The sequence below is a fragment of the Myotis myotis genome, unplaced genomic scaffold (assembly GCF_014108235.1).
Source record: "Myotis myotis isolate mMyoMyo1 unplaced genomic scaffold, mMyoMyo1.p scaffold_m19_p_7, whole genome shotgun sequence".
NCBI lineage: Eukaryota > Metazoa > Chordata > Mammalia > Chiroptera > Vespertilionidae > Myotis > Myotis myotis.
This window is the reverse complement of record NW_023416379.1, coordinates 51,785,461-51,929,639: the sequence shown is the minus strand read 5'-3', so window position 1 is coordinate 51,929,639 and position 144,179 is coordinate 51,785,461. Positions and strand designations below refer to the sequence as shown.

General features: G+C 39.1%; 1 protein-coding gene and 1 long non-coding RNA gene across 6 annotated transcripts in view; one reads left to right on the top strand and one right to left on the bottom strand.

Annotated features, from left to right (window-relative positions):
* Window positions 1–45,024: 45,024 nt before the first annotated feature.
* MAP3K7 (mitogen-activated protein kinase kinase kinase 7) lies at window positions 45,025–109,850 on the bottom strand. 5 transcript variants are annotated; one of them, XM_036316842.1, is made up of 17 exons: window positions 109,530–109,649; window positions 94,193–94,303; window positions 91,222–91,287; window positions 90,702–90,747; window positions 89,465–89,603; window positions 87,250–87,374; window positions 84,862–84,990; window positions 82,541–82,671; window positions 79,684–79,765; window positions 77,136–77,266; window positions 76,403–76,532; window positions 73,654–73,734; window positions 69,778–69,842; window positions 54,372–54,480; window positions 49,327–49,388; window positions 48,530–48,645; window positions 45,025–46,747 (listed from the first exon to the last, which is right to left on the bottom strand). In XM_036316842.1, exons 1-17 carry the CDS (start codon window positions 109,647–109,649, stop codon window positions 46,567–46,569), a joined length of 1,824 nt encoding a protein of 607 aa, XP_036172735.1. In that variant the 3' UTR covers window positions 45,025–46,566. The 5 variants fall into 5 exon arrangements, with proteins under 5 accessions (XP_036172735.1, XP_036172737.1, XP_036172738.1 ...); XM_036316843.1 differs by lacking the exon at window positions 73,654–73,734 and having other exon boundaries at window positions 46,567–46,747; window positions 109,530–109,833; XM_036316844.1 differs by lacking the exons at window positions 76,403–76,532; window positions 77,136–77,266 and having other exon boundaries at window positions 109,530–109,850.
* A 23,764-nt stretch (window positions 109,851–133,614) lies between these two features.
* The window catches only part of LOC118659997, a 23,238-nt gene continuing 12,673 nt past the window's right edge, over window positions 133,615–144,179 (top strand). Inside the window, exons 1-3 of the long non-coding RNA XR_004968778.1 lie at window positions 133,615–133,666; window positions 134,193–134,261; window positions 134,453–134,527. This is a non-coding gene — a long non-coding RNA (uncharacterized LOC118659997). The remainder of the gene's footprint in view (window positions 133,667–134,192; window positions 134,262–134,452; window positions 134,528–144,179) is intronic.

Sequence of the window (144,179 nt, the reverse complement as noted above, 5' to 3'; positions counted from 1 at the left end):
GCAGAGGTTTGTTAAAAATCTTGGTATGGCCCTCGCCAGTTTGGCTCAGCAGATAGAGCATCGGCCCGCGCACTGAAGGGGCCCGGGTTTGATTCTGATCAAAAGCACATGCCCAGGTTGCAGGCTCAATCCCCAGTGGGGGGCGTGCAGGAGGCAGCCGATCAATGATTCTCTCATCAGTGATGTTTCTCTCTCCCCCCCCCCCCCCCTTTCCTCTCTGAAATCAATACAAATATATTTTTTAAAAAGATTTTGGGCCGAAACCGGTTTGGCTCAGTGGATAGAGCGTCGGCCTGCGGACTGAAAGGTCCCAGGTTCGATTCCGGTCAAGGGCATGTACCTGGGTTGCAGGCACATCCCCAGTAGGAGATGTGCAGGAGGCAGCTGATCGATGTTTCTCTCTCATCGATGTTTCTAACTCTCTATCTCTCTCCCTTCCTCTCTGTAAAAAATCAATAAAATATATTAAAAAAAAAAAAAGATTTTGGTATCAACTGTCTGAAAAACAGGTGTTCTTCTGAAATGCGGAAGAGCCACTGTTTCCTAAATACTAATGATAAAATACGTCTTTACTTATTAATTTTAAAAAAACGATCAAGTTGTCACTGAGCGATTTTACCCCTATAGATGGAGCTGTGAAATGGAATGACCACAACCTCCACATCCTCCCCTAAGTGTCTGGGAAATGTTTTCATGAGGGAGCTTTCACAGGTCTCCATCGTCTGAGATGTCCTTGGTTCTCAAACACTGAATGATATAGGAAATGTGTCCTTTTTCTAAGGAAAAAAAAAAAAAAAAAAAGGCAGATCCTCTTGGGAAATAAATAATGGGTGGAAAAATAAAGGAAACCACACTTTTGAGCTATCCCTCAGTCTTCATTTTCACCTGGGTGTAGAAATACATTGAGGGGCCTCTGCTCCCATTGGGAGTCCGATGGAAAAATGGTAAATCTGAAATGCTTGTCATGCAAAAACAGTACCTGGTTCCGTCCATCCGCCAAGGGAAGTCCCTGAATGGCTCCCACTGGTGTGATTCTCCCTCCTCTTCACTTCTGATTTCCCTTGTGACCCATGACACTCCCGGCCGGGAGGGGAGAGGTGAGTCTGCCACTGCACACACTCCACCTCCGCATGGAAGCCAGTGACCCTGAGAGCCACCATCTCCTCTGTGCTGTCCCCATCATCGCCTTTGGCTAACAACACTGTGTTCTGTTTGAATGGTGTTTTAAAAATAGTTTGCTCTAGAAGAGATATTGGCCTTTTTAGGACATCGCTCCTGGCATGAACCAAGATATTGTGTGACTCTAAGCTCTTTGGGAAGGCAGTGTGTATCGGAAAGCCAGCAGTAAAAGCGGTGGTTGCTAGGGGAACAATTGAATTGCTGACACAGAGACATACGATGTGACTGAAAACTCTTTTCTTCTCCTGCCATATGGAAAAGAAAGCAGATGAGTCAGAGGGAACGGTGGATGGTCCTTTCTGCCTGGAAAGAAACCTAAAAGGCCAGAATAGCCTATTAGCCTAGAGCCAGAGCGGCTAGTGGTGGGTAAGGCTGAGAAAAGCTGAGAGCAGCAGGAAAGCTGGGGATGAACTCCTGAGGGCTGAGGCTGAAAGTGTGACTCAGAGCGAGCTGCACAGAAAAAGCCACCTCCTAATTCGACTGACATTAGGCTGCAATTGATGATAAAGTGCAGAAGGCACTTAGTCACATGTAGATATGTTTCTTTGAACACTATCTCCTACATACTAGGGAAAGTTTTTGAATGAATAGATTCATTCACTCACGTACCATTCAGTTGCCATTTCTGAGAGCTTGTTGTTTGTTTTAACACCTTTTGGGGGGATGTAATTTATGTACCTTAAAATGCACCCATTGTAACTATGTAGTTCTATTATTATTGTTATTTTTGTTAATCCTTACCAGAGGATCTTTTCCATTGACTTTTAGAGAGAGTGGAAGGGAGAAGGAGGGACACACAGAGAGAAACATCGATGTGAGAGAAACACATTGATTGGTTGCCTCCTGCACGCTCCTAGGCCCTGGTCAGGGATTGAGCCTGCAACCTAGGTGTGTGCCCTTTACTGGAATCAAACCCAGTCCCTTTAGTCTATGGTCCGACGCTCTATCCACTGAGCCAACCCAGTTAGGGCAATGATTTTTTTTTTTTTGATTTTTTTTTTTAGTATCTTTGTAGAGCTCTGCAGTCATTCCTCCAATCCAGTTTTGGAACATTTCCACCTGCCTTTTGTCCATTCATAGTTATCCCTGCTCCCAGCCCCAGGCAGCTACTGATCTGTTTTCTGTCTCTACAGATTTGCCTTTTGTATAAATTTTATCTAAATTATATCATATAATTGCCAGTCTTTTGTGTTTGGCTTATTTCATTTCACATAATGTTTTTGAGATTTATCCAAGTTGTTCCACGTGTCAGTAGCTTGTTCTTTTTAAAATATTAAGTAATATTCCATCACATACCTATATCACATTTTGTTTATCCATTCACCACTTAGCAGACATTTGGGTTGTTTCCAGTTTAGGGTGATTATAAATAACTAGAGGCCCAGTGCATGAAATTCATGCACAGGTAGGGTCCCTAGGCCTGGCCAGCAATCAGGGCCAATCTGTGGGGCGACTGGCAGGGCAATTGCCCCCCCTCCCTTCCCACTGGCACCCACCTTGGCTGGCCTGGGGCCTGTGGGCTGGGGGTAGCTCCTGTGGTCAGTACACATAATCGTTCAGTCGATTTGCATATTAGGCTTTTATTATATAGGATGCTTCCAGGAACATGCACGTACAAGTCTTTGTGTGGACACAGGTTTTCATTTCTCTTGGGGACACACCTGGGATAATTACTGGACCACATGGTAAGTATATGTTTAACTTCCTAAGAAACTGCCAGAGTGTTTCCAAAGTGTTTTTACCATTTTACATTCCCATCAGCAGTACATGAGGGTTCCAATTTCTCCACAACTACTATCTACATTTGCTATTGTCAGCCTTTTTGATTATGGTTATTCTAATGGGTGTGTAGTTGTACCTCATCATAATGTTTAATTGCATTTTCCAAATGACTAATGATGTGAGTATCTTCTCATGTCCTAAATGTTTTTGATTAGGAAAAATATTTGAAATAATACAATTTTTAGTGGAAAATATGAAAGCCAAAAAACTATTAATTAAAGCACATGTTTAATTATTCTCCATCAGAGTTTATAAGAGAGTGTTTCTCATTGCAAACTCTTCGCATCGGAATGACCCAGAGTATTTGTTAAAAATGTAAATTCCTCTCACCTGCAGAATCTGTGTCTGCACAGGGATCCCAGAGCCCACACTTTTAACTGCCCCCCTGCTGGGTGGTTTATATGCACACTGGCGTTTGGGAGCCACCACCCTAAACCCAAGGCACTTTTGCTCACCTGGTGACTATTTCACTGACTGCAGGTTCAGGAGTCCCCACCACCTGGGGTCCCTAAGTAACAAGTAGCCTGTGAGGAGCTTTTGCCTCAAGCATTAGAAACTCAGTGTGTAAACTTTCAGAAAATAACATCTTTCTAACTCTAGCTTTCTCGTCCTGGAAATGGAAAAATTAGAATTCATCAGGCACAATGTACAAAATCCTTGTGTGCTCTTACTATACAAAGAGCTGCAAGAACCTGACTCCCCCGCCTTTGTTAGGTGGGCCAGGAGAAAACCTGAGAATGTATGTAGACTAAGTGCCCTGCGTTCAAATATGAAAACACAGTCTCAACCACGTTCATGAAAACATTAGCCATTTTTTTACAAGGAAGACTCTGTTTTAGTATCATTTCCACAAGGAAAGCTCTAACTTTACCACCAGGTCAACTAAAAGCTCATCAGCAGCTTGAATCCATCCGCTCAGGATGGGGAGCAGTGGTCCAGGGCCGATGTAAGTGTCTTAGTCAATGTCACTCGTTCCTCAGATGCTTATCTGTTAAGGTTGACTGACCTAAATGATTTAAAATCTGCTCTTACCATCACTAAGTCATGTTTATGCATGAGTTTGTATGTACTGTTACTGTTACGCCAAAAATAAGAACAAAGATTCAAACGCCATTGCCAGGCCAGGCTTTGGGAGGAAATTTCACTTTAAAAGGAAGATTTAGGATTCATTTTTGGACCCCATGATCATGGCTCAAAGCAGAAAATGTTAATCAAACCAGTAGAAAAAGATTCAAAGAGCTTGAAGTGGAGATGGGAGCTGATGGTCTGGAAGCTTACCAAGAGGCTGCTTTTCTCTTCAAAAAGGAAAGGCTAAAAGGAAACCTTCTCATTTGTACTCAAAATTAGTTTTAAATACATTAGGATACACACACACACACACACACCAAACCTCCCACCCAGATGCCCTCCCACTGGCTGGTAATTCTATTTGAATGGTCCGTGGGTGGCATCCTGGGCAGCCAATGCATCATTGTGCGACTCCATACCTCCAGGGACACTCAGAATACGCACATATGATGGCAGGATGGAGCACTGCCCCTACCCTCTACTCTTTGTGGGAGCCTTTCCCTCCAAATCTACTCAGAGGCACCGGGAAGTACAATTGCTTTGCAGGAACCCAGAAATGCACACATCAATGGAATTACTAGGCACAAATTACTTGGCACTGCAAATTGGAACAATTAGCAAACCTTTGTGAGGAAGGAATGCTGAACGTGAAACAACTTGAGAATGGAATAAAAATGGACCTATTATTCTTTGACTCAATTAAGTGCACATAATACAGTCAATGTGTTTTTGCCAAACCATATATTTATCTGTGCTGTTTGAGATGAGGGCGGGACCACTCCTAAGCCAGGCCCATTCACACACCAACCCTGGGAGGAAAGGAACAGGTAGTTCCTTCCAGTGGATGGAACCAGCTCAGTTGCGCAATATCTTGTACACAAGTAAGACGATGCCAATAGCGCCGAGTTATGTTTTTGTAATAGTCACAGATTTTTATAGAAGTTAGTGATAGAGAAATGGATCATCTGAAATAATGCCATTGAGTACTGTGACTTTCCCCCCCCTACAGTTAAGTCCAAACTGCGGACATACTGCTCCCTATATTTGCCCAGATGGTAAACTAGACACGTTGGTAGGAAGCGAGGTTTAAAATTGGCACAGAATTAGAATTTCTGTCCTGTTAAAATAAAAAATGTCAACTGGCCTGTTGATAATTTTACATTCTCGAAAGACCATGCAACTCTTTTCTAGCTTGTCTACCCATATTATTTTTTAAATGTAATCTGTATAGTTAATCTAATGAACAAAATGAATTGGCCAATAAAATAAAACCCAAAGCATGGAGGCATGGAACAGACTGACATGCCTCGGTGTGGGGTTGGGGGGATAAGAAGAGATAAACCAAATGGCTTATATACTATAGGCATAGCCCACGGACATGGGCAATAGGATAGTGAAGACCTGTGGGGGTGGGCAGGGGCTGGGAGAAGGGGGTAAAGGCAGGGAGAAATGGGACATATCTGTAATACTATCAGCAATAAAAAATACATTGAAAAATAATTTTAAAAATGAAATGTAATCTGTATAGTTATCATTAACAGCCACCCTCTGGGGATTGAGTAACCAGTGACTCAAGCTGCCATCAGAGCTTGAAGGGAATGCAAAGATGACCTGGGGGAGCTCACTCCTTCCCTACAGGTCAGACAAACCCTCGTCTTCTGACTCCTCGTCCAGGCCTGGCCCTCAATCGCTCAAGTATGTGCAAAAACTGCCATTGGAGGGCTGAGCTAGGCCGAGGGGCTGTGCTGGCCCCACAGCGGTCATTCAACAGGGACTTCCTGTTGCCATTGCTTTCTTCTATCACCTCTTTCCCTGCCTCTCTCTCTTTCTCATCATTTATTTTCCCTTTGAGCGTCCTCTTTCTGTAATGCAGATATTCACCTTTTTTCCTTAAATAAACTCCTCTGATTCATGGAAGACACTAGTCGGCAGTGTCTTGTCATTTATGTTTATAAAGTTGTTTCTGTTTCAACTTTGGATATCTCCCATGTTAGGACTCATTTTTTTTTTTTAAGGGGAGGTTACTTTTAAATTTTGTGATATTTCAGAATTTCTGAAAAGTTGCAGGAACAGTACAAAGAATTTCCATACACCCTTTGCCCAGGTTCCCCAACAGTTCACATTTTCCCACATTTGCTTCATTGTTTTCCCTGGGTGTCTGTGCAGGTTTCGTAGTTTGTTTTGTCGGAACCATCTGAGAGTAAGCTGCAGCATGGCATCCCTTTACTCCCACATACTTCAGTGCGTCTCTCACTATGAAAAGTATTGTACTTCCATGCTGATGAGCAAAAAGCAGGACACCAAAACCCACCTGGATTCTCACGACCCAGAAATAAGCACTTTTGCTGTTTATTCTTCCAGTTCTTTTCTATGCGTATGTTTGATTTTTTACGCAAATGTGACATTGCACATACAACTTCACGCGTTGCTGTTAGGGACACCGTCCAATGGGAGAGCTCTGGCTCTGGAGGCAGCTGGGGTTCCAATCCCGTGTGTACTACTCACTATCTGTGTTCACTTCCTGTGGCTGCTGTAACAAATTACCACAAACGGTGGCTCAGCACAACAGAAATTCATTATCTCATAGTTCAGCAGCCCAGAAGTCTGATGTCAGAGTGTTGGCAGGATCGGTTCCTGCTGGAGCTCCAAGGAGGACTCTGTCCCACACCTTCTCTCCTCGCTTCAGGTGCTGCTGGCAACCCCTGGCATTCCTCGGAGTGCCGGGAGGCTTGGAGACCTCTTACTCCATCTCTGCCCCCTCTTCATAGGGACTGTATCCATGTGTGTCTCAAATCTCCCTCTCCTTTCTCATATAAGGGCACCTATCACTGATGAATCCAGGACGAGTTCATCTTGAGATTCTTAATAAATTACCATGGAAAAGATTCTATTTCTAAATGAGATCACATTCTGAGATTGCGGGTGGACATGAATTTTGAGGGAACACTATTTATCTCACTCTACTAGCACTATGTTCATGGATCAGGAATTGTACTTCTCCCAGTCTAAGTTCTTGGGGTGTTTTAAGGATTACATGTGGTAACACTTATAAAGCAATTAGCACAATACCTAGGACAGAGTAAGCATTCAATAAATGCTAGCTATCGATTATGGCAATAATATCACTGTAACATAATATATTCAATGAATGCCTATTAGCTATTTAGTGTTCCCCCCATTTTTTGTTAAGCTCCTAATAAACATCCTTGTGTCTTTATTTTTGAAATTTCCCTTTACATATTCATGATCATTTCCTTAGCATAAATTCCTTCGGGTGGTTCACAAAATTCTTTTGACTTAACAACTCCTTTCTTGAACTGCATAGTTAGATGATTGATTTTCTTCTTTAAAACGTATATTTTTATTGATTTCAGAGAAGAATGGAGAGGGAGAGAGAGAGAGATAGAAACATCAATGATGAGTGAGAGTCATCGATCAGCTGCCTCCTGCACACCTCACACTAAAGATCAAGTCTGAAACCTGGGCATGTGCCCTGACCTGGAGTGGAACTGTGACCTCCTGGTTCATAGGTCGATGCTCAACCACTGAGCCATGCCAGTTGAGCTAGATGATTGATTTTCATTGTCCATTTTGGGAGATCATCTTTTGCACAGGAGTCTGCAGATCTATCTTGGTTTTCCCCATATTGCCATTCCTGGAAACACACACTACGCTAAAGGTCTGTTCTCTGGGTGGTTCTGCTCCCGGTTCCTGAGAGGAGCCGCTGGGCAGGGTGGCAGAACGAGGACGCTGGCACTGAGGGCCGAGGCTGATGCAGAAGGGAGAAGCACCAAATCTGAGGCAGAGCCACTGGATTCAGCAAAGCAGTTTTGAAGACGGTAAACCACAACAGCCGTGGCAGGAAAACAACCACCACAAATAAGGGCCCGAGGCTCCCGCTGACGCTTCGTGTTCATGTCTTAATAAGAAATAGCTCAGCAGTTCAAACGCCTGGGTCAAAGCTCTCACCACACAGAGAGGAACCCGAGAGGCCATCTTTCCGGGGTAACCCTCGGGCCACAGGTGATTCCAGCTGCCTTGTTGGTCCTGCACCGTCCCTCCTCCTCCCCCTCCTCCTTTTCCTCCTCTTCCTCTCCCCCTCCCCCCCTCCTCCTTTGAACAAAGGGGAGGTAGGATGAGCAGAAAAAGGAAAGGCCCGTATGCAGTGCTCCTACTTTGGTCTTCAATTGTAATGTTGCTTTTTATTATGTCAGAACACAGAGAGGTTCACAGAAGTAAAATGGCTAAAGACGGGTACATAAGGGCACTGGCTTTTGACAGTTGACTCTGGTAGCAAACGCACAAACCTTGAGTCAGCTTCTTTTGACCACAGTTAGAAAATATTACCAGTGTAGGTGACCACAAGCAGTATTTTAACACATCTCAACAGTTTGGGGAGGCCAAAACAAAGAAATGCCACACACACACACACACACACACACACACACACACACACACAATTTTTCTTTTGACATTCTTTTTTAAAATAATATTTGAAATAGTTCCAAAAAGTCATGAATTTTGAGGTGAGTGGGTCTATCTGAAAAAAAATCTATATTTAGCTCTGCAAGGGCTTGTGAAAACTTGTTTTTATTTTGATTGTTGTGGGTTCACAGCCCTAGAGTTTCGTTTTGACTTTTTGGGTTAAATGAGTTTCAAAATGAAACTCATCTGATGTCAAATTTTCCCCCAACTTTTCATTTAAAAACTGGAGGCTCTCTTACACCATAGGTTGTGACTATTAGTTTTTATCCAGAATTCCCTTCCTCTCCGTCTTGCGAGATCTCTCCCTCCTACTGTTTAATTCCTTGTTCCCCCAAACCTTGCGAATCCATGAGCAGAGGTCAAGGGAATGTCAGTTTAGATGTCAAAGAGTTGCGTCATATTCTTGCTCCTGGGTGACGAAGCAAATGTGAGCAGATCTGTGTCTCTGTTTCCCCATTGCAGAATTGGGATGCAAACAAGATCTCCTCTCTGTTTTTAAACGTGCCCTGACCAGAAAGCCAAACTGAACTTGATTGTCAATGAAGGAACAAGATTCCTCCTAAGTAAAAGTTGTCATCACAGGGAGGGATTCATCATTCAAATGTCTTTAAAAGCATTTGAAGTCTCAGGACCTGACATTGGGAGCTACCAAATGACTTGCCGGCTACCCTAGGAAAGTATAGCCACAGACACATACACTGGTTGGCAAAAAGAAGAATGAATTATTAAACCAATCTGTGATGAAATCATAAGGTAAATGAGCTAGCCAAAGCTCTATACTTCCTCAATTATCATAATTTATTGGGATTACTTTTGTAACGTCTGTTAAACATTATGCAAAATGTTTAATAAGCGACAGCTATAGTCAGCTTAGATTCATTTCCTATTGCTGCTGTAACAAATTACCATAAACTGAGTGGCTTCAAACACAATGCAGATTTATTATCTGACAGTTCTGGATGTCCGAAGTCTGAAATCAGTTTTACTGGGCTACACTCAAGGCACCATCAGGGCTGGAAGCCTTCTGGAGGCTCAAGGGAGAATCTGTTTCCTGCCTTTTCCAGCTTGAAAGGCTTGTGGGCCTGTATCACTCTGCCCTCTCATAACAACCTCTGGGATTACATGGGCCCCCCTAGCTGATCCAGGGTAATCTCCCCACTCAAGATCCTCATCTTCATCAGCTAGGAAATCCCTTTTGCCATGTGAGGTAACAACAGGTTCTAGGGATTAGGATGTGGGCATCTTTGGGGGGCCCATTATTCAGCCTGTTACCAGCTATAAAAGCAGGGATCCAACTGCCCTTGCTCACTGTTGGCACTTAGCACGTGACAGCAGGCACTTGCTTTATATACATGAGATGAATGGAATAAATGGATTATGCTTGTTCTTGGCAGTTCGGTTCATCAGATGCTTATTGAGCACCTACTATGAGCCAGGCCCCAGGAGTGCAGGGCTGTGTGACAGCCTGATAGGCAGTCAGTCAAGGAGAAAACTGAAGGGAGCGAGGGTCAGCCCTGGATGTTCGGAGCCCAGGAGAGCAAGGACACCACAGATTCCATTTGCACCTTGCACTTTCTTCCTTTCACCGTTGGCTGCTGTCTTCCTTAAGAATTCTTTGAACACATCCCTTTGGTGAATGTGATAAATTATAGTCAGAGCTATTTCTTTATTTCTGTTATTTGCCCCCTTCCCCCTTGGGTACTCTTTTGACGCACTGAGTTTGTACTGAGAATTATTAAAAGGATCAGTGACTACATCTCTACCGGACTCCCCACTCCCATCCTGTGCTCCACTCAGGGAAAGTTCAGGTGGCTCCCAGGAGATCTGAAGTGCAGCTCAGAAACGCAGGATTGGTTCCATGGGCTCCTGGAGCCAGCCTGGAAGGTAAGCACTGCAGCTCCCTGGTTTTATGTGTAAATGTATTTCAAATTTCAAAGTACCATGTGACCTTTTAGCATATAACCTGTTAGCCAGTTTTACATTTCCTGCTCATGCACTAGTGTCCAGAACCCAAACATCCCCAACACAATTCAGACGAGTCAGGTAAATTACAGGGGCCATGTGGCTTAGCCCTTTCACACAAGGCCTTCTGAATTTCAGGAGGGCTCTTCAGATGCAGGCTGGTCTCCTCTGTCTACACTAGACCTGGGGCTACCCTGTCCGAGAGGAGGAGGCCCATGGGAGGAGGCCCATGGGAGGTGGAGGGAGCTGGCTCCAGAGCTGCGGCTGCCAGGGGCACAGAGGTGAACAGGACATGTCTGCGTGTAGGTCACTCAAAAGGTGAGGACTGTCTGGTATTTGCAAACCCACATCCTCCCTTCACCCAAGACACGAGGTTCTTACAGAAATATATACGTATCCATTTTTGAAAGCTTGATAGGTCCTCTTAGCCTTTGAAGGGATGCCGCTGTTGTTCAAAGGTATGAGTTAATTTGTGAACACATTTGGTTCAAGTTTAGTCCTGAAAGCTTTTCCTCTCTAGCGTCTCATGTCCTATTAGCTGATAGCATTCCTGAGCATGAACGTTTCTGTGCTTCTGACCTTTCGGTGGTGGATGTTGGAAAAAATACAGAGTGCTAATCCTACGCACCTGCTTTCAATTCTGCCCACATGGGTTTGGAGTAGGAGGTTTGTTCACCCCAAATATTTCTGCACAATTTTCAAAACCCGCATTTTTCCATGCTAACACATCTCTCTGCTTGTCAGCACCTAATTGGGTACACGTACAAACACACACACACACACACACACACACACACACACACACACAGTGTGATCTGGCGCCTACCATTTATGTCCTCAAAGGGAGGAGGAGTCAGCGGTGACCACTAGATGGCAGTATATGAAATATGAAACACACCTAATGTGAGCAGGTGAACAAAGTTTGAGGACAACCCAGAGCAGGTTCCCAGATTTTAATGTGTAAAAAAAAATTTTAAAGGAAAGGGGAGTACTTCATAGGCTTGTCAAGTTTTTATTTTTCCAGGGAATATAAGATATAAAGTAACTTTCATTGCTTCCCAAGAGAAACATTTTAACCATCAAGAAATAGGAAGGACAGAATCTCAACACTAGGATTGTCTTCTAAAGCTAATAAATGCAGCATTAGGACAATCTCACCACTTTGTCCTTTCGTTCTCATGTTGGTGCTGGCCAGTGAAAGAGTCATCATGAACACCCATTGGGAAAAGAACCTCGAGGAAGATTTTCGACCCCAGATGGTCCCTGAGTGAAATCAGGATCTCTGGGCTCCCACTGTCTTATCTCTAAACTGACCCGAAGGCCTAAGAGGGTTTCTGTCCAGGGGCACAGAGGAGACGCAGCGACTGCCTTTCCATCCACTGGATGTGATGACACTCACTCAGAAGCCTGTGACCAAACACCAGGAACTGGCTGCGTTTTTGCCGAGCCCCCTACCCCCTCAAGCTGGACTACCTGGGTCGTCCCCCGTTCAGCATCAAAACTGGTCATTGCTAAGCTTCGCTGGCCTTTGGGATGGGCCCATCCAGCTGAAGCTGTGCTGAGCGGGGCCAGCAGGAACTTCAGGCTCTGCCCAGCCTGCTGGGTGAGGCAGCGCCAGCCCAGGCCCTCTGTCTCGGCATGTTGCTCTGACTCCCCAAGGAATTCTGCACTAGAACACGGGGCCTTTCTGCGGCAGAGGTGGGGTGTGACTATATGTACACAGTTAAAGAATGTGCTAAACACTATATAGTGAGACAAAGTATGGGCTTTCGATCGGAGAGACACTCACATTCCAGGGCTTGGGCAAATCACTTCACCTCTCTAGTCCCGTCTCCTCATTTGAGGATTGGGATAAAAATATATACCCATTAGAGTCACTGTGAAGTTACACGAGAGCATCTCTAACACAGTGCTTACTGTGTGCTCAATAGGCATTAACTAATATTTATAACAGACGTAGTTCTGGTGCAGGGCGCTCCTTTCTAAGGCAGGTGGGCTGGCTCACTCACTCCCAAATAGGCCCTTCTTTGTAAAGAGAATGTGACACACCATGTTTTGGGAGAACTTTGCTCCCAGCAAATCACCAACTCCGAGCCTCTCATTTCCTTTTGACAGCACTTACTTTGCAGCCGAAAGTGACTGGGACCTGACACAGGCTGAGGCCCTGCTTCCACAGCACCGAGCAGGGGGCCCGGACTGTGTCCTTCTAGGACCCCAGCAGCTCTGCTCACTCAGGGAGTCCAGTGAAGCTTTTCCTTCATAATTCAGTGTAAGGCGCCCCGGAAAACTGTGCAGCTGCCGGTGAGGCCGGAACGCACAGAGAAAACACCAGATAACCGCACACTGAAACTGATCCCAGGACACGAGTTGGGGGATGACTCACCCTGGCCAGGTTAGGAAACCCCTCACTTGTCATCCCAGAGAGAGCAGATGAGAAGGCTGTGCCTGTACTGCCACCTAGTGGTTCCAAAAAGCAAGACTCGGTCTGGGAAGGATTCTGGACCCTGAGTCAGCTGTGTGTGCACCCCTATCCACAAAATCGTTTTGAGCACGCTCCTCACTATGAATATTAAGTTTATATATATTACTACATAAATCTGCCATGTACATTATAGATCCAACATCTTGCTCATGGAAATTTTATATGATGGACATTTTATTCACAGCCTTGCCAACTAATTTACTAATTTAACTTACTGTCATCACCCCCTCAAAGCACTGAAAAGTTTCCGAGAGCCAAGGTAGGGACCGAAGCACCAGCCCAGGAGTCTAAAGGCCGACTGGAGCCACTAGCTCACGAGAAGCCTCTGGAAGGGGCGCAAACCTTCCATTTTCTCTTGGAAAGGTGGACGTTAACACCCAGAGTTTACGCGGATGTGAGGTTGGACTGCGGAGTCGCTTTGTAAAGTGGCGTCCTCCCCTCTCTAACATGCTGCTGCCCCTCTTCACCTGGACCTGCCTCTCTGAGCCCTGATGCCCCCACCTCGCTCTAGTAAAACCCACCAGCCCTCCTCTCCCTTGGTAGTGCTGAAAATAGAAAACACACAAGCCCCCCAAATGGGGAATATCCAGCCCAGGACATGCTCACAGGGAGAGTTAGCGATAAAAAGAGGCAAGGGAGACCCTGCTGTGTACAGCCCCCCATTTAGGATAAAAATTCACGCAGAAGACATCAAACAGCTATCCTAAGGTGGGTTGACAGACAGGACATACTGAGTTTACGCCAGTGATGGGCCCCCAAGCAGAGCCCGAGGGTTCTGCTAGTCTCCCCCAGCTTCCACCCTGGCCCTCAGCTTTCCTGCATGACCTGCGTGGGTGCATCTTCAGAACGACTTCCTGCCCACACAGCCGGTCTCTGATCTCAGAAATTCTCTCAGGATCCGATTCAGCAAACCTGTTTGCATTCCACTAACTCAGCCCCTGTGTGTCCTGTGTCCAGGACAGAGGTTTCCAAACTTGCCTCATCCATCTTGTTCTGCTACAGCCCTGGTTTGGTGCTGTGTTTGTTGAATTGAATGGGTTTTCAGTAGAGAGGAGTTCACAAGTTCATTTAGTCCAGTGGTTCTCAACCTTCCTAATGCTGCGACCCTTTAATACAGTTCCTCATGTTGTGGTGACCCCCAACCATAAAATTATTATTTTTTGTTTTTTTTTACTTCTTTTTTATTAAATCTTTTTTTTATTAAATCTTTATTGTTCCGATTATTACATTTGTTCCTCCCCCCCCCCCATAACTCCCCTCCTTCCAGTTCCTTCCGCCCTCACTCCCCACCCACTGTCCTCATCCATAGGTGCACGATTTTTGTCCAGTCTCTTCCCGCATCTCCCACACCCCTTTCCCCCCCAAGAATAGTCAGTCCATTCCCTTTCTATGTCCCTGATTCTATTATAATCACCAGTTCATTCTGCTCATCAGATTATTTATTCACTTGATTCTTAGATTCACTTGTCGATATTTTCGTTGCTACTTCATAACTGTAATTTTGCCACCGTTATGAATCGTAATGTAAATATCTGATATGCAGGATGTATTTTCATTGTTACAAATTGAACATAATTAAAGCATAGTGATTAATCACAAAAACAATATGTAATTATGTATTTTCCGATGGTCTTAGGCGACCCCTGTGAAAGGGTTGTTCGACCCCCAAAGGGGTCGCGACCCACAGGTTGAGAACCGCTGATTTAGTCTCTCTGTTCCTGGGCAGCTCTAATAGGACATTACTTCCCAGGAGAGCTAAAACCTATTTCCATGTAACATGCTCCTCATACTAGTAGATGGACAGAAGGCAGAGGAGCGCACTCCATCCTCTCTGATAGGTAGCAGGAGGAGACAGCAAGAATTCTGGGAACCTCTGCAAGCAAAGGATTCCGGAGACTGGTCCCTGCTCACTTTTTGGTATTTTAGCAGATCCCCACACCACACCAGCAATATCCTGTAGGAACTGGCCACTGGGCTTCCTTGACACAACCTGCACTGGCAATAGAGGACTCCTCTTGCACCACCTTCCACCTTAAAAGCAAAAATTTGACACACAGTTAGTCTCCAGGGATTTGTAGTTTCCTATGCTGGGTGTAAGCGTCATCACTAGGTTCCACCCACTCCCCACCCCCCTTTCCCACCGATCTGCTCTCTTATGAGCTAGAGGTTCCTACCTTAGACTTTCTTTAATATAGAGCTCCAGTGATGAGAGGGGCTCAAGGGATCACCTGCTTTGTCCAATACAGCAGCCATTGGCCACATGTGACCATCTTCACTTTAAACTAATTAAAACTGCATAAGAAATGGGAAAACTTGGTTCCTCAGTCTCACTAGTCATATTTCAAGAGCTAATGCCCACATGGGGCTGGTAGTTTCCATACTAAAAGTGCAGAAATAGAACATTGCCATTGCCACAGAAATTCATATCAGACATGCTGGCCAGCAAAAGCATTGATTTTAAAGTGAAAGAAGACATTAAATACTTCACCCAAGGTCCGTAGTAGAACTTCTATGAATGAAACTGTTTCCCATATTTGAAAGCTATTGCTCTCTTCACTACACTGGAGGAGGAGCCATTTAATGCCAGAGAGCGTTTCTCCGTGGTAAGTTACCACATATCATCATAACAGAACCATCTAGCCCTCCCTAGAAGAAGCCGGGTCAGGCGGTGTGGAGAGCTCCATAGTATGAGTCCCAGGAGCTGAGGGTCCACCATGATTCAGAGTGCAGGTTGGGCAAGCCCAGAGGCAGGGTGTGTGGACCAGGGCTGGGACTCATTGGGCCAAAGGAAACAAGAGGAGCTGGGGTAGCACAAGTTGCTCTGTGTCAAGCAAAGGGACAGTTAGGGAAGACTGGGGAACTCTGACCAGGATCTTTAATAAGAAGTAGGGTTCCTGTGCCAGCTTTGCACTTGGACTTGGCTTGGCCTCTAAATGTATGCTGTACATTCTGGGATACACGACACCATTTTGTAGCTGTTAACCTTTGCCTTAGTTCATATCATACGAGACTTGGTAATGAATTTTCAACCTATTATGAAAAATAGACCAGGCATAAGTTAAAAGTTTTGTTCTGTTTTATTTTGAGTAGCTACAGAGCACAGCCACAGGATGAAGAATAGGAACTCAGTAGACCTGGGTCTAATCTCCAGCACTCCTTGAATCTGGGCACCTCACTTAACCTCAGTAGCCTTATCTGTGAAACGGGACAACAGTAAGGATTCCTTATTAGGATTGTTGGGGAAATTGATTGAGATAATATTCAAGACAATTATGTTCAAAGCAGAGCTCCCTACAGGTGTTGATTAGTTGTTAACTCTATTATTGTTCCCTCATTTGGTACCTCTTTTGTAGTAATTATAGTCCTGGATTCTGGGTGGCCTCCATTACCTTAGGTTTACCAGATGAACGTGTTTTATTGTGTTTAAACAATCGAAGGATCTACCTAACGTCCTTATTTGAAGATGATGTAGTCACAGCCTATGTGGTTTTGTGAGCCAGCAAAGAATACTTTAATGGTTCAATTAGCTCCTTGCGGAGATACATGGTGCTTGAGACGTGCCAAATAAGCAGCATGCAACCTCTGTGGGGAGAAGAGAAGTCAGCCGACTTCCTGTGAAGACACAGCTTCCTGCAGAGCCAGATGTAGTTCGCATTTTCTTCTTGCTTTTTTCCCAATAGCAGTGCTCAGGGGGGATAAACTTTACTTAACCTAATTAATTTTAATCACAGCTTTCAAATCTCATACTGTGAAAAGAATTACAAATTGGAATACATTAATAGAAGCCATAGTTTATGCTGTAAGCTAATCATGAAATGTGCATTTACATTTTCTGCATGAGTTTGCAATTACCATTAAAATAAAATTCTGTGCGTCTTTTTAAATTACCAAAGTGTGAAGAGCAGATTGAGCCAGGCCAATTTTTGTGCTAAATTACTAGAAGAATGTCTAAATTTCCAAGAATTAGATGGCTTCTTCCTCTGTGTTGTAGCGAGAAATGATTTCCAGTCATCTGCTCCAAGCTATTTCTGTTTTTAAACAATAACCTTTTAAACTACTTGTGCAAATGTTTCACCTACTTTAACAAGAAGTCCTTTGAGTTTAGTACAGAGGAGAAATTTTATTTATATACCTCTATATATCTGTACACATACATACACACAAACATATTTCTGTACACATCTAGGTGTATTTAGATCTACACATGTAACTTTGCTTTTAGGTTCCATGTAGACTTTTATTTGATGGATGGATAGGTGCAACTAAACCTTACCTGGTTTCTCAAAGGATCTGAGGCAGTTTAGAGGAAACACAGAGGGTTAAATAACAATTTAATGAAGAACTAGTTCCCAAATTAGGATAGAATGGCAAGACATCCGAAGAGTAATACCATGGCTTCTGTGCATATGACTTGTCAGCTTTTCCCTCCTTTCGCACACTTCATCTCTCCTGGTGCTGAGGTGGGCAGCACAGGCGTGATCATCTCCATTTTACAGGTAAGGAGACAGTGTCAGTGAGGAGCAGAGAGGGTCACTGACTGCAGGCTGAGGCTCTTTCAATAGGAAGGCTCCTGGTGTCTAGACACACAGTTTGGATGATAGATCAGTGAGGAGGAACCAGTGGGCACGAACAGTGACCACATGTGAACAGCATCCTAAAATCTGAATCTTAGCGATGCAGAATGTTGTGGGGGTGAATGCTCCTCCACAAAACATTAAGAAACTTCAACTGGTTTGTCTTGGTCACCTGGGTGGACTCATTTATACTTTGGTTTCCTGGAAATATTTCATATCTAATTATGCCTGAGTACATTTCTAGTATATTGCTGGCTGGTTCTCCCCACAACAACAACAATAACAATAGCAACAGCCACCAACAACTGCTTGCTTACTATGTTCAAGACACTGTGTCATATGCTGGTCCTTCCAATTTAGCGCTCCATCTTTTTTCCTCAGGAAAACATTCCACTTCTGCCAAACTTTCTATCCAAGGTAGCCTTAAATACCCACCAACCAGGTTGCCCATCTCTGCATGGGCCGAGACCATGCAGGACCTATGGGACCCCTGGCTGGCCTACGTGGAGGCGGACCTCCTTCAGGATCAGGAGAGCCAGGCTATTGTGTCCTCGGAGGTCCAGTTCCAGTTACCAGGTCTCCGTTAGATGCTGACTTCCCTCCACCTGCTTCCTCCTGGCCTAGCGCTTTCTTCATTCATGGCTGACATCATTTGCTTTTGGATCCAGATATCAGAAGACCCTACCTAAGGCCCAGGCACAGAGCTGGGATCTCAGCCATTGTTATAAGGGACAGCAGACAGTGTGTGGTCCCTGAAAGACCTGGGCTTTCAGACCATGCAGATCTGGGTGTGAACTGGCTCCACAGTGTGCCTGCAGGGGGTCGGGCAATTTACTGAACTTCTCTGCATTTCAGCTTCCTTCCCTTTTAGCAGGAATTTACAATCTGCTCTGCAAGGGCTTTGGGTGACATCGATGTAAAGAATGAGCACAGTCCCTGATACAGTCAGTGATCAGTGCTTGGACTCCAAGGTTCTGCCCGGGCCCTGGCTTGACTTCCTGCTTCTTTTTCTTGTGCCCCTTAGGATCGTACTTAACTCCTGTCACAGGAGATTTCTGGGCCTATTTTCTGAGCAACTGTCAGCCCCATCTACCCTGTCTACCTCCTTCCTCTCTACTCCACCCTTCAATCCTAGGTCTGTGGAGCCAGCAGCCAGCCCTCCCGGACCTGGACTCCTGCTGTATGGGGGTCCAAGCTTGGTTCTCCATTGGTCTCTGCACTATGGCTACTGAAGGCAGTGAACCCATGTGGTCTGTCTAGATCGGCAGGCCATCAAACAGGCAACAGTGCACAGATCTCACTACCAGAGTGTGCTCATGGACCAGCAGCATTGATACCACCGGGGAGCGTTTAGAAATGCAGAATCCTGAGCCACTGAATCAGAATCTGCTTCATAACAAGATCTCCAGTGATTCATACGGATGTCAAAGCTTGAGAAGCCTTGGACTGGGTCCCCAAAGGACAAGGGTCACCCAAATCATCTCTACAGATCTTGGGTTCTTCTTCCCAAGGGTCAGCGTCTGTGTCTACAGACCTCCAATAGATGTGTTTGAGACATGCATTAAAGTCAAATTTATCTGCACAGGAGTCAGTTTTTTCTTCTTTCCAGGTTGTCTAAGCAAACCTTTGAATCCCAAAATCCACAGATAATATTGATGCTGCCAGCTTGCTTCAGGTTAATTTGCCTGTCCCCATGCCATTCAGTAAAGTCTCCCAAACCATATCTGCTCCTACCCTTTCTTAATATGAAAACACAATCTCTCTTCCTCTCTCTCTCTCTCTCTCTCTCTCTCTCTCTCTCTCTCTCTCTCACACACACACACACACACACACACACACGCCATGCCATTTCCTGGCCCCAGCCCTGAGCTCGTGACGTCTCTTCTTTCTGAGACGTCCTTCATGCTCTGTTTTGCTACAATTATTTTTTTAAAGTGTCAGCTCAGAACCACCACTTGGCTCCCACCAGGCCCTATATGAAATGGCTGTGTGATGCCATGTCTATTGTCACCACATTGGTTTCCAGTTTCTGCTTATGGCTCGCTCACACCCAGAAAACACTGCACTCAGTGAGGGCAAGGCCCCAGATGTATTTATTCATCTTTGTATCTCACACCCAGCACAACGTCAGGCACTTTGTAGACACCCCCAAAATGCTCACTGCATACGTGAAGGGAACAAAGGCTTCGCTTGTTCCAATGGCTCGGTGTTTTGTCCTTTGAAGTTTAATCAGAATGGAATGAAATTACTGCAGACTCAAAGTGTTTGGGGAAAATTCTGTAAAACCTTGCAACCTAAGTGGAAAAAAGCAGATCAAAGAGAAATTAGATGGCAATTTGTTTTTAAAAAAATCTGCAGCAGTGGTATTTTAATTAGAGAATATTCTTCTCATTGAAATGAGGAACTCCCAGGGAGACACTTGGTGTGTTAGTTTCCCTCCTTACGTTTTTCACCAGCTATCACAGGACCTGCTGAGCAGCCTTTGTGACGGAGAGCTCTGTGGACACAGCACAATGAGACACTCAGCTCCCACACAGAACTCGCACTTTCAACAATTAAGCTTTCACCCCTCTGGGAAGGCGGGGGGTGGGGGTAGGGGTTGGGAAGGCCAGCATTATTGACTGGATTCGATGGCTGAGGTAAGAGCTCTAAGCATAAATGACTAGCTCGATTTCACATAGCTGGACTGTCACATGCAGAATTCAGTTTCGGATCCTCCTCTCATGTCAAATCGTTTTCTTTCCTGCCTCAGGATGTAATCCCTTTGACAAACATTATACCTCAAACTCAAAGACTCTTCACAAAGAGGCAGTTTGGACTGGATCAGTGTGTCACAGATCAGTTGAAACTAAGTTTAAGGATGACTGAGGTTAGAATTGTCAGCTTTTTATTTTGTTAATTAGGAATAAAAATCGGTCAAAATTAGGTCACAAAAGAAAATAAATGCTGACATTGAAAAACAAAGGGGTGAACTCAGGCTAAAGCACAGTTTTTAAATGGAGTACATTTAGCTTTATAAAAAACTCACCACACTGTCATTATTTTGCTCATGTCGCAGTGGCCAATGAAAACCAACAATGGTTTGTAGCAGTGTTTGGAAGATCTTGCCGATCCTTAAAAGCTAGTTCCATGTATTTTGTTGGAACTCCAAAGCCAAGCAGAGTAAAAGCCCACCGGCTAGCATTCCACACCAGGCCAGCCCCCTGCTGCTCTGTACACAGCTGCGGCATCAGGCACAACCCGCTCAGACGCTACCTGTCCAGAGTCTCTGTGCAGTCTCTGCTTTATGTTCATTAGAGAATGAGGAGGGAGGACTTGAAGCCTTGATGTGATTTCCCCTAGTGAGTTTTAGGTAGGATTAGGCTAAGCAAAAGTTTTGAGCTGAGGACTTTATATCGTGGTATAACTTACTCTGTTGCTTTGTCCACACAAGAAAAATAAACAAGGTAACAGTGTTGAGATGTGAATCTGAGGGCTTATATGCTAAGGGGAAATAAAAAACAAACACAAAACTCTGTGTACATTATGTGGAAATTATGGAGTAAAAAGTCTACTGTGATTGTCTGAAGAAGGGAGATTGTGGATAGGTTTTGTTGTTGTTGTTTGCTTTCCAAGTGTTGTTGTTATATTTATATTACTTTTGGAATTTAAAGTAACTTTGTAATTATAAAGAAATGAGAAAAATTGAAGAATGACATTTTTACTGACTTTAAAGGATGTCAATGAAATATTGTGAAAGCAAATTGCAAAATAATGAGTGTATTATGGCTGTTTTCCAAAGATGCTCCTCTAACTAAGGACCTTAACCCTCCTCCCAGTGAGCTCTTCCCCTTGAACCTGGACAGACCTGTGTAAGGGCCTCCACCAGACGAGCACAGGACACAATGTGACTTCTGAGGCTAGATTGTAAAACTGCCGTATTTTTCTGTTCTGCTCTCTCAGAGTTCCTTTGTTAATTCAACTTCGTGCTACAAGGAAGTTCAAAGGAGCAGCCCATATTGTGAGCCCACACGCATAGGTTCTGGTCCACAGCCCCAGTGAGGACCCAGCATCAACTGCCAGGCACGTTCAGTGAAGAAGCCTCCAGGTAATCCCAGCTCCAGCCTCTGAGTCTTCCCGAGGAGCCCCAGACACCATGGAGCAGAGACAGCTGTCCCTTCTGTGCCTACGTCAAATTCCTGATCCAAAGAATCCCTAATTCTAAGCATAATTGAATGGTTGTTTCATGCCATTAAGGTTTGTTACATGAAGAATGTGTGTATACCACATTCTCTTTTAAAAAACAATCAAGAGCAAGACAAAATTCCAAACAGTTATATGTAAAAACATCTATGCATACAAACAACTCCAAACCTGTACATCTATTAATTGTATATATGTAATTAAACATTTTAAAGTGTACAATTCTACGCCATTAAAGTACATTCACATTATTGTACAATCACCACCACCATCTATCTCCAGAACTGTTTACATCTTCCCAAACTGAAATTTGTACCCATTTAACACTAACTTTCCACTCCCACCTCCCCATAAGTCCTCCGAAACCATGCTTCTATTTTCTGTCCCTGTGAATTTGACTACTCTAAGTACTTCATATAAGTGGATTCACACAAGATTTGTCCTCTTATGACTGGCTTAGATCACTTAATATAAGGTCTTATAGGTTCAACCAGATTGCAGCATGTGTCAGAATTTCCTTGTTTTTTAAGGCTGAATAATATTCCATTGCATGTACACACATTTTGCTCATCCATTCACCATCGATGGACACTGGGGTTGCTTCCACCTTTTAGCTATTGTGAATAATGTTGCCATAAACCTGGTTGTGCAAATATCTGCTTGAGTCTGTTTCCAATTCTTTTGGATATATACCCAGAAATGAAATTGCTGGATCAAATGGTAATTGTTTTTAATTTGTTGAACACATACCATAATGTTTTGTGTAATGCTGTACCATAACACATTCCCACTAGCAGTGCATAATGGGTCCAATTTCTCCACATCTTCAACAATACTTAATTATCTATCTATCATCTATCTATCTATCTATCTATCTATCTATCTATCTATCTATATCATTATCTATACATAAAGAGCCAGGGGCCATCACATCCGAAACCAGACGACCGAACAGGCTGAGTGGGGCAACAAGGCTGGCAAGGGGGTTAGTGAGGGACAAATGACTAAGCAGCAGACTGCATGGGGCGACCAGGCCGGCAGGGGGGTTAGTGAGGGACGACCAAACGACTGAACAAGCAGGCTGTGTGGGGCAACCAGGCTGGCAGGGGGGTTAGTGAGGGATGACCAAATGACTGAACAAGCAGGCTGCGTGGGGTGACCAGGCCAGCGGGGGGTGGGGGGGTGGGCGCGGGGGGCAGTTAGGAGCCACCAGTCTGGGAGAGGGGGGCCGTTGGGGGCAACCAGGCTGGCAGGGGGTGGGGGGAGGGAAAGTTAGGAGTGACCAGGCTGCCGGGGTGGGGGCCAGTTAGGGATGATCAGGTTGGCAGGTAGAGGCAGTTAGGGGAGATCAGGCAGGCAGGCAGGTGAGCAGTTAGGAGTTAGCGGTCCCGATTGGAGAGGGTGCAGGCTGGATTGAGGGGAACCCTTCCCCCTCACCCCCGCATGAATTTCATGCATCAGGCCTCTAGTTTATTGAATAGCCATCCTAATGGGTGTGAAGTAGTATCTCATTGTGATTTTCATTTCCCTAATGGTTCGTGATGTTGAGCATCTTTTGATATGCCTGCTGGTCATTTGTACATCTCTTTAGAGAGATAGCTGTTAAAGTCCTTTGCCCTTTTTAAAAATTGGTTTATTTGGGTTTATTTTGTTTATCTATATTCTTTTAATTATATACTAAAAGAATATAGACAGAGACAGAGAAAAATAGCCCACAGAATGTCACCTCACCGGTGGTGTGCTGGGAATAGAAGACAAAGGGAAGTGACATCTTTGCCTTCAATGTCATGTGCTGGAGGGTTCCACTTGTTACCAGTATGTGTCACTAACTGAACAAAGAACACAATTTACAGACATGATCAGTAAAATGTCATTTTGCTTAAGTATCTCAAAATATCTGACTCGAGGTTTCTTTTAATAGGACAGCCCCAAAATGAAATAGTCTTGAGCTGACCCTCCAAAAAAATTTCATTGGTACAATTTTAATTACGAGAAGAAAACTTCCCTTCATTGTTCTAGGTGTAGATCCTTGGCCTTTCTTTTCCCACCTCCCCCCTCCTCCCTCTGGAAAGAGCTCAAGCTAGGAGAGGAGCCTGTCTCTCTTTAAAGAGACTATTTGTTTCCATGGTAACTTGCCTTCTACATCTTCAGAGTTGTAACCTGGGAAATTCTATTAAAAGCTTATCCAGGCAGTTGCTTTGGAAATGGTGTCAGATATTAGCCATTTGCTTCATTCACCTTTGCTGCCCGGTAATCCTTTGAATTTGGTGATTCTGTTTCTATCAAATGGAGGAAGTAAAGTAAAACCATATGAAGCTGATTATGATTGGTCGGACTGGGCTCTCTGGGCACTCTTGCCAGGGGCTGTCACAGTGGAGCCCCTGGTGACCCAGCCCCATCTCTGCACTGAACCCCGGCAGCAGAGCCCAGCACCCAAGCAGAACTTCATGGAGATGTGAGGTCAACTGGAGGAGAAACAGAAACTAGCACTGTTGTCAAAAATGACTGGCATTACTAACGGATTTTAAGTCTTACCTACGAGATTCTGACATGGACACGTGGTGCTGATTATACATACTCTGCTGTGAAAGCAACTGCAGTTCAAATAGGTGCACATAAAGCAAGTAACTAAATTGCCTGAAGCTGGTAATCTATGCTTGTAAAGCTTCGTTTATTGGTTCTTGGAATAGAAGGTTTTTTTTAATTGATACGCACAAAACCTATATGCTTTTTATCTCTCTGGACCCTCAAAAAAATGACATTTAAATCAGTTCATAAACATAGAAGATGTTTCAAAGGCAATTTTTCTACTTAGGAAATTCAGCAACTTCATCAAATTATATTGAAAAAAATATTTTATTGGTTTTCCTTTTTTAAAAAAGCCTAATTGCTGATCAATATTTTACTTCTAACTTTGAACAAATTTCTTAGGTAAAATATTAATATTTAAATATATTTAGATTGGGATGATGAAAGGTTCTGAAGATGAATGAGATAAGGTTGCATAACAATGTGAATTTAATTGTTACTGAACACTTAAAAATAGTAAACTTTATGTTATGTGTATTTTACCACAATAAAAATATTTAGAATATTCCAATTGGAAAATATAACATTTCTTCAATGGCTAAGGAAAGCACATGTAAAAGAAATAAGGGAGAAAAAAAGAAAGCAAAACACAATTGTATGAGTCTCAGGCTCCGAGCTTTCCTCCCCCAACTTTTTTCAAGTATAATCAAGTAAAAATTGTATATGTTTAAGGTGTACAACTTGTTTTAATATATGTTTAGGTTGTGAAAGGATCACCACAATCAAGCTAATTTACCATTTTCTTTCTTGCTTGCTTTTTCTGTTATTTCTGGTGAGAACTCATAATATCTAACCCCTTAGGAAATTTCAAGTACACAAAACAATATTATTAACTACAGTCACCATGTTGTACATTACATCTCCAGAACTTATTCATCTTAAAACTGAAAGTTTATGCCCTTTGAGCAACACCTCCCCATTTTCCCTCTCCCCCTCCCCTGACCCCTGAGGCCCTGGCAACCACCATTCTACTCTCTGCTTCTATGAGACTATTTTAGATTCCACGTATAAATGAATTTTACCTAAAAAAATAAAAGAAAGAAAACATACCAAAGGAACTTACTTTAGATTGGGCTCAAGGAAGGAGTCCTGGGGATGAGGAAGTACTGTTTAAGCTGGGGCCTAAAGGCTGAGCAAGAGTTTACTGGGAAGTGGTTGAGAATGTGCTACTGGAAAGAGGGTATGGATGAAACCGAAGGGGAAGGCAGTGGCCAGACGTGCTAAGGGTTTGTTAGGTGTGTAGTGTCTCAATTTATCCCCAATACCATGGGAAGTCCACTTAAGAGTTTTAAGCCAAAGACAGTCACAGTGCAATGTATGTGCTATTAGGCTCACTCCAGTTCTCGGTGGCAGTGGACTGCAGAGAAACGGGAGCAGAGCCAGATGCAGGATCATCGCATGTTCATTCACCAGACATAATGGTGAACAAGCCTCGCACCATTGCTTTTATTCATAAAGAGCACAAAACAAAAAATGTTGACATATCTTGTTGATATTTTCCTTCCTTTTTCATGACATGTCTAGTTCTTTCATTTGGATACTATCAATTCAGAAATAACTGCTCTTAAATAAAGATAATATAGTTCCAATGGGCATGTAATCCTCAGGTTGCAATGCTTGTCAATTTCTTCCTGGACAATGAACCCTTGGCTTCTGAAAAGGTTACAGTGTTCAAGTTAAGTTCTGGGTTATGTCTTGGCCGCTTGGTGCTATGTGTGTGTGTGTGTGTGTGTGTGTGTGTGTTGGGGGGGGGGAGGGGGGGGGGGGCGGGGGTCTGACTTCGGTCTGGGTGCAGTTGGAGGTCAAAGTTCTCTCCTCTGACCATGCTTTGGCTACATGACTTGTGGTTTTGATCTGAGTTGCTTTTCAGAGCAAATCTCAGTACCTCGTTAAACAAGATAGGACCATTTTGAGTTAGATCTGCAGTTATAATATTATTTACAAATAAGGGGTAAAGAGAAAAAATGGATTGTGAGCACGGAGTGGGGCAGCAGATGTTCATTTGGTAGTAGATACATTTGATTTAAAAACTATCTGCATGAATTGCCTTAACAAATTAAAGTCTATCTTCAAAATGCATTTTAAACGTCAGGCAAAGACAAATATCACATGATCTCACTCATATGTGGAATCTAATGAACAAAATAAACTGTTGGAACAAAATAGATCCAGAGACATAGAAGCATGGAACAGACTAATGAATCTCAGTGGGAAAGCAGGGGTGTGTGGGAAGAGATCAACCAAGAACTTGTATGCATATATGCATAACCCATGGACACAGACAATAGGGTGGTGAAAGCCTGTGGGGGGGAGGGGGGCAGTGGGGGGTGCTAAAAGGGGTCAAGGGGGGGAAAGGGGACATATGTAATACTTGTAACAATAAAGATTTTTTTTTAAAAAAAAAGTCAGGCAAATTGCTGAAATACTTGCTGAGGTGTGTTCTGTTTCTTTGCTCTGATGCACCCTGCTGTCCTGGACCTGTGGCCAGGCCACTGTGGATGTGCTATACAATCATGCCTCTTAAAGAGCTGACCCAGCAGGCAGAAGTGAAGGAGGTGTCAGCACTTCAGGGCTTGTTTTGCCCTGGTGTTAAACAGAGCCAAGGTCTGAGGAGTTTTAATTAAGCTCAAATTGGGAATGAAGAGATGAAAATCCATTCCTTGTTACAACATATCTTGTCCTATATTATTGCTTACATAGCAATGACCAGCCCTACTCACCTTACCACTGGGGAAATTATCATATGAAAATAAGAAATTTTGGGTTATAAAAGGTCCTTAAATGCTGAAAGTGATTAGTGCTCAGCTTAATCTTCAGGGATTAGTATTTATGCCAAGTTAATAACTGAAAGGATATTCCTTAAATGAGTCATTTATGTGTACATTTATGGTATTACACAAATAATCGCTACAATTTAAGTTCAATTTCCACCTATGTTCGGAGGCAGCTTTTCTCTCAGTGTCCCTCAGGTTTACTACAACAAGACTTGCAATGGGTCATGTGTTGAATCTGGGAATGCTACCCTGCCATATTATCTGAGACAGTTCATTATGCTGGATTTGCAAATGCAGCAGCAGTAATTTGGTCCAAATCCAGGACTCTCTACAGTACTCCATGGAGTGTGATTTTGAAATTTGTTTATGCAACATTTAATGACTCCTAAATCATGGTAACATTTTTCTAAAAATGCCCTAACCAAGAATTGAGCCAGCAACTTTTCAGTGCACGGGATGATGCCCAACCACGCCACACTGGCCAGGGCAATCAAGGTAATATTTTAAAAACGACTATGAAGAATTTATGTTAATACTGTTGTTAAGGAAGAGGAACCAAGATGGCGGCATAGGTAAACACCGGAAATTGCTGCCTCGCACAACCACTTCAAAAATACAACTAAGAGACAAAACAGACATCATCCAGAACCACAGGAAGGCTGACTGAGTGGAAATTATACAACTAGAAGGAAAGAGAAAAGCACACTGAGACTCAGAGGTGGTGCAGAAGTGCAGAGGTACGGAGGCGCACACGGAAAGGGCTGGCAACTGAGGACACGGTTGTCTTTTTCAATTGGGAGGGAGTCTCAAGCTCCTGACTGCTCTGAACTCCAGTTCCCGGCGAGTCTCTGGGGACCCAGACTCATACGGGGAGAAACTGGACTGTCTGGCATCGGTTGGAACTTGAGGGTGGCTTTCTCTCAGAGGTGCTTGCAGTGATTACCGCGGGACACTGAAACCCGGAGCCTCTTAGGGTAGGACTGAGGATCAGCCATAGCTGTTTGCTATGCCCTGTTGATTCCCTGAGACGCCGCCCCACCCAAGCGGTGCGCAGAGGCTTTTGCATATGAATGACCTGGCCCTTTGCAATCTAAAATTACCTAACAAACTGCAGCTGGTTCAGAGAGACCCAGAACGTCCAAAAGAAGGCCCAAGGCCCCACAGCAGCTTGCATTGCTTCACAGCTGGGCCTCATCTGGGCATCTCCAAACCCCAAACAAAGAAGAGGAACCTACAGATCTCTCCATAGCTCCTGCTGGGTATCTTCAGGCAGAGGCTAAATTAGCACCTCCTTAGAGATCCAAGTGCCAGTATACCCAGTGGTCAGAGTGGGACCATCCAGATTACAGCTCCTCAGATCCATAAGGGACACACTGAGGGGGCCGACTCAGTGAGCACCAAAGCCCCACTGAAGCAAGTCTTGCCCCATAAGGGTGTCTCCAGCACAGAAGTTCTCCCACCATAGACACAACTGATTCTCACAGCCAACTGGCCTGGAGGTCAATTCCTCCAGTGATACCAACTACAATCAAGGCTTACCTACAACAAGACTGTGCATAAAGCCCACAAAGGGGTGCGCCAAGAGTGTCCACCTCAGGTAATTGGGGAGGCTGAGCCACTGGGCCCTATAGGACACCTAGCACAGAAAGTCACTCTGTCAACACAAGGAAGCAGTCAAAATGGGGAGACAAAAAAACAGGTCACAAATGAAAGAAATGGAGGAAAGCAAACTACTGGATATAGAGTTCAAAACCATGGTTATAAGGTTACTCAAGAAACTTCTAGAAACCGCCGATAAATTTAGTGAGACCCTCCATAAATCTAGTGAGACCCTCGAGGATATGAAAAAGGACCAACTAGAAATTAAGCATACACTGACTGAAATAAAGAATATTATACAGAGACCAAACAGCAGACTAGAGGATCCCAAGAATCAAGTCAACGATTTGAAATATGAAGAAGCAAAAAAAAAACACCCAACCGGAAAAACAAAAAGAAAAAAGAATACAAAAATATGAAGATAGTGTAAGGAGCCTCTGGGACAACTTCAAGCGAACCAACATCCGAATTATAGGGGTGCCAGAAGAAGACAGAAAGCAAGATATTGAAAACCTATTTGAAGAAATAATGACAGAAAACTTCCCCTACCTGGTGAAAGAAATAGACTTACAAGTCCAGGAAGTGCAGAGAACCCCAAACAAAAGGAATCCAAAGAGGACCACACCAAGACACATCATCATTAAAATGCCAAGAGCAAAAGACAAAGAGAGAATCTTAAAAGCAGCAAGAGAAAAACAATCAGTTACCTACAAGGGAGCACCCTTATGACTGTCAGCTGATTTCGCAATAGAAACTTTGCAGGCCAGAAGGGAGTGGCAAGAAATATTCAAAGTGATGAATAGCAAGAACCTACAACCAAGATTACTTTACCCAGCAAAGCTATCATTCAGAATTGAAGGTCAGATAAAGAGCTTCACAGATAAGGAAAAGCTAAAGGAGTTCATCACCACCAAACCAGTATTATATGAAATGCTGAAAGGTATCCTTTAAGAAGAGGAAGAAGAAGAAAAAAGTAAAGATACAAATTATGAACAACAAATACATATCTATCAACAAGTGAATCTAAAAATCAAGTGAATAAATAATCTGATGAACAGAATAAACTGGCAAATGTAACAGAATCAGGGGCATAGAAAGGGAGTGGACTGACAATTCTTGGGGGGATAGGGGTGTGGGGGCTGCGGGAAGAGACTGGGAAAAAATCGTACACCTATGGATGAGGACAGTAGGGAGGGGGTAAGGGCAGAGGGTGGGGTGGGAACCAGGTGGCGGGGAGCTATGGGGGGGAAAAAAGAGGAACAACTGTAATAATCTGAACAATAATGATTTAATTAAAAAATAAAAAATAAAAAAATATTGTTGTTACTGTAATGAGAGGACTTACAATCACTTCTGAAAGGAGGAATAAACAAATACACATTCTATTTCCCCACAACATTTTGGTTCATTCTTATTTTATCATCAACACCTTTAGTATAGGTGACAGAAGAAATGAATTCGCCTTAGTGGAGGATGGGAGAGGTAACATTAACAATATTGAGATTATAGGCATTGAGAATTGGACCTAGGCCTTCCTTGTGTTTACTTAATGAGGAAACTGAGGCCGGGCCTCCAGACTCTACCAAGTCTCCCGACAGCAAGGTGGCACCCAGCCAGGCCCAGAACGGGTCTACCACCCATGTCTTTTCCTCCAGGAAGTGCTATTTCCTCACAGTCAGTACAAGCCTCTCAGTTTCAGGCTCCAAAGCAAAGCTCCTTTAATGACTGTAGTGCCTTCCCTGAATTCAGGAGCAATCTGATGAATGCTGATGTAAGCAAAGACAGAAATGTACTTGTTACCATTACATCCAGAGTTGGCATGCTTACAATTACAAATAATAAAAATTAGAGATTGTCATGTCAGTGACTAGCCTGTCCTTGTCTCCATCATTACAGTTTACTTTTTCCTTTTCTTTATATGTATTAAAAAATCACTAAAAAAAAATATATAGTTATCCACCAAGAAAAAAATTAAAGGAGCATATCCATGTGTTCTTGAAATTAATTTGTGGAAACAGTCCTATGAAATGAAACGTATGCACCCTATGTTCATTGCAGGGTTATTTACAATAGCCAAGATTTGTAAGCAGCCCAGGTGCCCATTAGTAGGTGAGTGTTTACAAAAGCTATGATAATTTACACAATGGAATACTACTCGGCCATGATAAAGAAGGAAATCTTACCCTTTGCAACAGCATGGATGGACCTGGTAAGCATTATGCTAAGTGAAATAAGCAAGTCAGAAAAAGACAAGTACCTTATGATTTCACTTATATGTGGAATCTAATGCACAAAAATAAACTAAAAAACAAAATAGACTCATAGAGAAAACAGACTGACAGCTGTCAGAAGGGAGATGGGTTGGGGGGCTAGAGAAAAAGGTGAAGGGACTAAGCAGAAAAAAAACCACCCTAAAGCAACAACAACAAAAAAACAACTACAGATATAGACAACAGTATGGTGATTACCAGAAAGAAGGGGTGGGAGAAGTAAAGAGGGTAAAGGGGGCATAAATGGTGATGGAGCCTGGGGCAGTGAACACATAATACAGTGCACAGATGATGTATTATAGACTTGTAGACCTGAAACCTATATAATTTTATTAACCAATGTCACCCCAATAAATCCAACAAGACAAAAAAGGTGACATTTTAATGGATAATAAAATACCCCAATCCTAATAGCCAGCAGAATAAGAGAATCTGGAACAAAGGTAAAGGAAATCCTTTAAGCAACCAATACTTAATACTTCTAGGTCCCATTTGGCTATCTTTGAGTATAAAATAGGATATCCCTCTACCCCCCAAATAACCAAAGCCCTATGTCTGGGTAGGGGCAAATTTTACTGTTTCCTTTTAATGAGCCTGCCTCTTGCTCATCCACTGAACAGTAAGCTGAAACACAGCCTACTTTTGCACTGTGGACTAACCACCTCCGCATTTGTCATGGTGACAGGTTGTTATTTAAGGGAAATGGCAGATTATGCAGATCCTAAGTGAAGTTCTAAGGCATAATTATAGCAATGCTTAAACATTTCAAGCCGCAAAACTGGCCCAGGTACTAGCTTGCTTAGGCAAGAAAGAAAAATAAACGTAGATTTCCTATATGTATTTTTTTATTTACAGACCTACCCAAAGAGTACATGATTTCTGTTAGTTTTAAGATAGTCACTGAAGCTAGAGGTATGTAGTTTTAAGTATGATTGTTGGCATGGCTAGTATTGGGGAAAGTAGACTCATCTGATTCCTCCTAAGTGTGAGAATAAGCTACAATAGATTTGAAGCTAAGGTATCTCTCTGCAGTATTTTCTCTGGTCTCTTGCCATGTCCTCTTAGTGGTTGGCAAGTGTCACCTATTGGCAGGACCTGAACAGAAGCACAGCAGGAAACTTTTACTTTATCTGCTTAAAGGAAAAGGACATTTCATGGCTAGTGAAGGTGTGTGAGCACGGAGAGAGCACTGCTTCCTGAGAGCTCCTTGGGTTTCTGGTTTCAATGTCTGATTACTTTTAGGCACAAAGGTGCTTTGTTTACTCAAGTTTTCTGTCCACATGTATATTCTGTTGTTACGTCTGCACGTAATGCTATAAACTGAATGTCTCAGGCAGAGACAGGGATTTGTTCCTCATTGATTTATGAATTTGCCTCCATTTCTTTCTAACTCAGGGAGACACGCTTTCCATGTGTGCTTCCAACCTTACTTTGGCGTGGAGAGGTTTATGATTCATATATATATGTGGCTGTGGAAGAACCCTGAAAAACTGCTAGTTGTAATTTGTCCTCTTCTAGATGGTATAGACCAAGTCATTATGCTGTGCTCTTTTGTTTTCCCTCTCTTACTTCCCTCCTCATTTATTAGAGTCTTTGTGACACTGTTTGCATGCAGACTAAGGAAATCACAGATCAATTAAAAAAATATTCTTGATTATCTAAAAACAATTATCTTTGAAGGGATACATCAGGGTTGTTTACACTGCATCTGCTATAAATGCCTAGAATGCATTTTATGAAATCCTATTCCTTTGCTACAACTTGCAAAAGTATTATAAAATTATTTTCAAAATGGGAATCAATTTGTAAATCAAAGAATGCATTCAATTTTGTTGTAGAATCTTTTAAAATATACAAATCGCCTAACTCCCACCCTCTAAGAGCAAATTGTGCCCCCACATACCACTGCATCTTTTAACACATGACCACTCATAGTCCCGTCTCCACCTCGGTGCCCTACTGCTGCACATTTGCTTAGATTTTTAAGTTACCAAGTTAGCCATTCACATTACACACACCAAACAATTCAGAAATATATAAAAAGGTAATAATCTCTCCACCACCATCTACCCTTTCTGGGATAACCACTGTTAGGAGTATCCTTCTCCACTATATTTATATGCGTGTCATATTACACACACAGTTTTTGTTTTGCTTTTAAAATTTTTTTGACCAAAATAGCATCTTGCATCTGTTCTACAATGTCCTATTTCCATAGCACTAGGTCATAGACATTGATCTGGATCAACATACATAGACCTAATTCTTCCTTTAAGATACTACATAATTTACCATAATTAATTTAATCTTTTCCCTGTTGATAGATATTTTTATTGTTCAGGGTATTTTTTTTTTTTAGTTAAAAAAGTATTTTTTGGCCTTTATGCAGTGTTTCAAGTAACTTCATGTCCTTATATACAGATGTTCTTAATCTTGTAGATTCCTCGGAGTGGGGAAGCCCTGTCTAAAAGTATTTTACTTAATAGAAGCTAACATACTACTTTGGAATAAATAAAACAAAACATACCCACAATCTGTACATTAAAAAATACAAAAAAATTGCCACAAGACACCAGAAATTATCTAAATAAATGGAGAAAATCACCATGTTCATGGATTAGAAAATTCAGTATTATTAAGATGTCAATTCTCCCCAACTATAGATTCAAGGAAATTCCAATCAAAATACCAACAAACTGTTTTTTTTTTTAATAATACTTAACAAGTTGATACTAAAATAGTATGGCGTTTCCTCAAAAAAATTAAAAATGGGACTCCCATTTGGCCCAGTGATCTGATCCCATTTCTAAGAATATATCCTAAGAAAACCAAAAAACCAATCAGAAAGAATATATGCACCCCTATGTTTATAGCAGTGCAATTTATAATACACAATGAAATACTATGTAGCTATAAAAAAGAGGGAACTCTTACCATTTGCAACAGCATGTATGGACCTGGAGAGTATTACACTAAGCAAAATAAGCCAGTCAGAGAAAGACACCTATCACATAATCTCACTCATATGTAGAATCTAATGAACAAAATAAACTGCTGAACAAAATAGACCCAGAGACATGGAACCATGGAACAGACTGATGAATTTCAGAGGGAAGGTGGGAGGTTGGGTGGGGCGGGGAGTGTGGGAGGGGAATGATTAAATGGGGAACTTATATGCATATATGTTTAGCCCATGGACACAGACAATAGTGTGGTGAAGGCCTAGAAGGGGCAAGTGTGGGGTAGAGGGGTAGTGGGGTAGAGGGGGTCAATGAGAAAAAAAACAACAAAGGGGACATCTTCAATGATAAAGATAAATTAAAAAATAAAATTTATATGGAAACTGCTAAAAGAATTTTAATAAAGAATAATGTTGGAAAACATATTACTGATTTCATAAGTAATATAACATATTACTATAATATAAGTAATATAACTTACATTACTGATTAAGGCAACTCAATAGGGGGAAAGGAAAGTCTTTACAAAGACAACTGGATAGCTGTATGGAAAAAAATAAACATTGATCCTTATTTTCAACCAAACACAATAATTACTCAAAATGGGTCACAGTCCTAATGTAAAAGCTAAAACTGGAAAACTCTCTAGAAGAAACATAGGGAAAAAAAATCTTTGCAAAAAAATTTTAGACAGAACACAGAGCATGAAACATAAAACAAAATTTTAAAATGGGTAAGTTAGACTTCATCAAAATTTAAAGTCTTGTTTCTTTAACAAGCATGAATGAGAAATGAAAGAAGCAAACTATGGGCTGGGAGAAAATATTTACAGCACAAATATCAGGGAAAGAACTATAACAAAAGTATATAGAAATCTTACAACTTAATATTAAGAGGAAAAACACCTTAATTTAAAAAGTGGGCAAAGGATATTACCAGACACTGCACAAAATAAGTTACATAACAGTCCAATAAGCACATGACAAGACACTCAAAATCATTAGTTATTAGGGAAATGCAAATCAAAACCACAATCAGACATCATTACACCCCTACTGGATAAAATTAAAAAGAACAACCATACCAAAGGCTGACAAGTATGTGGAGCAATTGGAACTCTAATAACTGCTGGTGGGAATACAGAATTGTACAACCACTTTGGAGAAGTTTGGCAGTTTCTTAAAAAGTTAAACAAAAAACTATTATAAAACTCAGCTAATCCACTTTGAAGTATTTACCCCAAAAGAATGAAAACAGATGTCTACATGAAGACTTGTACAGAAATGTTCACAGGAGCTTTATTTGTAAGAGCCAAAACCTGGAAACCCAAAATATCCATCAATAACAAAATTTGTTGAATCTATACAACAAAACCCTGCTCAAAAATAATAAAGGAACAAACTACTAATACATACAACTACTTGGGTGAACATCAAAATCATTATGCTGGGTGAAAAGCCAGACAACAAGAGACTATATTCTGTAGGATTAAATACTTGAAAATGTATTTAGTTATAGAAAGCCTCTTAGTGTTTGGCAAGTGTCACCTATTGATTAGAAGGTGGCTGGCAGGGCAGGACTGGGCGAGATGGGCCGGACACGCCCTGGAGCCAACCTCCACAGTCCTTCCCCTGCCAGCTGCACCTTATAGTTATAGTTATAGAAAGCAGATCAGTAGTTGTCTGGGGAGTGAATGGAGAAAAATTGAATTATCAAGGGACAGAAAGAAACTTTTAAAATTGGCAAAACTCAGAATCTTGAATATGGTGGTTTCACAGGTGAATACATTTTACCAAAACTTAACAAACTGTACACCTAAATATGTACAATATGTAAATTATACTTCAACTGTTGAGTATTTAAGAGTTTTAAAATCATTGGTCCCATTCAAAACAAACCCATTCCTAATTCCATTGGATTTTTTATTGAAATTACATTAAACAAATAATCTACACGTACATATAGCTACAATATCTTATCAAATTGTTTTCTTATTTAGGAAAATGTTAAATTAAGAATCTTGTTTTATATTATACATGAAGACACTGGTTTCTTTAATTCTTCTTATTTCCTGTTACATGTTTTCTTCAGTACTTTATAGTTTTATTGCAATTGTCAGTTTAATTTAAAAAAATCTCACTCCTAATTATTATTTTATAGAGAAAAACTACTGATTTCAATACATATCACAATCACTTTATCAAATTCTATAATTCCAGTAGAATTTAAATAGAATCTTGTGAACTTTCTATACAATTTTACAGTCTGCAAACAAAGATAGTCTTGTTTCTTAATTTCCAGTGTTTATACTAATTATTCTACTTTGGGGCCTTTTTTCATTAATTAAAACTTTAAAATGTTGAATGAAGACAGTGCATCTCTGTTTTGTTTCAGATTTAATTAAAATGTTGCAGATTTAATTAAAATGACAGTCATTGATTTAATATGCTATTGGTTTAGATGAGTGCCTTTATTAAGTTTGGAAAATTACATTTCAATCCTTCTATTTTATTTGTAAGTATTAGCAAATGTCCTTTAGGCATCTACTGATATAACTGTACAGCTCCTTTAAATTGTTTATATAATGAATTACACTGAGATTTAAGAATGTTGCATTTTTCTTATAAACTTTACTTCTAGGTGTATCAATCTTTTAATATTTTGACACTCTCAATTTGGACAGATTTATACAGCTATGATAGAACTATATCATATTTTTTAATGGCTATATAGTATTATATAGAATAGCTCTACTAATTCAACCCTGATGACTAATTCCTATTTAGGTTGCCTTTTTATGCTCATTGTTATGATAAACACAATTGTAGAATAGTATACCTCTAAAATAATTTCTAATTTCACCTTTACTTGCTTTGCTTCCTCCTTTGGTGGGAAAGACGAAGTTCATATACTCAAAAATTTTTGATTTTCTGATATTCAGGTATACCTTCTTATATAGAAAGACAGCTTTCTCTCCACCCCCGCTCCCTGCACTTATCTAAAAACATTCTGAGTTGGCTTTCCATTGTTTTTGAAAATCCTATCTCTGCATCTTTCCAAATGTTATCCTTTCCTCCATGCTCCTATTTTGTGTGAATCCCAGGGGTATGGCAGATCTTATCTTTCTCTGACTCATTAATGATTCTGACTCCAATTCTGAAGTGTGGGTTTCCTGTCTACACCGAGCAATTCTTAGACACCAGCTGGGTGCCCTACAAGTCAACTCAATTCTGACACTATCTACTCAGAGATAACATCAGATTCCTTAGGTTACGGATTCAGTCCCAAGGGACTGCACTCCCCCACACCCCAATTCAGACACCAATCACAAGGCCAGGTTGTCACCTGTGCTTCTTTTTGATGGATCAGCTGCAGTGGTTCTCAACCTGTGGGTCGAGACCCCTTTGGGGGTCGAACAACCCTTTCACAGGGGTTGCCTAAGACCATCCTGCATATCAGATATTTACATTACGATTCATAACAGTAGCAAAATTACAGTTATGAAGTAGAAACGAAAATAATTTTATGGTTGGGGGTCACAACGTGAGGAACTGTATTGAAAGGGCCAGAAGGTTGAGAACCACTGGATTAGAGGTTCCAATGACCCCTCCTTGGATTCAATTAATTTGCTAGTGCAGCTCACTCAGAGAAACATTTTACTTACTAAATCACCCTTTTATTATAAGAGGATGTAACTCAGGAACAGTCAGGTGGAAGAGATGCATAGAGTAAGGTGTATAGAAAGTGCAAGAAGCTTTCATGCTCCCTGTTGTACCACTCTCCCTGGTCCTCTACGAGTTCACTGACCTGGAAGCTCTCCTAACCTCGTCCTTTTGGGGTTTTTATGGAGGCTCCATTACACAGATAGGATCCATTCAATCACTGGCCATTGGAGACTGAACTCAATCTCCAGCCCCTCTCCCCTCTCCTGAGGTCTGGAGGGAGGCACTAAAAGTTCCAACTTTCTAACCTGTAGCTGGTTCCCTGGTAACTAGTCCCCACCACTGCACTACGTGGGGGGAGAGAGGGTGGGCTTTCCAAAAAGTCACCTCATTAACAGAACAAAAGACACCTTTATTACTCTCACCCTTAGGAAATCCTGAGGGTTTTTCGAGTTGTATGCCAGGAACAGGGGACAAGACCAAATATTTATTATAACTTCATATGCATCCTTTTAGCTTTTACAATACTAGCCCTTTGAGGTCGTATTAAATTTGGACATGGGTGTCGTACTGGTCGGAATTAATTTCCACTGAAAGAGCAGTGATACATAACATGCAAGATTAGGAAGGATAAACAAGATTTATTAATTCTTTTTTGGAACTACGTCACTACTAGTAGAATCACTACAAACGTTATCACTTTCTACGTCAGAGTCAGTATTCAAGGTGCCAAAATAAAACTCTTCATCGTTACTTTCAGATACGCAGTACACTTCTTTCGGTAACTTTTTTTTGCCATTTTGGAGTATTATTTTGAAATATCTTAACAAGCGAGAATGCCTAATTACAGTTAAACGTAATTTGTAAAGCTTTATTTGAAATTCTGCGAAGTATCTCAGAAGCTTGTCCATTTCTTCACTCTCAAAAGGCAACTGACTCGCCACGGTGTTTTGCATGGCGAGTGTGAACGACCGCGTTTGTTTATATTGTTTCGATATCTCCGATTTGTCGGGGCAATGTTTTGGTTCCTGACAAGGTCGCTTAGACACTTAAGAGCTTTCAGAGAAATTATGAACTGATACATGAATGGAGTTAAGATTCGTACGGTTCCTTGCTGTGGTGGCTGAGAGCAGACATACGACCGGAACGGTAAAAAAGCTTTGGTGGCTGAGAGTAGACAAACGACTGCAAAGGGCTAGATGTGTTAGGATCTAAAAAATTTATAACCGCTCTTCTTTATATCCACTTCATGGTGTAGGTATTCTCAAGTTTGTCTGTGCAAAAGAATTGCTTGGGAAACTGGGGACAAAAAGTTTATCCCTGGGTCATATCCTATCATTGTGAAGCATAATTTGAGGCTGGGCCCCCCACAATGAGCATTTAAAAAAAACAAAAAACTTAAAACCACTATAGTTCTGAATCAGTTCCCCCCTCTTGTTGGGACTGTGCTTATCCTCATCAAATCTTCTGGGAGAACCTTGGGAATCCCCGCCCCTCAAGCCCAGCCCTACCTGCAGGGATCCAGGTTGGGGCCAGTAGTGAGGGAAAGTTCCTGCCCTTGTAGTTTTCTTGCAGGGGCTCCAATTGTGGCCATGGCAAAGGGCCCTGGGCTCCTGCCAAAGAAACGTGGGTAGAGTTATGGGTAAGGTGGTCTTCCCGCCTGGTTTTTATTTTTACTGGGCAGCATACAATAAAAAGGGAAAGAACTTTTAAAAGAGTAAAATCACCACAATGTCAACATCTGAACAACATCCACTTCATTTTTCTGTTTTCTCTCAGTCCTTGCTGGAATATTCGGGGGCATTAGTATCTCATTTCCATTAAAGACCAAATAGACTTTCTTGAATGGGCTTAGGAACATAGCTCTCCTCCTCTTTGTTAAGTCTACAAGAAAATACATTACAAGTTCTAAACAGATTTTTATAGGCCTTGAAGCTAAGACCTGGGTTTGAACTGGAGTCCGTCATTTACCGTTCTAGCTGGGCAAGTTTTCAAATATCTTTGGGCTTCAGTTTACCTCTAAAGCAAGGATAACATTTAAGAAATGCCTGATGTTATATCCGATAAGGGTTTAATCTCCAAAATTTATAGGGAACTCATACAACTTAACAAAAGGAAGATAAAAGATAAACAACCCAATCAAAAAATGGGCAAAGGACTTAAATAGACACTTTTTCTAAAGAGGACATACAGAAGGCCAAGAGACATATGAAAACATGCTCAAAGTCACTAATCATCCAAGAGCTGCAAATCAAAACGACAATGAGATACCATCTCACACTTGTCAGAATGGCTATCATCAACAAATCAACAAAGGACAAGTGCTGGCGAGGTTGCGGAGAAAAAGGAACCCTCATGCACTGCTGGTGGGAATGCAAACTGGTACAGCCACTATGGAGAACAGTATGGAGTTTCCTCAAAAAACTAAAAATGGAACTCCAATTTGACCCAGTGATCCCAAGAAATCAGAAACACCAATCAGAAAGGATATATGCACCCCTATGTTCATAGCAGCAGAATTTATGATAGTAAAATTTGGAAACAGCCTAAATGCCCATCAGCAGATGAGTGGATTAAAAAACTGTGGTACATCTACACAATGAATACTATGCTGCTGTGAAAAAAGGAAATCTTACCATTTGCAACAGCATGGATGGACCTGGAGAGCATCATGCTAAGCGAAATAAGCCAGCTGGATAAAGATAAATATCACATGATTTCATTCATTTGTGGAATATAATGAACAGCATAAACTGATGAACAAAAATAGATCCAGAGACATAGAAACATCAAACAGACCATCCAATCTCAGAGGGAAATCAGGGAAGGGAGGGTAAGAGAGCAACCAAAGGACTTGTATGCATGTATATAAGCATAACCCATGGACACAGACACTAGGGGGTTGAGGGTATGTGCTAGGGGATGGGAATGGTCAGAGAGAGGTCAATGGGGAGAAAAGAAGATATACATAATACTTTAAATAATCTATATATATAAAAGGCTAAGAGACCATCCAGCTGGTAGCTACAACACACAATTACCACTGGAGGCAGATGCTCCAACCGGTAGCTATGATGTGCACTGACCACCAGGGGGCGACACTCAACACAGAAGCTACCAAGCTGCGGTGACTTGGCAGTGGCAGTTCTCGGAACCAGAGAGGAGGGAGCCAGATTCTGGGGTGGTTCACCCGAGAACCACCCTCTCGCAATCTGGGGCCCCTCGGGGGATGTCAGAGAGCTGGTTTCGGCCAGATCTCCGCAGGCCAGGCTGATGGGCCCCACCTACTAAAGGGACCGTGCTCACTCCGCAGATGCCCTTCAAGCCCTGGCACTGCCCCAGGTGCAGCTGGCAGGGGAAGGATTGCGGAGGTTGGCTCCAGGGCGTGTCTGGCCCATCTCGCCCAGTCCTGCCCTGCCAGCCACCTTCTAATTAATTTCCTTTCAATGTGCATGAATCTGTGTACTGGGGCACTAGTAAAGGAAAAAAAAAATGCCTGAAACAGTATACTCTTAGTAAATGTTAATTCCATTGTTTCTAATAGTATCTCTAAGTTTATTAAACTTTTTTCCTCTTATGGCTTTTTCTCTCATAATGGGTTGTTCTACCAAAGTTTCTTCCTTCCTTTCTTTTTTGCTTAATCCCTTGACCTCTTTCACCCAGCCCCCCCTCCAACCCCCTCCCAACTGACAGCTGTCAGTTCGTTCTCTGTAACTTTTGAGTTCATTCATTTAATTGAGATACAATTGAAAGCTGTTTTCTAAGGATAATTATCTGTTATTGAATACCTAAATCACTTCAAGTCTACTTCCCAACTAGTGTTCCAACTAAAGTGCTCCAAATCCACATTTTGAAGTTTTATTTTTCCAAGCTGCATCAGTTATAAACACAGCAAAATCTTAAGTACTGTATACCATATTGGTCAGATTTTGATACTAATGAAACGGAAATTACCTCACATTCTTGTGAGGCCAGCTTTTCCTATTCCTCCTTTTATTATGAAAAAGTGGGGGCAGATGATTCAGAGGAGACAGTGGCCTAGCTTTTATCCCACCTGTAAGTTAGGCACATGTCTGCCTTATACAGACATTTCCTTGGATCCCTCAAGGTAGGATGGCCATGGGACATGCCATGGTAAATGGATGTGAACCTATGCTCTTCTTGACATCATAGATTAACAGTGACCAGAGTCTACTTCCATAAGATTCTGCTTAAAACAGATGATGGAAAGACAGACTCGGGCACAAGTCTCGACTTTAAGGAGCCTATTTTCCCACCAGTGAAATGGGAATATCATTTGACTACCATGCGACTAAAATGGATATGTAACTTGGCATTAGCCATAGCAGCTTGGCTTATAGTGGGTGCTCAATAAAAATTTGTTACAGGCATGTTAATGAATGAATGGATTTACTAAAATGAAGGTGGACACATGCACCCACACACGTTGGTTGGGGGGGTCTAGTAGGTTGGTAAAGGAATAAAATACTTAATGTGACTTAGATAAATTACAAAAAATCAGTTTTCTAATCAGAAGAATCACTTAGCAGTGCATGCCATTCTGTACTTCATGCAAAGAAGAATTCACTGAGATTGTGAAGAAATCAATAAACTATTCTTAAAAAACAAATGAAGAAACTTGGAGAAAAAATGACATTCAATACCCTAGAACAGTAGTCGCTAACCTCTCAGACCTCATGGACTACCAGTGGTCCGCGGACTACCAGTTGGCAACCGCTGCTCCAAAGGTTTCCTTAAGTCAGCGGTCGCCAACCTTTTGGACCTCATGGATCACCAGTGGTCTGCAGATCACCAGTTGGTGACCGCTGCCCTAGAATACTTCAGCAAAAATAGTCAAACATTTGTAACAACACTTACACAAATATCTTCAATATGCTGCTATAAGGTAAATTTTTAAACATTATTTATTTAAATTAAAATTTTCTCAATTACAGTTTATACTCAATATTATTTTATATTAGTTTTAGGTGTATAGCATAGTGGTTAGACAATCATATGCTTTACAAAGTGCTCCCCTAACATTTCCAGTACCAAACTGGCACCATACATAGCTATTACAATATTATTGGCTATATTTTCTATGCTGCACTTTACATCCCCATGACTATTTTGTAGCTAACAATCTGTACTTCTCATTCTCTTCATCTTTTACAACCACTCCTCAAATTCCCCTCTCCTCTGGCAACCATTAATCTGTTCCCTGTATCTATGAGTCTGTTTCTGTTCTGTTTGTTTACATCGCTCTTTAGATTCCACATATAAGTGAAATCATATGGTATTTGTCTTTCTTTGATTTATTTCACTTAGCATAATATATCTAGGTGCATCCATGCTGTCCCAAATGGTAAAATTTTGTTTGTCTGTTTAATTATCATTTGAGGATGTTTTCGCTGATGAGAGAGGAGAGAGGAGAGAGGAGAGAGGAGAGAGAGAGGAGAGAGGAGAGAGGAGAGAGGAGAGAGGAGAGAGGAGAGAGAGAGAGAGAGAGAGAGAGAGAGAGAGAGAGAGAGAGAGATACATCAATGTGAGAGAAAAACATTGATCAGTTGCCTCCCTTATGTGCTCCACCAGGATCGAATCTGCACAGGGATGATGCTCCAACCAACCAAGCCACTGGCCAGGCCAAGATTTTGTTCTTTATAATGGCCATTTATTGTTCATATTTTTGATCATTTTTGTCTTCTCTTAAAGAAGGCCCTTTTTTTTTTATAAAACTGGTTGGTGGTAATGAACTTTAGCTTTTTCTTGTCTGGGAAGATCTTTATCTATCCTTTGATTCTAAATGATTGCTTTGCTGGGTAGAATAATCTTGGTTATAGGCCCTTGCTTTTCATCACTTTGAATATTTCATTCCAATCTGTTCTGGCCTGCAAAGTTTCTGTTGAGAAGTCAGCTGACAATCTTATGGGAGCTCCCTTGTAGGTAACTGGCTGCTTTTCTCTTGTTGCTTTTAAGATTTTCTCTTTGTCTTTAAGCCTTGGTATTTTAATTATAGATGTGTCATGTGAATGGGCTTTTTTGGGTTCATCTTGTTTAGGACTCTCTGTGCTTCCTGGACTTTTATAGTTATTCCCTTTACCAGGTTAGGGAAGTTTTCTGTCATTTTTTCAAACAGGCTTTCAATATCTTGCTCTCTCTTTTCTCCTTCTGGCACCTCCAATGATACGAATGTTTTACCCTTGAAGGTGTCCCAAAAACTCCTTACATTATCCTTACTTTTCTTTTTTCTCTTTGCTGTTTTGATTGGGTGTTTTCTGCTTCTTTATATTCCAAATTGATGACTTGATTCTCTGCTTCATCTACTCTACTGTTGAAACCCTGTAAATTATTCTTCATTTTAGCTATTGTATCCTTCATTTCTGTCTGGTTCTTTTTTATGGTTTTCATTTCTTTTTTTATGTTGTTGAAGTTTAAGGTAAATATTCTGAACTAAGTGTTTTTATGGTTGAGGAGTACTTCCCTTTAGATTAAAGCTTTGCTTTCTTTTCCTGGAGGTAAGAACAAAACATAATTCTGGCTTATTCAGAGACTATTCATGAATTTCTTATATTGGGAGCTTTTAGCCACTTGTCTGTTATTTCCCCCCAAAAAACAAAACTAAACAAAAAACAAACAAACAAAAACAAAAAGCCCCAGGGACTAGAATACTAAAACCGGAATAAAAAAATTGGCTCATTGTTAACATCTCTTTGAAGGTTTGATGGCTAAGGACACTGATGAAACTGGCTGTGGATTTTAATAATCACTGAAATCCTTTTCTCTGATTATTGAAGATAATCAGGATTTACAAAGTATGAGCTTGGCAACACAACTACTTAAAAACCGAGTAAGGCTGAATTGCACCCAGGGTCCAGAAAGATTACAGTACTGAAAATCCCAGGAGCTTAATGTTAACGAACAGGCAAGTGTGCAAAAAGCCTTTTCTGTATTTGGCATCATACTTAAAACTATTATTTACTTCCATTTATCTATTCAGATATTTTTTATGAAGTGACTACATGTAACAATACTAACAAAAACTTTCTCCTTTAAATATGTGATGTAGAGAAAAAACACATTAATGACTAAGAAATAAAAAATCTATAATGCTAAATCCTAATGGAAAAGTCAAGCCTTAGTATGCGTACTTGCATAGCTCATGCCCTTCTCTGATAATCAAAAACATCCTTAAACACTGATTAAGGCCCTTTTGGAGGAGTGACAAATATATATATAAACAGCAATGCTATGGTTGAGTTATGCTTTCCTTAGTCTACAGTTATTTTCTGTGCCAATTTTATTTTACTATTAATATGTTGAAGCCCAATATTACTTCCAGCCAGGTAATCATATTATTTGGAAATAATAACCCTCTTTTTGTTTAAATGAAGTGATGGTAGACATTTATTTATCAGAAACTTACTAACAGATTTTGAAGAGCTAAAAAATGACACAGTTTAGTACAAACTGTCCTTTGCCTTTATTGCTTGTATACACAAAGATTACATTATAAAACTCAGTGGAAGGAGGAAAAAATAATGAAAGAAAAAGTTACCTGCTTTAGCATTTTTAAGAATAGTTTTGGTAACTTAGATCAACCTGCTAATCTGAAATACAGCAAAACTACAGTACAATCACAATATAGTTCTAATAATCACATCAATTATACTTTCATTTTAAATTTTTTCTTAAAAAACATTAATGCTATAAAAATGAGGTTGATGACATCCTTATTTAAAAGACACCTTGTACTGGTATCAAAATATGACTTATTTTAATACCAACTGAAAAAATAGATCTTATATAGCCTATTATTTCAATGAAGTTTTATTATTACTTTTATTTTCAAAACTGGTAGCAAAGTTACTGTTAACAATATAAATTTTCTCTCTTTTTAAGTGTTGGAATTTCCTTAAAAGTGTTGAAAGGCAACAGACATTCTAGGGTGGGCTTGCAAGGAAAATCAATTATTCTAATATCGATAAATAAGATACTTGATAAATTTATAATTACTTCTTTAATTTCTTACTAACATTTCCTGATTTTCTAGTTTTTAATGCATATCATATTGTAAAAGTATCTAAGTCCAAGCCTTTTCACTGGAGCAATTATTTCCATTTTCCATATTTCTCTTCAGTTTTTCAAATATATAGTAAAACAATCCAATAATCATTACAGGGAGGAATTATCATTTAAGTTGGATAGTGTTCATTTACCTTTTAATCTCATTGGAGAGATATTAACATTAGTCATAAAAGCTTTACAATTTCAACACGCATACATGCCACAGAATTAAAAATCTTTATATCTTATAAAGGGTTCCACTTTGTTTAATGTGTCCTAGTCAAAATTTTCATCTAATGAAATATGCTTTTATTAAATACAGTAGCCACCACTTACCTTTAAATATTTTATGGATGAAACTAAGTTCAGTACTGATCCAAGGATGTTGGCATCAAAGCCTTCACTTTGACTATCCCTCAACGTATTGCATTTCTAAAATGCACCAATTATTCTAGATTTACCATACCCTGTCTTTAACTTCGTATATAGCATCCTTTGGGGGAAAAAAATTTATTCATTTTTTTTTTGAGATGAGATACAAGAACAGCATCATTCTTGAGGTTCCAACTCAAAAAAAAAAAAAAAAAAAAGGTGTTTTGCACATAGCTAGTTTGATACCACCTGGTTTTGTTAGGCTAGCCTTCACACAAAGAGCATGCATATACAGCCACGGCTCACGCATCTGTTTGGAAGTTGATTGAGAACTGCTGCTTATTCAAGTCATGGATGCCCCCATGTTACGCAAGGAGACAGTTGAACTGCATGTCCACCAGGAGAAAAGGAAAATAAACGATGAAACAAATGCAGCAAATATAGGCAGTTGGCATTCAGAACATGCCAAAAAGCTAACACTCATGATTGTCATTATAAAGGTTTTCGTTTCTTTAAAAAAAAAAAGTCTTTGCATATTTTAAAATTTAACAGTCCTAGAGAATCATGAAGTGCCTTGTCGTTTTTGCTGCTGACTTCTGATGACCTCTAGTTGTTTTTTGCATTGCTGGTAATAAGTAGAAAGGCTTTTGTTTTCATCTAAAAGCTTTTTATGTTCCTGTACCAGACGAGATGTATTTTGCTGGTCCTTTTCATCCTGGTCCAGTTCTGCAACTAGTTCTTGCCTAAAAACAAATACCAATAATAAGATATTCTACATGATGGAAAAAATTCATATTTTATAGCTAATGATGGAAGCTTAATGAATTATAACTTTTATTCTGGGTCTATCATTACACATCTTAGGTATACCACTCAAATAGATTTATGGGCTGGAATGGAAACTATCAATCACTCTTCTGGTATAAACATACAAATATCATAATTCTTTTAATAAGTAATGTACTTAGATAATTAGTGGAAACAGATAATATGGAATAATAAAAGTCTCAGAACATTTCATTTGATAGTCTTTTTGTGAAGGAAGGAAGAGGAAAAAGCTGGGAAGGGTTTCATCTGACTACAGGAAAATAACACTTAAAGATTTTATAGTTCGCATTCCACTTTTATACTCATGTACTTATATTCTGAAGTCACAATTCTATTTAACTACAGTGCAAAGTGGTAGCCAGCAGAACATTTGCAAACTATTTAAAATAGACGCTATCAACTTAAATCTCTTACCTATTTTAAAACTGAGAACAATATAAAGTACCACTTTTAAATTGCATGTCTGCATTTTCAGGAAAGATCCTCAGTAGCCTAATAAACTGTTAAAAGTCCCTTTTATTTGGGGGATATTAAGTATTAGCTCCTGAAGCAAGGCTACTGAATATACCTCAATAATTAATGAAAAATCCTAAAAATGATTTCCGAGTAATATTTCTCAGTTAAAGTAAGTATTTGAATTGACTAAAATTATCATAGCTTTCACATCCCTCAATCTACTATTTGGTTTTTCCAGCAGAGAACTTCTCTTTCAAATGATTAAAGTATGAAAAAAGTATAGATTAAACATGTGAAATAAGAAATACAGTTTATGCTAGTGAAATTACTAGTGTTTTTTTCCAACATAGGGCCTACTCGCTAAAATTTGTTAAAAATAACAGTGAATTAATAACACCAAAAAAACCCAAAAAACAAACCACCAAAAACCTGTTAATTTAATTATAAGCAAATCTTGGTTAAAAGCATTTAAAAATTAACAGGGCTCTTTCATTTTCACATATGACACATGGACAGGAAATTTTGTCCATTAAATCCAGTCTGTTAAATTGAGGTCTGCAAAATCGAGGGTTTACTGTATTAGGTTGAAATCACTTAAACCACTATTATCAGTAAATTGTGATGAAACTATTTTTTTATTTTCCTTGGAAGTACAAACAGAAAACTTTCCACAGATTACTTCAGAAAACCAGATTATTTTTTGTTTGATGAAAATTAATAGAGGGAATCCTGTTACCATGTGTATATATAGCTTCCATGATTTTTTCCCTACATTTCATTTTAGTTACCACCATAAATCAGCTTCAAAGGCATAGAATTTCATGCAAAGTAAAGATTTTTTTAAAACAAGAAATGCAAATAAAGTATTGTAAAAATTGTACTTTATGTTTCTAAGACAAAGCACAACTATTAGTAAATCAAATTATTTTACCTATGTCTAAGAAAACAAATCTAAATAGCTTAACTTTATAACTCTGAGAGCATAAAACATGTTTATGTACCACCAGTTTACTTTCCTTTGTACTACTATAATATGATATAGTCAAAAGGATTGAGTTTTGCATGAAAAATAGCCAAAGGTGCTTAAATATAAACATATACAAAATCTCCAAGCTAGAAACATGCTTAATGATTAATTCTAAAAATGATAAAGTTTTCATGTCTTTATTTAATATTGCACCTTAGCATATTTCAAACTCAAAATACTGAGTTTTAATTTTTATTCATAAGAGATAACTTACTTTCTCTGTAATAACAATGCAATTTCTGTTTGAACTTTCATATATTCTTGTGCCATTTTACAATGCTGTTCAAACACTGCCATAGATTCTTTGGAGTTTGGGCATGGTGCTAGAGGCTGAAAATAAATTAAAAAAATGTTAAAACATAATTAAATCAAATCTCATTATCTAGCTAAGATGAGAGTTAAAACAGTTACTGTGATGTATTATCTTTATAGCACTCAAGTAATGATCGTTTAAAAATAAGTGTTCAACCATGCCCTAGAAAATCCGTGTCCTTTTGTCAGAGTTAACTCAAACTTATTTACACTTGCTGTTTTAACAGTTGTTCCCGAGAACCATGAAGCGTACTCTTAGGCTCAAAGGCTTTATATTTCAGGTTGCCAAAAGGCATTATACCAAAAAACATCTGGTATAATGGAGACACTAAAGTGTATTATTTAGATATTTAGCCACTATGAACACGACAATATATCACAAAATTTATTACATAGAAATGAGCTTATATGAATTTTATATTTTATTGCACTAAAATTAAAGAACAAAAAATTGTTATTCTTGGCAGTCTTAAAGATATGAGAGTATTTTAACATGACTGTTAGGATAAGAACATATGATTTTGCCCATTTTAAATTTAATTAACTGAATCATTTATTTTAACAAGACGAAGGAGGTTAAAAGCATAAATAAATGAATATACAATGACAGAAACACAAATGTCAGCTTTAAAGATAAATTCTTTAAATTTTTTGTAAGACAAAGTAAACACTGACTGAGAAAGTACAGGACTCCTTTACCTGTAGTTGGTGATCCAGTGTAAGATAGGCCATTGGGATAGAGTTATCTGATCCATTGGTATCTGTAATTCAAGCATGGATTTTATTTATTTTCTGTCATAAATTCTTTAAAACAAAAGCAGGAAAGCATGCATGAAATATTGGTGTGTTTTTTCCCCCTAAAGTAAATAACATATAAAAGTTATTACTGGCCCGGTGGGTGTGGCTCAGTGGTTGAGCGTTGACCTATGAACCAGGAGGTCACAGTTCAATTCCCGGTCAGGGCACATGCCCGGGTTGCGGGCTTGATCCCCAGTGAAGGACGTGCAGGAGACAATCAATCAATGATTCTCTCTCATCACTGATGTTTCTATCTCTCTTCCCCTCTCCCTTCCTCTCTGAAATAAAAATATTTTTTAAAAAGTTATTATTGGTAATGAAGAGTCTAGTTCTGAATTCTAAAGGTAAACTAAACAGAGGATATCCAATTACCAGATAATTAGAATGCAACCATACTCTCATACTTACAATTTAAGTTGGCTATAAGTTAAATAATATTAAAGCTCATAAGCCCTTGTTTAATTAAAAACAAAAAACAGGGATATACTAAAGTGCTGATCTTTTAAAAGTAAGAAAATCTGTGTCTTTTTGTCAGAGTTAATTTAGAACTTAAATTTACATTGCTGTTTTAACACTTTTGTTGTTATACAGAACCATGAATACAGAACCCTTTATATTATAATTCAGAATCATGCCCTTTACATTTGCAATTCAGTCTTCACAGACTTTACCTAATCAAACCCACATCTGCTTCTTTCCCTGATCATGCTAGATTTACTATAAGGCTATGTCAACTCTGGCAACATTAGTGTTCCTTAATAGGGAAAAGGGGAAAGCAAGAGACACATTCTCTTCCAGTGGATCACCTCCAATGTATATGGATTCTAGTGAGTCCCCAACCCTCCTAATGAGAATCACTGTGGAAAATGAGAGAGATTATTGATTGGGGTATAGCACACATAAGAAAATTGTGGCTCAAAGTCATGCTCAAACTGTTAAATGGGTTAATTCAAACAACCAGTCAAATTTTATCAAACTGTTTGAACAGATAGCTTTTGTTTGTATTTTAATAGAGGTAAACTGCCCTAACTACTTGCTTGTGAAGCATGGAATGGCCTCTTCCCGCCATTAATACTTAAATACAATTCCAGAAGCAGGCAGGATAACTGTGAAGTAAGATGGACTTTTCTATTTCAGAAGTAGCTGCTTTCCCACTGTTAGTAGAGAACAAATGAACTAAACAAGTGAGCTGTTCTTCAGCCCTTTTTCTGACAAGCAACTGACTGAAAGAGTAGTGTGGATAAAGGCAAGGTCAGGGTAGCAGCAAGGCTCTGCATCCAAAGCACGAAAAAACTTAAGAGTTTGATGGCTCAGTAACATCCTGACTTATTGTTGACAGGAACTCTAGTTTTTTTGTGTTTTTTTTTTTAAACTATTGAGAATGTGCTTGCAAATAACTCCAAAAGCTAAGCTAACAGACCAAATGATATAATGCATATAAGAAATACCACGCAATACTGGCATATGATAAGCACTCAACACATAGTGGTTATTATTCTTGTTATTGATACTAAATGGAGAATAAGGAAGAGAGGGCGTTTTAAAACACTCAAGTTTGTATTTCAGATTGAACAGTAATGTTTATTAAAGATAGAATAACAGTATTGCCTAGGAGAGCCTTATTTACCCTAAAATCATACAGTAATATAAAAGTTTTTCTGAAATGGCTAAATGAGAAGTATAGTTAATTTGTTATCTTTCTGACCAACCCTCTCCCTGTTCCCAACAGCTGTTTCAAACTAGGCTCCCATGGAACACTACTTGCCACTAAGTTAAAATTGGTTAAAAATGATTTCTCCTTGCCCTGGCCAGTGTGGTTGGAATGCCATCCTGTATATTGGAAGGACACAGGTTCAATCCCCGGTCGGAATGAGTAGGAGAGGCAACCAATGTATGTTGCACTCTCGCATTGATGTCTCTCTCTCTAAAATCAATAAACAAGCCCTAGCTGGTTTGGCTCAGTGGATAGAGCATCGGCCTGCAGACTGAAGGGTCCTGGGTTCGATTACGGTCAAGGGCACATGCTTGGATTGTGGGCTCGATCCCCAGTGGGGACGTGCAGGAGGCAACTGATTAATGATTCTCTCATTCTATCTCTCTATCCATCTACCTTCCTTTCTGAAATCAATATATATTAAAATCAGTAAACATATCCTTGGGTGAGAATTAAAAAATAAATTAAAAAAAATAATAAATGATTTCCTCTTGACTACAGGAACAACTGTCTTGAAAGTTTTTCAATTTAACACTTCCACTCCTATTACTCATTCTTAAATCTTTGATACTTGATGTATCTTATTAATCAGTACCCTGTATCTGTGTTTCAGAATTAAGTATAGTATGTCAATGTTTCACAATATTCTGGGAGTGGAAAAAAGTCCAAATATTTATTCAAACAATTAAAGCCCTTCAATGGTGGGAACTTAAGGTCCTTTGTTAGATATTAGTTTTTCTCTAAACCAAGAAGTGAGATTTCACTTTCTCACTTATACACAAACTGAACTTTAGTTTTTAGTGTCTAATAGTAATAACTGATTATAAGACAACGAAGAGATATTCCATGAGAGTTTGTTCTTTAATGTTTCAATTGCTAATCAAATTTAATCTTGTTTCCAGAATGTGGATACTCACATTTCTTTGGTTAAATTAGGCCAAAATATATCTTCTGGCTCCTCAAACACAATACTTATAACTACCTCATATTCTCTAAGAAGGTGTTCCCTTCATGTGGAGTATTGTCTTCTTTCTGCTTTATGATTAAAGAATAAGTCTCACAATTTTACAAAATGTTGCAGACGACACTGGGTTTTACCTAATTGATTTTAGCTATTAAAATTCTCAGCTGGCACTACAAATTTAGTAGTTTATTACATGTCATGACTACTTTACTTTTATATGTCTGTATCATGACACTCTAATCAGATTGTAACAATGGGCCATGTCTTATACTTCTATCTTGGCCAAGTTCTAAGCCCAGGAGAAACTCTCCAGTGAGTTTTCCCAAGTTCTGTGGCTTCCTTTACTAGGCCCAGGCAACTCTCTCACTATACATTTATCTTTTTTTATTTTTTTAATCTCTACTATGCTATAAATAGAAACCCAGAAGCACTCATTATGTACGATGATTATTAAATCGTTCTGCTCTTTATTTTTCTCTGGAAAATACATAGAACGCTTTCCCATTTAAATAATAATAATAAAAGAATTAATTAGGTTGTTTTAACTTATGTATGCACTTCTAATTTTTTCCTGAATCAGTGAACCTTCAAAGAAAAAGGGTTTATCTACCTCTTCCCTGTAATTTATTATATTAGCTTGGTTAGCAACACTTTTCTTAGAAATTGTGCAAAGCTGAACTTCATTAATTATAAATTTAAAGCAGAGCCTCACCTTCTAAAATTGCATTCAACATTATTTAAAAATGATAACCACACATTTGTAATAATTTCAAGGCAAAGAAAAAAATCAGTTAATATAACAAGTTGGACCTAAGTATGATTTCCAGCTATTGACATTTTGTGGTACTTTAGGTTCCAGAAAAGAAAAAAAATGAGATGGGGGTTGGAAGGGTGGGAGAGCACATGAAATGGAAACACAGCAGTTAAGTGAGATGGACCTAAGAGAATTTGATTTTATCCTCATGTTGAGTTTAGTCCAGGCTGAAGTCAGGAGGCCTGCCATGTGGAGTCCCAGATTTAGGCAAATGCTGTAATGTCAGGGAGAGTACTCCCTCACTGAGGATTTAGGAACCAAAAAGAGCTATTACGTAACTGTCAATGATCAAATCTGTCAAGAGCATTTCCCTGTCTGCCTCTGAGCAAAAGCACGTCATGATGAATTCTGCACATGTGCCGAGTAGTGGTAAATGTTTTGAGCAATCCTAGGTTGGATTGTGCTAGGGGTGAAACTTAGAAGAGTTTTTGCTACCGCTAAATTTAAACTTACTAAAACTAGAGAGTACACCCCTGGCTAAACATAGTTCTATCTTACATGACACAGAGAAAGGCCACCCAATTAATTTTTTAAATTATAAATTTGACTAAACCAAGCCAAATATTTATAATTACTTATAAGCAGTATTTTAGTTTGTAAATTCAGAGAGCTGATTTTTTAATTTCAATTTAATTGCCACTATTAATAACATAGTTGATTTTATATAAAATCCCAAATGGTTTAATTTTCCAAGGTCTAAGAGATTGTTGTTTGTTCTCTGGCATCATAACATATAAATAATTTTTATAGGAGCATACTGCTGAGTATTTATCAAGGTATTCTTCTAGTGCAGAGGAAAAGTTAATTCCACTATGACATATAATTTTCTGCTTGCCCATAATGAAACTATTCTATCACTAGATTTTAATACTAATATTTTGATCAGTTAAGTTATTCATGTTAGGGAGTTTTAATAACTCCTAACAGACTTTTAAAGGCCCATTTAACAGACCAAAATGAAGTTTCCCTATTATTTAAAATTGATTCAAAAGGTCACAATCAGAAATTTTTTCTAAGGTACCTGGTATCTTTAAAACAAAAGACTGAGATGAAGATGATTATTTTTACCGTTCTGCTGAATTTGGGGATTTAGAAGATAATGACTTTACTACTACCATCCAGTAGAATGGATCATAATAGGACAATAACAGACTAAAGTATCAAGAATACGATATCTCCTATTTGGGAAAACCCCAAACAAACCATCTTCAAAATACATGTTTAGTATCTGGGTGAAAAAAAATGCGAGGGCTAATGGTCTCCGTCTCAGTACTCAAAAAGACATTTTTAAGTTTATTACTAAATATTTTTTTATTAATATGAAAATCTAAACTACTGTATAATGCCTGCCTTCCTTCTGTTGTGTCATTACAATTACAGTAATGACACAACTAAATGAACATAAACATGGTAAATTCCACTTCATAATTAAAATGAGAAAATAAACTGGTCACCTGTGGAATCATCAGGGGTCCATGGATGACTTCGAGCTGACTTTTCTGAGGTTGGTCCTGAGGTAGTAGTGATCATTCTGATGCTAGGACTGGATGACCTACTGCTCACCTATAGGAAAAAGTTACAGATTTTTTTTTTTTAAATGCCAAGAAAAAAATTTCCATTATAAGGCAAAGGACAGAACTGCATTTTTATCAGTAGTGGTCCCAAAACACTCTTGCAAAAAAAACCAAAAACACCTCAAATCCTCTACACACACAATATATATACACACACATCCTGAACACTTGATCACTAATGGCCTAAAGTGTTTGTTTTGACTGCCTGCTGCACCCAGAGGACCAGGTGTAAAATCTTGGGCCTTTGTAGGGTGGGAGTAAAGCTGGAGAACCTTCATGCTTAAAGCCAAAAGCCAAGAAAGGCTTCACACTCAGGGAAAGAAGGAACTAGGAAAAATAAATCTATCCTACGAAAGAAGATAAGCAAATTTGTGGCTCTGGGTGTAGGGGAGAAAATGTATTCACTGTGAATCTGCAAAAAGTTTCCAGAATTGATGAAGATATAACAAATCCCAACCATAACAAATCCCGAGAAAAAAATAAGAGAAAATTTACAAAACCGAGTTAAACATGGGGCAAATTATAATCAAGTTCTAGAAAACAAAGACAAATAGAAAAGAGTAAAAAGCAGCATAGAGAAAAGATAGATTACCTATAAAAAAAATACCAGTTAGATTCTTAATAGCAACCAGAAGAAATTAGAATTATCTTCAAAATTCTAAAATAAAAATAACTGAGAACCAGAATTGTTTAGCCAACAAAAATGTGAAGAATAAGGTCAGAATAACATTCTCAGATGAGCAAAAACAGAGTCTAGCATTCATAGACTCTTACCATAAGTTTTCTATAACTTTCCATAAGACTCTTTCCATAAGTTCTTCATGGAGAAGAAAAATGTTTCCCTAATGGAAGGGCCAAATTGAAATGAGGATTATTGGTAAACACAAGTATGAATCCATACACCAAAAATATTAAACAATGAAAACAATGATTAACTTATAGAAATACAAAATAAATAAATAATATGGTACTAAAATCTGCATAATAATAATAGCATCAGCAAGAGGAACATAAATTTAAACATACTTATATTGTTCAGGATGAGGGTGAAGATAACTTTAGGTTGGGCATGAATGTTAAAATTTCACAGGTAATTACTAAAAGTAATAATATACCTAACTCTCCAATCAGAGAGAAAGAATGGAATAAGAAATATACTTATTGAATTCAAAAGATGGCAGAAAAGGAGATAAAAAAAAAAATAAAGCACAAAATGAGAGAACAGTAATCATCTATCTATATAAAACCCTAATATGCCAATTGACCGAATGGCAGAACAACCTGCGAATGACCGGTAGGCGGGGGCAGGGCTGGCCAGCGGGAGGTTCCAGGCCACCAGCCAAGGCGGGTGCCAGCGGGGGCCTCCCGATCGCCCCACAGATCAGCCTTGATTGCCGGCCAGGCTTAGGGACCTACCGTTGCATGAATTTTGAGCACCAGGCCTCTAGTAATAAATATAAATGAATTATATTCTCCAGTTAGATATTTAAAAAATCAGATTATCAGGCTAGATTAAATGCTGTGTAAAAACACATATCTAAGTCACAGAGATAGAGAAAACAAAAGGTTAAAGAATAAAACAAGATAACTAGGCAAAAACTACCCCAAATAAGGTTATATAGCTACTAGAGGCCCAGTGCACAAAATTTGTGCACAGAATGGGGGGGGGGGGTCGCTAAGCCAGGCCTGCACCCTCTCACAGTCTGGGACCCCTTGGGGGATGTCCAACTGCTGGTTTAGGCCTGCTCGCCTGCCTACCTGATCACCCCTCTGTCTGCCTGCCTGATCTCCCCTAACTGCTCGCCTGCCTGCCTGATTGCCCCTAACCACCTTTACCTGCCTGCCTGGTCGCCCCTAACCACTCGCCTGCTCGCCTGACTTGCCTGCTTGCTTGATCGCCCCTAACTGCTCACCTGCCTGCCTGATCACCCCAACTGCCTCTGCCTTGGCCCCCGCCATGGCAGCTTCGTCCAGAATGACATTGGAAAGGTCGTTCAGCTGTCTGGTCTAATTAGCATATTATGCTTTTATTATTATAGATATTAATATCACAGAGAATATATTTTAGAGCATAAAAAATTACTAGGGCCCTAGCTAGTTTGGCTCAATGGACAGAGTGTCAGCCTGCAAACTGAAGGGTCTCAGGTTCGATTCTGGTCAAGGGCATATGCTTGGTTGCAGGCTCGGTCCCCAGTAGGGGGCATGCAGGAGGCAGCCAATCAATGATTCCCTCTCATCATTGATGTTTCTATATCTCTTTCCCTTCCTATCTGAAATCAATAAAAATATATTTTTAAAAAATTATTAGGGAAAGAGATTCAGAATATAACAGTTCAAAATTTACATGCTGTGCCTATTACAATATAGGCTGTACCTATATATAGCTTCCAAAGAGATAAAACAATAAAACTTTGAGAAACATTCATGATCAATCATAATGAGATACAATATTTACTAATCCTCTGTAGCCTTAGCTGGTTTCGTTAAGTGGATAGAGAGTCAGCCTGCGGGCTGAAGAGTCCTGGGTTCAATTCTGCTCAAGGGCCGTATCTCGATTGCAGGCTCGATCTCTAGCTCTGGTCGAAGCATGGGAGGGAGGCAACCAATGTGTCTCTCTCACATCATGTTTCTCTTTCTGTCTCTCCCCATCCCTTCCATTCTCTCTAAAAAAAGTCAAAAATCAATGGAAAAATATCCTCGGGAGAGGATTAACAACAACAAAAAACCCCTCTGTAAATGATACATAAAATCAGACCAAGGAACAAAACATGTACACAGTACAACCTGAACTCTAAGAACCCTATGCCTGAGAAATGAGAACATGAATTTTTTAAAGCACCCAGGGAACATTTATGAAATCTGGTCATACAGTAGGCAATAAAATAGTTCTCAAAAAAGTTTAAACATTTAGTATCATATAAGCCATATCTTTTTGTACTGATTCACAAATAATCTTTAAAGAAACGCATGTTTAAACATTTAAAAACACTTCTAAATAACTCACTGGTCAAAAAAAACAAAATGAAAATTAAAAAGTATTTGTACTGAATTTTAACTCAAATCACACTAAAACTGTGGCATGCAACTAAAGAAGCACTTAGAGAAAAATATTTAATTTCAACTATTTATGTGAAAAAGTCAGAAGCAGTGATAATTTACAAGCTAAGGATTTAACTTACATAGTTAAAAAATGAGCCAAGCTATAAGCTTCCCAAAAGAAACAAAGTAAGAATGAGAGAATACTATGAAAATTTTGTGGTTAATAAATAAAAAACAAAAACAAAACAAACCAAAGTGAAATACTAATTCCAAAAAACATATAAATTATCAAAATTTCTATACATTATAGAGAAATACAAAAAAAAAAACAACAACCCTCAATCCATAAATTATGAAAATTTCTATACTTTATAGAAAATAGCAAGGTTATACTGGTGAGTTCTACCAAATATCCAACAAGACATTTTTCATCTTAAAGAAATTATTCTTGAAAGAATGAGAAACAGTTCCTGACTCATTCAGCAACAGAAATATATAAAAGTTGAGGTTATTCTACAAATGAACAGATCACTTGACATTAGGAATTCTATTCATGCAATTCACTATATTAAAAAATTAAAGAAAAACCTCAATAGACACATAAAAAGTATTTCAGAAAATTTAACATCCATTTATAAAAATACATTTAACGAACTTAAATGTCATTTAAGAGAATTTCTTAGCCAAAGGCTATTAATAAAAAGTCCAGAAACAGAATATACAATAGAAAATGGATTGTGGGTTGGCGAGAGGATGACACGGAGGTCACAGGTAAAGAATACACAGGAGACTCAGGGGCATTGATCATGTTCCCTTTCTTATGTTGGGTGGTGGGCTCCTAAGTGGTCATTTTATCATTAGGTTTCATTGCTTACATATTACATGTGTTCTTGTCTATGTATTTATATATCATATTTAAAACTCTCAAGGACATATAAACTAAAATGGATTTCATAAGAATTTTTTTTCTTGAGGTGTTATTAAATACCCAATAGGATATGGAGTTATATAAAGTCAAAGATAAAAAATAAATTCATAAAGGATTTTCTGTCCAGTTTCAGTATGTAAACATAGGAACACTCAAAGATTGCATCAAATAAAAATGAGAGGCTGCACAGTAGTGTAAAGTACCCTTCAGGAGAAATTATGAGATATGAGTTCTAATTATGGTGTAATGTCTGATTTAGTTTACCTCAAGAAGTCTTGTTTTCCTTATCTGAAGAAGGGGTGGGGCTGAGTTAAGAATGTGATGACTTTCAGTGTTCCCTCCAGTGCTAAAATTCTATGAGTTTAAACATTGAAAACCCACAGTGGATTGAGGATACTAAATAATGAAAGGCACACATAATAATTTAAGAGATTAAATCATAAAATAATTTGGAAGAAAAGAAAAAGTGTTGGAATGTTACTTTCTTCTGGGTACCTATTGAAATTGCTTCAGAAATTCCCAAAAGCTTTTCTATACCATTAACAATTTAAAAACTTGGTATCGGACTGGTAGTTCCAAAACCTTAGTTCATTCATATCACTTACAAAGGAGCCCTGTGCACCACAATGCTCATTCTGTTTTCTCCTTGCTAATTCTTCTCCATCATGTAAGGCCCAGCTCATTTTCCCTTCAACAGATTTGCTCATTCTTGCTACATCCCTGGTTCTTTGTACACAAAGCCAGAACCTGTATAACAAGAGAGGAGTGCCTAGCAGTGTGCAGAACAGAAAATGTCTACTGGTTATTATTGGGTCAGTTCTGAAATTCTCACCCTGATCTTCCTCAGCTTCCATAGGCAGTTTATCTTACTTATCCAGATCATGCCTCCTCTGACAATTCCTTATATCCTGTTTCCCTTCCTGCTTTTAAGCTTGACCTTATATTCATTCAAGGATTATATGGTATAGTGCAAAGAGCATATATGAAATGGAAATAAATATAACTGCCACTTTCATAGGTCAAAAACAGTCAAATGTCAGCAAATTCACATGATTTAGTCCAGCGATTTTCAACCTTTTTCATCTCATGGCACACATAAGCTAATTACTAAAATTCTGTGGCACACTAAAAAATATATTTTTTTCCAACCTGAAAAAAAGGCATAATTTTGATTTATTCACACCTGATAGTTGTTGTGTTGGTTGTTATTTTTTTAATTTGACAATCTAAGGAAAAAGAGGCCAGTGCCCCTGACTAAATAGTCAGGTACTATATGTTTTAAAAATTCTCACTGATTTAGTCTAATACTTGGGAGACCTGGTTTAAATTGCAGTTCTGCTATTTATAGCTGTGTAAACTGGAACAAGTAACTTACCCTCTCTGAGCTGTAGGCTCGTCATTTATCAAGTGTGGATGACAAATAGCAATAGTTAGAAGTCAGGCCTTGGAGACAATACAACCCAGAGTCTGAGTCTCTGGTCTGCCATTTAGAGCACTGTGGCTTTGCGTAAGCTCTTTAACTTCTAAGACTCAATAGTAAAATGAAGACAGTATTACCTATCTCATCAGGTTGTGAAAAATCAAATGAAATAATGTACTTGAAGTGTCTTGACATAAAGATGGGAATATATGAAATTTGTAGCACCCAACAATTCCCTCTCTAGATTAAAAAAAATCACAGTTCTTACATAAAACATATTCAGTGACTAAACCCTATCACAAAGACATTTTTCTCCATGAATTTTGGCTGTATTCATAGCCTGTCCTACATACTAGTAAACTTCAACTTGAGTCACAAATGCTTTATACTTTCCAAGTCTGTGATTTTGCAAAAGCATAAAAATCTCCTAAGGACAGAGATCATGTGTACTTTTGTATTACAGTCCTCAGGATTCAGAAAATTACTGACTATATAATAACCACATAATCAATACTCATTGAATAAAATGATAACATAAGCTGTTGGCACTCAGAAATAATACTAGTGCTTAGGCTTATTTACCTTTTATACATAAGAAGAGTAAGAATACACACCAAAGAGAACCAGTGATGAAATATATCTCTTATTTTTAGATTGCTGTTACCCTTGGTACAACAAGTACAGATATTATGACATTATTGCTGAGTTTTTTTTAACCTCTTTTACTGAAAGCAAGTCTTATGATTTAAAAAGAGTACAATGATTTGACCATAGTTATACTGTAATTTGTACTGTAAAACATTTATAAAACATTTTTTCAAAATGCTAGCAGAGGAGGGTTTCATAGTCAACCTAATTTTATATTAATAGTTTTACTTTAACATTTTAAGAGAAATAAATATAAGTGTTTCTGACATGTGAGACTCAGTATCAGTTATAAGATATTAAACAAGATACAACTAATAACTAGGCTTACAAAATACAAGAATAGATTTTTGTATACTAAAAAAGCCACTGAACATCTGTCATATTAAGACAAAAAATCCTATTTGGACCTACTATGAATTATAGTATTCCTTAATTTAATATCTTTCCCAAGAGAATTCTTTGTTACTTATTTCTTTTCATCTCATGTGCAGCCATTTTTTTCCTACTTGAGATTTCCTACAGCTATACTGGCACAAGAACAGGCATATAGATTAATGGAATCGAATAGAGAGCCCAGAAATCGGCCCAAACCAATATGCTCAATTAATATTTGACAAAGGAGGCAAGAACATACAATGGAGCCAAGATAGTCTCTTCAATAAATGGTGTTGGGAAAATTGGACAGATATATGGAAGAAAATGAAACTAGACCACCAACTTACACCATACACAAAAATAAACTCAAAATGGGTAAAGGACTTAAATGTACAACAGGAAACCATAAAAATTCTAGAAGAATCCAAAGGCAACAAAATCTCAGACATATGCCGAAGCAATTTCTTCACTGATACAGCTCCTAGGGCACTTGAAACTAAAGAGAAAATGAACAAATGGGACTACATCAAAATAAAAAGCTTCTGCACAGCAAAAGAAACCATCAACAAAACAATGAGAAAACCCACTGTGTGGGAAAACATATTTGCCAATGTCATATCTGGTAAGGGCCTAATCTCCAAAATTTATAGGGAACTCGTACAACTTAACAAAAGGAAGTTAAACAATCCAATCAAAAAATGGGCAAAGGACCTAAATAGACACCTTTCTAAAGAGGACATTCAGAAAGCCAAGAGACATATGAAAACATGCTCAAAGTCACTAATCATCCGAGAGATGCAAATCAAAACAACAATGAGGTACCATCTCACACCTGTCAGACTGGCTATCATCAACAAATCAACAAACGACAAGTGCTGGAGAGGATGTGGAGAAAAAGGAACACTTGTGCACTGCTGGTGGGAATGCAGACTGGTGCAGCCACTATGGAAGACAGTATGGAGTTTCCTCAAAAAACTGAAAATGGAACTCCCATTTGACCCTGTGATCCCACTTCTAGGAATATATCCCAAGAAACCAGAAACACCAATCAGAAAGGATATATGCACCCCTATGTTCATAGCAGCACAATTCACCATAGCTAAGGTCTGGAAACAGCCTAAGTGCCCATCAGTAGATGAATGGATTAGAAAACTGTGGTACATCTACACGATGGAATACTATGCTGCTCTAAAAAGGAAGGAACTCTTACCATTTGCAACGTCATGGATGGAACTGGAGAGCATTATGCTAAGTGAAATAAGCCAGTCAATGAAGGAAAAATACCACATGATCTCACTCATTCATGGATAATAGAGACCATTATAAACTTTTGAACAATAATAGATACAGAGGCAGAGCTGCCTCAAACAGATTGTCAAACTGCAGCGGGAAGGCCGAGAGGGTTGGGGGGCAGGAGGTAGAGGGGTAAGAGATCAAATAAAGGACTTGTATGCATGCATATAAGCATAACCAATGGACATAAGACACTGGGGGATAGGGGAGGCTAGGGGACTGTCTAGGGCGGGGGGATAAAATGGACACATATGTAATACCCTTTGTAATACTTTAAGCAATAAATTAAAAAAAATTAAAAAATAAATAAATAAATAAAATATTTTAAAAAAAAACCCAAAAAACTAAAAAAAAAGGCTAATATTTTTAGGTCAAGTTTCAAAACTAGTGTTTCTTTAAAGCTTCAAGAAAAGCTCTAAAGAGCTACATATAAATCCCTCAAAAGTCTTCAGATTTCGAGGAATTGATATCTGAATGAATAATATAATATTAATATCTACACTAATAAAAGAGAAACATGCAAATTGGTGTCACTCCACTATGCCCACCAGCCAATCAGGATGAGTATGCAAATTAACCCAACAAAGATGGCGGTTAATTTGCATACGCAGGCATGGAGCGAAGATTGAAGACTGAAGACTGAAGAGGCTTGGCTTCTCCGCTGCGGGGGGACCAAAGGCCTGGGTCCCGGGTGCCGGAGGAAAACCGGTGCCAGCGGCCAGGGGAAGGAAGGCCTATGGCGCGAATCTCTGGGCAATAATGGGCTTTTAGTGTTTATATAAAAAAACTAAATATTTTTAAATAAGCCATAACTGTATTTTTTGAATACCTGAAAAATAAAAGGCATAAATAAGAGGTATAGGTAATATCTGACAATTTTTAAAAAATCTAGTTTGTGGTCTCAATTTGTGTTACTGATTACAACTTACTATGGAAGATGTCTTATTTTATAGTAGCTATTTTTAAAAAACCACTGGTAAAATTACAATGGCCATAACATTCTCAAACTTTTAACTTATTTAGGTTGCTTCTTCAAGACATTGCAATTACTTTTTTTTATGCTTACATGAACTGCAAAATTTAAGAGATATAGAGAAACCTGAATTACAATAAGAATTGGATACAGCCCTGATTGGTTTGGCTCAGTGGATAGAGCGTCAGCCTGCAGACTGAAGGGTCCCAGGTTCGATTCCAGTCAAGGGCATGTACCTTGGTTGCGGGCACATCCCCAGTAGGGGGTGTGCAGGAGACAGCTGATTGATGTTTCTCTTTCATCGATGTTTCTAACTCTCTATCTCTCACCCTTCCTCTCTGTAAAAAATCAATAAAATATATTAAAAAAAAGAAAAGAATTGGATACGAAAGTAGGTATGAAAAACAGAAATACCCACATAGCAATTTAAGGCAGCAAAAGAATAATAAGCCAAATTTAAACCGCAGGGACAAATTACCATCAATAGACATGAACAAGAATTGGACGTGGACCAGAACTTTATCTCTATATTTATAAAAAGAAATTGGGTGTTATTTTACAGACAAAAATAAAGCTTTGCTTCTTTTTATGTCTCACCTGAAAGACTGGGAAAATATTTTCATGAGGCAAGAATTTATGGCCAGTGCAACTATTTAGACTGACATTTTAAAGTTATTTAAAACCCTCACAAACCTTAGTTGCTAAAATTATACAAGCACAAAACACAGAGATTAAATGTCAATTTATACGATATTCTTGCTAAAGGAACACTTGAATGACATAAATATTAAAAAGAAATAGACCTCAGTTGGTAATCTGGATTTATAAGGGCACTTCCTCTAGTATGACACTCACAGATACTTCAATTAAATCCATACATGGCAGGGTATACTGAAAACATTGTTTTCTAATCTGAAGGTACAGGTTCAATCTAATTCTGGTTTCACTATAGTGCACAATAAGAAAATTTTAGAATTTTATTATTTTTATATGGTCTTTAAGTTCTCTAATATAAAGACAAAAGTTCTATGAACCAGTAATTATTTAAAACTATTATGTAAGCTTCTGATTTAGAATTTCATAGAAAATATTTATACCAAAGAAGGTGCAGTTGAAGATGGACATAAATTATATCCCTTAAAGAAAAAAATGTATGATAATACATCTCTGAATATGTGATTAAAGGCCTTTAAGGCAAATATTTTCCATAATCCCTTATAGAAGCTTCTCTTATGATACAGAAAGAACAGAATGCCAATAAGTTTTACTTCTTTCCAAGTGCTTTACTTCTGGACAGTAATACCCTATAGTGAGAATAAGGAAATAGTAAGAGCCCTGCAAGGCACACTCTGGGGTGTAGGCATATAACATATATTAAGCATCTACTGTGTGTCTGGTATTTTCATCCTATATAATAAAGAGGAAATATGCAAATTGACTGTCATGCCCTCGCACAAAGATGGCCGCCTCCAATTGATCAAAGATGGCAACCCCCATGTGGTCAAAAGATGGCCACCACAATATGGCCAGCAGGGGAGGGCAGTTGGGGGCAACCAGGCCTGCAGGTGAGGGTAGTTGGGGGTGACCAGGCCTGCAGGGGAGGGCAGTTGGGGGCGACTGTGCCAGCAGGGGAGCAGTTAGGCGTTGATCAGGCTGGCAGGCAAGTGGTTAGGGGGTGATCCGGCTGGCAGGCAGAAGTGGTTAGGGGCAATCAGGCAGGCAGGCAGGCGAGTGGTTGGGAGTCAGCAGTCCTGGATTGTGAGAAGGATGTCCCTCTGGTATTGGGCCTAAACCGGCAGTCGGACATCCCCCGAGGGGTTGCAGATTGGAAAGGGTGCAGGCTGGGCTGAGGGACACCCCCTCCCCAGTGCACAAATTTCATGCACCGGGCCTCTAGTATGTTATAAGAACCATGAGGTATGGGTATTATGGTCCCCACTGGGAGATGAGGTTGTTGAAGTTTAGGGAAATGAAGCAACTTGCCCAAAGTCACCTATTTGACTAATAAAAGTAGATTCTAAACTCCCTACAAAAGTATAGTATGTCTAGCTTTCTAAATAATTATAATTGCATTGTCTTCCAGTTGTGATTTTTACTGACATCAGCCCCCACCAAAAGAAATCTTGAAAATAGATCTATATTATATGCATTCTCAGAAAGGGTAGGCAGGTATACATGAGAATGTATAATTTTAGTGAAATGTAGAAAGGCTCACCCAGATGTATAAAACATAAATTTGTGCAGTCATCTGTAGAAATTTTTTATCAAGGTGGTTTAGCCTTGCTCAATCATATGATACAGTGAACATTCAACATCACTAACTATTTAAATAATTAATGACAATGCAGACTATTGGAAGCCAAAACACTTGACATTAAAGAAATCTAGGATTACTTTAGCATGTGTACTATTCAGTTTTATATACACGATGGAATGATACGGTGTAGAGTTTGGGTGCTTTGGATTCAGATCTGGATTTAAAACTTGGTGATATCCCAGCCAGGCATGGCTCAGTGGTTAAGCGTGGACCTATGAACCAGGAAGTCAAGGTTCGATTCCTGGTCAGGGCACATGCCCGGGTTGCAGGGTTGCAGGCTTGATCCCCAGTGTGGGGCGTGCAGGAGGCTGCCGATCAATGGTTCTCTCTCACTGTTGATGCTTCTACCTCTTTCTAACTCTCCTGTCCTCTCTGAAATCAATAAAAATATATTAAAAGAAAAAAAACAAAACTTGGTGATAGCAATTACTGATGGTGTAAGGGAAGTTAAGAGACTTGGGTTTCTCTAACCCTCAGTTTCTCAATCAACAAAATGAGGAAAATAAGCAATACAAATTTATAGGGTTAAGATTAAATAACATATATTAAAGGCCTGACTGGCACAAAGTTGGTACACAAATAAATGGCACCTGTTATTGTTACAGCTTTTAAGTGATCTGGAGATAAGATCTGCTCAAACTATATCCCAAGAAACCAGAAACACCAATCAGAAAGGATATATGCACCGCTATGTTCACAGCAGCACAATTTACAATAGCTACTAAGATTTAGAAACAGCCTAAGTGCCCATCAGCAGATGAGAGGATTAAAAAACTTTGGTACATCTACACAATGGAATACTATGCTGCTATAAAAAAGAAGGAACTTTGACCATTTGCCACAGCATGGATGGAACTGGAGAGCATTATGCTAAGTGAAATAAGCCAGTCAGAGAAAGATAAATATCACATGATCTCACTCATATGTGGGATATAATGATCAACATAATCTGAAGAACAAGAATAGATCCAGAGACAAATGGTAGGGGAGGGGGGAAGTTAGAGAGCAACCAAAGGACTTGTATGCATGCATATTAGTATAACCAATGGTCACAGACACTGGGGTGGTGGGGGCTTGCCCAGGGTGGGAATGGCTTGGGGAGGGGGGTGTCAATGGGGAAAAAGCAGACATATGTAAAGCTTTAGACAATAAAAAAAAAATATCTGCTCAAATATGCTCCTTGGGGACTGGGCCTTCTTGGTAGTCTATGCCCCTCTGACCGCCCCCCTGACCGCCCCCCCCCCCGCCCCGCCCCGCCCCCATGCAGCCAAAGACCAAAAGGAACACACCTGGAGTAGGAGAAGTTGGGTTTAATTTTTGTTGAAGAGAACCAGAAAGCTCACCATGGGGCATTATGGAGTGTCTCAGTAAGAGGGCTTTATAAAGAGCTTATTATAGGATTTGGAATTTTGTTTTGTGATTTGGGGAAGCTCCAAGGAAGGAGGTTCACTCTAGATTGGCTACTGCCACAAAGCAAGGGCAATTCTACAGGGAGGACAGACCAGAGTGAGGCTAAAGCTACAACTGGACAAGTAGCAGCAGCCACTCATATCAGCTGGGAGAAGGCAGTTTGGCATTTCGTTGGTGACACAGTGACCTTGTTTTTGTCTGTGCTTAGGCAACATTTCAAAATGGTCTTGTTTTGTCTCATCTTACCATGGTCTCAACATAACCTTGTCTACTGGTGTTCTGAGAAACTGTTTATGTTCTAACAACACTGAGGCCTCAGTGTCAGATCAATTCCTGGATATCAGCGGCTGCTTTTTCTCAGTATCTTTTCACAGTATCTAGGAGGCCAGATCCATTACATGTGCTTAATAAGCTTCCTGATTTAATTAATTAATTTAAAACTGAGTCTACAAAAATACTCACACAACTACTTTTAATAAAGAAGCTTGCTTGGTTCACTATACCTCTCAAAAGAAGTGGCAGTATAAAAACAACCAATTTAATTTTATTACAGATGGAAAGTCTAAGTGATCTTATTGAACCAAGAGCTAAAATACAGACTCTGGTCATTTTACCTTCCTCTATAAGATGTTATACTTCATTAGTAGGTTCTCTCTTCCTCTGATGACTGTACTAGGTGGGCAAATTATTTTCTTCATCAATCACCATGGTCTTAACAAAAAACAAACACGCAAACCTAGTGCACATGTTTAATCATTGCTTAGCCAGACTTTGAAAAGAATTATACCTTTAATTTTAAAAATCCATATTATGCATACTTTTCTTCTTCAAATGATGAATGTTATTTTCATGAGTAATATAAATTACTTAATGGTCAATTATCATAACAGCTTTAGGGGAAAATGTTTTCATAGTACACTTTAGTACATTTTGGGCTTACTGTTTGCCATTCTCATCCCAAACTGGATATTAAGCATTTTAAGTTTCTAATACTTCAGTAATTTTGAAAGAGTGAATCAATTTTAAAAACTGGCTATATATCACCTATTTTAGAATACATTTTACTGCCATGTCACACTCCCCTCACTCCAGCTCTTTTGGAGTAATCCATGACAACTCATTCTACTGACTGCCCCACAATCATGGTCTGCCTCAGTTCCAGTGTTTTCCTACTTGAAGATACTGTAAATGAAAAGCATAACAATCATAATCTCAAGTAACACAGAACTTGTGAGGAAGTAAGTAATGAAAGGAGTAATAATCATAATCTCAAGTAACACAGAACTTGTGAGGAAATAAGCAAGGCTTGGTGTGGTGAGGTCAGTGCTGAATTATAGCAAGGCCTTTATTAGAGGACATAGAAAAGCACTTGTTCTAGCAGATGCTCCTGAACTGTCTAGGGCAAGCTTCTCATTCCTACTCAACAGGAGAACACTTGGCTAGAGTTTCTCATAACTGGAATATCAAGAGCAATAGTAAACAGTTAAAAAGGTTGAGCTCATCAAGCCTGTAAAGAATCAAAGCAAATACCAGATGTTAAACTATCTGTTACTAAATGCCCTCATTAATACTTTAAGTATTTGAGGGGGAGAAAAGTGGACAACTTCATTCAGAAGTTCTGGAGTCTCACAAAAGCAGATATATTGAAAAAAGCTGCTATTAAATAAATAAAATCAAGATTTAGAGTGACTTAATATAATAAAACACATAATAAAGTAATATGTGTATATATATTTTATCTATGTATGTACATATCTATGAGTATGAGTGTGTGTGTGTATAGGTACTGTGAGAATAAAAATATTTCCAGATATAAATGAAGATCAAGGGTATTTACCATTTAAATATCTCAAGTAATTTTTGTTAGTTAAGTTGATGCCAATAAAGGCTTTCAAATTTTTATTAACAACTACAAAGAATCTCCAAAATTAAAAGTATGTTATAAAAATGAAGTATCTTTCTAGGAGAAAAAGTACTAATACATTTTACCGTAAGTTAAATCACATTGTTTATAATATATAATCCTATAATTTTATATGAATATGGACCATGTGATATTTTTATTAATTCAAATAAATGCTATACTCACAAAATTTACTTTTTTCTGCACAACTGAAAAAAGAATCAACACCTCATAATTAGTTCTCATTCATTTTAAGAATATGACTTATATATGTTATATATATCAAGTTTAACAATTTGAATAAGAGATAAAAAAACAATGACTAAGCTGCAACTTTTATATACTTGGGGGGGTCAAAACTCTGTACTAGTCAGTAATGGCTTAATTATAGCACTGTCTGGATCATCTACAAAAAAGCAATGATAAAGAGATAAGAGGAGTTTAGCAGAGCATCCAGAAATATAAAGATGAAGAATAAAAATCTTGACCACTGGGATAGAAGTTATTCTAGAATTTATCCATCTGCTTAAAAAATATTGTCTTAACTTAGTATTTCATAAAATTATAAATCCAGTGAATATGACAAATTAAAAGATTGTAAGAGTCCTCCAGGTATGTCAGTGTTCTATGTGATTTCAGAGGAATGACATCTTATTGGGGAAATAGTTCACGATTTCCTTTAGAGGACAATGATAATTATTAAATTATTAAATTACAAGACTAAATACTTCCTTATTAAAGCATACATAAAAAACACATAACATGCACAGAGTGCTATTTCCTAAATTATCCTTCAAGTTAAATTAATAATGGCACTCAGATTTTTTTTCTAAGAACTTAATTCATGTATAAATAAACTTCTCTATCACAATTTTCAGTCAACTCATAAAAAAATTTTGCAGAGTATATATTACAGTTAATTCTTTATTTTTGCCCATTATTCTTCTTCAAAGACTGAGAATTTGAATGTTAAGTCTTACCTGACCAGGTTCTGTTCCAGTAACAGTCAAGTCTTGGATGGATCTACGTCTTGGCTGTCCGTTGCCTTTTAAAAAATAAAAGAAGTAAAATACCAAAATCTATTCAGACATACAATAAGGATTTGATTGCTACAGTAGGAAGTTCAAATTTGTTGCTCCTCGAATCTATACAAAATGTTTGTGAGAAAAAAACTGAATTTATTATTTAAAAAATAAAAAGAGAGAAAGGTATAAAAAAAAAAGGGGGGGGGGAGAGAAACAGCTGGAATGTTTTAACTCAAAAGTTGCCGGCCTACAACAAAGCATGTCCTAATACAATAACCACTCCTACCACACGAGTGGCTGCTGAACTCTCTCCCACCATCTTCTGTCATGTATTTAAATAGATGAATGCTTGGGGGGTGGGGCTGATGACGGCATCTATTTCAAGGGCCTTACGTTACAGCTTCTACAGCAAGACAGCTATCAGGTTGTAAGACATGACTGACTTTAACCAACAGCAGTACCTTCTTCATTTCAGGGCCTAAAAGGATGCTTAGGCTTAAAATTGATTAAACCTAGTCACACTTTCTTAAGCCCATTAGTCTTTGTCAGTCTCAGGTAATCTGTTAGTTGTGAACAACAACTCTTAAATTTCCTACTGGAGATGAATGACTCTCATTCTGTTCTCAAATATACAGCTTGTTTAAATGGGCTATTGAGTTAATCCTGCTTTAGGAACTTCTATGCTGTAATAATTTAAAAATCAATTCATGAAAGAATTCTATAAATTTAAGTCTTCAACAAAAGAGAATGAATCAAGCATTAGCTTCACTCAGCACTTTTATTTGGGATGAGAGATCAGCTGTCTAAAAGGAAACACCGAAATATTATGAGTAACAGCTGACACAATACTCGAAATTCTTTTGACTCTGAAAGCTATATTATGCAATTTCTCAACTGTGGGCAGCCCCAGGAACATGTACTCTAATAGCTGTGCCCTGATCAGCAGGCAAAATTCATTCTTAAAATTTACACTTCCATATTCTAAGTATCTTATTTTAAACCAATCAGCAATATAATTTAGCACATTAATCCATTAGACCCCATTACTACTTTACACATAAACTAAAAGGATCTTACAATAAAATAATGTTTGATGCAATAATGTGTAGTGAATATAAAAGCTCAAATGTATAGCCACCCTTGAAAGTGTAAGACCTCATCACTCTTTTCCATTTTAAACTATGTTTAAAATTCTTTATGTAATTATAACTCAAAAATATACTTCTAATTTCATTTTATTCCAGTTCCAACTTTTGATTACAAACTAACAGAGCAACAAACTGCACATTTATTGAATCAGGCACACTAAGATACTTTTATGAAAACTTTTAACTACCCCTGTTTTTGGAAGACAAAAAAGATCCCCACTACTGTCATGACTAATAAGCAATTTTAGGCACATTTCATTCAACACAATCATTCTAAAATTAGCTTACATGAGACAGGCTTGTAAAAGTGTCTGGAATTCTCTTTTCAGATAAGCAACATTTGTGAACCTGGGGAACCACCCAGCACATGTGTCTGAAAATCATTACATCACCACTGCAATAACAACAAAAACAAACTCAAATCTAGGTGAAGGTTAAGAGAAAAGGGAAGTAAAAACTTTTAAGGAAATAGGGTAAAGAAGAGCTGACAGTTCACAAATGCCATAAAATGAAAAAATTTTAAGCTACAGCATGAGTCAAAGCAAGCAATATTAAGCAATGTATTTAATTAGCATAACCAAAGCAGAAACCATCTGGCAAATAGTTCAGACAAAGCAGAAAAGGATTACAATCAACAAATACTTGTTGCTCCAATATTAAATTTTAGGTTGTAATTTAGAAATATGAATGTAAAAAAATATCAAATACCTATCTTTAAAAATGAAAATTACTGCGTGTGTTCTTAGTAAATTTAGATTGATTCTGAATTTTTTTGCAACTAAATACTAATTTAGAAACTCACTTATTTTACATTTGTTAATGGTCTCTTGATATGTGAATACCTATGTTACACATGGTAGTATAAAAGAACAAAAAGCAGAAAAGAGGAGCAAGATGCCTATCTAACCAGGTTTTCTTAGCACTGGCACTACTGACATTTTAGGCTGGACAAATCTTGGCTGTGGTAGGCTGTCTGGTACAGTGTTGATGTTTAGCAGGATCCCTAGCTTCTGCCTACTATATGTCAGCAGCACCTGCCAACTGCGACAACCAAAAATGATTCCAGACATTGCCAAATGTGCCCTGGGAGGGGGAGAGGGGGGCAAATTCACCCTGATTGAGAACCACTAAGACTATTATTTTCTCCTATTCTCTCTCCCTCATCTTGTATAGTATTGGCTGTATTGCCCACTCTGTGTGTGTGTGTGTGTGTGTGTGTGTGTTTACCCCTAAGACCTGGATTAAGATTGATCTGCCATTTGCCTAAATTTTCCTGATTCCCTCAAACATTTATATAATCACAGTTCAGCAATATGTGTGTAAAATGCTGCCACTTTAGTTAGAATATTATTCCCTTAAACATATAGTACCTTTTACCATGAAGTAAAATGATCTCAAGTACTTGTTAATTTTGAAAGCAACCCATGACTCAATAAATAAAATTACAATGTAACAAATAGGTTAACTCTATTCTCTGAACAGCAATAGTGATGATATAAAACAAACTACTTTGATAACCAGAATGAAAAGTAATTACTCTAAAAAAAATGGTTTTGTATACATAAAATGGCCCCTAGGAATTGTATAATTTATATTTTATACATATTTATAATTTATATGGATCCTATATGTATGCTAATTCCTGGCCACTGAACCTCAATTATAATTTGTTAAACAGGCACTATGTAAAAGACATTGACCAGTTCTGATTCAATCAATACTAAATAACAAAGACATTGTCTCTATCCTCAGTTTTCAGTTTCCTTGAGGAGAAAAAAAAAACCCACTAGGTATTCAATAGTATGCTAAAAGCACAATCACAGGCAAAGTACCAGAGTGCTAGAGAATTCACCCAAAGCACACCCATGAATGTGTGGAAGGGAAATTGTAATTTTCTTATCAAAATTTGGGGGCAGGAGGTAGAGGAAAACCTAAAGCAGAGGGATTAAGAAATGATAATTTGGATAACACATATTAACCAATATTGAAGGTCACACATGCCATTAAAGCTTCTATCAAAAATGGTGATTTAGAACTGTAAGTACCATGTGTGAGTTAGGTATAAAAAGTAATTTGTGGGAAGACTGTCCTGATAATGCACAAGAATCAGAATTGAACATGATTCTTTGGCAAGGTATCATGCAAAACAGCAAATCTCATTTAATTTTACTTTCTGTTTTCTAAGTTAAGGCAAAATGGTATTTAGCAATCCTCTTTTCTCAACTTCATATTTCACTTGCTACCAACAGAAAGAGGCTGGGATAGAAAGCCTAGCGGACACCCCTAAAATAGTAACTAAGAAAGAAAAGGAGCCAAGGAAAACAAATATTTTTTAAATAGTTGTTTCCTCTTTCTGCTGGGTGCAAAAAAGGTCTGGGTTCAGTTTATCTACTCACCTAAAAGCTGAGAGGAAGTTGGTAAAGTCTGGGCAGGCATTCTCCCTTCTGTGAAAAGGCTTACTTTGCCTTCTATTTTATCCTCATTTTTGGATATCTGAGGTATCCTGTCAAGCCCACTTCAGTGTAGATAAATGTATACATTTTCAATCTGTCTCCCTAATTACTGCATGCAAGGTACCTATTTTCATGTCCTACAAAAATTGGAGCAAGAAGCATTTTGTAAGTACCAGGGATCATTATTCCGGTTCCACAGTTATTAGACCAACTCAGGTGGCCTATGATACCTGATATGACGATCTCAGGGACATCCAGAATGTTGCCAAATGAAGCAGTTTTACGATGGCCCCGTTTAGGCTTGGAACAGGCTGCAAAAACACATATACACAGTATACATGCAAACAACCACAAAAGTAACACAGAAAACAATAAATTAAAAAAACGAAATAGTTTTCAAATAGTTATGTTAATAACACTCCGTGCAGAAAGGCATGCAGAACTATCTGACTTTTCATCCATGCTCAGAAAAGGCGTGATTAAGGAGCAAACAACTACCAATACAAGATGTTTCACACACTGGCTTTAATTAGCAGAAGAAAAAAAAAAGAAAAAAAAAGGGACAGAGACAAACAAAGCTGCAGAGTAATGAGGAAGCTAAATACAAATATGTTCATAGAGACAATCTACCTAAGTGAAACCACTGATATACAATGGAGGGGCTAGGATGAAAGTGGGGAGGAAGAGAGGAGTTAAAAGAAATAAGCTACCATATTTGTTTTATTATAAAAATACAGGAATATATGTTCAAGTTAGGTGTTTTTTGAAGTGTGCTATAAAGTAGGATTCATTGGTTAAATGATAATTATTGCATCAAAGTATAAAATGTATATGCTTTTATAATTATAAATATTTACATATACTTCTAGTAGACTGAGGTATTTATTGTAGTTTCAAAGTTTAGGGTACATTCCTGCTAAATATGAATAGTGTTGAAAAGCTAGAGAAAATGAACCTTTCAAAGTAAGGTAATTCACTAAAAACATCTGAACTGTGTAGAATTCAATGACTGTGCAATAGCTACTATTCTACATTTAGGCAGAAAAAGGATAGGGTAACTTAAATGCGTATAGTTATCTTTAACCTAGTGAAATATCATTTCTGTAAAGAATAATTATAAACCAGTACCTGACTAGAATATTGACACCGGCAGATATAAAATTATTATAGCACTACTTCCTGTTTTAAGGAGGAAATCACTATTTGGCAGGTCTATCTTGAATGATATCCCTGAAACGGAAAAGATTCCCCAAAGTGTGAGGGCATATCCCTACTTATCTGATACTACAGTGAGTCTCCCCCCCCTCCACAGAAACACTTGTGACTCATAGAGACCAGATGAGCTTATCAGTGGCTAGTGATCTCCCATCAACTTGATTGTTTCTGAAGACCCATCTGTATGGCAGAGACTGCTGGTGCCCTCCCAATCATTATTTTCCCCTTTTTCTTAGCAATAGAGCCCTGACTTTACTCTGGAAAAGCTCCATGAAGAGCTTGGATATGTGCCCTTTGGCCTTCTCCTAATTTTTCCTTCCTGCTGTCTGGATTGTGTGGATGTGATGATTGGAGCTGTAACAACAATCTGGAGCACCCAAGTATCTATGAGGATGGAAGCCACACAATAGGGACTGTGGCACCGAGGGACAGAAGGAATCTAGTCGCCTAATGATAATGAAGCCTACCTCCAGATTCGTTTAAGTGTGGACAATAAAAGTTTATGTGTTAGACACTGTTATTTTGGACACTCTGTTATATCAACCTGATTCTAATGCTGACTAATAAAATCATTGATCATGATTAGTTGAAGTCAAGTATAGTATGATTGTCTTCTGGACAACTTCTATCTGAAAATAACTCCACACAAAATGAGAATATTCAATTTAGAAAAAAACCAAATGAATGACAAAGATCTAAAAAACAAACAAAACAAAAACCTGGTTAGCTAATTTTTAAAAAACATATATGCTAATATACATGTACATACATATATAACTATGGGACACTATGAAAGACTGATTTTTTGTTTATATTTCCACATTTTTCACAAAAGAAATGTATTTAGGTGTATAAGGACTTCCCTCCACTCCTGGGGGAATCAGAAAGAAGGCAAATTAAACCACCATTACTAAAATGAAACCTGGCTAGAAAAGAAGGTTAGATGTTTACTCAGGTAACAACACATATAATTTTTGTGTGTGACCAGTCCTTCCATAATTAATAATTTTAAGAACTGACAAAATGGAAATGTTAGCGTTTTCAAGATCAAATATAATTAACATAATCTTTTATTTTATAATTAAAAGCATTAACCACAACCAACTTAACTACCTTTGCTACGAGCAGGAGGAGCAGATAGTAAGGTCAAATCATATATGAATCTGGAATACATTTTTTTGCTAATTTCAAAACAAGATATTTGCTATTATTTGAGTTTAGCACAACATTCTAGTAGAATCACTCATAATCTTCCAGCCCTGGCCGTTGTGACTCAGTTAGTTGGAGTATTCTCCCATGCACCAGAAGGTCGCTGGATAGATTCCCAGTAAGGAAACTTACCTGGGTTGCGGGTTCGATCTGTCGGGTGCGTGTGGGAGGCAACCAATGTATTTCTCTCACATCAATGTTTCTCTCTCTCTCTCTTAAAAAAATTAAAATATTCAAAAACTTGCAAAACATGATTTTGGTAAAATTTCAATTTCTCACTTAGATTTATTTTCTGCTCATGTTTACACAGAAAGAATAACATCTGATAAAATCTGTAAATAGAAACATATAGTGTATGGTCCAAATAATTTCATAAGTCCTATCATCTTCCTTATTGCAATTTGAGAGAAATGTGTAAATTATTGCTAAAAGTTAGAAAGTTACTTTTAAGCCTACTTCCTGCTTCAAAAATTTTTAAGACACAAAAATCCCTGATAACTGAAACAACTGAAACTATCATTTTCACTCCTCTTCACACTTTTATTTCCTCTTTACCTGTAGTTGCAGCAATCCTGGCTTCTATTTCAGACATGTCAGCACTCATCCTCTTGCCCTCGGAGGTTGGGGGCAAGCTCTCTACGCTGTTCCCACGGGAAGCTCCCAAGCTTAAACGGCCAGATTCACTCTGTTAAAATTACAGGTCAATGTGAATTACTGAAACCCTGGATTTAAAATCCTAGACAGCCTAGAAGGAGGAAAAATACCAACTGGGATTCTTATGAGTTCTGTTTCTGAAAGAAAAGGGAAGTTTTCAGGGAAAGGGAGCTACAGGGTCAAGGGAGAGCAAGCTGTAATACTGGCCTTCAGAGAAGGGTGGTCACTAAAGTTAAATGCCCCAATTATTAGTTAACCTAAATGCCTCAGGCAAGATGAATAAAATCACACCTTAAATAGCAAAAATATATCTGAACAACATGAAATGATAGATTTAGGACAACTTTAACTGGATAGTACAGCCAAGAAATAGCCATTTGACATTTTTAAACATTAACCATTAAAGTTAGGAATCACCATAGGGAGAGAACTGCACAGTTGGCAAAGGCAGCAATCATCAGAAGGGAAAACAATTTGGCAATAGGAGATTCTCATATGTCTCTACTCTTAAGCTTATCTGTTTCAGAAACAAGATTCAGAATTTGTACAATGGAAGATGGCAAATCATTTCAGTTGGTATAACATTATGACTACTAAGGTTACCATATGACTTTACTTTAATAACAAAACAAACCTGTTGCTTTGCCTGATTTTTCAATAATTTTGATTCTAAGCGTTTAATAGTATCATTTGTGGAAGGAACTTGCTCCATATTAGTGTCACTTTTATTACTGGTATTTGTAGAAGCAATGTCCATGAATGAGCCTAGGAAAGCAGAAACATTTATGAATAATAAATACAAATGCTTCATCAATATGTAATGTAAATTCTTTTCTAAACTAGCAAGACATAAATAGACTTTCCAAGCTAATGGAGATAGCCTCCCCCCAAATTTTTAAGTGAAATTTAAGAATAGCACAAAAAGGGAACCAAAATACCTAAAGAGTCTTCTCATAGTCAAAGATGCTTTAAAGTTGTTAGCCTGAACTAGTAGAATGAAGTGCCTATTAATCAAGATGGGGAAGATCAAGGTAGGAGTGAGTTTGAAAGGAGTACCAGGCGCTTAGTTTAGAAAACGGTAAGTTTGAATTCCTATTAGATATCATGCAAGTAGTTGGATGAGTGTAGAGTTCAGGTCTGGGATGGAGCAAAACATCGGCAAATAGATAGTACATAAAGCTATGATATTAAACGAGATTACCAAGGAAATAAGTGTAGACAGATAAGCAAAGAGTCCAAATTACTGAGCCCTGGGCACTCTAACATATATAGCCTGGGAAGATAAGAAATAATCAGCATAGGAAACCATCAGAATAGTGGCCAGAGATATAAGACAATCTAGGCTAGTATGGGATCCTGGAGACCAACTGAAGAAAGTCCTGTAAGAAGGAGTGTAATGAACTGTATCAAATGCTACTGATTGTCAAAAAAGATGAGAACTGAAAATTATTTAGATATAATAATCTGGAGATAACTGGTGACAACGTGAGAAGAGCAATTCTGAAGTATTGGTATAATAAAAGCCTGAAGAGGAGAGGACACAAGAGAAATGGGAAGAGAAGCTAGAAAATCAAATATAGACTGTATATGCTCTGGGAATGATACCAGTAAAAAGGCTAAAACTGATGATGCCAGAGATAGGGGGAAGGATTGCTGAATGGGATTTAATACACGAGTTCACAGGCTTGCCTTTGGCTAGAGGCAGGGGCAGTTCAGCCACAGTAATAGAAGAAAATGCAGAGTAGATGGGCAGATATAGTGAAGGAGCTTGTGGAAACCATCTACTGATTACTCCATTTTTTTTCAGAGAAATAGTAAACAAGGTCAGCTGAGAGTGAGGAGAGTTTAAAGTTTGAGGAGAGAGGCTAAAATATAAAATTAAATCATCTAGGAGAGGCGAGATGGACTAAAATAAAGTACAACTGTCCAGCAGCATTAAACAGAGATTTGAGGATAGTAAATAAATGTGTGTCATCTCCAGCCACATTCAGCTGCACTGATATGTGGAGTAAGCTGAGAGTCAGATTTAACCAGGCCTGTGGTTTAGCCAAGGAAGCTTGAATAAAGGGCTAGAAGGCTGAGAATTATTCCCAATGGAATTATAAAAACTGCTTGGAATTAAATGGAGGAAAAAAGGAAGAACCTAGGAGGACTGAGAGTCAGTGAAAAGATCAAAGGGTTAAGGGTCAAGTATAATAACAGGGAGAGGGTTTGAAAGCAGAAGCAAAAAACAAAACAAAACAGAATTTTAGCATTCACTTTAAAGTTTAGCACAACTAAAATATTTTCAGTAAAACTGAAATTTGGAAATAACTAGCCAAACAGTAACCAGCTTAAAATAAATATAATTAATTTTGAGGCGGGAGCTATAGGTCAGTGAAAATATTTGTCTATAAAAATAAAATTTTGAGTATATACACACACACTTTTTAATTTTAATTAATAATAAAATGTCATAATGCATTCCCAAATATATATAGTACAATTTTTCTAAGAGTATTATTTCTACTATCATTTTTTTAAAGTTCTTATTTATTTGAGAGAGAGAGAGAGAGAGAGAGAGAGAGAGAGAAAGATAGAAACATTGATGAGAGAGAAACATTAATCTGCTGCTTTCTGCATACCACCTACTGGGGGTTGAGTCCGCAACCTGGGATAGAACCAGTGACCTCTGGTACATGGATCGATGCTCAACCAAATGAGCCACACCAGCCAGGACTCTACTATCTTTTTTGATGACCATAATCTATGAATTATATTTAGAAAACTGAGGCACTCTGAACTAAAATTGTAGAAGAGTCTCTGTAAACTCTTCTATAAAGAGCAAAAAAAATGAGGTGAGCATAATGAAGAACAATGTTGTTACATATATTTACAATAATTTCTAATAGTATTTGATCTAGCAGTATCTATATATAAACTCTCTTTCAAAGAAAGAATAGCATTCACAGTAATATAATATGCAATAGTTTTATATATAACTATACAAGAATTCCAAGATTTGGAAGCACAACTTTAATAACTCTTTAATCTTGGACCTTCATGACGAATGGTGCACCTGGAAACTCAAACTGTAGTCAGTCTTGTGAAATGAAGAAATTAAACTGCAAATGGAGATTATAATTTTTTGGGAAAGATACAAAAAAAAATTAGACGATTATTCTTCCGATCTCTCTGCTTACCTGTACTGGTGGCCGAGTTGCTCTGTCCCTCATCTGAGTACTGACAGGGATACTGCAGGGGCTCATCTGCTCCTGGAAAGTACTGCAGATAAAAAGCAAATCTAACTTAAAATTCCTTTCATACAAACGAAATCCTATACAGTTAACTTGAAAAGTACATCCTAATTATTTTGCTATCATGGGACTTGAATGCAGCAAAGATACTGCTTTATCTTCCTTAAGGCACAGAGTGAATCTGTAGATATCTAAGTTTTTGATATTTATAAAGATGACAACAACATGCTCCTTTTCTGAATTTTAATTGTGATCAATGCCATTCCATATAATAAAAGCCTAATATGCTAAGTGTTTGGTCGGCCATTCAACCAATCAAAGCATAATGTGCTAATGATATGCTAAGGCCGCTCAACTGCTCGCTATGACGTGCACTGACCACCAGGGGGAATACGCTCCGATGGGTAGGTTAGCTTGCTGCTGTGGTCTGGCCGGTTGGGACTGAGTGAGATGGGCCAGACATGCCCTGGAGCCCTCCCGTGGTCCCTCCCCAGCTGGCCAACCTCCTGTGTCCTCCCCGGCCCCGATGGAGTCCCTTGGCTTGGCCTGCGCCCTCTCACAATCCAGGACCCCTCAGGGGATGTCGGAGAGCCAGTTTTGGCCTGATCCCACAGGCCAGGCCGAGGGACCCTGCTGGTGCAGGAATTCCTGCACCGGGCCTCTAGTGCAGTGGTTGGCAAACTGCGGCTTGTGAGCCACATGCGGCTCTTTGGGCCCTTGAGTGTGGCTCTTCCACAAAATACCGACTTCTGCGCATGGGCCACGAAGTTTCCATCGCACTGTATGTACACACCCGCACGTGGTATTTTGTGGAAGAGCCACACTCAAGGGGCCAAAGAGCTGCATGTGGCTCGCGAGCCGCAGTTTGCCAACCAAAGCTCTAGTGTATTAAATAATGCAGAGACCAGAATCTTGAAGAAAACAGCAAATATTCTCTAAGGGATCATATGACATTCAATAGTATCATTCCTCATAGTTATACGAAACATATTTATGTTCTCAAAGTAGTGATATAAACTTCCAAATTGTTGAAATGATTGTTAGTCTGATAACTGAGATTGGTGTGCCATAGAATGATGGTCAGAACTAATCTTTAAACAAAAGGAAAAGGTTATGTATATCCCTCTATGACCTGAACATGTAATAGTAGAAACATTTAGTGCACAAAAAATTAGAATTTAAGAGAAAAAAATTTTCTTCCCAAATTAAACAAAATGCATATTAAGCACAATTACAATTTGACCAATTTATATAACCCAATGTTTTAAGGTATGTGACTCTAGAGACTAAGTTGTTTTCTTAAGAACATATCTTTACGGCCTAGAATTCTATATATGTATGTAGCTGCTACCCAAATATGATGGTTAGTTTTATTTTTTTAATTTTTTAATTTTTTTAAGATCTAGATCTGTGTTACTCGGCTTTTGTTCAGCCAAGATCAGAAATCATGCCCTTTGGGAGTGTGATTTGTCTTCTCTTGGGAATGAGTCAGTGAGCTTATGACTGTCTCCAATGTGTGTCAGCAAAGAGGTTGAGAAACATGTCAGAAATAAAGGTCTCTACCAGGGAGGACTGTGTCCTCTTGCAGGGTTATCATTTCCATGCCTGAGAAAAGCATCGGGAAATCTCCCAAGTGATGTCCCCTTTTATTAAAGTATCAAACTTGTTTGTGTTTAGTCATTGATTAGAGATGGCATGACCAGATAAACTTGTGAAACAGTGTGGAAGGGAATTATACCTACTATATGCTGGGCACTGTGCTAGAAGCTTTATTTCGAATTCAACAAGCTCTTTTAAAGTACCTACTGTGTACCAGGTATTACATTATGTGCTTTTTTTTTTTTTATTGCTTAAAGTATTACAAAGAGTATTACATATGTGTCCTTTTTTTCCCCCCCCGCCCTTGACAATCCCCTGGCCTCCCCTACCCCCCAGTGTCTTATGTCCATTGGTTATGCCTTCGGTTGTATGATGGTTAGTTTTAATCAGATTAGTTCAAGCTGATTTGTCTAAATTATTTTCAACAGAATGAACAAACTAAATCTTTGGCCATTTAGGAAATCACTTAGCTATACTTAAGGATATTTGAAGATTCTTCTACTGAGCAAATTGTTTTGAAATTCAGGTGCTTTTATAGAATGTTAACTTTTTAAAGTCAAGGTACCGCTTGATAGATTTTGTTAGTGCCCCAAAAACAGAGTCCTAAAATTATTCAAATAATTCTCAAAGTGTCTGATTTATAGAGTAGGAAATTCTGATAATCAGTTAAAAAGGTTGTTCTAAATTTAAAAATTCTATAAATTCTAGAAGAGAATTTAACTTTTTAATGGCAAATAAAAGGCAGAAAATATGCAATGAAAAAACAAAAGGTAAAAAATCACTTGTGTCTACGAATGCAATCTCTCTATTGCCCTGCATAAGTGACTGCTTGATAAAGAAAAAAAAAAAGTTAGTTTAGCAAGTGTTAAAAGTCATAAAATACCTAGGTCCTGTAAAGGCCCTAGAGACCACCTAATTGCAAATGAGGCAACAGGCCCAGAAACAAACACATTTACCCACTAAGTTAAGCAGGAGGAAAAAGCAAGTCCCAAAACGTAGTCTAGCCCCTTTTCATTATAAATAACTAATTTTCCCCCCCTATAATAGTGTTTCATCCTCTGATTATTGAGTAATAAATGTCCTTTGTAACAGAAAAATATAAAGCAGAAATTAAAAATAATGTTCTTTTACTTTAAAACTCCATTAAAACTCAGTACACATCACATGCCCCTAAACACAAAGCCCCTCAAAAGAAGGATTATACCCGCATCAAGTGAGTCATTATTTTCACAATCTCTTCCATTGAAGGGCGTAGAGAAGGATCTTTAGACCAACAGCGAGTCATCAGGCTCTCAATGGGCTTAGGTAAATTTTTGATCAGTGGTGGTCGAGTACCTATGAATAAAAATTAAAGGAGGGGGAAAGAATTTACCCAAAGAATGTTGTCAGCTTTTTATATGTATTTCTAAAACAATATTTATTTTATGGACCTGTAATTTAAGATTTTTTTTGGAGTAATACAAGTAGGGTTGTTGTTTTTTTGTCTTTTAGGTTAACACTGTATTTTCATAAAGGGGAGAAGCTACACTTTTCAAAAAGTTAAATGAAAAAGTTTACATTCAATATGGTAATAGTAAGCCTGAGAATAATATTTCACCTGTTACAAATATTCTTTTAACAAATAATGGCTTAATTTGTGTCTTATTAAGAAAAATAAAATGGTAGCTTGGGGTAATCTTACTTGAACTATATTTTCAGATTCACTGCAAAAATTTCAAATGTGTTTGAAAAATCAACTTCCATTCCTAAAAACTTATCTCCAAATGACTCTTTTGTGGGAAGGAGTCCTTTTGGCTGCTGTGAATCAATTATTTCATAAGCTGAAAACGGACAATTTCTTGTAATTGCCAAACTTTAATATTATAAGTAAGGTCTCCAACTTAAAGAAGGCCTCAAATACAATGAAACCCTTGTAATTTTACCAATTAATAAATTAGTTCTTTTATCCCTTACTTCATTGACATTCAATTATTTACTGACAACTGACAGAGGGGGAGAGGGGGAAAGTCTTGGTCAATGCTCTGGTATTCTCTACAATGACATTAAAGGAAGTAAAATGATAGGTGGTACAGGAAACTGGTAAAGTGTTAAGATTACTCAGATGATAGTACTGTTTGATAGGTCTACAAATGACCTAAATAGTTAGGCAGATATCTGTGCATCACTTGTGAAATAGTGTATTAAAATGCCAGTAATCAGAATGATTATAATCAAGTGACAGAAATTAAATAATAGACAATGATGTTAAAAGTTAGGAAGGTTAAGCAATTTTCCTTCATGAAGAGTTTATTTTCCCAAAGCAAATGTGAAGTAACTTGATTAATGAAGAAGATGAATTCTCAAACCATGGGTCGTTAAAAACATTCTAATTAGCAATATAAAATGAATAGAAGGGATGTAAGGACATTGAATCCATAAATCAACATAACTTAAAAATGTGAGGATTGGAGTCAGAAAACTATAGACTGAATCCCAGAAATACCAGTTATAATCTTTCTTTAAATCCTCACCCAAGGATATGTTTATTGATTTGAAGGGGAAAAGAGAGAGGGAGAAAGAGAGAAACATCGATCGGTTTCCTCCTGTATTTGCCCCTACCGGGGACCAAACTCAAAACCTAGGTATGTGCTCTGACTAGGAATCAAATCCACAACCTTCTGGGTATGGGATGACGCTCCAACCAACCGAGCCACCTGGCTGGGGCACCAGCAATTAATCTTGTATGTGACCTTGGGCAAGGAACTGAACCTCTCTAGGTCTCTGTTTCCTAATCTGTAAAACTGTAAAATGAGGCAATCATCGTATTCACCTCATAAGGATGAAGAAGATAAAAACACTTTATGTTTTGCCTGTCTGCATAGCTTAAGTAACAACTCTTATTATTATTCTTTGCTTTAATCTCTCCAGTGAGATCCTTGTGCTTCCTCAGGAGAAAAAACTATAGCGCCCCAATGATCTTAATGATGTGAAAGATTTTATATACTGATTAACTTAATTTTTAAATTTATTTCCTCCACAGAGTCCAGGCCGATGCTTCTCTATCCCCTAATCAGTGGTCGGCAAACTGTGGCTCAGCAAACTGCGGCTCTTTGGCCCCTTCAGTGTGGCTCTTCCACAAAATACCAACTTCTGCATATGGGCCACGAAGTTTCAATCACACTGTATGTGCGCGCCTGCACGTGGTATTTTGTGGAAGAGCCACACTGAAGGGGCCAAAGAGCCGCATGTGGCTCACGAGCCGCCGTTTGCCGACCACGGCCCTGAGTAGTTAGTTGGTTCCCGCTGACTACTGATAACCTTGCTCAAATCAGCACAGCCAGCAGAACCCCTCAGCCTTGTACAAAGGCCAGGACCACTCTAAGCCCTGCCCTGCCTGATTTTGGGTTGTGGGGATGGTGGGATACTGATGGCAGAAAAGTATTCTGGTACCAAAGATGTTAAAGATAAATGGTCTTCTTTGGAGGAGAAACAATTTTCCATACAGGGAATATACAAATATATTTTTTAAAATGTTGGTTCACAAACCGTTATGAACAGCCCACATGATACGGAAAGCTGGGCCACCAATTTCATCAAAGGGTTTCCGACGCGTTATCACTTCCCAAAGGATAATACCCCAGCTGAAGACGTCACATTTTTCACTGTAATTGCTACCTACAAAAAAATGTAGTACAATTTCAAGACTTTTTTCCTCATGACTTAAAGAAACAATTGTTTTCATAAATTTTAAGAATGAGTATCGTGTACAAAGAGGAGCCCACATGCAGAGCTGAGAAATTACTTTCTGAAGTTCCTTAAATCTTTGCAAAAAATACACTTTTTAATGAATTAAGTGTTAATAATAAACTAGAAAATCTACTTTAGAAAGTTAGTTATGTTCTACCTTTTCATCTGGGGCAGAGAATGAAACACTTGTACATTCCTTTCTATAATATTTTAATCTTAAATTTTCTTCTCCCATTCTCTTGATGAAAAGCACTATGCTACTATTGAAGCAGAACAAATATCTAATTTAGTGTTAAGATTTTCTTTTCAATATATGGTAAGATAGAATTCTTAATTTGAAAACTAAAGAATAAGTTGTAAACAGTGAATATTATGAATAACAAGTTTACAGTTGGCAGATTTTGCAGCAAAATTTAAAGGATTTATAAGTTGGTGGATAAATCATTACAATAAACACCCCCCCCACCCCCCGCAAACCCAAACCTCAAACAACACACTATAAGAATGAACAATTATTGTAATAGCAGCTCTTCATGTACTTAGCGTACCATATGCACTACACATGCATTTAGCAGTGCATTGTAAGCATTACAATGACGTTAGAATCTAATTTGGGCTAAATGTGTTGACATCTTTCAGAAATAAAAAAATCTGCATGGCCTAATAGTCTGAGCTTTGTTGCTCTAAACAATTAACAATAACTTTTATTTCTCTCTTTTTTTTGTATAAACAAATATTTTTGGTCTCCATACTACAGGAATGCTGTTATTTTAACTCACAGAAAGGTATACTAAATACATGATTTTTAAACAATGCTAATTATATGCACTCTGTATTTGAACTTGAAAACATTATTATTATGAGGCATTATTTAACTTTGTATAATTTAATACTCGCTTGTTCACTAACTTTTAAATTGAATTTTATGGCAAAATGGTTCCACTGAAATGACCATTTGCATAGCAAATTTCTTTCTCTCAGGCGGGTGGCTAAAAACAACAAAAAAAATCCCCTTCAAATTCATAAAATAAAAGAATAAACCTTAATCAGAATCTGATTACTGAACGTATTTGAATTTTATGGGCATTCTTGCGTCCTAACATACAAATCATACATCTTCAGTTAAACTTTTCATATTTAAACGACTTGATGTTTTTATAGAGAAACCTAATATGAAATTTATGGATCACTTTTTTAGAACTTGAGTAAAATATAGAGATGTAAAAGAAAGTAAACATAAGCTTATCCTTTACTTGTTACTCTTACTACTGTATTTTTGCCCAATTACTTGCATTCTTCCTAAGGCATGCTCATTTAGATGATCAATTTTTAATTCCTAGGAAACCAATACAAAAGCAGTTAATTCCCATTATTCCTGGTATTTATGTTCAATAAAGTTGCTGTGAACATTGAATTAGTGAACACTGAATCACTTTCTCCTAGTGGAAATATAGGGGTAGTTTCCTGTGAGCCTCTTCATAACAGATTTGTCAACTGACCAACACATAATATGTATGTTTCTGTTTAAGACACTTTATTGAATATGTTTGTTGATTCATTAATATTGAACTCATCACAACAGCACTATAACTCACACCTGAATGAAGATTAGCTAGTACATCTCTGCCAGACACATGATAACCTTCTTATACTTAAGAACACTAGAAAGTGACTCAATACTATTCTTGGAGGCCATTTAAAACAGTGAAATCACTAACAAAAAGCACACGCACACACACACACACACCCCAGAACAAAAACATGGCACTAAAGAGATGAAAAAATGTCGCAGTATGAGAGCTAAAGGTAAGTGCTGCTTTGTTTGACCTTAGCAGGAATAATGTGTTTTGGGGAACTCAAAAATTTTCCCTGCTCCATGCATGCCAGTGAATAAGCATGAAAGCACAATGAGTACTGATTTGAAGGTTACACACAGGTAATTTTACAAGTAGGGAATCTGAGAATGAGGATCAACTGCACATATGCTTGAACTTGCATAGAAGGTGCTAGATAACTTAAATCTTGCTATGAGATTTAAGATCTAAGGCTATGTTTACTTAATACCTCCTTAGACTTTAGAGAATATACTTTATAATTACATACCATATCGAAATAAAACAATGGGCAAGATCATGAACATATTGGTAATAAGACAGATTACTAATCACATCATGCTTGTCATTTTACCTTCAAAGACTTCAGGTGCCATCCAGGCAGCACTCCCCTTGTTATTGGTCATGTGTGTCTGAATATCACAGGCTGTACCAAAATCACAGATTTTTAAAACTGTCCCCCCTGCGACCAGCAGCAAACTGTTAAAAAAAATAATAATAAAATCATAGGTTGCAATACTCATGTTTGATTCTACGAGAAGAGACGTCTGTGGTATATTAAATAGAAAGGGTTAAGCAAAATGTCACCATTCAACTCCTGTGAAATGTTACCTGGTCACTATGACAACTTAAGAGTTCAGAGGAATATCAGTAAAAATTAATTGATCTCTTAGGAAAATTGCTAGAACCACATTTTGATGTCTCCATCTCTATCTCCATAATCTTTCCTGACTATAGTTTTCTCTGGGCCAAAATAAAACTAAAATCCTAAAATTTATGGATTTTTGGTATATGGGTAGATAGAGAATGAAGGTAGTCATGTAAGCTGTGTAATTATGAAATATAAAATGTTAGAAAACTGAAACGACTTCCTTCCTTTTGTGAGATATTTTCATGTATGTTGTTTAATAACGCAGTTACTACAAAGCCAAAACATGCTCTAATACAGAAGGAAAGGAATACTTCAGGGATTTGCAGCTGATGTTTCTGGCTCTTCCAGGAAAAGGATACTTTGTGCTTGATGCTTTGTGTCTGTATCCTTTGAATCATCAATTTGTTGCTGGAAAAGAGCTATCATTTCCCTGATTTTGCTTTGCTATTCAACTCAATACAGGGGGGATGGAGGACTCAATTTTCATAACCAGCAAAAAAAGAGGCTAAGTGATTTCTTCTTCACTTAGCCAAAATAGGTAGCTGAGACAACTGCCAACAGCCTCAGAAGTCAAATTAAAAAAATAAAAGTGTCATGAATCTGGGGATTAAATATTATTTGACCAGGGACCTGGGGAGAAAGAGATCACTTTAAGCCTCTGCGTAGAAATACAGTACACTAGTGAGAACAGTGATTCCAAGAGTCTGAACCTATATCAGATTAGACACGACAGTGACATGTTATACTCAGAAGGGACGCTTTGCTACTTTGAAACAGTATTAAAAGAATGGAATATTTGAGACTGATTTCCTAGGGAAAACCTTTTATGGTGGTCAGAGATGGGGGGGAGAGGGAAGGACATGTGAGGACTCTCTCCCTCTGTCACAAAAAGTTTTAGTCTTTTAAAGTATTAGGGATTTTTTGTTGTTTTAATCCTCATCCAAAGGCATTTTTTTCCATTGATTTATTTTTTGGGGGGGGAGGGGGCAGAAACACATTGATGTGAGAGAGAGACACCGATCGGTTGCCACCCGCACACTCCCTGACAAGGGCTGGGGATGGAACCTGCAACCCAGGTACATGCTCTTGACCGGAAATCAAACCCACAACCCTTCCGTGTTTTAGCTGATGCTCCAACCACTGAACACCACTGGTCAGGGCTACTTAGGGAATTTTGAAGTTCTTTCAAAGTCCCAGAATCCTCAAAATGGAGAAATCCAGAATATTTTCAAATTCTACCCAGATACCAGAATTACCCTTTTGCCTTCCTATGAAAGGGTAAATGATAACCACTCTGTAAATTTTCCTACTATATGTGGACATTGTGCTAGCTGTTAGGGATACACAAGGGACCAAGATAGACTTGTCTCTAGTCCCATGAAACTGTCTGGAGGCAACAATATATACTGCAGGCACAAATAAGATAGGCTAAAAGATTCTAAGTATGCTAATATAAGGTAGGAGTTATTAAAAATAAAATTCAACTAAAATAAAAATGCCACTAAAGACAACATTCTAAAATGCAAGCTTAGCCTGACCAGCGTGGCTCAATGGTAAGTATTGACCTATGAATCAGAGGGTCATGGTTTAATTACTGGTCAGAGCACATGCCAGAGTTGCAGGCTCGATCCCCAGTAGGGGGCGTGCAGGAGGCAGCCAGTCAATGATTCTCTCTCATCACTGATGTTTCTATCTCTCTCTCTCCCTCTCCATTCCTCTCTGAAATCAACAAAAATATAATTTAAAATGCAAGCTTAGATAAATTATTAACTGATGCTGAGTAAAAATAAACACTCTTAAGCCAGCCAAAAGGGAAGAAAGAAGAGAAGGTCATGTGCGACCTATAGCTTGAATTAGGGAGTGAGGAGAGGGAGAGGGAGAGGAAGAGAGATAGAGAGAGGCAGAGAGAGACACTTACTTTGGTGGTTTCAGGTCCCTGTGAATTAGAGCTTTGGGCTGCATGCTGTGAAGGTAAGCCACTCCTTGGGAACACTGTAAACACCAACTCATGGCATGGGCAGCAGTGTAATACGGCAATGGTTCAGCACCATGCAGCACTGCAAAAGAAAAGCACAAACTAAAAAGAACTTTATTGCATATAACAAAAGATACAAAATGAATGCAAGCACTATCAGAACACATGACTGGGTACTTTTTCCATACAGGCTCCTACCAGTCCTGTTTTTAATTATTTTCTAAATAAAAAGATAGAAACATCTAATAATTTCAAATGGATAACTACCACATAAGCACCTAACATTTTATAGCACTTCCATTAAATTATACATACACTGAAGTCAAATTAATATATATTACCATACTTTTTTATATTAATAAAAGTATCTCACACAATTATATAAATTATAAGCAAAGTGATGCACACTATTATGAGAGATAGATCAGTAGTACAGAAGGAGACAAAACGTGAATCAAAATGTTTACAATTATGCTTTCTATAATAGTTAATGACTACAAATAGTTTAACCAAATAAAACAATGGAGCATACATACCCATTAAGAATGATGAAAACATAGGCAGTAAATATAAGTAAAAATTTATGTAAAATAATGTTAATTTAAAAAATAAAAAGCAACAACTTACTTTATATAAAAGGTTCAACAAGAGATGATACATTTACATATATGGTTGGTGTTTCTTAGAGTGAAAGAGTTCTGTTCTATAAAGGTAACTAGTTAATAATACATTTTTCTTTCATTGTTATAATTAAAATGTTTTGCAAAATGAGTTTTCACAGTTTTATTTTTTGTAAAGAAAGCAAAATAAAGCAGACTGAAATGGAAGTATGGTTAAAGAGTTCTAAAATAGGAAGGCTCAAAGTTAAGAGTGGCAAAAAGAAAAGTGAGAAGATATTTTAAAACCTATTTAAAAGCAAATTTTACTTTACTTAAATGCTTCTAATATTATGAAAAGGATCATCAATTTAAAAGGTACATATACTTTCATTTCTAAATTTTACATACTAATGTTGTAGTGTCTTATCTTCTTATTTTTAATCTTTAGCAGATTTCTTTTTTTAAATTATCTCCTTTGGGAATTCTGAAGGTAAATGTGAAAAATATTAACCTTACAGTTTATGTTGAAAGCTTTTCAATTCTACTAGATACAGACAGATCTACTAGATAATGACACTCACCATTATATAAAGAGCCCCCTTCAGCATATTCCATCACAAGGCACACCTAAAGGAAACATGCCAGAATAATTAACCACAGAGCTACAGCTATCTCAGAAGACTTGAAAGAAAACTTAGTTCAACCTTTGATTTTATAAATGCATTAAAAGAGATTCTCTTGGCCCCTACGTAAATGGCACTAGTGAGGGGGTTGGTTGTACTCAGGGGAAAAAAAGGTATCTATGATCTAAAACCTTGTCAGTCTAGGCACCCACTGTCTAAGAGTAGAGAGGTATGTAAAAACATAATCACAAGATCTTTGGGGCTTTCTCCAGTGCTAATGAGTAGGTGCCATCACAGAATAGCGTAAGCCTCATAAGATGAGGTTACTGGATAAGAACACCTAAGACAACTCCTTCAATAATACTGGCTAGAAACAAATTATATAAAGTACAAGCCTCTCCTCCCCCCAAATAACAGCAAACTACACATCTGTCATGTAATTTCTTATACTGTTGACAATGAAAGGTGACAAACTTACTGGATTCAAACAGGCTCCATATAGCTTTACAATATTTGGATGGTTCACACGGGATAACTGCCGAAGCTGTAACAAATTAAGCTTTCTTTTAAAAAGTGCTAACTTTTGAGGAACTGATTTCACAGCATCATTAAAATCTTAAGGTTGTACAAAACATTACTCATTCAACAATCACTGTTTACTACATAGCATAGCAGCACTGTGGACATAAGTGCCTGCCTAGAATGGCACAGAATCCCTGCCCTAAAGATCTCCCAGTTTAGTTGGGCAATAGACATGTAAACACATAATTAAAGCAATGTGCAAAGTCATAACAGGAGTTATAGACAGGCATAACAAGTACAAACAAGAAGAAATTAACTTGCCCAGAAATGTTAGGACAGCATCCCAGAGATGGCACTGGGCTGAGTTACTGAAGCCAGAAAAAGCCATCTTATGGTTGTCATCATCATCTTCATAACTATGGTTGAATAATCTATCTACTCTATGCTGGGCCCTGGTGGACACTTTATAGATATTGTATAATTCTCATAACTCTGCAAGATGAGGGATCTTTAAGATAAGGCTCAGAGAGGGTTAAGTGAGCTGCTAAATACCCTGCAACCAGGACAACTACAGCTTTGTCCTAGCTGGTCTCCCTACTTCCAGTTTTAATCCTCCCTGATCCAATGATTCATACTGAGGTCAGTGAGGGGTTTGGCTGTATTCATTTCTCTTGTTTACATCTCAAACGTCTATTAAAATGTCCCCTCAAACTGCTCCTTGCTGCCTTTCTTCTCTACCTTCTCTCTTTTCTGTCTTTCCCCCTCTCTTCGTCCTTCCCTTCTCTATTACCTACAATATACTGTTGGCTCATATGAAGTTCATTAAGGTAAACCTTTTTATGATATGCAACTAGAAAGCTGTACTTTTCTACAGCCAATATTTACAACTTTGGTCCTAATAGTATTGATAACACTATTTATTATACATATTCATTTATTACATATAAACACATATTTATTATATACCATCTTGTTAACATTTAGCACTGAGGTTTAGTTGGCAGATTATTCAAGCATTTATTCCTGCTCCCTCTCAAAATCCCACTAAGACAGTAAAGGTTTTTTTTTTTTTTTTAAGGCATAAACTCAGAAGGATGAACAGACTGTAAACATTTTGGAAGTTGGAAAGCAAATGACTAGCAATAACTGACAAAGCAGACTTAAAAAGAAATGAGAAAAAATGAGAAGTAAGCAGATTTAGCTCACAAAACCTCCTAAAGTTTGGGCAGTGGTGGTAGCATGAGATACATATTCAAGTATGCTAATAAAAGAACAGAGAGATGGGTTGAAAGTTAGACCCAAAAAAACTCCCTCCCTGACTTCAAACAGCTTAGTGGCTCTTTATCATCCCGAAGATTAGAGGTGTGGATACTTTAGAGAAAGTATAATAAAGAGTCTCTGGATTGGGGACACCAAACAAAATTAAGAAATGAGCTCAAAGTAGCTGCCTCTGAGAAGCAAAAAACTTGATAGAAGGTATAAGGAACTGAATTTTTTTTAGTAAGAGTATACGGAGAACCGACATATGTATAACCTTGATTAAATTTTTTTCTCCAAGCTATTATAATCTTTTTGACTCTCATTTCCTAGCATTTAACACCTATGCTTTTACCTAGTTTTGTGAAATTGTCAGTAGAAGAGTATATAATCAATGACCTAATCTCAACTATAAACAAAAATTATGAGTAAGCAAGGCTGAGGCCAGACTCCTGGAGCATACTACTGGAGATTATCTTTCTTTATGATACTATCAAACCATTCATTAGTATTTCTCAACTCATTCAATTAATTACAAAATCCAATTCATCATATCACAACCAAGTTCTCATTTCTCAATGTTACACATTTAAAAATATCATGCAGTATATTTAAAAATTATCATTAAATAAAGTCACTGATATGAATTCAGAAGGTTTATAAAGACTATTTATCCACTGGCTGATAAGGTTAAAAAGCAATAGAACCACTGATTTAGTGAAACACTATGATTTAATGTACAAAATTAATAGAGAATAAGTCTGATAATTTAACAATCTCATGATTATTAAATTCTCTATCAATCCTATATAATAAAAGGGTAATATGCAAATTGATCCTAACGATGGAACAACTGGGAATGACTGGTTGCTATGATGCGCACTGACCACCAGGGGGCAGACGCCCAATGCATTCCCACATGGGGAGCTCCGCTCAGCCACAAGCTGGGCTAACGGCTGCGAGGGTCTCGCGCCTCCTCCGAAGTGCTAAGGATGTCTGGCTGAGGCTTAGACCTCTTTTCTGCTAAATACCCTGGGGATCGGGCCTAACCTGGCAGGTGGACATTCCCCGAGGGCTCCCGGGCTGCCAGAGGGATGTCCAACTGCAGGGAATCGGGCCTAAGCCGACAGGTGGACATCCCCCGGACTGCAAGAGGGCACAGGCTGAGCTAAGGGACACCCCTGAGTGCATGAATTTTTGTGCACTGGGCCTCTAGTATATCTATAAAAGAACAGAGTGGTAAATGTTCACGCAACATGAGAAAAACCAAATTTGAAATTATTTTTCCTTAAAATAATCTCATTCAAATTTCTAAAAATATCCAGTCAAAATGAATGCATTTCCTATCTTAATTTTAGATAATGGGAGAGAATAGTATTTCTTTTCTATTTTAAAATTTAAATTTGATGCCTTGAAATAGATCTGAATTATATTTTAATTCAGGGATGAATTCATTTAGTTGTCTCCTTTCCCCCTTATTTTTAATCAGAATGGAGACTGATTGAAAAAATGTGAATGAAAAAATGTTCCTATGGCATTACCTTTAGTCATCCAAATAGCTGATATTCAAGTATATGGAGAAGTGACAATTGAGAAACATTTTTTCATAATTAAATTCAGAATATCTTAGGTGAAAAAAACTATACAACAGAAATAACATCTCATCTTACCTCTACAATAAAAGCTTTCCTCTCAGATTCACTTTCTATTTGTTTAATAGCAACATCTTTTGCTCTCCACTTAGCTTTGCATACTACCCCAAAGGCTCCTCTTCCAACAACCTAAGTTAAAAAAGAAAAAACACACACCATGAGAATTAGAAACAAGCAAACCCAGTCCAACATATAACACTAAAGCCAATCTGAAAGACTTATTAAAGTGAGGATAAATGAAATACATTTGTCTCTATATTTGAAAGTTTATGATCTACACATCTCTTCATTCTCAAGTAAAACCAAAACAGCAAACAAAAAAGATTCTTGAAGACAGGAAATAAAAGAGACAAGAGGAGGAGAGAGGAAACGGTCTGAAAAAATAAAAAGAAACATAATCAATGTTTTAAGCTATCATATTTATGAAATTAAAAATAGCTTTGAATAATTCAGTAGCATTAGACAGGGAGGGGAAAAGGATAAAAATGTAGATAAAAGATTGGCCATTGTGAAGGACAGACAAAATGTGGCATTCTGTATAAAATAAAATGTTTTGTCAAGAAAAAGAAACTGCTGATACATGCTAACACATCAATGAACTTAAAAAATATTACACTAAGTGAAAGAAGCCAATATGAGAGACCACATATTATACGATTCCATTTCTATGAAACTAGAGGCCCGGTGCATGAAATCGTGCACTCGGCAGGGAAGGGGGAGAGTCCCTCAGTCCAGCCTGCACCCTCTCGCAGTCCAGGAGCCCTTGGGGGATGTCCAACTGATGGCTTCAGCCCGCTCCCCACGGAGAGTGGGCCAAAGCGGTCAGTCGGACATCCTTCGCGCTCCCGCAGAGGCAGGAGAGGCTCCCACCACTGCCGCTGTGCTTGCCAGTCGTAAGCCCAGCTTCTGGCTAAGCATCACTCCCCCTGTGGGAGCGCACTGACCACCAGGGGGCAGCTCCTGCGTTGAGCGTTTGCCCCCTGGTGGTCAGTGTGCACCATAGCATAATCGATTTGCATATTAGCCTTTTATTATATAGGACCAGAGGCCCGGTGCACAAAAATTTGTGCACTGGCGGGGAGGAAGGGATGTCCCTCAGCCCGACCTGTGCCCTCTCACAGTCTGGGACTCCTCAGGAGATAACCACCTGCTGGCTTAGGCCCGCTCCCCGGGTGGCAGATGGCAGGCCCTATCCCACTGTGCCTGTCCCACCTCCCCAGGTTGCTCATGGCAGGCCCGATCCCGAAGTGGGGCGGGCAACGGATGTCGCTGTCCCGCAGTGGGGTGGGCAGAGGATGTCGCTGTCCCGCAGTGGGGCGGGCAGCGGATGTCACTGTCCCACCCTGCCGCGCCGGGCGCCCCGGGTCGCCTACAGCAGGCCCGATCCCGCAGGCAGCATTGGGCGCTGCCGACCCCGCCTCGCTGGGTCACGGATCCGAGGCTCGGATCCGGCAGGCAGCATCGGGCGCTGCCCACCCCACCTGCAGTATGCAAATTTAACGGCCATCTTTGTTGGGTTAATTTGCATACTCTTCTGATTGGCTGATGGGTGTAGCGAAGGTATGGTCAATTAGCATCTTTGTCTTTTATTAGTGTAGATGTCCAACAAAGGCAAATCCATAGAGATAGAAAGTAAACTAGCAGTTTGCCTGGGGCTGAGCACGGAAATAGGGATTAACTGTAAATGAGGAGGAGGAATACTACCAAGGCAAAAAAAAGTTTGAAAACTGAATTATAGTAATGACTACACAGTAATTTGTACATATCACTGTAACACTTTAAATGCATGTATTTTGACATGTAAAATACATCATTAAAGTTATTTTTTTTAAATTATAAAATAAAGATTGGTCATGTATTATATCATTATTGAAGTTAACTGATAGATCCCTCATGGGTTCTTTGCTCTCTCAACCTAGTCTACTTTTATAAATGTTTGAGACTTGACATAATATAAAAATAACAACTAAACAAAATAGAACCATCATGGTATTCTATCATTGTAAAGAACTTTATTTAAGTGCCATTTACTGCAATCTTTCAACTTCCAATGGATCTATTTATTTTTCCTTAAGTAAAAAATCTACCTCCCTATATGGTTCTCATTTTTGATATACTTTCTATGTAGTAGGCAACTAAGTGCCTACTAACTTGCCCAAAGCTATATGGTTAGTAAATAGCAATCTGGTTGATACCAGGCAATCTAACACCAGAATGTTAAGAATGCTAATTTGTACATATATATCTGTATTATATCTCAGAAAGTAGCAGCTATATCTTCCCTTGAAGGAGGAGTCTTCACTTGAGCCAAAATTACATGAACAAATTCCTGGACACAAAACTCTTCTGTAACAAAGTTGGCTGTTGCTAGGGTAATTGTAGATATTTCTCATGTTGCTTAATATATGAAACCACTCAAATGGTTAACATTTATTGTTTACCATATGCCAGGTACCAGTCTATGTGTTTCATAAAATGACACATTTAATCATCCTCCATTTTAAAGGTAAGTAAACCAAGTCACAAGTTTGCAAGTTGCCCAAGATCACATGGTCAGTAAGTATTCAGAGAAACCAGGATTTAAAGCCTACAGTACCAATTCACTATTCAGCTCCTGTGTGTCATCGGTTTATTTAAAGGAAACTGGACTGATGCTAGGCAAAAGTAAGCCAACACATTTGGTAGCCAGTCTTTCCTTTGGTGACTTTCCCTTTTTCCCTTTCTAGCCCAGGGTGCTCAGGTCCTTGATGCTCTTTAGATTCTTGCTCTACTCCACACCTCTCATAAGAGAAAGAAACCAACATCAGTAATTTGCACTTGTCATTCAGTTGCTTTAACATAAATGGGTATTGGCTAAACCTGGCACCATTAAAATAATAGGAAGAGCATGTCTGGGCTCTAGAACCCAACAGACTTGAGTTTGAATATTGGTTCTGTTTACCTATTAGTTATGATGCTGGGTAAGTTAATGTTTTTGAGCTCCTGTTTTCTTAACAGTAAAAGAGAGATGCTCACATTTTACTCAGTGAATATCTATTGGGTTCACAAATCAAAACCAGGCATTTCTTAAATACTACAAAAGAACAATAAGTACTTGGAGTTGGGTATGAACCAGTGCTGCACTACTCATATCTCTAATTGATCTTGATAAATAGCAAACAGATCCTAAATGAAATTTAAACTTTATGGCAACATAGGCTAAGAAGGTATGGATGCAGACCCTCCTACCTATTTGATATTACTATGAAATAATGATTATGCAGTGATTTACTATATTCTTCAACCATGTACTTACAAATACATCAAAGCAACTAGTATTTATTAGGCCTCCTCTTGTTTCATTTTCCTATTCTCAGGAATGTCCACATAGGGACTCCAAACATTTTATTTGTGGATCATGCACTTGTTGCAGAAACTGTGTTAGGAATGTATGACTAACTGTGATGCACAAGTGCCACCTAGTGCTGAGATGATGGCTGACTCTGAGCTTTCAACTTAAAACTATGGGAACACAATGCTTAAGAAAACAATTTTTTGGAACACTCAAATACAAAATAGGCATAGTCGTGTAAGATGAGAGTCCATGCCTCAAAAAGCCTTGACTCAAGTTAGGCCATAAGCTATTTTATAAGTATGGTGGAACAACAGATCTAAAAATGATAATAAAGTCCAAGATGCTCACCGAGGTTGTACATATAAAGTGAATTACATGATAGGAAAAAATAACTGCTGTAACTTCAAAGGTGTGAGGTTAGACACATAGAGTCAATGTTTAAAGAATTTAAATGTCGGCCTGTCTAATCACTAATTCCAATGTGTGGTGGGGAAGTTTATCCACACCACCAAGCAATTCTCAGATACTGGCTGGGTGTCTTACAATTCAACTCAATTCTGACACTACCTGAAGATAGCAACAGATCTCACAGGTTACAGGATCAACTCTACAAGACTATGCTTCTGACCAACCACACTCTCCTTTGGTTCAATTAATTTACTAGAGCAGCTATTCAGACAAATATTTTACTTACTAGATTGCAGTTTATTATAAAATAATATAATTCAGGAACAGCAGAGAGCATGCATAGAGCAAGGTATGGGAACTTCCCATACCCAATCTGTGTGACAATCTCCTCTAATCACATGTTCATCAACCTGGAAGCTCTCTGAACTTTGTGCTTTTGGGTGTTTATAGAGGCTTCATTACATGGGCATGGTTTATTTAATCATTTCTTATTGGCCACTGATTCAGCCTCCAACTCATCGCCACTCCATGGAGGTCGGGGAGGTGGGACTTAAAGTTCCAAAAGTCTAATCATAAGGTTGGTTGTCCTGGCAACCAGCCCCCATCCTCAGGTGTGGTCCAACAGTAACCACATCAACATAACAAAAGACATCCTTATGGCTCTCCTCATTTATGAAATTCTGAGGTTTTGGGGAGCTGTGAGCCTGGAACCCTGAACAAAGACCAAATATATATATAATTTTTATTTTGGTCATCTGAAAGACCAAATATATATTTCTTATAAATCATCATGTTGCAATATCAAAAAATGACTTCATTTTTTAAAATGGCATAAATGTAGAGATATTAAGGATGAAAATTAAAAAATATATAAAGAATTGACCCCTGACTTTATGGTGAGCTAGAGAAGAAATTAAAGACAAAACAACAAAACACTTTTTTAAACCCTAGCTGAAGAAAGCCAAAATGAGAGTACATGACAGCAGCTAAGAACCACCCCTTCCCCTTCTGGAACAAGCTGAGGGATTAGAGGGCACAAAGGATTTATCTCCCTACTTTTCACTAAGAACCTCTGGAGGAGGCAGCCTCATAGAATATGCTTTGCCAACATGGGAAGCTACAAATGAGTAAGAATGGCAAGGGAGATAGACAGATGGAAGGAAGCCCTACTCAGGTTTGCTCAGCTCCAGCAGACATGGAAATGACACAGAAAAAATCCTGCCAAGAGAAAAGCAAGGTAACTGAAAATTAAAGAATCTTCTGATTGCAGGAAGGAGGCTGTTGTTGGGCACAGTGTTGGAACCTATATCAGAAGCTGTGGGATGGTAGATATATAGAAAGTTTGACAATCAGTAAAAGCCAAAGAGGAAGATCTAGTCCAGCCGTGGGCAAACTACAGCCCGTGGGCCGGATCCGGCCCATTTGAAATGAATAAAACTAAAAAAAAAAAAAGACCGTACCCTTTTATGTAATGATGTTTACTTTGAATTTATATTAGTTCACACAAACACTCCATCCATGCTTTTGTTCCGGCCCTCCGGTCCAGTTTAAGAACCCATTGTGGCCCTCGAGTCAAAAAGTTTGCCCACCCCTGATCTAGTCAGCAAGCAGGGAGAAATGGGATAAGGTCGTCTGCTTTCAAGAGGTGAAAGTGAGGCTTATGCCAAGAGAACAATGAACCTCATTTGTTTACTCCTGAAACCAATATTTCTTCAATGCCTCTGGGATATCAGAAATATAGCAGTAAATATGACAATGTTCCTGATCTACATGGAATGTACTTTCAATTAAAGGGGAAGGGAAAGAAGACAGTCAATAAACAAAGATGAATAAAAAAATATATATATTCTAAAAAAATGCCATGTAGGAAAAAATAGGATGATGTGACAAAGACATTAGTGGAAACTTAGGGCAAGATAGTATGGGAGAGGCATAGAGGATTACTAACTTTATAATGAATGGCACAAGGAACCAACCAAAGAAGAAGAAATAACTAATGTAAAAGCTCTAAGGGGGAAAACACCCTCATTCCCTATTGGACCATATTTGAACCCATCTATATAGGCTAGGCACTCAAGACACAGAAGTAAACAAACAAACCAAAATCTTTGCTCTTACTGTTTATATTCTCATTGATGGAGACAAAGAATAAGATATAAGAAAAATATATAATTTTTAGAAAATGGTAAGTGTGCTAAGAAGAAAAGGAGCGTAATTTGTGTGTATATACATGTACATGTACTCTCCCCACTCCAATTTTAAACATAGTAGTCCTGCAAGGCCTCATTGAGAAACAAGACATTTTAATAATGACCCAGAGAAATAGTGTTCAGTGTGGGCAATGCATAGTTGGAAAATGGAAGAGTGAAGCAAAATAAGGCTGGAGAGATGGGCAGAGTCTAGATCCTGAATGGGTCTCTGCACCATAATAAGGACTCTGAATTTCAGTCTAAGAGCAATGGGAAGCAATTGGAGGGACTTGAGAAAAGATGTAATATAATTTCACATTAAAAAAAATTCATTCTAGCTCTTATGTGAAAAATAGATTGGAGGGAAGCTAGAATATACAAACAGAGATCAGGTAGGAGGGCTATTACAGCATCCCAAGGAAGGGAGGGTAGCTGTGAGGACAAGGTTGATGGTAGTAGAGAAAAATGGGCAGATCTGGGTTATATTTTACAGGTAAAGTCAAAAGAGCTTGCTGATTGTTTGGATGTAGGCAAAATGGGTGGAGAGGAAGACGTAGACTAGGCAACACAGTTCATAAAGGATAAAAAACAATTCGGCAAGCAGATTTTTTAAAAATAACACAGAGTTCTGTTTCAGTCATACAAAGTTTCAGATGCCTATGAGATATCTGGGTGGAAATACCAAGAAATAAAGTGGAAACATGAGTCAAGAAGAAGTCAGGCAGGAGATAAGAACTTGGGACAGTCATCAGCATTTAGTTGGTATTTCTAGTCAATCAATTGGATGAGATCACCAAAAAATAATATGTAAGTACTGGGGTCCCAAAAGTGAGCTTTGAAGCACTTCAAACACAAACAGAGAAAGAACCTGCAGAAACTGAGAAGGATCAGTCAATAAGGAGACAGGCAAACCAGGGGAGTGTCACAAGAAGCCTAGAGAAGAGTTTCAAGAAGCAGATATAAAAACAGCAAAAGCAATAAGCCAATGGCTCTCAAAGGATGGTCTCTGGTTCAGAAGCATCAACATCACCTGGAAATTTGTGAGAAATATAAATTATCAGGTTCCAACTCCAAATTACTTAGTCCAAAGGTTGGGCCTAGCAATCTGTGTTTAAACAGGCCCTTCAGGTGATTCTAATATTTGAGAAACATTGCATTAGGTTATATTAAAAACATAATTAACACTGAGACAGGATACTTCAGTGCAAGCCATCACATAAACCAGAGAGTCCTCCCCTGCTGTTGATATTATTTATGGAAATTTTCCAGAGCACTGAGATTCCATCTTGGACATAAGAAAGAAAAAGGAGAATTCTTATGAGCAAACCAATGTTTTTCTTGCCACATAGAAAAATGTGGCATTGATAGCAAACTGACACACAGTGGCAACTGAGATAAATAATGAAAAAACTAAATTTAAACTACAAAACTTTACCAAAATTCTAATTCAAGTTCACAAATCAAATATGCTTTTTGGATTGCATTCATATATGAGTAAAAGAAGTTTCTTTGATACATTATCATAACAATTATTTTGAATGACAACTTTCTCTAAGGATCAATTTTCACTGAGAATGTAAAAAAGGGTGTACATCCAAATTACAAGTATCTCCCCCATCATAAACATCTATCTAAAATGGTGAACTTAGAAATAATATTTCAGATATTTTACACAATTGCTAATCTGTAAAAATAGAACAGAGGAATGCAAAGAGGACTTTGGTTTTAAAAGAGTCAATTTAGAAATATGTCCTTCTAAATTTATGAATGTTTTCCAAATTAAAATGTTCTTAGATCAATATATTTTTTTTTACGACATGCATCTCCACCACCCACGGTTTAGTCTTTTGATTTGGAGTCCACAATTTTAGTCTCATGTAGTAAAGCAGACTTAAATTTAATTTCTTAATAAAAAATGTAACAGAAAAATAAGAGAGATGATATGTAGGATATTTCCAGGCAAATAGCTTTAAAAAGCACAATAATAAAAATCAGAATTTGGTGTGTGTGTGTATAAAAAAAGCAACTCCTTAAAAACTAATTTCCTTAGGATGGAAGACTACTCCATTCTTTCACCCAAGTCAGTTTATTAAAAAGAAAAAATATCTAAACAAAACTAAATCAAAAAAGATGTATGCACTTGTTCTTCGAATTTACTATGAAATAATTCTTAATTGTCCAAAGTTCATGTTATTTTTAGTTTAGTTTGGTTTGGCCTGTTCTATGGACTATGTCAGTGGTCAGCAAACTGCGCCTTGTTTGGCCCCTTGAGTGTGGCTCTTCCACAAAATACCGACTTCTGCGCATGGGCCACAAAGTTTCAATCGCACTGTACGTGCGCGCCCGCACATGGTATTTTGTGGAAGAGCCACACTCAAGGGGCCAAAGAGCCGCATGTGGCTTGCGAGCTGCAGTTTGCCGACCACTGGACTATGTGAACAGACCCTAGCTATGCTGCCACTACACTGGACAGAAATCTGGAACATGATAGAACAAGCATAGATCTTTCATTTATTAATTAGAACTCAGAGCTTCCAACTATTTCAGAACGTCAAAATCTATTAATTAACTGTGGCAGAGTACAACTGTCATGGGCTGACAAAAACAGACTTGATAACACAAAAAATTATTCAAACTAATTTTCGAAATTTTCATGCAGTCTTCAAAGCTTGCCATAAGACATCTGACCCATTTAATAGGCTTTTCTTTCAAATAATATATTTGTATTATCTTTTAAACTACACATGCACAACATAAAAGTTATCATTGGGCTACCTTTTCACTGTGATCACATTCCAGATCTACTGAAACCAAGGATCATTAAGTTTCACAAAGAAGAATTTTTAAATAATTTTGGATATCCATAATTATTATATGGACTCAGTTTTTTTAGGCTACTATTAAATTAGGTTTTTCTCTATTATCAGTTGCCCATATATTCATAACCTAAAACTACAAAGTATACATCACTTCCAAAGTTCTTTACATGTTTCTCTTTAAAACAAAGCCTTTGCATGTCTCTATAATAAAGCTTAAGAACATATAAATGGTGCAATTATATGTGCCTTACTCATCTATATATCTACATATCTATATATATCTTACCTAATAATAGACAAACATCTAAATTAACTGTCCCTCCACTACACTCACCAGCCAATCAGGAGAGTATGCAAATTAACCCGACAAAGATGGCAGTTAATTTGCATACATAGGGCGAAGCGGCGGAGCGAAGATTGAAGGCTCCGTCCTGAGCTGTGAAGACTGAAGGCTCCAGCAAGAGCGAAGGCCTGGGTCCCGGGTGCCGGAAGAAAACCAGTGCCGGCAGCCAGGGGAAGACTTATTGCACGAATCTCTTCATGCAATGGGCCTCTAGTATATATATAAAAGGCTAATATGCTAAGTGTCCCTCTGACCACCCGACTAGTCGCTATGATGCACACTGACCACCAGGGGGCAGACACTCAACGCAGGAGCTGCCATGACGTGCACTGGCCATTTACAAAGAAACGGCACCGCGGACCTGGCGCCAACAAAGCAACACTCGCTTCCCCCAAGTGGGACACAGGCCCCGCAGCACCCCAGAGTGACAACCCACCAAATCGCAGCCAGCGCTGCCAAGACCCCATGGCACAAATGCGGCCCACAGCCCAACCTAGCCCTGAAACGGTCGCTGTGGGCGCTGGGTAATGATGTCATGTAGCAATGCCTGGCTTCCTCTCCCTAGCAACTAGCCTCCTTGCAGTTTCTTCAGCCCAGGAACACGGCTTGTTTTATAGCCAGGTGCAAACATTTTACACTTTAACCAAATGTCTGTGAAGCGTTTTCCCATGCCTCATCTCATTTGATCCTCACAGAAATCCTGGAGTAGGTAGATAGGAGACTTGGTAGAATCCTATTTTCTTTTCATTAGCCGGAAAAAGGAGATTTAGAAAGTTTAGAAACTTGACCCGACTGAAAAGAAGTAAGAAATGGTGGACCTTGAAAATGACTTCAGATTTTTCTCACTGTGCTGAATATAGTCAAACACCGCTGCAGTTAAATATTTTGCCCTTTGTTCTCCCTGCGTTATCTACAATAATAATCTGCTTTGTGTTGATATTTACTGCTGTGCTGCTGACAATTACCTGAAAGAGAAGTTGGGGTGCTTCACTGGGCTGGAAAAAGTTGAGCTAATTCAGAAAACAGGTCTAATTAAGCAAGTTTATTCTATATATAAAAGGCTAAGCTGACTTTATATGCATGCACGATACATATAAAGCTCTCTCTCTGGCGCCAATTGCAGGCATGTGTCTTGATGTGTCATTGTTGATCATGAATTTAGTTGACACTTCTATTATAGAGAAAGGGTGAATAGCGATATTAAAATATTTCTTCTAATTAATTTCCTTTCAATGTGCACGAATCTGTCCACCGGGCCACTAGTATGCTACAATTGAGGTGAACACTGTGAGTCTTCCTTTTAAAAAGCAACTACACCACATATGATCTATTTAGCATTTTATCAAAGGCACCAATACCGGGCTTATTCACAGCATCTGACTCCTGATAAACAAAAAGTATTTGCTAGGTATAATGGAGTGTTATGAAATCAACATTTTAAAAAGAATCAAATTTCATTTCTAGTATAAATGCTGCCTTAGCCAAATCACTAACTAATCTTAACCACTAGTTTTATCATAGATAACAGACCCAAATGGTCACTAAGTGTTCATGGGTATGCTGTAATAACTTCATTTACTCATTTAAATAATATTCATAGAAAAACTTCTAGGTGTTAGGCACTGGAATTATAGGTATGAATAAGGCACCTCACATTTTGCTGGGGGATACACAATTTTGGTTACTGGGAAGCACCATAAGGATAAATAGAAGTGACAAAGATGTAGGTTGCTCAGGAAAGCTTTTTAAGAAAGTGACATTTGAGGTGGGACTTGAATGGTGAGAAGGAGCCAGCCCTGAAGTTCTGGGGGGAAGAGCATTCATTCCAGGCAGAGAAACAACTGCAAAAAATTCATCTTAGTGCTTTTCTCAATCTTTGATGCTTACTTTATTCAAAATCTAGTTTTAAACTCTTTTCCACTCAATGAAGCCTTGTGGGGTTAAACCTACTTTCAAATTATAGCTTAAGTGCTCAATTTATATTATACTAGAGGCCCAGTGCATAAAATTTGTGCACTCGGCAGGGGGATCCCTCAGCCTGGCTGGCCTGCACCCTCTCACAGTCCAGGAGTCCTCAGAGGATGTCTGACTGCTAGCTTAGGCCCACTCCCCACAACTTGCTGGCTGGCCTGAGCAGGGAGAAGGCCTAATCGGTCAGTTGGCCATCCTTAGCGCTGCTGTGGAGGCGGGAGAGGCTCGCATCACCGCTGCTGCACTCGCCAGCCATGAGCCCAGCTTTCGGCTGAGTGGCACTCCTTCCGTGGGAGCGCACTGACCACCAGGGGGCAGCTCCTGCGTTGAGTGTCTGCCCCCTGGTGGTCAGTGCGCATCATAGCTACCAGTCGTTCTGCTGTTTGGTCGATTTGCATATTAGCCTTTTATTATATAGGATTCATAGTCTTAAACTTGTGGTCGGTCTTAAAAATGTTATTATTAACACATTGTGTATCGCATAGAAATCTCTAAGACATATGCCAGGGACCGCACCTTTTTGGGCAAACTGCACGTTATTTAAATCATCGTAATGCACTTTAGGTGTTGTTTTTCAATTATTATAACATTTTTATTTATAAAAACAGTTAAACAATTAAAGTTCCTAGTACTTTTTTAATGTATGGTACTGCGTAAAACATTTTCCTTTATGAAGAGGGACCAAACAAAATTTACATAAATATCTAGATTCTCTCCTTTTTCCATGGGCGTGAAAAACGAGAACACTCGTGAGTGGTCTTTAACAGATGGCGCGCGAAACACAAGAAAACTCCTGAGCGGTACGAAATGTGTTAACTGTTCTGTGTTTATTCTTGTTTCATAAGTGACAATTTCAAAGGAGAGAATCCTAAGATTCTTCTATTCCTTTTTCTCAATACCTTAGCAGTACTGTGCAGGGAGGAGAAGGTTCATTAAGTGCTCAGGACCATTTACTATCAAGGAAATCAGTATTTGTTTCCTCATTCAAAAAATAAGGTCTGGTTATAGATTACAGACAGTCCTTGGGTTATGTCAGACTCGACGTACGTTGTTTCGTGGTTATGTTGCCATCTCCCATTTATTTATTAAAAAAAAAAAGTTCCGTCATTTCGAAGTATGTACATATGTGCTTTATGTTTTTTATTATTTATTTACCACAAGTAAAGGTCAGGAAATGTTATCTTTCTTTTAAATTGTTTTTACTATTTCACTTCATTACTGCTGTGTATGTGCTCCGTATGAGTGACGTAATTGCTTATGTAGGTGGGTTCTGACTTAAGGGCAAAAATCGCGTTACATGGCGTCCTAGGAATGGATCTCCCACGTAACCCCGAGGACCTACTGTACTTTAGGAAGAACTAAAGGAACATCCAGTGGTAAGAGCAACTGACTCAGAAAATCTCAAATTCAATTCCTAACTCTACCATTTTAGGCGTAAGGCTTCTGACAAATCAAACTCAATGATCACTTGTCAGCATCTATAAAATGGGAATATCACTTGTCTAATTTGGATTAGTTGGTCCAACTACATTCCATGGAAGATCATGATCACTGTCCTTAAAGCATAAATACTGGAAACAATAAATGTGTTTTCATTTTAGAATGGAAAGAGATCTTAAATGATCTTGTCCAATCCCTCATTTCATGTGAGAAATCAGAGGCCCAGAAGATTTGTTAAAATTTACTGAATTACTACATTATGGCAGAATCAGTATGGCATCTAAATTTTTAAATACCCAGCTCAGTATACTTGTCACCATACCACACTGCCTTTACCCACTTCTTGCAAGCTAGTTTCCAAAGTAGATACCTCATAATTTATTCTCTACACTTAGATACAGATAGTAAAAACTAAATTACTTTTTTAAAAAAGTACCTATGTAGATTTCTAAGGCTAAAGCCTTATATAATTTGATGTCAGAATTGAATTTAGGAAGTGCCACACTGATATTACTGAGTCACAATATCAGGAACATATACACCTGTTAAATGATTGCATATTTATTTGACTTGAAGTTGGAATGTTTTTCTAACAGTTTCTAATTGAATTGACATAATTCTGATTCAATTACATTCTTATGTGAGAAATACAAATTATGATTTTCTTTTATTTATAGGCAATTTATGTGTACATATAAAATATTGAAAGCAATATAAAATACTTTTTGTTTCTGGTCATCTTTCTGTATTCTCTTATTCATGAAATAGTTACTGAGAACCCATGGTACACCCTGGATCACGTAACACTGTTTTAATGTGTGCATATGAAGAATATATGATGGAAATTATGTAATGGCTTCAACATCAGGAAGGTTGAAAGTCAACCTTAAAGTGCAAATAAACTGGATATTTAAAAAAAACTAAATGACTGCCTAATATTAGAAATTTTCATTTAAAAACAAAAATCTAGATCTCAGGAATGTCCTAAATATACCAAAAAAAGGTTGAAACATTATCTAAACTCAAAGAAGGGTCTTTGGAAATATAAAAACCTAATCAGAAGTTAAATGGCTTTGGGAGAAGAGCAGCAAAATGTTTTCTTAGTAACTTTCATTCCTCCAAGCAAGAATGTAAAATGCTTTAGAAAGTAGTATGCAAAAACTAAAGTTGTAAGGATCAAATGATGTCAGTCTGTGAAAGCATTTGGTTGACCATGAAGTACAAGTTATTATTATATAACAATTTGTAGTCTACAAGTATGACAGTTCACCAGAGTAGACGTAAATGTTTATTTAAAAACTGCAATTCTTTTATACTGACTCACTGAATTTTTATTCTTAAAAAAGCAAGAATGCTAGCCATGAAAGCTGGATCAACTACCCACTTCTGAAAAAGGAATTTATCATAGCATCAATATGAAAAACAAAACAAAACACTTACACACGAAAAAAATTCCCCCCTCTTTTCAAAATACAGGTCCTTCTTTTAGCCATGTGACCTTAAAGCAGGTCACTTCCTCTCTGGAACTCAGTTTCCTAGTAATATGTGTCAGACACTGTGTTTGGTGGTTTGCATATTGCCTAGTAGGCTCTGTTATACAAATAAATGAAATAAAAATTATCCCTATTTTATAGCTAGAAAACTAAAGCTCACAGGGGATAGGAAACTTGCTCTGAATCACACAGCTATTAAGTGGTATGGCTGATATACTGGACCTTCCTCTAACTCCAAAGGCCTTTCTCATCCCACTTATAACTACCTTGTAAAATAAGGTTGTTCTCAGTGATCTCTAAGGTTACCTTATGAAATAAAAAATATGATTAATGCATTATTTTTCCAAAACATGCATAGAAAATCACTTGTTTGTTAAATGAAAATTACCTCACTACTTCTAGTGTTCCACTACTTAAAAATAATTTTGGAATTTGAAAGTAGTGAAAACTGAGAATCTATAATATAGGACATACAGGGTTCTTCACGGCATATGTAATGCAAAGTACTTAATTTTTCAAATGATGCACAAATAATATCTGATAGTATTTTCAACCAAAGTTTAACCCTTTACAAAAGCGAGTCTTTAAAATATGTACAGTTTTTGCTTTTCTAAATGTGATGGTCCTTAGAGCCAATCTACTCCTCTGTGAATCTGAAAAGAAGCAATGTACTAAAGACACGATATTACCTTGCTCTAAACTTAAATTACGACAGCACAGAGAATGGACTCGGATTTTCTAGCAGAGGTGTCTGATCACGGAAATCATTAGTTATCTCTTCAGAATATGCTCCTTGAAATAGCTTTTCATCGTAGCCAGCCTGTATTACTAAGGCTGAAATGCATCTAAATTAGTCCAATGGAAGGCGGAACATTTAGCATTCTGACGACTGCTCTAAGGAATCGGCGAGAGAAACCATTCCACACTCGGGGAAACACCTCGTTATACATGAAGATGCATTCACTGACCATTTACCGAGCGCCCAGGACGCGCCAGGCAGAGCGAGAGGACAAGCCTTGGCCCTTAAGAGCGCCGCGTCTTGGTGCAATGACGCTCCAAACGGCCACGGTCTGGGATGAATTTACGCCTTAACCGATGAACGGTCTCACCAGTTCATCTTCCCCCTTGAGATGACTCAAATCCAACTCGAGAAAGCCTAAGGAAGGCCCAGAGAGCGCGACCTCGGAGCAGCGGCGCGCGCGGAGCTCCTCTACACCCGGTCTCCGTGGGGCGATGAGGACCCCAGGTGAACCCCGCGGGCCCCGCAAATCAGAGGGACAGAGAGACGCCGTGAGAGTCGGGACTAGGCAGAGGCGGGACCGGCCGGGGCCCGCACCGCCTAGCCGGGCCTCGCTCACCTCTTCCACCTCGATCTCTTTATAGTCGATTTCTTCAAAGTTGAGGACTTGGGAGGGGGCTTCGATCATGTCACTGGCCGAAGACGAGGAGGAGGAGGAAGCCGCGGAGGCTGTAGACATGATCTCTCGCGGAGCCCGGGGGGCCCGGGGAGGCCGCCGCCCGGACACTCCGGGGGAGACCCGCGCCCACCCGACTCCGGACCTGCCGTCAGCCTGGAGCCACGGCGATCCGTGGAAGGGACAGGGGCAGCGGCCACAGCCGAGTCCCCGCTCCGGCTCCTCTGCGCTTTCCGCCGCTGAGCCCCGCCCACTAGACTTCCGGTTCCGGCTTGAAATCGGAAACGGGAGGTGGGACGAGAGCTGAGGGAGGGAAGAATGTTGTAACCGAGATGGAGAAAGGAAGACTAGTTTTGAGGGTGCGGTGGGGGAGGGCCAGAGGCCAACTTGGATCTGTAAAACAAACTTCGCGAGATCTTTGTTAAAGTGCCCCAGCAACAGATGATACCGCGAGAGCCGACGCTCTGACGTCCTTAAAATGCGCGAACGGAAGTGGCGCAGAGCAAGACGGAGCAGCGGTGCGGTTGGCCCTGTAGGAACCAGCGGGAAAGTTGAAAGCTCTGGTTCCGACTCTGGTTCTTGAAGTATGATATGGACCCGCTCCCGTTTTGTCAGAGACCTGCAGACAGCCGGGGTAGTGTTGGACTGTTTTTGTGACGAAACTTACTTTGTAGTTTTACTTCTAAACCAAGCTGCACTATTTTTTTTTTAAAGAATCCTTGGAAAATGTGTTTCCCTCAATGTTTAGGCCAGGAAGCAGTTACTACTGTTACTTTGAGCCAACCCGTGACTATGAGAGATTCTAAAGCAAATAATACAGAGCAAGCCAGCGCCTGTAACCTGAATAGCAATACGTAGGCTGAGTGCGCAGGAACAGAAGTTAATATTAGGTAAAGTAGATATTTATAATTTGATATAACGTATTGTGTTTATCTGAAGTTGTGGGTTGCATTAATAGTACACATAGAGTGTGAAGCACCGTGCATTTATAATTAACCATTAACAATAGCCTTGAAAAAAAAAAATGTTTGCCATCTTGGGGACATGAGCAAATAGACTCCAAGATTAAAATGTTAAACAAAAAAAATTGACTTCCACAGTGAAGTGTATTTTTAAGTAAGGTTTCATTGAGCCTGAATGCTAGCCAAAAAGAAGGCCAGTCTTGGGACATGGAGTCCAAATCACAAGAAGCATGGTTGGGTAGAAAAGACAGCATGTGTAGCTGTAGAGTTTTGCAAGCATCTTTGTACATCAGCAACGTACATTCGCTGTAAGCAGGCGGGTGGGAGGAGGTGAAGTGAGACCAGCTCTAGGTCCACGTGAAGAAATGCCTGCTCCTGTGTTGGCTCTGGGCAGCGTTCTGGAGAGCCCAGGTGTCCACAGCAAGCAGAGGCTCCTGGAGTTAAGTGGTGCCTGACTTAAATAATCTATGGAGATAGCCACCTGGATATGAACCCCACACTCCAACCAGCAATAAAGGAGGGTGAGCAGCAGCCATAACACACTAACAGTTCTGTCTCGCTCTTCAGGGGCTGTCATTTAGAGCATCCCACTTTTCTCCTGGTCCTCACAAGACAGGAGAACCTAGAGTCAGTGATGGCTAACCTATGAACTCTTTTTTTGGTTGATTTTTCTTTGTTAAATGGCATTTAAATATATAAAATAAATACCAAAAATATAAGTCTTTGTTTTACTATGGTTGCAAATATCAAAAAATTTCTATGTGACACGGCACCAGAGTTAAGTTAGGGTTTTTCAAAATGCTGACACGCCGAGCTCAAAAGGTTCGCCATCACTGTCCTAGGTCAATGTATCTCCAAGGCGGAAAGTAGGGCCTGTGTTGTGCAATCAACACAACTTTTTTGTTTTAAACTAGCTGTTATTCTTTATTTCATTAGTTTGGCTTGAAGCCTAATGAGAAAATTGGAGTTAGAGATGAAGATTTAAGGACCAAGGATGTAAAATTCTCTCAGTAAGAGACTGATGTTTTTCTCTCTCCTTTTCTCTCTCTAAAAATCAATAAAAACATATCCTCAGGTGAAGATTAAAAAAGAAAGAGAAGTTATGAATTCCTGGAAAATACTCATTTTTTTTTCATAGTTCTAGAAACACTTGATGAGAGCTTGGTGAATGGATAAAAGAATGAAAGAATAATATCTTCTCACGATACTCTGGATGATTTTACTCAGGGTTTTGATGACCTATACCACTGTTATGATGATGACTCCCAATCTTTCCTAGGGCTCACGTTTTTTCCAGAATTCTGAACCCATTGGACATCTCTGTTGAGCTGTAACACGTAAATTTCAAGATTCCAAAAGCAAATTTAAAAGTTATCACATACCACAGGAGATAGCCACCTGGATATGAACCCCAAACTCCAAACAACACCCATGTTCTGTGTGCATTTTCTGTCTCCATGGAGGATCCCATCATCTACTCAGTTGTCCAAGTGAGAAATCAGCTTTATTTCTACATGTAAAATGATGCTTACTGCACTACTAAAACCAATTTGAAGCAGGTTAAGTCAATGAGATAACCATTTTTTTCCTGTAGTTTTTCTATACGAATTCCCAAGCTAGAATGGTCACCTCTTAACCTTGTGCTCTGACTCTGCAGGTCATATCTGGTTTAACACCTTGATTTTAATACAGTGGATGCTACCAAATGAGAACTCAAGAAATATTTGTTATATGTTGTAGATGAATGAATAGCTTTGGCCAGTCCTCCCTTTCCTTAGAATGCAAGAGGTGTGTTCTATATCTTTGGTTTAGGACTAGAATTCTGCTGACAAGGGACTAATCACTATATATAGCCATGAAGCTGTTCTGCTGTTCTGCCTGTAACCCCCTACCCCCAACATTTTGTTATGAAGAATATTAAACATACAGAAAAATTTACAGTGAAGACATATTTATTACCAAGATGCTACCATTAATATTTTATTGTGCTTGATTTATCACATCTGTCCAGTACATACATACATACATAGATGAATCTATCTTTTTAAAAATATATATTTATTGATTTCAGAAAGGAAAGGAGAGAGAGAAGGAGAGAGAGAGAAACATCAATAATAAGAATCATTGATTGGCTGCCTCCTGTATGACCCCTACTGGGGATTGAGCACGAAAACCAGGCATGTGCCCTGACCGGAAATGAACCATGACCCTCGTGACCTTCTGGGTTCATAGGTTGATGCTCAACCACTGAGCAACAACGGCCAGGCTCTATTTTTTTGTTGTTGTTGGATACATTTTAAAGTGAATTTTCTACATGATTTTGAACATCTACCTCAATATTTCTGCTGCTGTGTCTTATCCACCAATTTTGACTTCTGATATTCATATTAGTCTAAAATCAATTCATGTCTATTTGCTTGCAGACCATCTTGTCTTTTTTTTTTTTTTTTGGGGGGGGGGGGGTGTCTGCCTGACACCTTTTCACTAGTGTTTAATAAGAAAGTCCCAGCAGTGTTTTTGTCCCTGGATTCAGTCATCCCCAAGGTCCAATCTACCTCTCCATTCTGTGACTTGATTATGTGAACTGATAAATTTCCATATTTCATTTAAGGTAATTCAAGTTGTATTTTTGTCACTTGTGATCAGAATCCTAAGCACAGTTGACCCTTGAACAACATGGGTTAGAATTGGGTGGGTTCTCTTATATGCAGATTTGTGGGTGTTGTTTTATTTTGTTATTGTTAATCCTCACCCAAGGATATTTTCCATTGATTTTTAGAGAGAGATAGAGAGAAAGAAACATGGATGTGAGAGAGACACATTGATTGGTTGTCTCCCACATGAGCCCTGACCAGGGTTGGGATCGAGCCTGCAACCGAGGTACATGCCCAGAACTGGAATTGAACCTGGAACCTGTCAGTCCATGGGCTGGTGTTCTATCCACTGAGCCAAACTGGCTAGGACTGTGGGTGTCTTTTTCTTCCCCCAGTAAATATCTGTGTTGTTTCTGATCTGTGCTTAGGAGTCTGCAAATGTGGAGGACCAACTGTATGCATAGATCTTCACAATTTTATATTGGGTATTTGAGCATCCATAGATTTTGGTATTTGTGAGGGGTCCTGGAATGAATTCCCCTTGGATACCAAAGGTAGCTAAGTTTTGGGGGAGTCAAAAGTTATATATGGATTTTCAACTGCATGACGGGGATCAATGTCCTTAACCCCTGTGTTGTTCAAGGGTCAATATAGAGAAATGAAGGAGGGGAGCTGAACCCATCTTAGTTAACCTCAATTTTTTTACTGCGTTCCCTTTAACTGAGTTAAGGATGGAAACTTGGACTTCATAATTTCACATCAACTTTGGTTCACTAGTCTATTGTGTGTCTACAAATTTCCAAAGATACATATCAAGCTATTTAAGTGGTCTCCTTCAAGTCCCTCCCAGTTTGAGCACTCTCCGCACCCAACTTTATGTCAGTGTCCTCGTAACTCCTCTCTGACCTTGGACTCTGTCTTCAATTTTAACCCTTTTACACTATCCAGGGGATGAGAGCCAAAAGAGTTTTGAGATCCATTCCCACCATCTTTTTGCATGTTCTAAATGGGATTCTCATCTTATTGGGCTTATTTTGAATTTAAGGATATCTGGCATCTGTTTTCATGGAGGCTTAGCAGAAACAGACTAAAATAGTTCCACTTCAGTGTTCTGTTGTATTGGCATATATAACAATACATCAGATGCAGAGTTCCATATTTTGTCAGTTAATATGACTTGTTATATATGATAGGAAACTCAACACAAAATGGCTTAAACAAAAAAGTGGATTTATTGGCTAAGTTCAAGAGCTAGAATGGGCTTTGGGTGTCTTTTGATCCATAAACTTAATGCTAGCATTAATAATGAGTTTCCTGCCTAGTTGGTGTGGCTCAGTTTTTGAATGTTGACCTATGAACCTGGAGGTCATGGTTTGATTCCTGGTCAGGGCACATGCCCAGGTGTGGGTTCAATCCCCAGTGTGAGGCATGCAAGAGGCAGCCAATCAGTGATCAATGATGTTTCTCTCTCTCTCTTTCTCTCTCTCCCTCTCAATTCCTCTCTGAAATCAATAAAAATATTTAAAAAATAATGAGTTTCCATTACTGTCTTCTGCCTTTTGTGACATTTGCCATTGCCCTAGAACAGTGTTTCTCAACCTTTTTATTTTTATTACTAGAGGCCTGGCACATGAAATTCATGCGCAAGTATGGTCCCTAGGCCTGGCCTGTGATCAGGGCCATCTTCCCTGGCTGCCCACAGCCGGCCCCGCCACCCACCCTGGTTCCCCATTTGCCATCAGGTGATTGGAGTCTGATGGCAGGGGGAAGGGACGGAGAGGTCAGCCGTCCCCTCCTGCTCGCCGCCCCCGCCGCGGATTGCCCTCTGTGTGTGGGACGACTGGTGGGCCGCTACCCACCCCTGGCTCCCCGTTCATCATCAGGCAATCAGAGCCTGCCGGCCAGGGAAAGAGACCAAAAGGTGGTCAGTGCACCTGATAGTGACTGGTCAAGTGAGCGTTCTGGTTGTTCCACCGTTAGGATCAATTTGCATATTACCCTTTTATTATATAGTGTGTGTGTGTGTGTGTGTGTGTGTGTATATATATATATATATATATATATATATATATATATAGTATATATAGTATTATATAGGATAGAGGCCCAGTGCATGGGTGGGGGCTGACCAGCCTGCCCTGATGGGGGCCCTGGATCGGGGTGGGGTCCCTGCTGGGGGGCAGGGGTGAGGGGCTGTGGGGGGTTTTGCAGGCTGGCCATGCCCCCCATCGAGGTGGGGGTTCCCACTGGGGGGTGGGGCTGGCTGGGTGAGGGCCCATGGTCATTCTGGTCTTTGGTCATTCTGGACATTTCGCCGTTTTGGTCGCTTGGCTTTTATTATATAGGATTGCCCCCCTAAGGAGTGTTTTAAGACTTTTTCTAATGCCCTCTAAAGTGTTAATACCACAGATATCCTATATATCTGTTTTTGTACTATGTGCGTATTTCTGTTTATGCATAAAAAGAGTAAGATTTTTCTCCTTTCCCCACTTTTCATCCCTGTGGGTCATTTTTCATTTGACATACTGCAGTTTCCAATGTAATGACAGAGAGAATCTCTTTGGTAGCGATTTCAAAAGAGCAGGAACTTTCTTTTTCAAAAGCCTTTGGTGCCCTGGCTGGTTTGGCTCAGTGGTTGGAGTGTAGGCCCAGGGACTGAAGGGTCTCGGGTTTGATTCCTGGTCAAGGGCATATATGTATCCCAGCCCCAGTTGGTCTTCTGCGTGTGAGCAGGAGGCAACCAATCTATGTGTCTCTCACATTGATGTTTATCTCTCTCCCCCTCCCTGTCTTCACTCTCTGGAAAGCAATGGAAATAAAAAAAGAAAAAGAAAAGGAAATTTAAAAAAGAAAAAGCCCTTGGCAACTTTACCCTTGAATGAGGAATGGAGGCCACGAGGTTTGAGGTTGCAAATATTTTAGTTAGCTTAGATCCAGAACTTAAGGAAGCATGGGCTTTGAGAAGGAGCAGCTGCTAACCAGAGGAAAATCTGAAGACTCTCAGGAGGTGCAAAGGAGGGGATGGTATGCAACCAACAAATGTTCGTTATTCATAAGTCTATTTAGGCTGAGCTCTGTACCTAAAAAGTGCTACTTTTAACTCCTTCTCCCAGAACCAAACTAGTCTAACTTGATCAAATAGTCTTTTCAGGAAGTTCAGAAGTAGTTTTCTGCTGCACTGTATTCTAAACTGCAATACACAGAAGATAGCTATGGCATTTCAATGACACTGCTGGAAAGAAGCTCCCCAAATGTATGCATTTCTTTAATATTTAAGTTTATCCCACATCTTCATCCTAGGTTTTTCACAGAACCATGGAGCTGCTAGAAGGGTTTGTGTGGCTGGTAAGAGTATGTCTGTGAAGGTAGAGTCTTCTGGTAGATGCAGCTTCAAGGCAGCCTTTGCTCTGATATTACAGATAGCTGACCTTTCTCTTTGTAGCTAATGTTATCCCTCCTCCAACCATGCTCGCTGCAAGGCAGTTGCATTGGTGGTGCCCCTGTGTCCTGCAGATAAAGTATCATTGTCTTTGAAATACTTGGCATGAAAAATTCAACTGGTTTCAAAATTCATTTATGCATATTATCACAAGAATTTGAACATTACATTTGCCATTTAAAGAAAAGGAAGAATTATTAGTCTTTAACATAATTTCAACCTTTGTAAACTTTAAAATGATTATAAAAATATTTATACTTTTTTTATTTACTTGTATGAACAAAGTTTTCTTTGATAATGACAATCAAGAATTCAAAGAGCTCATTCTTAAAATGTCTTGATCGGGAATTGATAGTAGGCATTTCAAGGAAACATTTTTATATTAAAAGTTATGAAGAAAAGGTTATTAAAATTTTTACCAATAATTTGAAAAATATATTTGATATTTATACAAATTCAGTGTTTAATATTGTCTCTAATACTGTGTATTTATTTTTTAAAATTACATGGTGTGAGAAAGCAATGGCATTTTAAAAATTTATTTTTAATCTTTATTGTTGAGATTATTACAGATGTTCCTCTTTTTCCCCATTGCCCCCCATCCACTCGGGTCCCACCCCACACCAGGCCTTTTCCACCCTATTGTCTGTGTCCACAGGTAATGCATATATGCATGTAAGATCTTTGTTTAATCTCTTCCCATCCCCACACTCCCTTCCCTCTGAGAATTGTCAGTCCATTCTATTTCCATGTCTCTGATTCTATTTTATTCACCAGTTTATTCTGTTCATTAGATTTCTTATTTGTTTATTTTGATTTTTTATATTTAATTGTTGATAGGTATGTATTTGTTGTCATTTTGTTGTTTATATTTTTTTTCTTTTTCTTCTTCTTACTCTTCTTAAAGAATACCCTTCAACATTTCATACAATACTGGTGATGAAATACTTTAGCTTTTTCTTGTCTGTGAAGCTCTTTATCTGACCTTTAATTCTAAATGATAGCTTTGCTGGGTAGAGTAATCTTGGTTGTAGGTCCTTGCTATTCATCACTTTGAATATTTTTTGCCATTCCCTCTGGCCTGCATAGTTTCTGTTGAGAAATCAACTGACAGTCATATGGGCATTCCTTTGTAGGTAACTAATTGCTTTTCTCTTGCTGCTTTTAAGATTCTCTCTTTGTCTTTAGACCTTGTCATTTTAATTATGTGTCTTGGTGGGATCCTCTTTGGGTTCCTTTTGTTTGGGACTCTCTGTGCTTCCTGGACTTGTTAGTCTATTTCTTTCACCAGGTTGGGGAAGTTTTCTGTCATTATTTCTTCAAATAGGTTGTCAGTATCTTGCTCTCTCTTCTTTTGGCACCCCCATAAATGTGAATGTTGGTATGCTTGAAATTGTCCCAGAGGCTCCTTACACTATCTTCATATTTTTGGATTATTTATTTATTTATTTATTTTGCTCTTCTGGTTGGGTGTTTTTTGCTTCCTCGTATTTCAAATTGTTGATTTAATTCTCAGAATCCTCTACTCTACTGTTGAATCCCTGTATATTATTCTTTATTTCAGTCATTGTATGTTTAATTTCTGACTGGTCCTTTTCCATTTTTTTGGAGATTTCTAGAAGATTTGTGAGTAACCTTACCAGCATGGTTTTGAACTCTATATCCAATGGTTTGCTTTCTTCCATTTCTTTCATTTCATTTCATTTGTGACATGTTTCTTTGTCTCCACATTTTGGCTGCTTCCCTGTGTTTGTTTCTATGTATTGGGTAGAGCTGCTATGTCTCCTTGAGTTTGTAGAGTGGCCTTGTGTAGTAGGTGTTCTATAGGGCCCATTGGCTCAGCCTCTCCAGTCACCTGAGATGGAGGCTCTAGGTGCACCCCTTTGTGGGCTGTAAGCACAGTTTTGTTGTAGTTGAGACTTGATTGCTGTTGGTGTCACTGGGAGGGATTGACCTCCAGGTCAATTGGCTGTGAGGACCAGCTTTGAGTACAGTGGGAGAGCTCCTATGCAGGAGCCACCCATATGGAGCAGAACTTGCTTCAGTGGGGCTTTGCTGCTCACTGAGTCTGCCCCTTGAGTGTGTCTCTTATGGATTGTAGGGCACAACTATAGGATTAAGCCTCAGACTGACCTGTTGGCAAAGCCACAAACAAGTCCCAGCTTAGAGGGCACAGTCCTCTTAGCATAATTAGGCTTGACCTTATGACACTCCCTAGATCTTATCTGGGAAGCTAATGGGCTGAGGGAGATGCAGCAAGTGCTGCCAAAACAAGTGAAACTCATAACATTGTAACTATGGTGACCACTACCTTGTTTACCTCTGGCTATAAAATAAAGGCTCAGCTTGCCTCTGGATCTCTCTCTGTGGTCTCAGCCAGGCACAGGAAGATCCACCTAGACCCAGCTTATTCTCTTTGTCATTTCTCCATCCTTCACCGCCCTCACTCAGGCTTGTGGATCCCTTGGCTGAGCTGGCTCGGCACACAGTTGTGAAGAGTTGTAATCTGGCATGGTCTGAAACTGACCACTGGGTAAACTGGCCCTTGGGTCTCCAGGGAGGTGCAAAGTCAGCCACTGTCTGGGGCCACCCAGCAGGAGCTACAGAGTGATCTGCAGATTCCTCCTCTTTGTATCGGGTTTGGAAGTGCCCAGATGATGCCCAGCTGTGAAGCAAGGCAGGCTGGTGCTGGTGCCGGTGCCAGGTCTTGGACCTTTTATTGATAGGTTTCAGGCTCCCTGACCCAGCTGCAACTTGTTTGACAGGTTTTTAGACCTGAGAAAGAACAGGCCATTTATATGCAAAAGCTGCTGCACACAGGTTGGTTGGGGTTGTAAATTGGGTGGGGCGGGGTTTCAGGGAATCACCAGGGCAGAGCAAACAGAAATGGCTGCCAGTCAGCCCTGCACCAGGGAGGTCCCAGCAGGGGAACAATGATCCCTGCAAATATTTCTGTCTAGAAGAAAGCCACCCCCAAGTTCCTGCCCTGATGCCAGACAGTCCAGTTTCTCCTCATATGTGTCTGGGTCCCCCAGAGCCTCACCTGCCACTGGAGCTCAGAGAAAGCAGGAACTTGTAAATTCAGTTTGTGGTGCCAGCCTTTTAAGAGGAGCAATTGGGTCTCTAGCAGACTGTGTGTCACTCAGTTCGTCTGAACTGGTTTTTACAGCTGGTAGTTCTTACTGCTAGTAGGGACTTGTTTTCCCAGGTCTGGGACCCTGGGCTGGGCATCTGGTGTGGACCTCGGACCGCTTGCTCTTCTGGGCAGCCTCCACAGAGGCAATCTCCCTCCCAATTAAGCAGCACACATCCGTACCTCCCACCAGTCTCAATGTGCTTTCTTCTTTACTTCTCTAGTTGTAGGACTTCCATTCAGCCAGCTTTCCAGTGGTTTTGGATGATGGTTGTTCTGTATTTTAGTTGTAATTTTGATGTGGTTGTGGGAGGCAGTGAGTAAAAGCGTTTGCCTACACAACCATCTTGGTTCTCCTCTCTATCATGGATATTTCTTAAGTATTTGAGAGTTTTGAAATTGTTTTGTTCTCCTAGGCAATTTAAATCTCTCCATTCTTAAAATTATGAATTTTTAAGGTAGTTCTCTTTTAAGATTTGGCAAGGGTAAAGTTTAGTCTCGTATTTCTAAAAACTCACTACTATTTAATCCATTTGAATTGTTTGCTCATTGAAGTTTAATAATAAGATGTTATTGTGGTGCTAATGATTGCTTTCAGAAATAACTGATATTTTAACTAAAATAAATGTAAAATCAGACAGAATAGAGGTTTTTATTTTCTGAGTTTCTGAGGACATCAAAAACTATGTCCTCAGCATTAGTTTTTGAAAGTAGAAACTTAATCAGTTAATAACATACTTCAGGAATAAAAATAATCTTGATAGAAATAGTGTTCTTCATTACAAAAGCACATTCATTAAATGTTTTATTTGAGAAACTAATGTGTCAAATCAGTGTTCTTGATGGTCTTTCTCTGAAGAAATTCCAGAAGTAATTTGGCTTCATTTACAGGAATAAATAAGGGTGCTTCATTTCACACAGCCTCAGGGAATCACAAATTAAAACTTTCCACTAAAATGGATGCCATCTACTATTCATTATTTCAATAAACAAACCACTTCACTTTGCTGAAGTTGCAATCAGGGTAAGGGATATATAGTGCTTGAAATTTGCAAGGCTGAGAGGGCCTAGTTTGCATTCTTTTTCGTAAGCAGCCCATTTCACATCTTCCTCTGAGCTCCCCAGCACCCCACAGAGCTGCTCTCAGTGGTATAAAGCTCCATTAAGTAAATAGAGGCTCCATATTTAGAAGCCGTCTCTGGGAATTCAGAGTGTTCAGAGAGGAAAATTGATACTATCAAGATTAAGGTGTTAATGAAAAGTTCAGTTAAATTTCTGTTGGGATGCTAATTAATCTTCTAAAAACTGTTAATCGAGTCAATGATGTAACTAACTTAAACTTTAACACAATGGTACAGGAAAAGTAACAGGACCTTTCAGTTATGCCCAGGGGCATTCAGAACATTAAGGGAAATAGTCTAAACAGGAAGTCATCAAAGGGGGTTTTAGTTTAATCTTTAATATTCACTTGTTCTAGCTAAGTTTGGGAAATCAATATTTAGTGCTCAGATATTTGAAGAAATATTAGAAGTCTTGTTATAAGACATTTAGGAAATGAATTATGACAACTGTTCCTTGCAGAAGACAATATTAGCATGGATTATTAAACCCACACTAGTAGTTTTAGCTTGCATTGTTAAACAAGGAAATAACCTGATAATTTAAAAAATATATATCTTTATTGATTTAGAGAGAGAGAGAAAGAGAGAGAGAGAGATCAATGTGAGAGCTCAACATCCATTGGCTGCCTCCTGCATGACCCTCACTGGGGATCAAGCCCGAAACCCTGGGCATGTGCCCCAACCTGGAATCCAACCAGCAACCTTTTGGTGCCCAGGATGCAGCCCAACCAATAGCCATGCTGACCAGGGCTAATATGATAAACTAGAGGCCTGGTGCACAAAAATTTGTGCACTCAGGAGAGTCCCTCAGCCCTGCCTGTGCCCTCTCACAGTCTGGGACCCCTTGGGGGATGACCACCTGCTGGCTTAGGCCCGCTCTCTGGGGGATTGGGCCTAAGCTGGCAGTCAGACATCCCTCTGGCAGCCTGGGGCCCTCGAGGGATGTCCACTTGCCAGCGGGGAGCAGGCCTAGCTGCAGTCGGACATCCTTAGCGCTGCTGAGGAGGCGGGAGAGCTCCCACCACCACTGCTGTACTGGCAGCTGTCAGCCTGGCTTGTGGCTGAGTAGAGCTCCCCCTGTGGGAGCACACTGACCACCAGGGGGCAGCTCCTTCATTGAGCGTCTGCCCACTGGTGGTCAGTGTGTGTCATAGTGACCAGTCATTCCCAGTCACTCTGCTGTTAGGGTCAATTTGCATATTACCCTTTTATTATATAGGATGGAGGCCTGGTGCATGGGTGGGGGCTGGCTGGTTTGCCCTGAAGGGTGTCCTAGATCATGGTGGGGGTCCCGCTGGGGTGCCTGGCCAGCCTGAGTGAGGGGCTGATGGCTGTTTTTAGACTGGCCACACCCCCTTCAGGGTGGGGGTCCCCGCCGCTTGGGTGCCTGGCCAGCCTGGGTGAGGGGCTGATGGCTGTTTTCAGGTTGGCCACAGACCCTTCAGGGTGGGGGGTCCCTGCTGGTTTGCCTGGCCAGCCTGGGTGAAGGGCTGATGGCTGTTTGCAGACTGGCCACAGCCCCTTCAGGGTGGGGGTCCCCGCTGGGGTGCCTGGCCAGCCCTGGTGAGGGACTGATGGCTGTTTGCAGCCTGGCCACAGCCCCCAGCCACCCAAGCTCCCAGTGGAGGCTGGTTGGAAGCAGGTATCTGGGATTTATTTAGCTTCTGTAATTGAAACTTTGTTGCCTTTTGCAGAGGCCACAGCCTGCCAGGGCAGGCAGGAAGCTTGGTTCCTCCATTGCCAGGACAGCCAAGCCTCTGGCTTGCTCCAGCTCCGTGGCTGCCAGCTGCCATCTTGGTTGGGTTAATTTGCATATAGTTGCTCTGATTGGCTGGTGGGTGTGGCTTGGGCATAGCGAAGGTACGGTCAATTAGCATCTTTGTCTTTTATTAGTGTAGATTTTTTTAAAAATATATTTTATTGACTTTTTACAGAGAGGAAGGGAGAGTGATAGAGAGTTAGAAACATCGATATTGAGAGAGACATCTATTAGCTGCCTCCTGCACATCTCCTACTGGGGATGTGCCCGCAACCCAGGTACATGCCCTTGACCAGAATCGAACCTGGGGCCCTTCAGTCCGCAGGCCGACGCTCTATCCACTGAGCCAAACCGGTTTCGGCATTAGTGTAGATTTTTAATATTTGAAACCTAGCTGTGAGGTCAGTATTGAGCTAAGTGGGTTATGCTATGTAAATTATACTATATTCCTATCAACATTGAAATATTTTGTGGCCCTGGCCAGTGTTGTTCAGTGGTCAGACCATTGGCTCGTGCTCCAAAGGGTCATGGGTTCGATTCCCAATCGAGGACAGGTTCCAGGGTTGCAGGTTCATTTCCCATCTCTGGTTGGGGCTTGTGTGGGAGGCAACCAATCGATGTCTCTTGGTTGCCTCCTGCATCACGCACATTGAGTTTAACCTGAAACTGAGGTATGTGCCCTTCACTGAGAGTCAAATCTAGACCCTTTGGTGTAGGGGCCAGCGCTCTAAACACTGTATTACTTTCCCACCCCTCTGTCAGGGTTACTGCTCCAAATAAATCAAGTGCACTCAATCCTTGTCTTAGGATTTGCTTCTAGGGCAGCGGTTCTCAACCTGTGGGTCGCGACCCCTTTGGGGGTTGAACAACCCTTTCACAGGGGTCGCCTAAGACCATCGGAAAACACATATATAATTACATATTGTTTTGTGATTAATCACTATGCTTTAATTATGTTCAATTTGTAACAATGAAAATACATCCTGCATATCAGATATTTACATTACCATTCATAACAGTAGCAAAATTACAGTTATGAAGTAGCAACGAAAATAATTTTATGGTTGGGGGTCACCACAACATGAGGAACTGTATTAAAGGGTCGTGGCATTAGGAAGGTTGAGAACCACTGTTCTAGGGGAAACCCAACTAAGACCTTGGTATTCTGCAAACACTCCAAAAAGGATCTTGGTTGTGGCAGTGCAACTCTACTAATTACAGATGGCAGGGTTTTGTTTCTTTTTCAGGCCTGAAAAACATACCCCAACATATGAGTGGCATATTTGATTGTAGATTTACATTTATGTAGATGCCTTATTGGATGAACTAGTTTCACTTCCAGATCAAATAACCCACTGAATAATGGAAATAACTGGGTTAAGTGATTATATATGCCACTAGAGGCTCGGTGTACAGAATTCGTGCACGGGTGGGGTCCCCAGGCCTGGCTGGCGATCAGGGCTAATCTGTGGGGTGACCGGCAGGATGATCAGGGGGCCACTGCTGGCACCTGCCTTGGCTGGCCTGGTGCCACCTGCTTGCCGGCCCCACATCCGCTGCTGCCACCAGTCGCCTCCCTCCGTGGGGCTACTGGCAGGGCAATTGGGGGGGCCCCTGCTGGCACCCGCCTTGGCTAGCCTGGGGCCTGCGGGGTGGGGACAGCTCCTGCATTGAGCGTCTGCCCCCTGGTGGTCAGTGCATGTCATAGTGACTGGTCATTCTGCCGTTCTGTCGATTTGCATATTAGGCTTTTATTATATAGGACTAGAGGTCCAGTGCATGAAATTTGTGCATGGGAGGGGGGGAGGTCCCTCAGCCCGACCTGCACCCTCTCCAATCCGGGAGCCCTCAGGGGATGTCCTATGGATGGCTTAGGCCCGCTCCCTTAGCCACAGTCTGGCCTCCCTCTGCAGGAGGCAACCAGGCTGGTCAGGGTAAGGCGCTGCCCCCATCATCCCGCTCCTGCTGCCACTGCTGGTTGCCGTAGTCGCCAAGGTGTTTTCATCAACATGGACTCCAGCCCCTTTACCACGAAGAAATGACAACTTTCTTTAGGCATTTTCAAGATATCTTTCATAGGATATGACATTTCTTTCTTTCTTATTTTTTATCCTCACCTGAGGATATTTTTCCATTGATTTTTAGAGAGCGTGGAAGAGAGAGGGAAAGACAGAGAGAAACATCAATGTGAGAGGGACACTTTGATTGGTTGCCTCCTGCATGAGCCCTGACCTGGGCCCCGGCCAGGGAGGAGTCTGCAACCTAGGTACATGCCCTTGACCAGAATCAAACCCGGACCCTGCGGTCGGCAGGCCGAGGCTCTATCCATTGAGCCAAACCAGCTAGGGCAGAATATGACATTTCTTAGCCCCTCCAGCAGCAGACCTTTGTTTTTTCCTTCAGGAGTGAGGTGTAAAAACCCTAGATCACCTTCTTGGATTCTTATTACCCAAGTTACCAAGAACACTGAGAGTGGCGTACAGGGAGTTTAGCCAATGAGTGGTCAGAAAAAGGTGTTTCCTCTGCAGCTCATGTGCAGAGGTGGGACTGCCGGCGTGTGTGGCTGGCAGGCCCTGTTCTCTGCGGGCCTGCGCCATATGTGGCTTGCCTCACTGTGCACGTAGTCCCCTCCCGCCCACCTGCGCGCACAGCCTCCTGAACGGTTGTGACATTACGGTGTCCTGGCTAATTTGCATATTATATCTTTATATATATTCTTTAATTGGACAAAACTTATTGTATTCCTACTATGTGTCAGGCACTATGCTAGGCTTTATAAATATAGCAATGAGTAAGAATAATGATTATTTAGTTTTAACTCTCTACACTCATGGAAGCTTAAAGTTCCCAGCTATGTTTACATGATGTTCTTGCAAATGTATGCTAGTCTCACAAATGTTAATAGTTGTTAGTAGGTCATTGGTTTTACTCAATGTGTTTAATTTTCACCCCAGTACTTATATTGCAAGATTTAGAGTTGTAGTATATTTCCTCTGTTAAGCTTTTCCTATTGATTATAGTTAACTGATTTTGCATTTTTGGTAGGTCTACTTAATTCTTTTTTTCTCTCTTCAGTTTTCAGTCATTCTTCTATTTCAAGAATTCTATTCAAAAATAACTTTTCATTATTGTATAATTTGTTTGTTTCAAGGTCTACTTTATTATTTCACTAATGTCTCATTGAGATCAGCATTTTTCAATGTCCTCATATCTGGTTCAATGATATTTACACTTAAGATTTTTAGTTTTTGATTAAGTATAAAATGCTCAAAACAGAATACATTTTAAATTATGGAAATAACTGGTCCAAAAGACAAATGATTCTTTTTTTTCTTTTTCATTGAATTTATTGGGATGACATTGGTTAATAAAATCATATTGGTTTCAGGTATACAGTTCTATAATACTTCATCTGTATATGGTATTATGTTTTCACAACACACAAATTATTCTTAATGTTATGCAGAATAGCATCTAACAGTTTGAAATAAGTACCACATTTAGCTTTCCACATTGCAGCAATTTTCAGCTTAATTTTTAAAATATTAAGTTAAAACTTCTTTAGAAGTGCACAAAATTCTTATAAATGGTTACTGTCTTCCTGACATATGTCAGGGTAAACATTTATAATTTAAGAGCTAGGGTGGTTTTTTTTTTTTTTTTTCATGTTCATGTATTGGATTGGAGTGTTTACTTGAAATTTGCACTCATCCAAACCTGGAGGAAACAGCAGAAAGTTTATATACATAGATTCTGTTATTTGAAGATTTGCCCTCGTATGTGTGTTCCTTTGGAAAAAAAATACACAATTGTTTATTAGTCATTCTCTGCCTTTAATATTCTTTGCACATAGAAATGATTCTTATTAGTCTTTAGTTGGCTTTTTATTGGTCCACCCAACATTCACTTTCCCTTCTTCTGGCATAAGCATCTTCGTTTTCCTTTGGAGAATGACCCCTCTCTGTACTTGGGTTCTAGGCGAAATTGACTGTTCCCCCACTTCAGTGGTGGGAACACCAACTAGGTGTGGCCATGAAAAATAGTACATTCTTTTGGCCACAGTGATTGGTTCAGGAGTGGATATGTGCTGGAGGCTAAGACCAGCAGGTCATAATTATGCAAGAAGTCCTTTAGAAGGCTGATGGACCTTGGGCTTTAGCGAGGACTAAAGCTATGCACTGATTGTTCTGTTGAGACAATGGTGGCTGAAGGCAATCTCCTAACCTGATAATTTTTAACTGTTTACCAAACCTTACCTTTGATATGTGTGTTTGCTTTCCTAAAGGGCAAATGTATATTCTAGTAAAAGCTGATGGGTCCAGAGATTCAGGGGGCCACTCCACTAGAGGGTGAGATCTCCGCCTGACTTTCCCCCATGCCTTCTAAATTTATATTTCTTGTCTAGTGTACCCATTTATGTGCAGCCCCTTCTCCAGATCCTTGACCCTTGCTGCAAAAGGCTTCGGCAAATATGTAAATCAAGTCAGGGAATCAGAGCCAATAGACTTTAGCTAGCACTGTGGGAGAGTGGCATTCTCTTTTTGCTAGGATTGCTAGACTGGTAGTTTGCCTACCTGGAGCTACTAGTAACTGTCTTTTTGGCCACTTAGGAAGACTTGCTTGAGAACAAAGCCTGTAAAGTGAATTGTAGCTTGGATGGAGGGAACTAGCATCCTATGACGAGGCCTGAGCATCTGGGTTCAGTGGTGCCTGGGTATCCTTCTCTGGATTCTTACTTACATGAACCATTGAGTTCCAATTGTCCCACCAACACTCTCCCATCACCCTTTACAGTTTACATTTTTTTCTTACTCGCAATTGTAGGTTTCCTAGTGCTTACTGTATAGACTATATGAAACTGTAAGGGAGACTCTCCCTTTCCCAATAAGACTTGTGATCAAAACAACAAATAAATAGTCTTCTCTTTTAAAAGCCTTTCTGCTCTTAGAGTATGTGCTAGAGAGTTACCTTTTCTTTACTGTAAAGCAATAAGAGGTGTCTATGGTGTAAAAACCATAGTTAGATGCATAAAGGAGAACAGAACCATTGAAACTCTAAGTATGACCTAAATCTACAATCATATAGCAGATCTGTTATCTTTAAAGATATACTGTTTATTCAACAAATGTTTACCTACTACTTTGGGCATGGAACTAGAGCAGTGAGCAACATAGATAAAAATTCCTGATTGCTTAGAACTGACATTCTTATATTATTTCAGAAGACTTGGTACCCAGCACTGGAGCCATTTCTGGAGCAGATAATATTCAGGAAGACTTCATTTCAGTGTCTAAAAACCAGTGGTTTCCCATTATCTATATATATAAAAGCCAAGTGACCGGAACAACCAGTCACTATGACATGCACTGCAGCTGGCCAACTGGCCTGATCGGGATGGGCCAGCCGGACCCCACCCATGCACGAATTCATGCACCAGGCCTCTAGTACTTAAATAAAATCCAGAGGCCTTCACCAGGAACTGACCCATGCTCACTTGTCTGAAACCATATCCAAGAACTCATACCCACTTACTCATGCTGCTCCAGTCAAATAAATTTTCTTCCCTTTCCTCTAACATTAATCTGTCTCATAAACTTTTGTGTCTTCTCCTTTTCATTTTGATAATTTCTTCCCCCTGAAACCTCACATGGTCACAGCTTAAATGACACTTCTTCAGAGAGACATTACTCCCCACCCAGTCTAAAGTGGATCTCCTCAATATTCTGACAAAGAACCCTATTTTTGCAGTTTTTATAATAATGTGTATATGTATTTGTTATTTAGTGTTTATTTACTTCCTTTTCACCACTGTAAGCTCTGTGAGGTCAGAGACTATATTTGTTTTGTTCACCACCGAATTACTCAGTGATTGGCATAGTGCCTAGCACATTGTAGGAACTTAAATATATTTGCTGCATAACTAAGGGGCTTGATCTCCGTCTCTTTAGATGTAGCTTTTATCATCTCAACCCTTTTGTGAGCCTCATGCCTTCCAAGTCAAGGACCCTTTTTAGCCTCCTTTAGCCGCCTGTCCTGGGGTCATTCTGGTACAGCAGTCATCATCTATTTATGTGATAGTCTGGGCCTCAGACACCAAACTGGGAGAGTGACTACAGAAACCTGATGAGATAACAAGAACCAAAACAGAAACTCCACCCTTACAATTAGTTTCCCAGAGCTGGAATTAAAAGGGCCAGAGTATTCCCAGAAATCATTGGTCATCACAGGGGTGTTGAATCTGAAGCCTGACTGTGGGCAGAAGAGGCTCAGGAAGCCACATGGAAGCCAGTGATAAAACTGGAGATATGGACAAGTGTGTCAGCTTCTAAGCTTCTTTGTTTGGAGGGCGATGTGTGTGTCATTCGGGGATGGTTATAAAGTGGACAGCTATTTATGTTTCCATATTAACTGCAAATGGAATGGCTGGATAAACAGGCAAAGATTGACCCTCCAGGTGGGAGAATCAGTATAACCTGGGGTGCTGGGGAAGTCAGGCAGGAGCAGTGAGATAGCTGACAGACTGATCTTCCCCAGTCCCATCTCATTCTGGTTCTTTGTTGGTTTTAGATGGGATGTAAACACTAACTCAGCCTACTGTGGCCTCTTTTAAACTTAAAATCTTGTATCCAAGGAATTAATTTTTCTCCTCAATATTTCATTTTTAAAAGTATATTTTTATTTATCCCAGAGAGGAAGGAAAAGGAAGAGACAGACAGAAACATCAATGATGAGTGAGAATCATTGATCGGCTGCCTCCTGCACCCCCGCTCCTGGGGACCGAGCCCACAACTTTCAATCCGCAGGCCCACACTCTATCCACTGAGCCAGACCAGCTAGGGCAATGGTCGGCAAACTCATTAGTCAACAGAGCCAAATATCAACAGTACAACAATTGAAATTTCTTTTGAGAGCCAAATTTTTTAAACTTAAACTATATAGGTAGGTACATTGTTATTAACTTAATTAGGGTACTCCTAAGCTGGCCTTTGCTAAAAACGTCCTCAATCTGATTGAGGTACGTTCGCTGAGGTCGACCCCTTCCAACTCTCCCATCCATACTCATCTTGTATACTTGTTTTATCTATCTCCTTTCGTTCATCCTCTCTATATGTCCAAACCATCTCAACATACCTTTTTCAATCCTCAACACTACATCTTCTTTCACTCCACAACGGTCCCTAAAATTAACTTAATAAACTTTACTTAAAGTCTTAAGTCTTAGTTAAACTATAGGTACGTTGAATAAAACTTCTTCAAAATAGACTCACCCAGGCCGAAAACTGACTTCTGTGCATGGGCCACGAAGTTTCAATCACACTGTTTGTGCATGCCTGCACGTGACGTGGTATTTTGTGGAAGAGCCACACTCAAGGGGCCAAAGAGCCGCATGTGGCTCGCGAGCCGCGGTTTGCCGACCACTGGGCTAGGGCAATGCATTTAGTTTTCTTTTTAAAATATATTTTGTTGATTTTTTACAGAGAGGAAGGGAGAGGGACAGAGAGAAACATCGATGAGAGAGAAGCATCAATGAGCTGCCTCTGGACACCTCCTACTAGGGGTATGCCTGCAACCAAGGTACATGCCCTTGACCAGAATCGAACCTGGGACTCATTAGTCCCCAGGCCGATGCTCTATCAAGTGAGCCAAACCGGCTGCATTTAGTTTTTGATGTATTCACTGATGAAAGTAAATTGCAGACATTGGTACATTTTCCCTTAAATACTTCAGCATTCATATCATTAACAAGAGTTCAATATTTTTTAAATTTTTTCTTTTGAGGTAAGATTTACACATAATAAATGCACAGGTCTTTAGTGTACTTTTGCTGAGTTTTGCCAAATAAATGCACCTATATAATCAAGATATAAAACATTACTACCATTCTAGTAAGTTTCCTCATGCCCCTTTCCCTGTAAATTCCTATCTCAAACTCCAGAGGCCAAGGTTTCTTCCCCCCCACCCCCATCATAGTTTCAAGACATTGATTTACACCAGTTAGTGTCATTAATGAGCCCTCAAATAATCTTTCTCTAGTGATCTGTTCTTCTCATGATTCAAATAGAGAAGAACTCTGCTTCCAAAATTTAAAATCAACCCAAACTTGAAAGAAAGAACTTGGCACAGTGTCAACTTCCTAATGACTTTTCCCAGTTAGGGCATTGTGTTATGTTATTTAACTCACATTCCTTAGGGTGCACCAGGGCCAAGGGTCACAGGGTCACACTAAGATAAACAAAATAATATTTCTCTGGTTATGCTCTCCCCTCCATTTCCACCCTTTTTATTCCCCTCAAACCCCCAGGCTCCTCTCTGAGATCATGCTGGCCTCTTAAATTCTTACCAGTGCTTTCAGGAAGTCTCTACACATCTCACATAAGCTTGCTAATGTGGCCAAAAGTATCCCTTAGTGTTGACATTAGCTTGTTACACTTAGTACCTCACTGGTACTCGTAAAGTGGCTGCTAACCTAAAGATGAGTTACTTCCCAGGAGCATCCTTGGTCTGTTATAGAAATAGACCTGTAGTGGCCAAATCTCACTTGTCCTCTAGATATATTCAGACATTTTCTGTGGGTTCATCTTGGTATCTGTTGCTACTATTCCAAATGACATCTTTGAAAACTAAACTGTTGATAAGGGCCACATCTTTTTTCTAGGTCTTATTCCTCCAATACAAATACTTTATATTTTATGTTGGATGTTAGCTTTCATACATTCTTTTTCATGTATTAAACTGCAGACTTGAATCCATTAAACAATGGTACATCCAAACTGAATTTGGACTCTTCTAAACCATCTTATCATCAATGATTTTGAAATAGTGCAGGTTTGGCACTGACTGGCAGACAAAAATTTAGCTTTACCTTTCTTGGTTTTATTTAGGCACAGTACTTATTAAATATTTGAAAATCCTATTTTATCCTTATTGTAAAAATGAATTCATAATAGAAAAATGAAGGGGATGGTAAGACATAAAGGCCTAAGTATCTTAACAATGAACTTGGGACAAAGATTACAATTATTAAGTGAGCTGAAAGCAGTAATTTACCAAGGTCAATCAAAGGTTCATCAGACTTAAGTGGCTTGTCTGTATATTGCGGTGTATTTTTAAAAAATGAAAGGACATACGCGGAATGCTTTAGAAATATACTATCAAAGATGGGTTTAAGAGGTAAAGTATAATGAGAGATTGTATAACAGTTTGTAGCTCTTTGAGAAAAAAAAACCCCAATGTTAAAATAGTTTATTATAATTTTTCTATTGCTATTTATTGCAATTAATGACACATATACTATGTAATTATTTATTCATTGTAGATTTATCCTACTGATAAATACATCCCTGAGGTTTTTTTTTCTATTTTTTAACCACTCTTCCATGAGAATCTAGCAAAATTACTAGCATTTAGATTGGCTCAATAAATATGTTGAATGACGCCCTAGCTGGTTTGGCTTGGTGGATAGAGCGTTGGCCTGCGGACTCAAGGGTCCCGGGTTCGATTCCGGTCAAGGGCATGTACCTTGGTTGCAGGCACATCCCCAGTAGGGAGTGTGCAGGAGGCAGCTGGTCGATGTTTCTCTCTCATCAATGTTTCTATCCCTCTTCCTTCCTCTCTGTAAAAAAAAAAAAAAAAATATGTTGAATGAATTAATGAATTTGTATGAATAGTCCTATAGAAAAGCTACTGTGGTATTAGGTTGAAAAATATGCACATTTTAAGTATTGATAGACACAGCCAAATTGCTCCACAAAGCATAAATCCCATTCTTGAGGCATTGCAGCAATCTCAAACGGATGTATGTTTTTTTGTTTTCTTGAAAAGAAATTAACACCAATCCTGTTTTATTGTGTTTAAAATGTTTGGGTAGAGAAGTATATTGTATTGAGAAATTATGTTTTACATTTTTGAAATTGTTGCTTCTCATAGGTTTCTAGTGTGGTTACTTTGAAGTAACATAAAAAACAGAAACTTGTGTGTGTGTAGACATTAGCCAGTAGAGCAGTGGTTCTGAACCTTCCTAATGCCGTGACACTTTAATACAGTTCCTCATGTTGTGGTGATCCCCAATTTCATTGTTACAAATTGAACATAATCAAAGCATAATAAAAAAACCCAATATGTAATTATATATGTGTTTTCCGATGGTCTTAGGCGACCCTGTGAAAGGGTCGTTCGACCCCCAAAGGGGTCGCGACCCACAGGTTGAGAACCGCTGCAGTAGAGTGTAGGAAATGTATTTTTGGTAGGGGGAAGAACACGATATAAAAGCAGAAATCCAACTATTCAACAATAGATATGAGATTAAATAAATTATACTTTGGATAATATTATAGAGTCATTACAAAGAATTAGGAGGTTCTGTATGTAAAGACACAGAAAGATATTTCTATTATATGATTGAGGAAGAAAACAAAGGTGATATAATCCTGTTTTCTTAAAACAAATAATCTGTGTGTGTGTGTGTGTGTGTGTGTGTGTGAGAGAGAGAGAGAGAGAGAGAGAGAGAGAGAGAGAGAGAGCGAGCTCACACACACCTGTATCTTTGCCCACAGAGATAACATTTCTGGGAGGGTATCAACCAAAATGTTAACTGCTATTTTAACATTGGGAAATGAATGGTTGGAATTGTGATACAGAGATTTTTAACTGAATATACTTCTGTTTTTAATTGAGTGTGTGTGTGTGTGTTTAAAACAACCAACCTGTATACATTTTGTAATGAACTATTTTTTAAAGAAAAAAAAGAATGCGGCATGTGGAAGCCTGGCGGACTGCTCTTAAAGTGCATTTGTTAATGTGCAGGAAGCATCAGGACGTTTCTTATACCAATTCTTTACTGGATTTATATTAAATGATAAAAGCAGAGCCAGTTGGTAGAAGCTGGGAGTGAGGGGCCTCTCTCCATGTTCTTCTCCTCTTATAATCTTTTGACAACCCCCAGGGCTCTGCTGAACACAATTTGAAATACACTGGTCTCTTCCCAGGATGCTTTTGATTTAGTCCTTCCTGAAGGTCAGAGGGATATACAAGCTCTCTGATTCTAAAGCACAGAGAATAAAGAATGCCTACAGGTAACCGTGGAATTCTCTCATGCCTTACAGAAAACATATTTAGGACAGGAAACATTTGTGTCATGTAAGATATTTCCAGATGTACCAGAGTAGAGAAACACTTTTTATTTTGCATTTCTTAAAATCCAAGCTTTATGATTTATGCCCTTTTTATATCCTCATAGTGACTAGGACAGTTTTGTTAAACTAACAAATATAGGTTCTATAAATGTCTTGTTGCTCTGCCAATCTTAAATGTAATGAGACAAACAACTTTAAAAATAGAGCATTATTTTGTATTTTATCTAAGAATATGCCTTTTCCAGGTCCTAACAACCGAACAAAATATACATATTTAAAAAGCATAAATAGTATTTAATAGTGAAATTTAAACTAATTTTAAAAATAATTATTCTTCTTTTAAAAGGTACACATAATTTTATTTTTACTGTTTCATGCCTAACATTTAATTTCTGGCATTATTTGTAATTTAGGAGCCCAATTTTTTTTTTAACCTCATCCAAGGATATGTTTTCATTGATTTTAGAGAGAGGAAGGGAGTATGAAACATCAGTATAGGGGACGATGCCCCAACCAACTGAACCACCCAGCCCAGGTAGGAGCACAATTTCTTAATACCATATATTATGTTTAACTTGTTGATAAAACTTATAATTTATTTTGATATAAACATGTTAGTGTGTTTAAAATAGTAGGGATGATATTATCATAATTTATTCATATAGACCCAAGTTTTTGTCCTATGCCTTAAATCGCTTTATTAATTTTTATTTAAAATTTGTGTAGGTCTATGTGCCAGAAATAGAGGGAAATAAAACAACTAGAATATAGAAGATGAAAAAAAACTCTCTTCTCCACAAGGTGGTACTGTGGTTCTTTTACTCTTTCAAAAACTAAGTGTTGAATTTATATTTTCCTACTTGTCTTCCTTCCTCCAACATTTACAGGTGATCTTCAATTAGATTCTAATAAAACTGAGAAAAATTTCAAAGGAAACTTGATACTTTTAGGTTTGAGGTAACTGGCAAGCAACTAAAAATTCTCTATTTAGCCTTCTTTAAGAGTTTTTCTCTCCTTAGCTTTTTGCTTTTTTAAAAGAAATTCTTATACTAACTTTGCCTATACAGTATTTTATTTATACTATATGTACTATGATAATGTATATGTAGTTTTTTGTTATTGTAAAGAAATGACATTATCAGACATCTTTTAAAATGTTTCCATAAGTGAGTATAAATGCAGCTCTTCGTTTTTAGGCAATTCAAGTTTTAGGCAATTAAATTTTCTCTCTCTTCTAACCAACCTCAATAATTAAGAACTTGATTTGAAATAAACCTCAGTTATATAGGTAAAACTTACAGACATGCTTCAAAAAAACCTTGAGTAGATCTTGTGCTGTTTTTTCTTATACTGCATATTTCAGCTTATTCAAAGATTAAAAATATGTTCATACATGAGTATGGAACATCATATACAAGCTTGTTTTTCTCTGTATGAAACAAGACGAATAATTGCAAGACTGGGTTCTGGTTTCAGCTTCCCGGTTCGGCACGCTGGTCGCTTGAGCCCTTGCATAGATTTCTGGGTCACAGCGGCCTCTGACCTCAGGGCAGCGATGGTGTTAGGGGTCCCGCATTATAGAAATTTAATGGTTGGAACTGGGGGGTGGGCCGGAAGGCAACGGGACATGTGTCTTGTAGAGTTCTTTCTTGACTGCCCTATTATTTGGGGTGGCCCAAGGAAGGGGGCGGACGGAGATTAAGATTTGCTTTGGAGAGCTGAGTCCAGGAAGTGGAAACAAATCTTTGTTAAATTTGCTGACTACAATAATGAACATTGTGGGGGGAAAGGGGGGGGGGGGGAGAAGAGAAGTGAAAGAAGAAAAGAAAAAGGATTCCGAGAAATTGGAGAGACAAAATCAAGGGAAAACACAGGATCGAAAGTGACAGCATAAGCCAGAGAAGAGAGAAGGTAGAACAGAGAAAAGGAAACGGAATCCAACGAAGACGGAGCCGGCATCTTCGGTCTCGCTTACCCGGTGGATAAACATGGATTTTAAGAGGCGGGGTAACTGCTCAAGGTCACCCAGTGCCAGAGCCAGGATTCTCGGCTCCACACCCGCGATCCGCCCGGGGAAGGGACGCGCGGGGCGGGCGAAGCGAGGACCCGCTCGGGACTGGAGCTCATGCCCCAGGAGATCGCAGTGGAGCCGGCCGGGCGGGGAGCCGTCATTGCCTTCCCAAGCAAGAGCACTTTTCGGGGCGCGGCCCGGGGGCGTCTTCAGAGGTCCCCTCCCTTGTCTGGGCCGAGGAGTGAGGCGCGAGCTGAAAGGCGAGAGACGCCACATCTCTCCGTTCCCGGTCATTTTCAGGTTCTTCCTGGGTCGCAGCCAGTTTTCACAGCCACGGCGGCATCGCGGGGTGCCCCCTTCTCGGGCCGATCTGACCCAACAATGCCCCCTGAGGGCTGCACCTGACGGGTGCCGATTTAGCCACAGGCTCAGGGCTCAGGCGCCGGGTGGGGACAGCGATCCCTGTCAAGGAGACCAGACTCCGACCAGAGGAGACCGGGGGTGTTTACTAACCTCAGGGGAACTTACATGAATGTACACAAATACTTAAGACTAGGGAGGTGTGCACCTCCCAGGAGGTAAAAACAAAGCAATCACCAGGAACAATGCCCCACACAGTCGATATCGCAAATCGATGCAGTTTCATGTTATGAGCATTCTATTCGATGAATAGCTCCTGCCAATCCTTAGTGATTGCTTAATGATCATTAATTGACGAGACACCTTTCACCTGAAAATGGCTTGTCTGCATTGTCTTTCTTCGCAGAGAGCTGCAAATTAAAGTTTCTTTGTTAGGGAGAACAAAGAAGAATCCAAATTATTTTAAGGAGGCTTTAGCGTTTGACTGTTGCTAAAGATCAACCTTAGCTCTTTGACTCGCCCCCTCTCTGTCACAGCCTCACTGCCGAGTTTTCTTTGCAACTCCCAGCAGGTTTGGGGGCCTCCAGTTTGAGCGATTAGCAATTTAGAGCTGGGAAATGTAGAAGCCTCCTAACTTTTACTTTCAACCCGGAGCCAGAGGAGGCCTGGAGAAGTGAAGTCCATCGTGGAAGTTTGTGCCCAAGACGGGGACCCTGTAGTGGTGGCCAGACTGCTCCACTATGGGGAGACCTCCCGCCACGTGACCCTGCATCCTATGCTCATCCTCTTGTGAGCCCAGTGAAAACTCTCTTCCTGAAAGTTTGTCGACAAGGCAATGCCTTCTTCCTTCCATTTAAAAAATTATTTTCTTTTGCTGTCAGATTCCTTCTGACATAGATCAGGGGTGGAAAAGTGTGTGTGGTATAGAATAGAGTCATTAGTAAATCCATCTCGTTTTTTTTGTTTCATTTGACAGCAACACATTAAATTAATCCCTGTCCCAAAGAATCACATTAAGGGAGCTGTCAGTGCTAATCCCCAGCTCATTGTTGCTACCTAGCTCTGGGTTGATTTTAATAGGTCGCTCTGACATTTGTTTCTTCAGAGGCACATGGGTGACTTCATCCAGACCCAAATCTATTCTTATTGAAAAGTGGAGGCCGGACAAGTTTCTATAGACCCTGGATTCTCTGGGCTTCCCGCTTGGAGTTTGGGTTCTTGTTGGAAACGTTGATTCACGCGTATACCTTTAACTGAGTAAACATGCTATAACAATAAAAAGAAAGTAAGGTAGCAACCTCCTTGAGAAAAACAAAAGCTGATATTTTAAAATTTAAAAATAGGATGATGTATCTATTGTTCTTATACTTGTTTTTAGCATCCTGTATTACTACCACTGTTATCTATAAACCTGACCGTACAAACCAGATTTAAGATACAATTTATAAAAAATGAAGTGGTTGAGAGAGGAATAGATTACATAAACAAATGAAAAGGGGAGAAGAGGCAAGAATGAAAAAACCTGAAGAAATATAAGAATAAAATACCTATAGAAAAGATGGAAAAATAGAATATTTACTGACAAGGAAGAATAACAATTAAGTAGTAATTTGGACAGAAAGAATTAAGGCAGTACAGAAACTAGGAAAAAATATATTTCAGTAAGATTAAACGATTCCTTTAACCAACACTTAGAAACTATGTAATATGAAATGTTTTCTTTAAATGTAATCTCTCTGCCTCTCCCTCCCTTGCCTTCTGTGCCCCACATCCCAACCTGATATATAGATTATCTAGCTTTTGTGTTTATGACATTTAGGGATTCCAGATCTGACAATCATATATTAGCTTTTGTCTGGGTGGATAAGAAAAAGGAGAGGACTGATCCATTCATAAATCATTTAACCTATTCTTAAAATATGCTTCCCTCCTGGTTATTCTTATTTTTATAGGTATTTGGCAAGGTTTTAAAGATGAAATGGGGCTAAAATTTGAGAAATGGGCATCTGTTATTTAACAAACTTATTTTGCATGATTAGTGTACAAATACTACAGATGTGCTATATCTATATAATCAGTAAAGAAGTATGTATATTCTATTTTTATAGCCTGAACCATACTTTATTCAGATTGCAAGGTGATGCTGTAAATCTTTTGATCAAGGGAACGCTTGCCTCTGCCTCATTTACCCCTGAAAAATCTTTTTTTTTCTTTTTTTCACCAAGCATGACACAGTTGTACCTCTTACTTTGAGGATTTTAGTTATTTTACTTTTATTATAATTTCCATCTGCTTTTTCTTTTTTATCTCCTCAATTATCTCTGGACATAACCATTTTAAAGTTATTTTTATATAATCTCTGTAAAAAAACAGTTTCACTGAGCTATCTATTGAAGGCAAATTATTTGATTGAACAATTGGGGTTCATTCTCAGAAAATAGGCTAGGATTTTGGTGGTTCAAACAATAATACTGTAAAAGATCAGTAAGAAAAGAACTATGCATGCATTCAAGAATCTAGACAAATGTCAGGAGTATGAGGAATAAGAACTTAGATTCATATTGCTTCAGTGGACTAAGACCTAGTTGACATTTTAGAAATTGGTAGGTTAGAGTAGACATGAATGGAATGCTAAAACTCCAGGGACTCCTAACTTAACTGTGCCTATACTCAGCACAATGTCTTGTACATAGTAGACACTCAGTAAATAATCCTTACATCAGTAATAAATACGTGTGTGTAACACATGAAGGATAGAGTGAATACAGAGAGGAGACTGAAAAGACAAGACCAGAGGAGGTGGCAAAGTTGGATATTGCTAGTTGTGGAATTGGGCATAGTTGGTAGTGCCTTTCTGGGTTGCAGTGAGTGAAGAGCTGGCTTAGTGGGAATTAAAACATATGGTAAAGCCGGTCGGCAATAATGCAGTAGATATGTAAGTACTTACCTCTGGAAATATATCCATATGCACTGTTCATTGTATTCATGCTCAGATAAGAGCTTTGCCTTCAAGGAGTATGTATTTCAAAGGAAAAAACATATGTGCTCATATTCAGATAATTCACTATGTGTAATGATGTTGTATAAGGGCTTTCAGTGATTGAATTTCTGGATCTACCTCATGGTTCTCTTTTGCGCCATCAGAAAGAACTCCCTTTCTTCTTCTCTGCTGGACAGAGGAAGCAGGGAATACCCGAGTTATAAACCATTGATGGATCCCAAGGCCACTGGTGGAGGCTGGGGTGGGACCTATAGGGGCTGTTGATGGTTTGTGTGGTTGCAGTGGCAGTGGGGTTATGTACCAAGGGTAACTTTCTGTAGAGTAAACAATACCTGCCCCCCCGCCCCCCCCCCCCGTGATTCTCTCCAGCCTTAGGCCATTTCCCAATAGCTCCTCCACAGTCCACCAGTCTCCCAACTATTATTTTCTTCATTGGTCCAAGGGTTGGTCTTCCTGCTTTCCTTTCTACACTAGTCTCCTGTGGTTTTAGTCTGGAGTTTTCTTTATCCTATAGTAGAATAGAGCTCTTAACACTGCTTTTGCCCCATCACTTATCTGACCTTGAGGTAAACAAACACAACAGTTTTAGTTTTTAAAAATAATTTTTTTATTAGTAATAACAGGGTTGGAGGAACAAATAGAGTTGAAAGGCTACTTCCATTATTCCTTTCTTTTATACACTTAGATAGTTATGGCAACACAAATGTATACAGAAAGACCTAAATCAGAGGCTATGTTTCAGACTCCACTTCTCTCTCTAGACATTTGTGACAGGAGTTGGAGTATATATATGTCTGGGAAGAACAGGGTTTCTGAGAGAATGTGAAGATCTGAATAGGGTGTGGATATTGCTGGCAATGTCATGGCTTGGACTGGTTGGGGTAGGGACAGGGAAGAGGAAGTCAGCTCTGGGACTTTACCCTACACTCAACTCTCCTCACTTGCCATTGCTTCTGAACACAGACCCCCTGCTCCAGCACACACAGCAGGGAGCAGGGTGAGAAGTGAGATGCAGGATTATTTCTAAGTGTTCATCATTTACTCTGAGCTCTTGATGGCCTCTCATTACTGACCTGTGGCATATTTCTTATTTATTTATTTATTTATTTTTAATATATTTTATTGATTCTTTACAGAGAGGAAGGGAGAGGGACAGAGAGTCAGAAACATCGATGAGAGAGAAACATAGTCCAGCTGCCTCCTGCACACCTCCCACTGGGGATGTGCCCGCAACCAAGGCACATGCCCTTGACCGGAATCGAACCCTGGACCCTTCAGTTCACAGGCTGACGCTCTATCCACTGAGCCAAACCGGTTTGGCTGACCTGTGGCATATTTCTGTGATATTGTTTTCTGGGTAGTAGGCCAGGCTGTGGAATATAAAGAAGACCCAAGGGGAAAAAAGAAGGTGTACGAACTTACATACTTTTAGTTTTGTTCTATTGCTTCCATGCCTGTAGAAAAGACTGTAACTGACAACTATGGACCATTTTCAAACTTAAATTATATCTGTGCAATTTCAGCAGAAAAACCCCTGGGCAGGTATGATACCTTTTCCTATGCCTGCCAGGGTACCAAGTACATTGAAGGCATTTAGCAAATAATGATAATAATTTAAAGCAATGGGAGTATTGGGTGTATAGGAAGATAAGAAACTGAAAGACCGAGGCCCACTAATAATTAATAATGTCTCAGGAGGTGGTCCTACTGTTTTTGGATTTTAAATCCCCTTGTTCAATTTCTTGCTGGAGTGAATTCCACACAAAAATGAATAATCTTTAATTTGATACTTAGTCACTTCAGTGTCCTGTGCTGAGCTGGCCACGATTGCATATTCTTACGAAAATTTACACATTCTTTATCAGTTTGATAATGTTACTCCCCAGGGCTTCTAAATGCAAAAGCAAGAGATCATATATTCAGATATGTAGCTTCAAAGTCATAGGATCATCAGAGAAGTTCACATTTCTCATTTTTAAAATTTTTATTCTTGGAATTCAAGGGAAAACCATAACACAAAAACTTCTCATTAAATACATAATGAAACAAGGCCTGGCACCTGCAAGTTAAGGCTTCACCAGGAATGAATACTTGTCCTTTTCTGTGGTAGGCCTAATTGACACTCATTTTAATAAAATGGCAGGATAACTAGAGTAAACCTTTGATAAAGGTTTGATTACCAATTATTTTGCCGCCCCTGGTGCTCACATCCTGAAGATTTGGAGTCTGCCTTTATTTTGGTTAAAATATTCAGAGACCATAGGAAAGTCTGCCCCAAGGAAAGATCGGAAAGAATGCAAATTGTATCTTTTGTGCTCTTCTCTGCCAGTGTGTTCTTCTTCCTATGTCTGGTGCACCCCTTAGCATCTGCCTTGGCCTTGGTTTAGACTTTCCTTCTCTTCTCATATTAAAGCTTATGGTTCTTAGGTTTTTTTGAACTGTCTTAATTATATTTTAGATTGTTTTCATAATATTCTTTAATCCTTCCTTTCCTCTATATCCCCTTTGTCACGGTCTTATTTTGAGATGGCTCCATCTCTTGTATGAATGATTGCAATAGCTTATTGAGTGGAGCATTCAGTCTAGTCTCCTTGTAGTTCATCCTTCTACCTGCTGTCAGAGTTTTTTGTTTTTTTCTAAAACACAAGTCTGCACTTGTCCCTCCTCTGGTTAAAAAATTTGACACCCCACTTCTATAAATTATTGGATAAAAACCATACTTTTTAGCAGAGCATAAAAAGTACTTGGTCATTTGGTCCTTGACTGTCTTCCTAGCATAATCAATTGCTTCATGGCCAGAGATCTTTATATAGGCTACTTTGCTCCATCCATACCTTTGAATATGACATTCTGTCTGCTTGGGTTGCATTTTCCCCACTTGTTCCCCTGGAAGATGCTTACCTTTTCTTCAAGGCTCATCTTGAAACTACCTTTATTGTATTCAAGTGACAATTATTTCAGATTCTCTTTCAAAGAAATTGATATGGGGATAGAGTGAATTAGATGGCCATGGGCGGTACATTGGATTATTTTCTTAGTTTCTCTTTCTGATAGTTCATTATTGGTGTTTAAAAATGTCACTGAGCCTGGCTAGTGTGGCTTAGAGGTTGAGCATCGGCCCACGAACCAGGAAGTCAATTCCTGGTTAGGGCACATGCCCAAGTTGTGGGCTCCATCCACAGTAGGGGGCGTGTGAACAGCAGCTGATCGATGATTCTCTCTCATCATTGATGTTTCTATCTCCCTCTCCCTTTCTCTCTGAAATCAATAAAAATATATTTTAAAAAATGCACCATTTTCTGAATATTAATTTTGTATCCTGCTACTTTACTGAATTCATTTATAAATTCTGGTAGTTTTTTGGTGGAGCCATTAGGTTTTCTGTATACAGAATCATGTCATCTGCAAATAATGACAAATTTACTTCTTCCTTTCCAATTTGGATTCCTTTTATTTGTTTTTCTTGTCTGATTGCTGTGGCTAGAATTTCTAGTACTAAGAGTGGTGAAAGTGGTCATCCCTGTCTTGTTCCTGATCTTAAGGGAAACACTTAGTTTTTGCCCATTCAGTATGATGTTGGCTGTGGGTTTATCATATATTAGTATGGCCTTTATTATGTTGAAATATGTTCCCACTTTGCTGAGGGTTTTTATCATAAATGGGTGCTGGATTTTATCAAATGTTTTTTCTGCATCTATTGATATTATCATGTGGTTTTTATCCTTCATTTTGTTTATGTGGTGTATCACATTTATTAATTTTCAAATATTGTACCAACCTTCTATCCCCAGAATAAATTCCACTTGATCATGGTGCATGATCTCTTTAATGTATTGCTGGATCCAGTTTGTTAATACCTTGTTGAAAATTTTAGCATCCATGTTCATTAGGGATACTGGCCTATAATTTTTTTTCTTTGTAGCATCTTTATCTAAAGAATTAGGATAATGGGATTAGAATGATGGCCTCATAAAATGAGCTTGGGAGTCTTACCTCTTGAATTTTTGGGAATAGGTGTTTTTGATAAAGATAGGTGTTATTTCTTCTTTGAGTGTTTGGTAAAATTTGCCTGTGAAGACACCTGGCCCAGGAATTTTGTTTGCTGGGATATTTTTAATTACTACTTCAATTTCATTAGTTGTCATAAGTTTATTCAGGTTTTCTAATTGTTCCTGTTTGGAAGACTGTGTGCTTCTAGTAATTTATTCATTTTTTCCAGGTTTTCAAAGTGTTTCTGTTTCTTGTTTTCAAATTATTTCTTATTAATACCTATCTAGTACATGCAACAAAATGATTGTATATATGTCCAACTTCCCCACCAGACAGTAAACTTCCTGAGGATAGGACACTGTTTTATTTATTTTGAGATTCTCAGCATTTAGTCTAGCTGTGGTAGGCTGACAATATATATTTGAATGAATGAAAACTAACTTCATTTTTTAATGCTTTTTCTAACAAAGAGCTGAGGAAGTTACAAAGTCGGTGTTGCTATCATAATGGGTGATAAAGTATTAGATTTTCCAGTAACATATTTGTATTTTAATATGGGCTTTCTGGAGTAAATTCCTTGAGGTGCAGGACAAGCCATAAAAGGGGGAATTTGTCAGTATTGGATTCCATGGAGAGATTTTTTTGGGAGCCTTTCAATGTCTCTGAGATTATAACATACCTTTCTTTAGGGCCAGCAGGGAGTAGAGCCAGCAGCAGGAGGAACTGGCTGAGGGACAGAAGGACTCCTTCCCTACAGGGAATGATGAAGTGAGATCTAAGACGACCTCACTGCCTGCAACTGCATTTATTTCCTTACAAATAGTTTTATATAAGCGTAAATCATCCAGGAAAAACAGAAATCAATCAAAACACCAAGTCACTTGAAGTGATATCACAGTGGGAAAAATCACTTTGTGATCAGTGGATTGCTCTTTAAATATTGTTGTATCTAATAATACACTCTCTTACACTTTCTATGTTGGTATTACTGATCAAATGATACTTAACAGGCATCAAATAAACACTTATTTTCTATGGCATTAATTAAAGAGGATGTTGTCATATTATAGTGAAGACCTCACTGCAGGAAA

Excerpts from the sequence above, each read along its gene's own strand:
- MAP3K7 (XM_036316842.1), bottom strand. The coding sequence starts at position 109,649 with ATGTCTACAGCCTCCGCGGCTTCCTCCTCCTCCTCGTCTTCGGCCAGT. Across the intron at positions 87,375-89,464 it reads AGGGACCTGAAACCACCAAA|TTTGCTGCTGGTCGCAGGGG; the intron begins GTAAGTGTCTCT and ends TTTTTTTAACAG. Across the intron at positions 76,533-77,135 it reads AAAATCAGGCAAAGCAACAG|AGTGAATCTGGCCGTTTAAG; the intron begins GTTTGTTTTGTT and ends TAATTTTAACAG.